The 144179-nt window shown below is 39.7% G+C and overlaps 1 pseudogene; it reads right to left on the reverse strand.

The window, feature by feature from the left end:
- Window positions 1-36781: 36781 nt before the first annotated feature.
- Window positions 36782-98958, reverse strand: LOC122802143 (annotated as a pseudogene).
- Window positions 98959-144179: the final 45221 nt, after the last annotated feature.

Genomic DNA, 144179 nt, shown 5'->3' on the forward strand with positions numbered 1-144179 from the left:
TGCATGAATATAAAAAGGAGATTTGAGAAGCATCAGTTCCAAGATGCCTGACATGTTAGAAATTTACACAACTGAAAGATGTACATGATCATGTCTGTATATGAGCCCTCAAGGGGTTGCACCTATTGCACTTATGGTGACCTTTGCCCTCTCACTTCTTCTTCCATTGAAAGGTTAATCATAGGCTGTACTTCCTCACAGTGTTATGGTCTATGAGTAATGCCTTGTATGGGATTTTCTCCAGTCATGGCTCCTGCAAGAAAAAGTTCCAGGATAAGGTTTCCACTTTGCCAGACTCCTATTTCCTTAGAATTTAGTCAAAGGTTCATCAGATATGACTTGTTTGCCACTTGTGCAATGCAATTTTTTTGGGTACCTTACTGTCACTGCTGTTCATATGCTCTCTTTCATTTAAATCTGAAGTGTAATGCTGACTATATCCTTGGTTTGTGGAAGTGGAACGGATCAGCTTCTTATTTGATGAAGTCTAGCTGTGTGGCATTTTCCTGTGCAGTTTGATAGTATAATAATGTGTGCTTCATGTTAGTAATAATGTGTATAGGTGCCCTGCTATCCTGTAGGACTTCAGGCTTAGAAGAAATTATCCACTCTCTCTCCTTTTTTTTTTTTATTTGTGTGGTGTGTCTGCAGTATTTTTCTCCACAAATAATTTCTCACAATGTGATTTTCATCAGAGTTCAAAAACTGTAATCATGTCATTGTTACAAGTGCCCCTGGCTATTCTACCAATGTGAGAGATGTTTTTTTTTTTTCTGCCACTGCAGTTGGCCATACATAAATAGGTGTGTGTGTGTTTATGTGTGTGTGTGTGTGTGTGTGTGTGTGTGTGTGTGTGTGTGTGTGTGTGTGTGTGTGTGTGTGTGTGTGTGTGTGTGTATAGATATACATATGTATGTATTTAGGTGTATATCTATTATCTGTCTAGCTATCTAGCTATATAGATAGACAGATAGATATATGCTATATAGATAGATATGTATATACATATATCAAAATGCATTGTGCAATGATGGACTCTCTCAGTGACTATCTCCCAAACTATACAACCAGGTAAGAATGTGATATAAAAGAACCTGAGCAAGAGGGAGTGTATAAATATCTGGTGATTGATGAAGGATCAGCAATAAAACATGAACAAATATGAATAAAACTCAGTAAGGAATATTTTAGAAGAATTAAACTAATCATGAGAACAGTGTTGACATCTAGGAACAAAATCTAAGCTATAAACCAATTTTCTCTTTCTGTCCTAACTTACAGTTTCGTAGCGATTGACTGGCCCCAAAACATCCTGGATAGATTAGATATTAAAACAAGAAGGATGCTTCATGCTCACCAAATGATCTATAAAAATCAATGTATAACAAGATTGTATATTCCCCTTTCTAAAGGAGGGATGGGCCTCCTTGAAATTGATTACATCTATAATTGTGCAATCATGGTACTCCACACATATCTTCTGACCTCACAAGACCCAAATGTAGTGAACGTTTTGAAATGTGACGAGAATAGATCTAAAATTACTTCTCTGCTTAATCTAGCAGAAGCATATCAGCATCAGACAGGAATGGAAATCAAACCAGATGTAGATAAAAATCAGGCAGCAACTTAATTTGCCAAAAAACAGAAGAAAGAATATAAGGTGAAGGACCAAATGAGAAGGCAAGAAATGTGGAAAATGCATTAATATAGTTGCATATACAGAAAACATCTGGAAGAACCTCATGTAGATCAGGAATGAATGCAGGAAGGGTTAAGGAGAGGTGAATTCAAACCAGGAGATGAAAGGTTAATATTGGCAGCCCAAAACAGTGGGATTTGTACACATTGGTTTACAAAGTTCATTGAACATGGAGAAACAGAGAAATGTAGATTTTGTAAAACCAAATGGAAAACAATCGCACACCTCATTGCTGTTTGTGACACACTAAAGGTCTATATACTGAAAGGCATAATAATGTGGAGAGACTGTTGCACTGGGGATTTTGTAGATATTATGGTACTGAAGCAGCTGAAAAACATTGGAAACATGAGCTACAAAGCATCATAGAAAATGATGACATTTATATCACATGGGATCACCCATTACCACCAGTTCAAAAGATAGATGCTAGAAAACTAGATATAGTGGTCCAAGAAAAGAAGAGAAAAGTAGCATTGATCATTGAAATTGCCACACCTAGTGACTACAGTGTCCTGTGTACAGACAGACACAAAGTCATAAAATAGCATCTGCAGGCGGAAATGAGAGCCATGTGGAAGAAAGATACCCAGATGGTTCCAGTAGTAGTAGGACTAACGGGTCTCATAAAAAATAATCTACAATCATATTTAGATATGTTACCAATCCATGTAACCCCATACGAATTGCAGAAGGAGTCATTACTGGGCACATTGTGGGTGCTGTGTAGAGCACTTCTGGCTGACATCAAACATTGAAACAATATTAATTTCATGAACTTTAATCATACTTTGACTTAGGAATGGGGCCCATTCCCGTCACAGTATTAGAAACTCAAAAAGATTTGGAGAAATTAAAAAAAAAACAGATACCTAACACATCCACTTAAACAATATGATTATAAAAGATCAAGTTTAACCTAAAAACAGATATATTAAATGCTAGTACTACCTTTTTGTTTATTAACTAGAACATCCTAAAAATCCTCCCCTTAGATGATATTGTAAATTAATTCTATACAACTTTCTTAAATACCCTAAATAGCCTTGCATCTTCTAAAAGAAAGAGACTAAAAACAAATAATGTAATTGGAGTACCCAAAAAGAGTAGAATAATAATGCATGACATAGAAAAAGCATGGCAAGAATGGCAAAAATATAAAACAATATTTCAAAAACTTCAGAATGCTCCATAACTGTACTAAAAAGCAAATAAATGCAGACAAAAACTATACAATAGCAACATTCAGAACAATAGCAAACATAACACTACAAAATTCTTGCCATTTATTAAAACAACCTTATATTCCAGCCAAAATGTCAACCTTGACCCTTCCTCCAATAAATCACCAATCAAAACTAGAATAGGATTTGACTCTTATTTCATATATACTATTGCAGCTCTAACCAGGGATTCCCCATCATCTAGTCCCAATCCTATACAAGAACCACATATCACCACATCCACTTTTATCATCAAACCTATGCCCATATCCTATATAAAACTACTTGTAAGCAAACTCAAACCATGCTCTGCTTAGGTTGATGACCTTCCAAGTGAGTAACTTAAAATAACAGCCAATAGCATTGCCTAGCCTGTCTAAATCCTTATAAATAAGCTAGTCCAGGAATCTCACACTCCCTCTCTCTGGAGAAAGAATCACACATTATCCATCTATACAAAGGAAGAAATTCAACAGACATCACTAACTTTGGATCTATAGCAATCTTATCCTCATCTCCAAAATACTTGCAAAATGTATTCAAAACAATTTCTCAATTATCTTCTGCAGGAGGAACTGCTATCCCTCACACACCATGGCTTTTATCTCTCCCATAGTAGTAAAACTGCACTGATAACCTTTAACCTTTTTAGATACTGCCAATAATGCTAGAGATAATAATGGTAAGCTTGTCTTCTATTTAATTCTAACTTCTCTAAAGCCTTTGACACAGTTTGCAAAGTTCTGCTTCGCATGCCCTTACTAGGTCTACCTCAGCCCACCATTCCTATGGTTCAAAAGCTACTTGTCCAATAGGTATCAGTCAGTAAAATGGCACTCTGTAATCTCTCTCAATACCTTCCAATGACTACTGGTGTACCACAAGACTTAATCCTTGGTCCTTCATCCTTAACAATCTTATCAACATGATCCACACATCCACGCAGCTGGCCTCCCTAATGCAATACTCAGATGATTCCACACTCATTTGCATATGAGACAAAGTGGTACATCTTCAAAAAATTACTCAGGATCCTTAACAGACACTGAGACATGGCTTTGTAATTCACAACTCAAGCTCAAAAAAAAAAAAAAAAACAATTTTTTCTCTGAATCCCTCTCTCATGAACAAAAAAAAAAACCCAACAAAATTTGAAATACTCCCTCATAATAATACAAAAATTTAAGCCACTTCTAATAGCAAATACTTAGGGATAATATTGGATGATTATCTTAAATCTCACCTGCATATAAAAAATTGCATAAAAAACTCACCAAAAACTAATGATTGTTTATAGAGCAAAAAAAAAAAGTCTCACCAATGCAACTAAAGCTATACTTGTTATTACTAAATTCCTCCCCTCACTACTTTGTGGTGCTTCCATCCTTACTAACCTCCAGGCATCACAAAAAAAAAATAAAAAAATAACAGTGCTTTAATATTGATGCTACATTTGTAGCAAATACCCCTTTCAGAAGCCACCACTATGTAGCACTAAATAGCCAAAACTGGTTAAAACAACCCCATCAGCTAGCATATACATAAATTCTTACCACCTAAAAATTATCCACCATCTTCTGCATCTCTGGCACTAAATACTGTTCTACACATTTATGTCCCCGCTTGGTCATTGATGAATTGACCAAAAATGTTTGACTGTCCACAAACCTATGACATCTGCTAGACATGATTTGTACTCATAACCTGAAGTACAGCTGGTTCACTTAGTGCCCTGGGACAGCACTCAACCCCCACAGCTCTTCAAGTGATGAGCAAAAAAAATAAGCCGTAAGTGATCAGCTACAGTCAGACCTATGCACCCCCCAAAAAAAGGACATTCCTTCTAAAAGCACACCAACCAGGTGTCCAGATGCATGACACACACCCCTCCGTCCAGCCCCATCCATTCAGGTCCCATTTCTGTGCCCTGCCACAACCCTCTTTTAACATATTTTATTAAAATAATGTATTTTAAACTGCAACATACTGTTTGTTACAATTGTAGCAAACATTTGCTACAGTTTATACCTGCTTGCATAGAGCACTTCAGTGCTCATGTTTTAGTTAAAAAAAATGTTTTTTAAACTGTAGCAAACTGCTGCTACAAATGCAGCAAACAGTTACTACCATTTATACCCTGCTTGCATGTAGTGCTACAGTGTTCATGATTTAGTTTAAAAAAAAAACAGACATTTTTCTTTACTGTAGCAAACAGATGCTTTGTTTTATACTCTGCCTTTTATTTTACTTTTAAACTGTAGCAAACTGTTTGCTACAATGTAGCAAGCAGTTGCTACAGTTTAGACCACACACAGAGCACTATAGCACTCAGGTTTGACCACAAATGCAATACCAGCTATTAAAAGCCAGTATTACATTAAAGAGAGATCAGAATCAGCTGATTGCACTCCTAAACACTTTGTACCCAGAGCTGCTTCTCCTCTCACACTGCACTAGCTATGCTACTGCTCATGTTGTTAAAGCCTGGAATTCATTACCTATATCTGTCAGGTACGTACCCTCCCTCCAGGTCTTTAAAACCATTTTGAAAGACTTCCAATCCAAACTTTGTCTCTGTTCTTGCTCAACCCCAGGATCAGCTATATCCCTAAATATGAACAAGTACCTCTTCATACCTTATACCTCCTAACTCCCCCTTCTTTGCTCATTTCCTAACTTCAATCAGTTACTTTCCCCTGACTCTAGCTAATTATACCATAAACCTTTTTGTCTCTCTCCGTCTCTCTCACTTTTGACATTGCTGTTCCTCTTTGTGTTATACTAACTTAGCTTTAATTTGTCTAAACTGAATAACATTTATCTAAATATTAAATTATTGTCATATAACCCATATCTATTTTTAACCAAAGTTTTCACATTATTTCTAATTTGGTATAATTATTTAAACTGTAGATATTTTTGTATAATTTTGGAAGCATGTAGAAATTTTGTTCTTAATATGTTTTTTTTTTTTTTTTTTTTTACTTTTCTCTCTCGACCTTCATTGTAATTAAGCAACTAATGAGTCAGACTTTCAAATGGGCATTTGTTTTGAATCTACAACATTGATTTCTTAGGCTAGCTACCCTTAAACACAATTTTAAGCCTAGCCAATTACCCCCATCTAAGAATCAAACCCTACACCTTGCACTTGTAAGGGAAGAACCTTAACCACTATGTCAACCTACTTATGCCAAGCAATACATAAATAGGTAGGCCGAGACCATATAATCGAACTTTTAAAAGTCTGAACGTTCTTAACAGAGATCTCCATATAGAGCAGAACGGGAAGATTTCCCTTTTCTGCATTGTAGTGTGATCTCAGAGTTGTTATATATTAATAGTAGGGGGTGTATGGGGAGGTGCAGGGGGGGCTCACCCTTGTTAAAAATGTTCAGGTAATTTTTTTCTTTTGTTTTACTTTTTTTAGCAGATGTTCAAACTTTTAAACATTTAATCATAGGGTCTCGGCCATATGAAAGTCAAACATTTGAAAGTTCAATAATCTGAAGTAGTTTGTTACTAGTCACTTATAAGTAACTGAAATGAATGACTATACCATGTGAATATGCCAAATTATAAATAATTGCCATATTAATATTTCTGTTAATAATTTGAACCAGTTGGAGTAGATATGATACTTCATGGCTACAAATTAAACCTACATAGTACTGGAAAAGTTGTCACTGATGCCTCATGTCTGCAGACATTTATACTTGTTTAGTAATAAAATATACATATATGCATAAATAGCATAGTTCTGTAATTAGTTAAGACACTGTCACCATAACACATTGTACAGCAACATTTCATATGCCCAGTCACCATAAAGGGAAGGAATGACTTCTCAGACAAATGCAGTAGCTTAACACCAGGGGAAATGTGTCTTATTTTCCAGAAAGATTATGAATATATATCATAGTTTAAAAATTATATTAATAACATCAACTTGAAGTTATCTATATGGCGCTCCATGGTATCAATGAAAACTTGCATTTATTTATTTATTTATTTTTATTTATTTATTTGCAGTTGGTTTACCAGGATAGTCCATTGGGCCAAAATGAACCCGTTTTCAATGGAGTCCTGGGGAGAAAAGCTCCAAAACAAGCAAGGTTACAGTATGGTTTTAGGTTGCAATCATTACAATTACTGCAGACTAGTGAAAAAAACATTACAAATAGTACAGACTAGTGAAAAACATTGCAGATGCTACAGACTAGTGAAAAAAACATTACAATATAAACACTGAGAAGCCATTACATCTTAAGGAAGCTTGCGCTTAAGAGGTGCATTCTAATACATTCTTTGTAAATAGCTTAGTACGTGCAAGAGCAGGATGTATGAGTTAGAAGAGTAAGTAAAATGGAAATTGCCAGTGTAAATAAAGTGTACATAATGCTGCTAAAGTTGCCACTGATTCCTACTGCCTGTTTGTTACTGATCAGATATTTATACTTGTTTCATAATAAAATATGCATATATGCATAAATATCCTTTTTCTATAAAACTATCTAGCATTGCTCACCAAGGCACATTTTAGTATGGTATGTCATGTGCACAGTCATCACAGAGGTCAGGAATGACTCCTTAGACAAGTAGGGTACTCTGTACCAGAGAAAAAGTATTATTTAAGTAAATATTCTAAATCTAAACCAGAAGGTGTGTATATGTATATATATATATATATATATATATATATATATATATATATATATATATATATATATATATATACATATATATGTATATATATATATATATATATATATATATATATATATATATATATATATATATATATATATATATATATATACACATATATGTATATATATATATATATATATATATATATATATATATATATATATATATATATATACATATAGTACTCCATAGCAGCACATGAAAGCATGCACAATGCAGAAAAAAATGTTGCACTGATAGTTAGCGCACAACTAGCACCCCTTTAAAGATATTTGCATTTATTTGCCAATTAAATAAGCAAATATGCATATCATGTCTTTGTTCATCAGATCTGACCATAAGGTAGTATTATTTGAAATAAAAATTGAATCCAGGGAGACAGCAAAACCAAAACCTTTAGGAAGTATTTCAAGGCTAACCGCTAACTACTAAGCAACACATTGGCTAAATTCCAAGCACCCCCAAATACAGTAAACACTATAGCACATGCTGAGCTATTATATAAAATCTCTGTGCAGCCATGTTGATAGCTGTATAGAGCAGGCTGTGCCCTCTTATATTAAGAATAAGACAAACTCAAAGGACAAGCCACCTTGGCAGAATCATGATTTCAATCAGTTATACAACAAAAGAAAAAAATCTTGGCCAAGTGTAGGAGGATAAAAAGCCATATGTACTAAAAGCTTAAATTTCTCTCATAGATTCTCACAAGGCTAACTACCTTTGTGAGCATAGTCAATTACCCCACATGAGAATAAAAGCCTGCACCTTGCAGGTGTAATGTAAATACCTTAACCATTATGCCAACCTCTCACCTAAGGCTAGCTGACCTTGTGGACCATTTTAAGCCTAGCCAATTCCCCTTTGTGAGAATCAAACCCTGTACTGATTGTCTGGGAGGTCAGCAGCTTAACCATTATGCCAACCCCAACCCACTCCCTCAGTAGTTCAAAAGAAATACCACATACCACAGTCCCCCCAACATTACTAGGGAACAAGATATCAGTCAACTTTCCAAGGCCAAAAACAATGCATCAATGGGTCCCAATAACATCACATAATCTTTAATAAATAGCATAAAACATGACCTCTCTGGTCTACCTGAATCACTTTTCAAATGGAGCCTTCAGTCAGGTTTTGTGTCCAAGCATGGCTACAGTCATTCCCCTGCACAAAGGATGTCCAACCACTGATCCAGGTAACTAGAGGCCCATAAGTTGTACCAGACTCATATATAAGGGCATGGAAGGAATCATCATGGACATGATAAATGAGGACATTGATAACCTGCAAACAATGGACTCATCACAGTCTAGCTTTGTTAAAAGGAAGGTCATGCCTATTAAATCTATTTGGACTTTTTTGAGAGGGTCACCAAAGCATTGGATGAAGGTAAAACTGTGCACACAGCTTACCATGACCTGGTCAAGGCTTTTGATACAATAGTCCTCTCAGGCATTACAGACAAGCTCACTAGTTCAGGTATAAACCCCTTTATCATCCACTGGATAGCCAACTGGCTCACTGATAGGACCCAGGAGGCAAAAACAGGTGAGGCCATCTCCTCCAAGAGGCTAGTCATTAGCAGAGTATCTCAGGGCTTAATACTGGGCCTGCTCCTTTTTGTCAGAAATTATTGCAAGCTGTGAGTTATCATCAACTCCCATACAGACATGATCATTTTATAAGAAGGTCTATCTCTAACTAAGAAATGGTGTGAAAGCCATGGTCTTAAACTCAATGCTAAGAAATGCATAACTGCACCCTTTGGGAAGTCAACCATCTCAGCTAATTACCACATTGATAATATGCCCCTAAGAGTTGACCCAGTGGTCAGGGATCTGGGTACACATGTAGACAGTAGCCTTGCCTTCAACCATTTCATGGCCACAGTAGCAAGAAAATCATTTTACGTTGTACAACTTATAGGTTAGGGCATGGCATCTAGGCCCAAAGAGGTCATTATCTCACTGTACTCCTCCTTTATCAGGTCAACCATAGAGTGCAATACTACCTTCGTAAGTACCTGATGAGGCATCTGCAGCAACCAGAGTGACCTCAGAGGTTCCTTATGAAAAGAATACAAGGTGTAACAAACCTGCCTTATGCAGGGTACCTTAAAGCCCTTTCCCTCTACTCAGTCTGGTATAGATTGTTGAGGGGTGATCTATGTCTGAGCTAAAATCCACAATCCCCACACTTATGGCTCTCCTACATATTCATAAGTCAAAGAGTGCCAGAAATAAAATGTCTAGGGACCTTAATTCTGACTTAAACAGAACATGCTGGTGAGACAGATATGTGTCCCAGAGACTGCTCCTCCCATGGAACTGGTGTCCCATCATGTGAAGCTGAGCTTGTCTTTAACCCAGTTTAAGCACAACCTAGACCAGTGGATGGGGAATAGAAAATTTATACCAAGGCTGATACTCATGTCTTTTATGGACAGTGTAAACTTATAAACGCCTGACCCTCAATGTCCTATCTGGATACAGAACATCATTATTTTTCAGGAAAACTTGGCTATTCTTAGAAAGGTCCCCAGTTCAATAGCCTAGTAGAAATCTATGATTCTATGAATCATTCAAAATTGTGCAACTTTATCAAAAATGGAATGGCATGTCCAAAACTGCTTTGCAGAAATAAAGAAGACATTTGTGTAAACAAAAGTTGCACTGATAGTTGGGGTTTATTTACTATGATTATGAAGATATTAATATTTGATTATGTAGTTATAAGAATTCATTTTATATATTATGAAATTAAATGTTCTATATGAAATTATCATTAGGCTGACGTTAATATTACCCTTTTCACAAGGGTGATATAAATGCCATCCTCTTTGCATGGATAATATTAATATCAGGTCTATGACAATGGATCAAAAACTAATTTAATTGAAAGGCTTTTACACCGAAAATACTGTTGATAGAAATTGGCTTTGTGAGATCACGGTACAGTGAAGATCAGAAAATTTGCCATTTCCTCATTGTAGTGTGATCTCGGAGTTGGTGTATATATTTAGCGTGGGGTGTGGAGAGTGCAACCCCCACAAAAATTATTTCTATTAATGACATGTTCGGTGTAAAAGCCATTCAATTAAATCAGTTTTTGATCCAGTGTCATAGACCCTTAATATCACACTCTCTGCAATGGTAATTTTAGTATCCCCTGCGAAGAGGAGTGTGTCCTGCATAACTAACTTTTTTGTAACTCTTACAGTTTTTGAGATATATACATTTGTTTATAGGTTGGCTGGAAAACTACACAGTCATAGGATCTTACCTCAGGTGAAGACTGTCCAGGTAAGGACTCTGTATTTGTTAGAAGGTGTGAAATGTCACTCACCCTAAGCAGGGGCAGCTTGTGCTATAGGACTGCAGGACTGCAGCCCCCTTTGCCCAGCTGTAAAATGAAAAGAAAAAAAAAAACAGAACAGAGTCCCGGAACTCCGTGCATGCGTGCTCGGCATTCTCGTAACTCACAGGAATCCAGACTGCTGTTTAAGCAGTCCGGATTGAGCAGAAAGCTTCTCTGTAATCTGATGCCCAGAAGTCTATGTGGTGACAACCACATAGACTGCAAGGGAATTGAACTGCAATGTCTGCAGGCTGGAGCCTGCTCTCGCAGGAAGGACAGGACATTTTGAATGGGACTGAAGCTGCTCTCATGGGAAAGACATTTTGCATGGGCCTGAGTACATGAAAGTAGCTGCAGACAGACTCCCATTTCAGGTACTGGTGTGTGTGTGTGTGTGTGTGTGTGTGTGTGTGTGTGTGTGTGTGTGTGTGTGTGTGTGTGTGTGTGTGTGTGTGTGTGTGTGCGATGCAGAGCAGACAGCAATGTGTTGCAGAGAGCAGATAAGACTCAGTCAAAAGTGTTGCTCATTTAAGAATTTGCATATACTGGTAAAGAACAATAATACAGTCATTGCAGATGAAATATTATCTTATAGTATTTCTCCTTTGTCAAAGGATGAGTGATCCTGGAAGTAGAGGGAGATGGAGGATGTAAAGGGTCATGCCACAGGAAAAATATCTTTGTAGTGCCAATTTTTTTTGCATTTTTGAATTTGACCATTATAGTTCTACCTTTTGAAGAATAGTTAGTTTATATTGATTTAGAACATTTTTTTATACGTGAAGACTTCTAGGGTACCAGGAAGAGATATGTGCTTGTTGCTTACAAGGGTCTTAAATGTGATCATTAGAAATATAAATATTAAGGGTGATTAGGGGGAGTATGTGCTAGTTCTGAAATAGTGGTATGATGGAATATCCCTCCTTCTCTAAGGAGGGGCACTAGGATTGTAGGGAATGTTGTGAACCCCCCTTACAAGAATACTTTAAAAGTATAGCAGTAAATGGTAAATGTTGACATTCACTTTTTTAGGGGTGCAGTTTAATTTTCAAACATTAGCTCTGAATGTTACTAATGCTGTTTAATGGACACATCTATAAACAAAAGACTGAAATGCCATGTCAATTTTTTGCGTATAGATGCTCCCATTAAATAGCATTAGTAACATTCAAAATTAATTCTTCTGTGGCACCCATTTATTGCTAATATATTTCATGACACAGTGGAGAAATGTATATATTTATAATTCATAACTGTGTAGCAGCATTAAGGTTTACTTTTGTTTCATTGATAATGGCTTTAAAGTATAGCATATTGGAGTTCATAAGCTAAATTAATTTATAGAGTGTGAATCATTGCATAGATTGTCTGAAGTTTAAAATGAATTATGATGTGAAAGTGATTACAGATTTCTGCATATTTAGAGAAAAAAATAAGTTTTGCTCTCTGGACCTGTACTAGATGACCACTGTGGATGCACCTAAGGGTGGTGGGAATCTAGTCTCTGCCTTAGGTTATGTAAGTCATGCCATCATTGTCACTCATTTTCATTAGACATAAAACTTTCTAAACTTGATCATGTTCTTTTGGCTTTAAAGGCAGTCTAGCCTTTTCCAGAGGAAAGTAGTTTAGAACTCCTAATTTGCAGCAAAGCAGTTTAACAGTATACCAAAAAACAAGGCAGGATCAGGTCTATGTCATTGTACTGGAAATACTTAAATATTTAGATCCATTTTCTCAATAAGAAATCCTAGATACAGTATATCCCTGGCCATTCAGTCTTTGAGGTGACTTTGAGTAAACAGCTCCAATAGTGTTTCAGGTGCCATATAGCTTCAAACACATTGCACTCAGTTTTATGTCTTTTGGGCAACTTCATCCACAACATTTTTTTCTTCCCTTACAATGATCGATGATAGCAGTATTGGTTATTTGTTTCAATGACCACTGGTTCATTGCTGGATGCCTTTTCTTTTTGACAGTACAGAAAGCCTACATACTCGTATGTCCAGTGTTTTGTAGAGCATTGCTGAAAACAAAGAACAGGTTAATGATTTTGGTAGCCTCTCTTTGTTCCAGTTTAGTTTTGGTTTATATTTCTACAGCCAGAGGTAGGGGAATCTCCTGGCAAGTTGCTATTGAGCAAGGAATGATGTTTCACCTCATTTTGAGGACTGCAGCAATTTCTCAAATTCCTGATCTACCTTCTCATATTGTGGATGTTCTGGAGGTAGTTAAACCTACTTGTTCAAATGGAATTCTTTGTTATTTTGTGCAGCTGGACAGCATTGCTTCCCTTTTCCTGCCTTTTTGCAACAAGCTTTGTTCTACATTTTAAGATAGCATGCTAAAAGCCTTGTATATGTTGCATTACCTGTTCATGTAAAAGCCATTTCTGATCCTTTTCATCTTAGAAAGTAGTGAGAGACTTTAAAAAGGCACTGTACTTAAATTAGCAAATGGACACCCAGGAGCGAGATGAGAAATTAATTTACTTCAGCAAAGCTCACCTGTGTGATCTGGTGGGGCAAACTTCCACAAGTCTAACCAAGTAATTAGTATATATCATATCCCCTTCTTTAGCATTATTTTACAAGGTGATGGTATACTAGTGACAGGCTACAACTAGGGCTAGGACAGACACATGATTATAATCCTATACCATTAAAAATGAAAACAATAAATCTTTCATCTCAAAACACTGCAATAATAAAAAGTTAATATAATCAAAATTAAAGTTACGAGGCATTGAATCTTGAAAGTTAGTGTCATGTGTCTGATAGAATTGCCTTTTGTTGTGCCAGAATAACTGCCCCATCTTGAGTTTGTACTGTGAAGGACTTTGGAATTTGGAAGGCAAGCAACCAGCACTTACATGTACTTCACCTATTACAGATGTGACAGTTGTATTGTCTGATGTACTTTGAGTCAGGAGGCATCCTTCTTATGTTTGGAATGAAGGGTGGGCAGGTAAGGCCGTGGACTGTCAGCATTTGTTTTGAAGCCATTATGAATTCTGAGAGTGGGACTGCCATCAGTAGCAAGAGCCTGAATTCCCTCCACACCACTACCACTTGTGAAAATTATTCATATTTTTATTCTGTTCTGTTCCTCATAAAATCTGTGTTTTTTCTGGATGTTGAATTCACTAAATAATGACAGGCATTTGGATTTCAGACTTCATATTCTTCAGAAAGTACATTGTAACACAAAACCTTTTATTCTAGCAATTTTCTAAGTTTATAAGATCAGTATTTGAAATCTGTCCCTATTTTTTGTGCTATATTCCCCCATTATTGGCTTTGTCCAGGCATTTTGTACTAAGAGTTTGAGAGCTATGGTGAGAACGAAATTTACAGAATATGTTTTGGGGCTGTATTCCCCCATTATTGACTTTGTACAGGCATTTTGTGCTAAGAGGTTGAGAGCTACATTGAGAACGGACTTCACTGGATATGTTTGGGGGCTGTATTGTTGGCAGTATGACTGGTATAGGGAGAGAGCTAGCTGATATGATGGAGAGAAGGAAGGTTTATATATTGTGTGTGCAAGAGACCAGATGGAAGGGGAGTAAGGTCAGGTGTATAGGAGGTGAGTTCAAATTGTTCTATCATGGTGTGAATGGGAGGAGAAATGGGGTAGGGATTATCCTGAAGGAACAGTATGTCAGTGTTTTGGAGGTGAAAAGAGTGTCAGATAGAGTGATGGAAATTGATGGTGCAGTGATGAATGCTGTTAGTGCATACACATCACAAGTTGGGTGTGCAATGGATGGGAAGGAAAACTTTTGGAGTGAGTTGGATGAAGTGGTGGTGAGTGTACCCAAGAGTGAGAGACTGGTGATTGGAGTGGATTTCAATGGGCATGCTGGTGAAGGGAACAGAGGGGATGAGGAAGTGATGGGCAGGTATGGTGTTAAGGAGAGGAATGCAGAAGGTCAGATGGTAGTGGATTTTGTGAAAAGGATGGACATGGCTGTGGTGAATACATATTTTAAGAAGAGGGAGGTGCATAGGGTGACGTACAAGAATGGAGGAAGATACACACAGGTGTATTATATCGTCTGCAGGAGGGCCAGTCTGAAGGAGATCGGAGACTGTAAAGTGGTGACAGGGGAAAGTGTGGTTAGGCAGCATAGAATGGTGGTCTGTAGGATGACACTGGTGATCAAGAAGAGGAGGACAAGTGTGACAGCAGTGCCAAGGATCAAATGGTGGAAGTTGAAAAAGGGTGATTGTGAGGTGGAGTTCAGAGAAGGGTTAAAACAGGCACTGGAGGGCAGTGAAGAGCTACCGAATAGCTGGGTAATGACAGCAGAGATGGTAAGGGAGACAGCTAGAAAGGTGCTTGGTGTGACATCTGGATAGAGAAAGGAGGACAAGGAGACCTGGTGGTGGAATGAGGAAGCACAGGAGAGTATACAGAGGAAGAGGCTGGCGAAGAAGAAATGGGATTGCCAGAGAGATGAAGAAAGTAGATAGGAGTATAAGGAGATGAGGAGCATGGCAAAGAGAGAGGTGGCTAAGGCTAAGGATAAGGCATATGGAGAGTTGTATGAAAGGTTGGACACTAAAGAGGGAGAAAAAGGCCTGTACCGATTGGCTAGACAGAGGGACTGAGCTGGAAAAGATGTGCAGCAGGTAAGGGTGATAAAGGATAGTGAGGGGAAACGTACTGACAAGCAAAGAGTGTGTTGAGCAGCTGGAAAGAGTACTTTGAGGGGCTGATGAATGAAGAGAATGAGAGAGAGAGAAAGTTGGATATTTTGGGGATAGTTAATCAGGAAGTGAAACAAATTAGCAAGGAGGAAGTATGGACAGCTATGAAGAGGATGAAAAATGGAAAGGCTGTTGGTCTAGATGACATACCAGTGGAAGCATGAAGGTGCTTAGGAGAAATGGCAGTGTAGTTTTTAACCAGATTGTTTAATGAAATCTTGGAATGTCAGAGGATGCTTGAGGAGTGGAGAAAAGGTGTTTTTGGTACCTATTTTTATTTTTAAGAATAAAGGTGATGTGCAGAGCTGTAGTAACTACAGAGGGATAAAACTGATCAGTCACAGCTTGAAGTTATGGGAAATAGTAGTGGAAGCTAGCTTAACTCATTCACTCCGGAGCAGCTCAGTAGCAGCTGCCTGCTTAATTCCACCATAGGAACAACAGTGCAGCCTGAGCTCATTTTCAGAAAATCTATTTGTAATACCATACAGAAAACAAATGTTCATAACTCTTTAACTATAAGAGCTAGACTAAAAATGTAAACGCGAAAGTTGTTCTGCAGACACTGACCTTTTCAACCATGTAAATGTTGATAGTGAATTTCAAAGTCATTATTAAATATTTGGCAAGGAATGTTGATATTGTGCATATTTTTTGCCTTTTTGGAAAAGCAAAGCACAATATCTTTGTCAATGTACCATGTAGACCCATACAATTTGTATTTAATTTGTTAGCATGAATGTCAGCTTTAAAATGATACCTTAACCATTACTGTGTGATGCTCCTTTATGGGGATATTCACAGAAATATGATTAATATAATATTTCTCATAATTGATAAATAAACAAAGTATAATATCTCAACACCTGTAACAGACAGAGCCTACATATCAGCATAGAAGTTGTGCATCTGAATGTCAGCTTTAAAATGATGCATCATTTGTGTGATCACCATGCTCCCTTGCAAAGATATGGCCATAATAATGAGAAGTATTGGAAATGTATAATTTTCATAATCGTACAAGAATAAACAAACTGTGATATCTATAGATGTGTACAGTGCACAGGCAGTTCTTTTACCATGTTGTAAGGAGCAACACTGTCTTCAAAATGAGGTATTACTTGGCACACTGACATCCTCCCTTGCAAAGTTATTTACCAAAATATGAAAAAAATCATAATTTCGATAAACTAACTCCAAAACAAAACTTTGATATCTGCACATGTGTACAACATACAGAGAATTCTTTTACCATGTTGAAACCAGCAATACTGTCTTAAAAATGAGGTATTACTTGGCACATTCAGATGCTCCCTTGCAAAGTTATTTACCAAAATATTAAAAAAAATCATAATTTCCATAACCTAAGTCCGAAACAAACTTTGAGATCTGTACATGTGTACAGCATACAGGGACAGTTCGTTTACCATGTTGGAACTATCAATACTGTCTTCAAAATTATGTATTACTTAGCACATTCAGATGCTCCCTTGCAAAGTAATTTACCAAAATATGAAAGAACAATCATAATTTCCATCCGAAACAAACTTTGAGATTTATACATGTGTACAGCATACAGGGACAGTTCTTTTTCCATGTTGGAACTATAAATACTGTCTTTAAAATTAGGTATTACTTAACACATTCAGATTCTCCCTTGCAAAATTATTTATCAAAATATGAAAAAAAGAATAATTTCCATAGCCTATGTCCAAAACAAAATTTGATATTTGTACATGTGTACAATGTATAGGCATAGTTCCTTTACCATGTTGGAACTATCAATACTGTCTTCAAAATGAGGTATTAGCACATTCAGATTCTCCCTTACGAAGTTATTTACCAAAATATGAATAAAATCATAATTTCCATAACTTAAGTCCAAAACAAACTTTGACACACACACACACACACACACACACACACACACACACACACACACACACACACACACACACTTGAATGAGGAAGAAGCATTCTACACTTTGTGGCATGGCTGTCAAACTTTGCAATACATGATGTGCCAACTCAAACAATACAGAACAGCCTCTTATTTTCCTTCTTCACCCAATAATATTAATAAAAAAAAAGTATTGCTTTCTTGAAGCCCAAAAGGATGCATTCAAGTTGAAAAAAAATGGCTGTTCAAGCAGAGCAATGAAGGTGGTGTCCCTTTGTATTGTTGCGGGTTTAGGAAGGCTAAGTGTCATGCTTGCAAATAAAACCGCAAAAACAAAACAATCCGCTTACAAGACACAGTGCAAATGTCACCAAACATTATGTGATGCTTATTAAGTACTAAACATGTTATAGGTTCATAGGTTCATAGGTTTATACTAGGCTATCTGCCCTAAGGCATTTATAAGCCTAGCCCAAAGTTATGTGGCTTACGCCACCCCTTATGTTAGAAATAATGTGCCCATTTAGTTTGTTGTGCCTCTGTCCAGCAGTGACACAGAGATGATTCCTGGGGTAAACCTACGATCTCCCATCCACCGGTCAAGATTTCTCTTGAACAGAGCCAGCGAGGTGCTCTGCCTCACATGGACCGGGATTTTATTCCACAGCATGGGGAGTCTCTGGGTGATAAATCTATCCCTCCAGCACGTCCTATTTATATCCGTGCTAAGGTTTAAGTCACTTGCTCTAGTGGTTCTGGTGGATTTGGATTTTTTGAGGTGGAGCATGTCCATTAATTCCGGGTTGGTCATGGCCTTGTATGTCAGGCACAGGTCACCTCTGAGCAGGCGGTATGCAACTGAATAGAGTTGGAGTTTCTTCAGTCTGGCAGTATATGACAGGTTTTGGAGTCCCTTTATCCTTTTGGTGAGGAACTTTTGGGGTCTCTCCAATTGCTGAAGGTGTCGGGTGAGATACATCCCGAATGGGGCATTGTACTCGATCATTGGTCTGATAAGTGAAGAGTACAGGGGAACAATGACCTCACTTGATCTGGATGTGAATCCCTTCATGATCAGATGGGCAATGTAGAAGGTCTTTCGAACCACTTTAGCAACGTGAGTGTCAAACGAGAGGCCACTGTCAACCTGGGTACCCAGGTCCCTGATAACCTCTTCTGTGCTTAGTGGGTTGCCACCTATATAGTAGCTTGGGGTTACCTTGTTTTTCCCGAAGGGTATGACTATACACTTTTTTGCGTTTAACTTCAGGCCATGGCTCTGGCACCAGCTATCAGTTTCCGTGAGACCCCTCTGAAGGATGTCTGTGTCCAATATACTATCCACTATGGCACCCAGTTTGCAGTCATCCACAAACTTTGTCAGCCATAGTCCTCCTATGTTTGCCTGTACTTCTGAGAAGTAGATGCCGAACAATAGGGGGCCAAGGACTGAGCCCTGTGGGACACCACTTGTAACTGGCTTGGAGTCTGACATGGCTCCAGCAACTCTAACCCTGTGGGTTCTGTCTTTTAGCCAGTTTGCAACCCATCTTGTGACATATGGGTTTACATTTAAGCTGGTAAGTTTCTCTATGATACCCGAGTGGGGTATTGTGTCGAAAGCTTTTGCAAGGTCAAGGTAGGCTGTATGAACTGCCTTTCCCTCATCAATGGCCTTGGTAACTGTTTAGAAGAAGTCGACCAGGTTCAATAGGCAAGATCTGCCCTTGACAAAGCCACACTGGGTTGGGTCCAAGGTCTGCAAGTCCCCTATGTCCTTGTTTATGAGTTCCATTATGATCCTCTCCATAGCTTTGCAGACCAGGCTTGTTAAGCTTATGGGGCGGTAATTACCAGGGTCTGTAGAGGCACCACCTTTGTGGAGTGGGACCACAGTTGCCGTATGCCACTCCTTGGGCACATATCCTGTGGTAAGGCTAAGATTAAACAACTGCCTTATGTGCGGGTTTAGTTCTTCATTGAGTTCATGTAGCACACAGCCGGGGACACCATCTGATCCCATTGATGCTGTGTTTTTAGCTTTAGAGAGAGCAGCTTTCACCTGCACATTTGAGATGTCTGGGAGGCTACACTCTGTTGGGATAGTTATCTCTCTCCTTTTGGGGGGGGGGAGGGGGTGAAGTTTGCGCTGAACCTGTCTGCCAGTAGGTTGGCAATGTCTGTGGGCTCAGTGATTTTTGTATCATTTTGGACTAATTCTGAGCATATCTGGGAGTTTCCACCCAGGTTTCTGACATAGCTGAAGAAGGCCTTATGATTGTCTTTTGAATCTATGGCAATTTTTTTCTCAAAGTTGGCCTTTGATGATTTTATGAGGGATCGTAGTTTCTTGCTAGTACTGATCAAAGATGCCTTCCCTTTTTGGGATTTTGCTCTATCATGTAATAGCTTTCTCCTCTTATTGTAAAGTTTGTTTATGGCTGGGGTCCACCAGACTTGACGTTTGCCCTTGGTGGAAAGAGTCTTGGTTTTATTTGGGATTGCCTGATCCATGCAGTCCTGAAGGTGTTCATAGAAGGCATTTGTAAGGGCTTCCGCAGCTTGGGTTGTGGTTTCCATTGGCTCAGGGGCCTTGAAGGAAACCACACCTGTCTTGAGTAGTGTGAAGTTTGCTTTAGAGAAGTTCTTCACTGTGGTCTTTTTTGTTTGTGGTGGGGGCGGGATGTGGATTTCTAGTGAGATTAGTTTATGATCTGATCTCACCAAAGAGGGATATACTTCCAGTGTGGAGCATTTTGTCCCCATGTTTGTGATGATGAGATCTAGTATATTTTCTCCTCTTGTGGGGACGGTGACTAGTTGTTCCATGGCATTTGAATTTATGAACTCCAGGAACCTTTGGGCTAGAAAGTTGGGGCTTGAGTAATGTTCCCAGTCTATATTCGGGTAGTTGAAGTCACCCAATATGATGGTGTTTGGTGATACATTTATACCCTCCAGTGTCTTCAGGAAGGCTGTGTGGGTTTCCTGAGTTTGAGAGGGTGGCCTGTAGCATGCTACAAATTGTAGAGCAGTTTTGCCTATGGTTAATTGCACCTGGATGGTTTCCGATGCTTCGTGTGTAGCCACCAACCTGGAGGTGTGGGTATCCTTGATGAATATGGATACACCCCCTCCTTTTGTGGTATGGTCCAGGTTTTGGGGCCGGAACGCATGATATGAGGTAAAACCTGATAGTGCCGGGGTGCTCTCAGGAGCCTTGAACCTGGTTTCAGTCACAGCACAGACATCGATGTTCTCCATACTGAGAAGGGCCTCGAGTGCGTGCATTTTGAGATTTAGACTTCTGGCATTGAGCAGCATTACCCTTAGTTTCTTCCCGTTTTTGTTTTCTAGGGTGGTAGGTTTAGAATTTGAGCCTTGCCTAAAAAAGGCACTATGGGGGTGGCAAGAGCCTTAGCCAATATCCGGAATCCCAGGGGTGACAGGTGCAAGTCGTCCCTTGCGAAGCAGCATGGCTTGTCAAGCATGACATCCCAAGCAGACAGACACTGGATCCCCTTTGAATGACACCAGAAATAAAGCCAATTGTTAAAGCTGATCATCTTGTCACTATATTGTGGCATCATTCATGGTGAAGGAAGGATACTGCTCAGGGTCAGGGTCATACCTGCCTGGGCTACATAATCAGAGAGCTCCTCTATGTCTCTTTTCATGTAGTCCAGGAAGGTACGTCTCAGGTCGTTCACACCAGCATGGACAATGACTGTGTCATACTTGTACTTGCCATGGAGTGACCTGAGTGCTTGTGTTATGTGGCGGATTCTTGCGCCCGATAGGCAGCTTACCGTGACCTTCTCCTTGTTCAGCCTGGTGAGTGGGACGTCAGTGTGTCTGACTATGGAGTCACCTATGACAAGTATGTTTGGTGTTGTATTTGGCCTTAAGGGCAGTGACTGCTTTGCACACTGATTTTGTTTTTTATGTGTTGTTTGTGTGGTGTCATTTTTTAATGATGTACAAATAACCCGAACGGTAGTTGGAAAACTTAACTAATAGCACACAGAAGACTCAAAAGGACTATAATATTTGCTGTCAAAAGGGTTTATACGAATACAAAATTGTGCAAAACCAACAAGCAAGATCCAAAAAAAAAAAAAAGATAAAATAAGCAGTAAATTCCCACAGCTGCAAGTAGAACAGTCTTATCACATAACTGGGGCCGAACTAGCACACGTGGTGCTCGGCTACCACTTTAAATACAAAATCCTTCAAGCATAGAGTCTGCAAGCTTACTAGACAAGCATTTTCATAAAAAAAAAAAAAAAAAAAAAAAAAAAAAAAAAAAAAAACAGGACTACACAACAAGTAATACATTCCGAGCTAATCAGCACAAGCCTGGGAAAAACAGTTATCAACTAATATAAAATTACAACTACTACTGTAAATTAATGGCTCGATCTAGCCGAATGCTCAATCACTGCCATACACACACACACACACACACACACACACACACACACACACACATAGTGTCTCCTCTTCTTTCACACAGACATACATTCTGCTTTCATGCATTCACTCACACAAGCAGGCAGACATACAACCACACTCACCCACAGCTTCCTCTACCCCACAAACAAGCAGCAAAAAAACTCATTTTACTTAGATCGAGCCGTTAATTTACAGTACTCTGTCTCCATACTCACTCGCTGTCATACACACACACACACACACACACACACACACACACACACACACACACACACGCACTCACACACACACCTACGCACACATGCACACGCGCACATGCACACACTCATACACACACACACACGCACACACACACACACACACACACACACACACACACACACACACACACACGCACCCACACGCACACGCACAGTCTCCTATTCTTTTACACAGACAGGCATTCTACTTTCATGCATGCCTTCACTCACACAACCACACTCACTGCAGACAAGTATGATGCCAGTCTCCATTGCAGCTGACTGAGTTTCGGTGGGACTGAGGCTGTACTCTCTTCAATCCTGCAATCCAAGGGGGGCCAGAAAAAAAATATAGCGATATCCAGTAGCAAAGCAGCGAATGTCTGCAGATATATGGAAAAAAGAACAAAGCTGCTGTTGGACCCTCTATTAATTTAACCAGGACAATGAAAACTTAGAATGGGGGTGGAGGTGTTATGCAAGCAGTGGTTTGCATTGTAGGAATCTGATTGGTCGGCACTGCTTCATTCGGAAAACGGAGATGGAGTCCACTTAGTGTAATCATAAGAAAGGACAGTAAGCATTCCAAGGTGATTTTCTCATAAAAGTCCAATAGGACCATCAGGAAATACCACTCTAAATTATAAGTTGAGACAGTAACTGACAACCTTCAGTTACTTTTTCAACTTATTTTTCACCCATAGCCTTTCATTATGTCTGTAAACTTACTAGCACTGCTGGAAAGCACTCGGGGATAACAGCTTGGATTTCTAATCATCTCATATCGAGCTCGGATGTAAGCACATAGGCGCTATGAGATGGCACTCGAGGTTAATGAGTTAAGAAGGGAGGTGATGATTAGTGATCAGCAGTATGGTTTCATGCTGGGAAAGAGCACTATAGATGCAATGTTTGCTTTGAGAGTGTTGATGTAGAAATATAGAAAAGGTCAGAAGGAGTTGCATTGTGTCTTTTTGGACATGGAGAAAGCATATGATAGGGTGCCTAGAGAGGAGTTGTGGTATTGTATGAGGAAGTCAGGAGTGGCAGAAAAGTATGTAAGAGTGGTATAGGATATGTACGAGGGTAGTGTGACATTGGTGAAGTCTGCAGTGGGAGTGACAGAAGCATTTAAGGTGGAGGTGGGATTACATCAAGGATCAGCTCTGAGCCCTTTCTTATTTGCAATGGAGATGGACAGGTTGACAGACGAGATAAGACAGGAGGCCCCATGGACTATGATGTTTGCAGATGACATTGTGATCTGTAGTGAGAGTAGGGACCAGGTTAAGGAAACCCTGGAGAGGTGGAGATATGCTCTAGAAAAGAGAGGAATGAAGGTCAGCAGGACTAATACAGAATATGTGTGTGTGAATGAGAGGGATGATAAAGGAATGGTGAGGATGCAGGGAGTAGGGTTGGCTTAGGTGGATGAGTTTAAGTATTTGGTATCAACAATTCAGAGTAATAGTGAGTGTGAAAGAGAGGTGAAGAAGAGAGTACAGCCAGGGTGGAATGGGTGGAGAAGAGTGTCAGGAGTGATTTGTGACAGATGGGTACCAGTAAGAGTGAAAAGGAAGGTCTACAAGAGGGTAGTGAGACCAGCTATGTTGTATGGGTTGGAAATGGTGGCATTGACAAAAAAGGCAGGAGTCAGAGCTGGAAGTGGCAGAGTTAAAGATGTTAAGATTTACACTGGGCGCAACAAGGATGGACAGGATTAGGAATCAGTATATAAGAAGGTCAGCTCAGGTTGGACGGTTTGGAGACAAAGAGAAGCGAGATTGCATTGGTTTGGACATGTGATGAGGAGGGATGCTAGATGAATTGAGAAAAGGATGCCAAGGATGGAGTTGCTAGGTAAGAGGAAAAGAGGAAGGCCTAAAATAAGGTGTATGGATGTGGTGAGAAAGGACATGCAGGTGGTTGGTGTGACACAGCAATATACAGAAGACAGGAAGAAATGGAAACATATGATCCTCTGTGGCGACTCCTAACGAGAACAGCAGAAAGAGAAGAAGATTCTCACATTATTGGCTTTGTCCGGGAGTTTTGTGCTAAGAGGTTGAGAGCTATGGTGAGAACGGAATTCACAAAATGATAGCCATTTAAGTTTCAGTCTTCCTCTTTTTTAAGAAACAACTGATTTGGCATAATGGTATGTTTCCCTGACTGTAGTGCACAGGGTCCTAAGCTCAAGAGGGGCAGTGAAATGCATGGTGATAATGCAGCATTTTATTCTAGCAACTTTCTATGATTATACAAGCAATGTTTAAAATGTGTCCATGGTTTTTGTCCCCCCCCAATAAATGTTGACTTTTTCCATATTTCTTGTGCTGCTAAGTTGAGAGATACAGTTGAGTGTCAAGTGGATTGCACAAGGAGCTGAGAGCTTCAGGGAAAGAGAAGTTTAGTGCTGCTTATACTAAGTCTGCTTGCATTGTTAATAGCACAACATGTAGTGTATTTGCTTTTGATGCAGAAGACTGTGAGTTGTACTCCCACAGAACGTAGACGCATTGCTTATACTGTACTGTGTTGTAAATGATTGGTTGCTGCAGTCCTGAGAATGTCTTCTTTGGCAAAGAGACCTAATAATTTTGAACTTGTTATCAGTTTGCCATCCATTCCCTATTACAAGCTTATCATTTTTAATGTAACATGGGCAATTTAGTCTTCAAGGGCAACAGGTACTTTATTTGTACATGATACAATGAAATATAAAGTTGTTTGTTAGTAGCAACCTCTTCATTAGTTACAGATCTCTTTAATGTGGAATTATTAGATGACTTTTACTTCTGCAGAGATTGTGTATATTTACTGATACTGGTGGATTGTCAAATTTGAGTAGACTTTTATGATAGAAATGTTCTGAATTGGGCAGTTTTGTCATTATTGGTGCATGCATTTTGTTTTATTGTTTACTGGAAAAATGCTCAAAATAATAAATTTAAAATGCCCTCTAACAACTGTACTGTATTATACAAGGAATATAATTTAATACAATCAGGAAGGTGTATCAAAGAACACATGTATGTTTTCTGTGCAAGGGGCCTATGATTTGAAAACAGCCCAAAGTTAATCTTTATCTGCCACAGGCCAAATGTATTTTCTTTGAATGTGGGTTTCAGTGCTGTTTCAATTAACGTGAGTTTCAAGGGCAGAGACGTTTTAATGCTAAGTCTATTTTCATTGCGAGACTATATTGCTTTGTTTAACAGATGTCTATTAGTGTTTGTGCTGTAAAATGTAAAATAAAACTTTCAAATGAAATCCAAATCACCGTAGAAGTAAAGCAGTATGCACATTACAGTCTTTATAGTAAATGGGGTGAAATAGACAACATCCTGGCAGACAGGTTCAGTGCAAACTTCACCCCCCTCACTGCCAAAAGGGCCCATAACCATGCCAGAAGAATGTAGTGCCCCTGAAATCACAGACACTCAGGTTAAAACAGCACTCTCAAAAGCCAACAACACAGCATCAATTGGACTGGGTGGTGTCCCAGACTGTGTCCTACATGAGCTCAAAGTTGAACTAAGCCCTCACCTAAACACACTGTTCAAACTCAGCCTCTCCACAGATTACATGCCCATAGAGTGGTGCACAGCAATAGTTATTCAGCTCCACAAAGGTGGAGCCACAACAGAGCACTGGAACTATTGCCCTATAAGCCTGACTAGCTTGGTCTGCAAGGCGATGGAGCACATCATCATGGGTCTCATTAACAGAGACATGGGGAAACTCCAAACACTGGAGCCTACCCAGTATGGTATTGTTAAGGGCAGATTATGCCTCCTAAACCTGTTGGACTTCTTTGAGACAGTTACCAAGGCAATAGATGAGGGAAAGGTGGTCCACACAGCCTATCTAGACTTTGCAAAGGCCGTCGACACCATTCCCCATTCTGAAATTATAGACAAGCTCACCAGCCTGAACATAAATCCCAACATCACGAGATGGGTTGCCAACTGGCTCATGGACAGAACCAACATGGTAAGAGTTGTAGCAGCTAGGTCTGACTATAAACCGGTTACAAATGGTGTTCCCCAGGTCTCAGTTCTAGGAACCCTCCTAATCGGCATATACTTCTCAGAGGTACAGACAAGCACAGGAGGACTATGGCTGACCAAGTTTGCAGACAACTGAAAACTAAGGGCTATAATTGACTCTCTGGCTGACACAGACATCCTCCAAAAGGGTCTCACTGAGACAGATACCTGGTGTCAAAACCATGGCCTCAAGCTAAATACCAAAAAGTACATAGTCATCCCATTTGGAAAAAACAAAGTACCCACAAATTACCACATAGGTGGTAGCCCCCTAAATACGGAAGACAAAATAAGGGATCTGGGGACCCAAGTAGAGAGTAATTTCTCCTTTGCTAATCACATTGCCAAAGTGATTAGAAAATCCTTCTATGTGGCCTACCTAATCACAAAAGGGTTTGCATCCAGATCAAAAGAGGTCATTGTGCCCTTCTACGCATCACTCATCAGATCCTTCATAGAGTACAACACCCCATTTGGGATGTACCTTAAAAGACACCTGCAACAGCTGGAAGGACCACAGAAGTACCTCACCAAGAGGATCACTGGCCTCAAACAGATGCCCTATGCAGCTTGACTGAAGAAACTCCAGCTGTACTCGGGTGCATACCACCTACTCAGAGGTGATCCCTGCCTGACATACAAGGCCATGTCCAACCCAGAGCTGATGGACATGTTCCACCTAAAGAAAGCCATATCCCCTTCAGCCACATCCTCTAGGGATCTAAACCTCACCACAACAATAAATAGGATGTGCTGGATGGATATATTCCTGTCCCAGAGACTTCCCATGCTCTAGAACAAGATTCCAATTTACATTAGGCAGAGCTCCTCACTAACACTCTTCAAGAGAAACCTTGACGAGTGGATGGGAAAAAGGAAGTTAACCCTGGGGATCACTTCAGTGGCTCTGCTGGACAGAGGCACATGGAACTAATCTAAGGGGGGCAGCGAAAGTCAACACATTCCAGCTAGGCTTATAAATGCCTTTGGGCAGATAGCCTAGTACCTACCTATGAACCTATAATGGGATATTGGAATGGCTGCAGGGGGAAGCCCAGTTTGACCATGATTTTGTGAGGGGGAAGGGTGGCAAACTCAAAGACAGCCCTGGCTAAACTGTACATCTCAACTGTCAGGAATATCACATAATGAATAGATTTTTGCTTTTTATTTTTGGTTTGTTCCTCATAAAATTTGTGGTTTTCTGGCAAATCATTTAGGAATGAAGTCACTAAATCATGACAGGCATTGCATTTCAGAGTTCATACCTTTTAGAAATATATGCATGCTAAAGCAAGACCCATTATTCTATCAACTGTCTAAGTTTATACAAGAGCAATTTTTAGTACTGTTTGTATGTTCCCCCAATATATTTACCTTTGTCCAGATTTCCTGCATTGATGTTGAGAGGTATGTGCAAATAAATTGCTTTATAGAATTAGGCATATCCAAACCTCTCACCTGTCCCTGATTTTGGCTCAAAATGTTGCTCTCCCCCTAATAATCCCTCTGCAAAAATGGCAATTTTGGAAGAAAATGTGGAGAGTTTACAATTAATAAATAATTGTAAAGATCAGAGTTATAGATTACTTTTATTTCAGAAATGCATGTAGATTCTCTTATTTTGTCAGCTGCTCAAGTTAACAGTACTAATATTAAAAAAGTGTCCCATCTTTGACAGGTCCCCAGCTGTACTGTGTGGCTACTTTATATTTTTGCATCACATTTTTGGTCTGTTTTTAATAAAATTGTGGTTTTCTGGCAAATTAGTGGCAAATTATTAAACAGTGAAGTTAGAAAATAATGACAGACATTTTGAATTTCAGATTTCATACAGTTTAGAAAATTCATACTAATGCAAGACCTACTATTCTATTATCTTTCTAAGTTTATAACAGCAATATTTAAAAATTGTTCTCATTTTTGGGCCTTTGTCCCACTTCTGTGTATGGCTTTGTCCAGATGTCTTGCTCTGAGATTGAGAGGTATGACAAATGTTTCAGGGCCATCACCATTAGCCAGAGACATTTCAGATTGTGACATACTTGTTGCACCCCACTCCCCCATGTAGTGACTCTGGATGTGTCCAAGCAAGGCAAGGAGCAGTTATGCAGTGTAAGTGTGCAGAGTATTCCCCTCTTCCAGGGGCAGCCCATGCCACTGGACTGCAGGACTGCAGCCCTCCAGCTGTAAAAGAAAGAAGAAAGAAAATAAAAAATAAAGACAAAAATCATGGCCTTCATGCATGCGCACTCGCAGCATTTCTGACATCCAGACTGCTGGTGAACCAGTCCGGACATGTGCAGAGCTCCAGACTGATTCAGCAGCAGTCTGGATTAGGAAGATAGCAGTCAAGAGCATCCCAGAAGTCTAGTCAGTTAGTTACAACTGCATATACTAGTAAGGGATCAGACTGCAACCTCTGCAGGCTGGCCTGCTCTCGCAGGAAGGAAGGACTTCACCACAGGATTGGTGACATCTCACAGGATGTAGCTTAGCGAGTGGAGTGATATATGGAGCTATACAGCAACAGAAGACCCTGGACCCAAGTAAGTGTATTACAAGCAACCCAAGTAAGTATATTACAAACAACAGGAGACGTGTGTGTGTGTGTAATGCCCCAGTTGCTATATGCAGGTGGCTAGAGAGAACACATGGTGGGTAGAGAATGCCTTAAGCTTGAACCCTGTACCATGGGTGCAGGTGGCAAGGGCCTGAATTCCCTACCCACCAACATTTGTAAATAATTTGCAGACTTTTGCCTCATATTTGTTCTGTTCTGTTCCTCATAAAATCTGTAGTTTCTGTATTTTTGTTTCCTTACACAGCAAGCGGTGCACTGGTAGCATTATTTCCTGACAGTTACAGGTTCTCTGGTTTGATTCCTGTCTGGGGTGCCTTCTGTGTGCAGTCTGCATGCTCTCCCATCTTACAAAGACATATGTTTGGAGTGTTTCTCCCTGGGAAAGCTGAAAATCGGCTTTTGTTCCAAATCAGACTTTCCTGGTTAACAAATGTTAAATAAATAAAAATAACAGGCATTTGAATTTTAGGCTTCATATTCTTCAGAAAGTACATGGCAACACAAAACCTTTTATTCTAGCAATTTTCTAACTTTATAAGATCAATATTTGAAATTTGTCCCTATCTTTTGTGCTATATTCCCCCATTATTGGCTTTGTCCAGGCATTTTGTGCTAAGAGCTTGAGAGCTATGGTGAGAACGGAATTCACAGAATATGTTTTGGGGCTGTATTTCCCCATTATTCGCTTTGTCCAGACATTTTGTGCTATGAGCTTGAGAGCTATGGTGAGAACGGAATTCACATAATATGTTTTGGGCTGTATTTTCCCATTATTGACTTTGTACAGGAATTTTGTGCTAAGAGGTTAAGAGCTATGATGAGAACTGAATTCACTGAATTATTTGGGGGCTGTATTGTAGGCAGTATGACTGGTACAGGGAGAGAGCTAGATGATATGATGGAGAGAAGGAAGGTTTATATATTGTGTGTGCAAGAGACCAGATGGAAGGGGAGTAAGGCCAGGTGTTTAGGAGGTGGGTTCAAATTGTTCTATCATGGTGTGAATGGGAGGAGAAATGGGGTAGGGGTTATCCTGAAGGGACAGTATGCCAAGAGTATTTTGGAGGTGAAAAGAGTGCCAGATAGATTGATGTTTATGAAGCTGGAAATTGATGGTGCAATGATGAATGCTGTTAGTGCATACACTCTGCAAGTTGGGTGTGCGATGGATGGGAAAGAAAACTTTTGGAGTGAGTTGGATGAAGTGGTGGTGAGTGTACCCAAGGGTGAGAGACTGATGATTGGAGTGGACTTCAATGGGCATGTTGGCGAAGGGAACAGAGGGGATGAGGAATTGATGGGCAGGTATGGTGTTAAGGAGAGGAATGCAGAAGGTCAGATGGAAGTGGATTTTGTGAAAAGGATGGACATGGCTTTGGTGAATACATATTTTAAAAAGTGGGAGGAGCATAGGGTGACATACAAGAGTGGAGGAAGATACACACAGGTGTATTATATCCTCTGCAGGAGGGCCAGTCTGAAGGAGATTGGAGACTGTAAAGTGGTGACAGGGGAAAGTGTAGTTAGGCAGCATAGAATGGTGGTCTGTAGGATGACATTGGTGATCAAGAATAGGACAAGTGTGACATCAGTGCCAAGGATCAAATGGTGGAAGTTGGAAAAGGGTGATTGTGAGGTGGACTTCGGAGAAGACTTAAACAGGCACTGGGGGGCAGTGAAGAGCTACCAAATAGCTGGGTAATGACAGCAGAGATGGTAAGGGAGACAGCTAGAAAGGCGCTTGGTGTGACATCTGGATAGAGAAAGGAGGACAAGGAGACCTGGTGGTGGAATGAGGAAGCACATGAGAGTATACAGAGGAAGAGGCTGGTGAAGAAGATGTGGGATTGTCAGAGAGATGAAGAAAGTAGACAGGAGTATAAGGAGATGAGGAGCATGGCAAAGAGAGAGGTGGTGAACGCTAAGGATAAGGCATATGGAGAGTTGTATGAAAGGTTGGACACTAAAGAGGGAGAAAAAGACCTGTACCAATTGGCTAGACAGAGGGACTGAGCTGGAAAAGATGTGCAGCAGGTAAGGGTGATAAAGGATATTGAGAGAAATGTATTCACAAGTGAAGAGAGTGTGTTGAGCAGTTGGAAAGAGTACTTTGAGGGGCTGATGAATGAAGAGAATGAGAGAGAGAGAAGGTTGGATATTGTGGGGACAGTTAATCAGGAAGTGAAACAGATTAGCAAGGAGGAAGTATTGACAGCTATGAAGAGGATGAAAAATGGAAAGGCTGTTGGTCCAGATGACATACCAGTGGAAGCATGGAGGTGTTTAGGAGAAATGGCAGTGTAGTTTTTAACCAGATTGTTTAATGAAATCTTGGAAAGTTATCGGATGCTTGAGGAGTGGAGAAAAAGTTTTTTTGGTACCTATTTTTATTTTTAAGAATAAAGGTGATGTGCAGAGCTGTAGTAACTACAGAAGGATAAAACTGATCAATCACAGCTTGAAGTTATGGGAAAGAGTAGTGGAAGCTAGGTTAAGAAGGGAGGTGATGATTAGTGATCAGCAGTATGGTTTCATGCTGGGAAAGAGCACTATAGATGCGATGTTTGCTTTGAGAGTGTTGATGGAGAAATATAGAAAAGGTCAGAAGGAGTGGCATTGTGTCTTTTTGGACATGGAGAAAGCATATGATAGGGTGCCTAGAGAGGAGTTGTGGTATTGTATGAGGAAGTCAGGAGTGGCAGAGAAGTATGCAAGAGTGGTATAGGATATGTACAAGGGTAGTGTGACATTGGTGAAGTCTGCAGTGGGAGTGACAGATGCATTTAAGGTGGAGGTGAGATTACATCAAGGATTAGCTCTGAGCCCTTTCTTATTTGTAATGGTGATGGACAGGTTAACAGACGAGATAAGACAGGAGGCCCCATGGACTATGATGTTTGCAGATGATATTGTGATCTGTAGTGAGAGTAGGGACCAGGTTAAGGAGACCCTGGAGACATGAAGATATGCTCTAGAGAAGAGAGGAATGAAGGTCAGCAGGACTAAGACAGAATATGTGTGTGTGAATGAGAGGGAGGTTAGAGGAATGGTGAGGATGCAGGGAGTAGAGTTGGCTTAGGTAGATGAGTTTAAGTATTTGTGATCAGCAGTTCAGAGTAATAGTGAGTGTGAAAGAGAGGTGAAGAAGAGAGTACAGGCAGGGTGGAATGGGTGGAGAAGAGTGTCAGGGATGATTTGTGGCAGATGGGTACCAGTAAGAGTGAAAAGGAAGGTCTACAAGAGGGTAGTGAGAACAGCTATGTTGTATGGGTTGGAAACAGTGGCATTGACAAAAAGGCAGGAGTCAGAGCTGGAAGTGGCAGAGTTAAAGATGTTAAGATTTGCAATGGGTGGGACAAGGATGGACAGGATTAGGAATCAGTATATTAGAGGGTCTGCTCAGGTTGGACAGTTTGGAAACAAAGAGAGGCGAGATTGCATTGGTTTGGACCTGTGATGAGGAGGGATGCTAGATATATTGGGAAGAGGATGCTAAGGATGGAGTTGCCAGGAAAGAGGAAAAGAGGAAGGCCTAAAATAAGGTTTATGGATGTGGTGAGAGAGGACATGCAGGTGGTTGGTGAGACACAAAAGCAATATACAGAAGACAGGAAGAAATGGAAACATATGATCCACTGTGGCGACCCCTAATGGGAAAAGCTGAAAGAGAAGAAGATTCCCCCATTATTGGCTTTGTCCAGGTGTTTTGTGCTAATAGGTTGAGAGCTATGGTGAGAACAGAATTCACAAAATGATAGCCATTTAAGTTTCAGTCTTCCTCTTTTTTTAAGAAACAGCTGGTTTGGCATAGTGGTATGTTTCCCTGACTGTAGTGCACAGGGTCCTAAGCTCAAGAGAGGCAGTGAAATGCATGGTGATAACACAGCATTTTATTCTAGCAACTTTCCATGATTATACAAGCAATGTTTAAAATGTGTCCCTAGTTTTTGTCCTTCCCCCCCCACCCCCCAATAAATTTTGGCTTTTTACAGATTTCTTGTGCTGCTAAGTTGAGAGATACAGTTGAGTGTCAAGTGGATTGCACAAGGAGCTGAGAGCTTCAGGGAAAGAGAAGTTTAGTGCTGCTTATACTAAGTCCACTTGCATTGTTAATAGCACAACATGTAGTGTATTTGCTTTTGATGCAGAAGGCTGTGGGTTCTATTCCCACAGTATGTAGATGCATTGCTGATACTGTACTGTGTTGTAAAGGATTGGATGCTGCAGTCCTGAGAATGTCTTCTTTGGCAAAGTTACGTAATAATTTTGAACTTATCAGTTTGCCATCCATTCACTATTGCAATATTACTAGCCTATCATTTTTAATGTAACATGGGCAATTTAGTCTTCAAGGGCAACAGGTACTTTATTTGAATATGATACAGTGAAATATAAAGCTGTTTGCTAGTAGCAACCTCTTCATTAGTTACAGATCTCTTTAATGTGGAATTATTAGATGACTTTTACTTCTGCAGAGATTGTGTATATTTACTGATACTGGTGGATTGTCGAAGTTTGAGTAGACTTTTATGAGAGAAATGTTCTGAATTGGGCAGTTTTGTCATTATTGGTGCATGCATTTTGTTTTATTGTTTATTGGAAAAATGCTCAAAATAATACATTTAAAATGCCCTCTAACAACTGTACTGTATTATACAAGGAATATAATTTAATGCAGTCAGGAAGGTGTATCAAAGAACACATGTATGTTTTTTGTGCAAGGGGCCTATGATTTGAAAACAGCCCAAAGTTAATATTTATCTGCCACTGGCCAAATGTGTTTTCTTTGAATGTGGGTTTCAATGCTGTTTCAATGAATGTGAGTTTCAAGGGCAGAGAAGTTTTAATGCTAAGTCTATTTTCATTGCGAGACTACATTGTTTTCTTTAACAGATGTCTATTAGTGTTTGTGCTGTAAAATGTAAAATAAAACTTTCAAATGAAATCCAAATCATCATAGAAGTAAAGCAGTATGCACATTACAGTCTTTATATAGTAAATGGGGTGAAATAGACAACATCCTGGCAGACAGGTTCAGTGCAAACATCACCCCACTCTCACAGCCAAAAGGCTCATTACCATACCAGAATAATGTAGTACCCCTGAAATCACAGACACTCACTTTAAAACAGCCCACTCCAAAGACAACAACACAGCATCAATTGGACTGGATGGTGTCCTAGGCTGCGTCCTACATGAGCTCAAAGATGAGCTAACCCCTCACCTAGACACACTGTTCAAACTCAGCGTCTCCACAGGCTACATGCCCATAGAGTGGTGCACAGCAATAGTTGTTCAGCTCCACAAAGGTGGAGCCACAACAGACCCCAGGAACTATTGCCCTATAAGCCTGACTAGCTTGGCTGCAAGGCTATGGAGCGCATCATCATGGATCTCATTAACAGAGACATTGGGAACCTCCAAATACTGGAGCCTACCCAGTTTGGCTTTGTTAAAGGCAGATCATGCCTCCTAAACCTGGTGGACTTCTTTGGGACAGTTACCAAGGCAATAGACGAGGGAAAGGTGGTCCACACAGCCTATCTAGACTTTTCAAAGGCCTTCGACACCATTCCCCATTCTGGAATTATAGACAAGCTCACCAGCCTGAACATAAATCCCAACATCACGAGATGGGTTGCCAACTGGCTCATGGACAGAACCCACATGGTAAGAGTTGTGGGAGCTAGGTCTCACTCTAAACTGGTTACAAATGGTGTTCCCCAGGGCTCCGTCCTAGGACCCCTCCTATTCGGAATATACTTCTCAGAGTTAAAGACAAGCAGAGGAGGACTGTGGCTGACCAAGTTCGCAGACAACTGCAAACTAGGGGCTATAATTGACTCTCTGGCTGACACAAACATCCTCCAAAAGGGTCTCACTGAGACAGATACATGGTGTCAAAACCATGGCCTCAAGCTAAATACCAAAAAGTGCATAGTCATCCCATTTGGAAAAATAAAAGTACCCACAAATTACCACATAGGTGGTAGCCCCCTAAATATGGAAGACGAAACAAGGGATCTGGGGACCCAAGTAGATAGTAATTTCTTCTTTGATAATCACATCGCCTAAGTGGTTAGAAAATCCTTCTATGTGGCCCACCTAATCACAAAAGGGTTTCCATCCAGATCAAAAGAGGTCATTGTGCCCTTCTAAGCATCACTCATCAGACCCATCATAGAGTACAACACCCCAGTTGGGATGTACCTTACAAGACACCTGCAACAGCTGGAAAGACCACAGAAGTACCTCACCAAGATGCTCACTGGCCTCAAACACATGCCCTATGCAGCTCGACTGAAGAAACTCCAACTGTACTCGGTTGCATACCACCTACTCAGAGGTGATCCCTGCCTGACATACAATGCCATGTCCAACCCAGAACTGTTGGACATGCTCCACCTAAGGAAAGCCATATCCCCTTCAGCCACATCCTCTAGGGATCTAAACCTCACCACAACAATAAATAGGACATGCTGGAGGGATAGATTCCTGTCCCAGAGACTTCCCATGCTCTGGAACAAGATTCCAATCTACATTAGGCAGAGCTCCTCACTAACACTCTTCAAGAGAAACTTTGACAAGTGGATGGGAACCAGGAAGTTAACCCCGGGGATCACTTCAGTGGCTCTGCTGGACAGAGGCACATGGAACTAATCTAAGGGAGTGGAGAAAGTCAACACATTCCGGCTAGGCTTATAAATGCCTTTGGGCAGATAGCCTAGTACCTACCTATTAACCTATGAACCTATAATGGGATATTAGAATGGCTGCAGGGGGAAGCCCCATTTGACCATGATTTTGTGAGGGGGAAGGGCGGCAAACTCAAAGATAGCCCTGGCTAAACTGTAACTCTCAACTGTCCAGATTTTCACAGAATGAATAGATTTTTGCTTTTTTATTTTTGGTTTCTTCCTCATAAAATTTGTGGTTTTCTGGCAAATCATTTAGGAATGAAGTCACTAAATCATGATAGGCATTGCATTTCAGAGTTCATACATTTTAGAAAAAATGCATGCTAAAGAAAGACCCGTTATTCTATCAACTGTCTAAGTTTATACAAGAGCAATTTTAGTACTGTTTGTATGTTCCGCCAATATATTTAGCTTTGTCCAGATTTCCTGCATTGAGGTTGAGAGGTATGTGCAAATAAATTGCTTTATAGAAATAGGCATATCCAAACCTCTCAACTGTCCCTGATTTTGGCTCAAAATGCTGCTCTCCCCCTAATAATCCCTCCGCAAAATGGCAATTTTGGAAGAAAATGTGGAGGGTTTACAATTAATAAATAATTGTAATGATCAGAGTTATAGATTGCTTTTATTTTAGAAATGCATGTAGATTTTCTTATTTTGTCAGCTGCTCAAGTTAACAGTACTAATATTAAAAAAAAGTGTCCCTTCTTTGACAGGCCCCAGCTGTACTGTGTGGCTACTTTATATTTTTGCATAACATTTTTGATCTGTTTTAAATAAAATTGTGGTTTTCTGGCAAATTAGTGGCAAATCATTAAAGACTGATATTAGAAAATAATGACAGACATTTTGAGTTTCAGATTTCATACACTTTAGAAAATTCAAACTAATGCAAGACCTACTATTCTATTATCTTTCTAAGTTTATAACAGCAATATTTAAAAATTGTCCTTATTTTTGGGCCTTTGTCCCACTTCTGTGTATGGCTTTGTCCAGATTTCTTGCTCTGAGATTGAGAGGTATGACAAATGTGTCAGGGCCTTCACCGTTAGCCAGAGACATTTCAGATTGTGACAAACATGTTGCACCCCACTCCCCCATGTAGTGACTCTGGATGTGTCCAAGCAAGGCAAGGAGCAGTTATGCAGTGTAAGTCTGCAGAGTATTCCCCCCTTCCAGGGGTGGCCCATGCCATTGGACGGCAGGACTGCAGTCCTCCAGCTGTAAAAGGAAGAAGAAAGAAAATTAAAAATAAGGACAAAAATCATGGCCTTCATGCATGCGCACTCGCAGCATTTCCGACATCCAGACTGCTGGTGAACCAGTCCAGAGCATGTGCAAATCTCCAGACTGATACAGCAGCAGTCTGGATTAGAAACACAGCAGTCAAGAGCATCCCAGAAGTCTAAGCAGTTAGTTACAACTCCATATACTGCAACCTCAGCAGGCTGGTCTGCTCTCGCAGGAAGGAAGGACTTCACCACAGGACTGGTGACATCTCACGGGATGTAGCTTAGCGAATGGAATGATATATGGAGCTATACAGCAACAGAAGGTCCTGGACCCAAGTAAGTGTATTACACGCAACCCAAGTAAGTGTATTACAAACAACAGAAGATGTGTGTGTGTGTGTGTACTGCCCCAGTTGCTATATACAGGTGGCTAGCGAGAAAACATGGTGGGTAGAGAATACCTCAGGCTTGAACCCTGTACCTTGGGTGCAGGTGGCAAGGGCCTGAATTCCCTACGTACCACCATTTGTGAAATATTTGCAGACTTTTGCCTCATATTTGTTCTGTTCTGTTCCTCATAAAATCTGTAGTTTCTGTATTTTTGTTTCCTTACACAGCTAGTGGTTCACTGGTAGCATTATTTCCTGACAGGTACAGGATCTCTGGTTTGATTCCTGGCTGGGGTGCCTTCTCTGTAGAGTCTGCATGCTCTCCCATCTTGCAAAGATATATGTTTGGAGTGTTTCTCCCTGGGCCTCTGCTGAAAATTGGCTTTTGTTCCAAGTCAGACTTTCCTGGTTAACAAATGTTAAATAAATAAAAATAACAGGCGTTTGAATTTCAGACTTCATATTCTTCAGAAAGTACATGGTAACGCAAAACCTTTTATTCTTGCAATTCTCTGAGCTTATAACATGGATATTTGAAATGTGTCCCTATTTTTGTGGCTTTATCCCTCCATTATTGGCTTTGTACAGATTTTTTGTGCTAAGGTTGAGAGCTATGGTGAGAACTGAATTCACTGAATATGTTTGGGGTCTCTATTCCCCCATTATTGGCTTTGTTCAGGTGTTTTATGCTAAGAGGTTGAGAGCTATGGTGAGAACTGAATTCACTAAATGGTACCCATTTAAGTTTCAGTCTTCCACTTGTTTACAAAACAGATGATTTGGCATAGTGGTATGTTGCTCTGACTGTTTTCCACAGGGTCCTGGGTTTAATACTTGGCAATAAAATGTATGGTGGTAACATAGCATTTTATTCTAGCAACATTCCAATATTATACAAGCAATGTTTAAAATGTTTCCCTGGTTTTGGGTCTTTTGTCCCCCACAATAAATTTTGCCTTTTTCCAGATTTTTTGTGCTGCAAAGTTCAGAGATACAGTTGAGTGTCAAGCATATTTTACAAGAAGCTGCGAGCTGCAGGGGAACAAAATTTAGTGCTGCTTATGCAGAGTCTGCTTGCATTGTTAATAGCACAACAGGTAGTATACTTGCTTTTGATGCAGAAGGCTGTAGGTTCTACTCCCACTGTAGCTAGATGCGTTTCTGATAATATACTGTGTTGTAAAGGGGGTGGATGCTGCAGTCCTGTTTGGCGAAGACACCTAGTAACTATGAACCTGTTATCAGTTTGCCATCCATTCCCTATTGCAATATTACTAGCTTATCATTTTTTTAATGCAACATAGGCAATTTATTCCTCAAGGGCAACAGGCACTTTATTTGTAGAAGAAACAATGAAATATAAAGTTGTTTGCTAGCAGCAACCTCTTCATTAGTTACAGATTTCTTTAATGCGGAATTATTTAGATGACTTTTTCTTCTTCACAGATTGTGCATATTTACTGATACTAGTGGACTGTAAAAGTTTGCGTAGACTTTTATGATGGAAATGTTCTGAATTGGGCAGTTTTGTCATTATTGGTGCATGCATTTTATTTCATTCTTTACTGGAAAAATGTTCTGAATTAGGCAGTTTTGTCATTATTGGTGCATTCATTTTGTTTCATTGTTTACTGGAAAAATGTACAAAACAATAAATTTGAAACGCCCTCTAAGAATTGTACTGTATTGTACAAGGAATATAATTTAATACAATCAGGAAGGTGTATCAAAGAGCACATGTATGTTTCATTTGCAAGGGGCATATGATTTGAAAACAGCCCAAAGTTAAGCTTTATCTTCCACTGGCAAAATGTATTTTCTTTGAATGTGGGTTTCAATGCTGTTTCAATTAATGTGTGTTTCAAGGGCAGAGAAGTTTTAATGCTAAATCTATTTTCATTGTGAGACTGCATTGCTTTGTTTAGCAGATATCTATTAGTGTTTGTGCTATGAAATGCAAAATGAAACGTTCAAATCCAAATCATTGCAGAAGTAAAGCAGTATGCACATTATGGTGTTTATGGTAAATGGGGCAAAATAACCAAGGAATGGGACATTGGAATGGCTGCAGGGGGGAGGCTCCATTCAACCATGATTTTGTGAGGGGGGAAGGGCAGCAAACTCAAAGACAGCACCGGTTCAACTATACCTCTCAACTGTGCAGATTTTTGCAGAATTAATAGATTTTTGCTTCTTATTTTTGGTTTGTTCCTCATAAAATTTGTGGTTTTCTGGCAAATCATTTAGGGGTGAAGTCACTAAATAATGACAGACATTGAATTTCAGACATCATAACCTTCATAAAAATGCATGCTAATGCAAGACCTGTTATTCTTTCAACTGTCTTCAGTTTATACAACAGCAATTTTTAGTACTGTTTGTATGTTCCCCCAATATATTTGGACCTGCCCAGATTTCCTGCATTAAGAGGATGAGAGATACATGCAAATAAATTGCTTTATATAATTAGGAATATCCAAACTTCTCAACTGTCACCAATTTTGGCTCAAAATGTTGCTCTCCCCCTAATAATCCCTCTGCAAAATGGCAATTTTGGAAGAAAACGTGGAGGGTTTACAATTATAAATAACTATAATGATCAGAGTTATAGATTACTTTTATTTCAGAAATGCATGTAGATTCTCTTATTTTGTCAGCTGCTCAAGTTAACAGCACTAATATTAAAAAGATTTCCCTTCTTTCACCGGTGTGGCAATTTTATATTTTTGCATCACATTTTTGGTCCGTTTTTCATAAAATTGTGGATTTCTGGCAAATTAGTGGCAAATCATTAAAGACTGAAGTTAGAAAATAATGGCAGACATTTGAGTTTCAGATTTCATACCCTTCAGAAAATTCATACTAATGCATGACCTACAACTATTCTACTAAGTCTGTAAGAGCAATATTTAAAAATTGTCCTTATTTTTGGGCCTTTGTCCTACTTCTATGTATGGCTTTGTTCAGATATTGTGCTCTAAGGTTAAGAGGTATGAGTGTCAGAGTCATCACTGTCAGCCAGAGGCATTTCAAATTGTGACATAGTTGTTGCACCCCACTCCCCCATGCAGTGACTCTGGATGTGTCCAAGCAAGGCAAGGAGCAGTTATACAGTGTAAGTGTGCAGAGTATTCCCCCATCCAAGGTAGACACAAGTAGAACAGTGGCTTTTCATCTGTCCTTGATTTTGCAGAATGTTTCGGTTTTCTGTCATATTTTTATACTATTGATTTATGCTTCTTATTATTCAGAAAATGCATTCTGTTGCAGTGCCCTGTTGCTCTACGGTTAAGTAGCAATGCTTTAATGACAATTAGGTAAGCTTGTTGGCAATTGTAAGATGCAAGTAAGCTTTAATAAGCATACTGTTAAAGAATCACCAACATTGAAAGCCTTTTTGCTTTTGCCATGCAGAGAATATTTACATAACTAGATAAAGTATAAGCCTTAGGTATTGAAATGCATATGACAGTATTTGTAATAAAAGACAGGACTACCGTATTTTCAGAAGCTCATTACATATAATAACTCCAGGATTGCACTACAGTGGGGAAAAGGGGATAAACCTTTTAATGACCTTATACACACTAACACACTGCCATTACTATGTTGAAATTTAGCATTTTAAGGTGTCAGTGTTAAATATATACATTTGTATATATTTAATACTGACACCTTAAAATGCTAAATTTCAACATAGTAATGGCAGTGTGTCAGTGTGTATAAGGTAATTAAAAGGTGTATGCCATTTTCCCCACTGTAGTGCAATCCTGGAGTTAGTATATATAGTTGGGGGGGTGGCACAGCCCCCCACATTGGGGGTCGTGGGGGATATAGCCCCCCACCTATTTTAAATATTTTGAACCATAGACATGGATACTTACAAGTCCAATAAATTACTCTTTTCAGAACACAAAATATACCCAAACTATTTAGGGGGCCTACCCCCCACAACCCCCTATACTAAGTCCAGGATCGCACTACAGTGGGAAAAAGAGCATATACCTTTTACGTACCTTATACAAACTGCCACTACTATACTGAAATTTAGCATTGTAAGGTGTCTGTGTTATGAGATTCAGTCAAGTGAGTTTTCAGTATTATGAACTTTAGGTTATATGGTCTCAGTCAAATGAATTTCAGTCAAATGAAATTTCGATCATATGAAGTAGACCCATTTTATATATATATATATATATATATATATATATATATATATATATATATATATATATATATATATATATATATGTGTGTATATAACTGCAAGAGTAATTATACAGAAGGCAATAGAAGGACTAATGTGCTTTCACTGCAGTATTGCAACCAACTCAAAAATAAATTTCTGTAATCTCATTTTTGTCTTTTGCTGATTTCATTACTACATATAACTGCAAGAGAATGTCTAAAGAATATTAATAGAAGGACTAAAGTGCTTTCAGTACAACACTACAAGCAAATCTGTATCAGGCAAAAATGTTAAAGTCTGCAAATGTAAACACTACCCAGACTTGATAGCAATACTTATTCTTCCCATGTATGCATAAGCGTTTCCCATACATTTTGTTTTAGTTTAATAAAGATTTAATAAAAATAACATTGATTGATAATTTGTATGATGTGTAATGTTATGCATGAATTTACTGTATTTCTTCTTTTTTTCTCCCTTCTTCTCTATTTTTCTGATCGTAATTATGCATTCCTTTGACCTTCTTTATTTTTTTTTCTTTCTTTCCCATTTTCTGTTCATTTTTTAACAGATCCAAATTCCTTAGGAGCAACCTATCCATATGCCTCCCAAGTTAGGGAATATTCTTTCAGGGATATGGCATGGCAATGGTCCTGTAAGCACCCTGACATGTGGCAGCCTGGTACGCTTCACTGAATGGGGGCTTCAGGACATAGTTGAGGGTATGGTGGAGAGGTTATGGACAGATGTTTTTAGCCAACTGAGGCTTCCGTTCACTGGTAGAAGATCCACTGCCCCAGCATGCACCAACCACTGTGCCACCAACGGCCCCTGCCACCTTAGCACTGGAGTCCTCCTCTGCAACTCCATTAGGCACTTGAGACCTTGTGGACTGAGGATGTTTGTTGGACTGCAGTCCTCTTCTCCTCTTCTTTCCCTTATCCTCCCTCTGACAGACTCTTACCTACTTCCCACACTATCCCCCTATATTAAAAAAAATGAAAATAAAATAGGGTGGTCTATCCACTTATAAAACATAATATCCCCCCTCTGCTGCCTTGTCCAGCACAATCATCTTGATGTTTTCCTTCTGTGATCCATTCTTTGTAATGTTTTCCCATTTTCAATTATTCTGATCACCCCCTTTCCATTATTTTAAGAATCCCAAGAGGGGGCCCACATGAGGATACCCCTATCTAAAATATTTTTAAAATATAATAATAAAAGTTGCATTATCTGCTGATAGCTCTAAGTCTTTCAATTGTGACTACACACAGTCTCATTAATCTGCAAAATCCAGGTAGATATGAAGACATATGGAGCATAGGCTTTCACACTCTCCTTTACTTATACTTATTAATGATTAACTTCAGGTCCTTTATACTGTTCTCATATGTAGGCATGTTTATAAAAAAATTCACATTACTTAGCACAGATAACCTAAACTTACTGTATTTGCATCTAGGCATATTGACGCTTTTTGTGAATAACCCTTACGCAAATGCAAAACCTAGGTCTATGAATACCGACCCTTAATCTTTCTTCTGTATGCCTGTTGTTTGTGAGGGTTTGGGCCTGCTTTATTGAATGGGTGTTAGAGAGAGATTTAATATTAATTCCCACATTTTCACTAATGCATGAGTAATTCTTCACAGGCTCACTATACAGTTGTGTATTGCTTAACATCCTTCCTCACAACAGCCAACCGCATATACATTCTTATTGTACTATACAGATGTATATGTGGTCGGATGTTATGCAGAGGGATGCTAAGCAATGCAGAATGTATACTATATGATACTCACATAATTTCCTAGTTGCCTAATGCCCTATTGCACAAAACCTATCCTGGATGTTAAGTGGCACACACCTGTAATAGAAAAGCCCAGTTCAAAACTAATCGTGAGTAGTGATGTCAATTGATTCACAACAATAACCTATGATAACAAATCTGTCTATAAAATCACTGTACAGTCCAACTCAGTTTGCGACAGCTGTCTGTAACAAGGAAGCCCTGGGAATAACTGGTACTGCATTATGATATCTAAGGCAATTTCTTACAACACACCATAACACACACCACAACCTAATACCCTCTGCAGTACAAGTAAAGTGTTACAATGTCAGACACTTAGCAGAAACAGCAAAGCCACTTTCTGATAACACTTTTTAACTAGAAAGCCCTGACCAGAACTTGTATTGTATTATGGTGTCTAAAAAGTCACTGTGTGATGGCACTCTGGAATAAAAAAGCATGTGCACAACTAGTAAAGTATTATGATATCCAAGTTACTTGGTGACACCTTTTAACTACAAAGGTCTGAACAGAATAATTATTTTATTATAATGTCTAAAGTACTTTGTGACAACACTTGGAACAAAAAAATAAAAGCCCTGTGCATGGATGTTATTATATTTAGATGGCAGTTACTTTGTGGCCGTCATTAAAATGAGAAATCTCAGTGCAGAGCTTGTAAAGTTTTTTAATATTTGTCAGATTTTAAAAACACTATGTAAGAGCAAAGCTTTCCACAAAACTGTTATTCCATTATGATTTCTAAGACATTTTGTGACAGAAGTTTGAAACATCAAAGCCCTGTACAGATACAATACTACATTATGATGTCAGTCATGTATTGACAACCTTAGAAATAATAAAGCCTTGTGCATTACTAGTATTGCATTACAATGTGTAAGAACCATTTTAATAGTAGTTTGCAAAAACTAATCCCGGGATTCACGAAGTTTACGCCAGGTGCAGAATTAGCATTAGTGTTCCAACACCAAATACGGCCACCGAGCGATGCAGGTACGAGCTGTTTTCACGTGCACTACCTGCATACACTACGCCGGCACAGCTCTCGGCTCCTGTATGCTAATCACCCCACTTGCAGCTGTGTAGCATGCAAATGAGGGTAATTAGCAATCAAGGAAGTGGTGCAGGCATAGTGTAAGCATTCAGAAATGTAAACCATAAAAAATGGTTTACATTACTGCAAACATAAAATCGGAGCCATGTCAGCCGGCCAAACACATGTATTATATTGTTAATATATGCCAATAGCTAAATATATAGCCATTGGCATAAAAAACATGTACAAAATGTAAAATTAACATTATTATTTCTTCTCGCGCTATCTCGAAGTTTAAAGCGTAGGGCAGTGGCGCACAAATGGGATTGTAAGAAAAATAGAAAAAAAGAAAATAAAACTGCAATGTAACACATATCATGATTTCCCCATAATAGTCAATGGTAGGCGTTTTACACCACACCATGGTGCAAGGGTTGCTAAGGGACTGTGTTAGTGTTCTGCACGGTTTCTATGAATTAGTAGGAAATCTAATGCAAATGAGAGGAGTTAAACTGAATCACAGATTCCCCACTGTAGTAAGGATGCACCTCATGATGTAGTGTTATAACACCGAGGTGTGACCATGAGATAAAGATGACAACAAGAGAGGGGTGTGTCACCTTTGCTGTAAGCACATTGGAGCAATGTCAATCCGGTTTGCCCGTAACCAAGCTAAGCTAAAGAAAGGGATGTGTTTAAGTGGCTTTAGCTTTGGCTAGCTGAGAGCACACAAGGTAATCGAGTATGCATGTGAATGGAGATTAAAACGCTTAAACATGGTAAATGGATTTGAGCGGTGCGCTCCGGAGCTGAAACACGAAGGATATATGAAAAAAATAAGGAAATGCTGCAGCAGAGAAATTGGAGTACAAATGAGCAATTAACACCTAGGAACCTACAGTGGGCCATTGACAACAGCTAACAAGGGTGCTAGCAGCTACCCACAGAGCAGGAAAGGGGAGGGGCTGTACTGCAAAGAAAACAGTAAAGTGTCACAGCAGAACAAAGTAGAATTGCATTATATCAGCTACATAATACTCTTTGCAACACACGACTGGGTAGGGAAAGTACAAGACAATAAAGCTGGCAGGTGGATGCATGCCTGACAATGGGAGAGGATCTAAGCTTAAAAGGGAAATAAAGGGCAACAGATGAATCAAGCCAGGCAAGCATAACTCCACACTACAGCCCCCACACTTGCAGTAATCAATGTAAAACCCATAAGTAAGATATCTTGCAGCTGGAATTGCTCACACACAGCCATATACATCAGCAGCATCTATAGCACAATAGTATAAAGTGTGAAAGCACCTCACACACACTTGCGTTTTCTCATACACACTGCACCATTGGTGTATACAAATGGGGAAGTTTTAATATGTACATGTTAAGGGCTGCCATTGCTTTGATCCACCAGCATGTGATGGAGACTTGAAGGTGATGAGGAGGATGATGCTGACAACCACCGCAGGCACCAGAGGAGGAGAAGCATGATCAGACCCAGGGTAACACACCAGAGGCTACATGATCTGGAGATAGTACAGCATTACAGGGTGGACAGGGACACCCTACAGCAACTTATGGAGCTGTGCCGGCCATGCCTCAGAGCCAGAGCAAACAGAGGGGAACCCATCCCAGTGGATACCAAGGTATGTATAAGCTTGAGAATACTAGCCACAGGTACCTTTCAAAGGCCAACTGGGGATATCATGGGGATCTCACAGGCATCAGCATCTAGGGTAGTCCACCAGTTCCTGGATGCCATGTTACCACATGCCAGTGAGCACATATACTTCCCCCAAATGCAGGAGGAGTTGGCCAGCAATATGCATCTCTTCCACTATGTGGCAGAATACCCCCAGGTACTGGGTGCAATATAGACTGCATGCACATACACATCAAGTCACCACCCGGTGAGCAGGGTAGGCACTACATAAACTGCAAGGGATACCCCTCCATCAACTGCCAGGTCATGTGCAATACCCAGGGCATTATCATAGATGTGTGTGCTGGCAGCCCTGGAAGCTATCACGACTCCCACATCTGGCATGCCTCATAGCTGTATCAGGCATTTGCCAAGGGGGGACATCCCATATGGCCATCTGGTGGGGGATGTTGGCTATTCACTAGAACTGTGGATGATGACACCCATCAAAAATGCACACACACCCATGCAAGAACGTCATAATGAGGGACACGCACAAACCAAAATCATCATAGAGCAGGTGTTTCGGCTGCTCAAATCACGGTTCCGTTGCTTGGACATATCCGGTGGAGCCTTGCAGTACTCTCCAGCCACATGTGTGCACATCTTCATAGTATTTGCCATGCTACACAATATGATCCTGCGGAAACAGCTGCAGCAGGGACAGAATGGTGAAGGCCCTCACAGCCCATCACCATTGCCAAGGGCCCCACAGGCACTGAGGGACTCAGACCACAAGCCCCCTGAGCCAGCCCCAGTAGGCTGATGGAGGCATGCCCAGTATGCCCATGCCTTGGCAAGGAGGGAACGTATAGCACACACACACTGACAGTGTAGGCACCTAGGGACTGACTCCTTTCTCCACCTGCGCACACAGTAAAAATGGATGGCACACACACAAGACTACCTGTAAAGTGTCATGTATAGGCAGTCTACTGTGTGCATCCAACATGGGCAGCCCGCAACTATTGCACACACAACTGCTATTGGCACAAGGTAAGTCAACACCTGAACAATAAATTAAGCTACCAGCATGTACTGCTACTGTATGTATAGGTTCATAGGTTCATAGATAGGTACCAGGCTAACTGCCCAAGGGCATTCATAAGCCTAGTCAGAATGTGTCAGCTTTTGCCACCCCATTGATTAATTAACTGTCCCTCTGTTGAGCATAGTCAATGGTGAGATCCTTGGGGTGTATCTACCATTCCCCATCCACTCTTCAAGGTTTGTCTTGAAGATTGTTAGTGAGGGGCTCTGTATAATGTGATAAGGGATGTTCTTCCAAAGCATGGGGAGTCTCTGTGACAGGAATCTGTCCCTCCAGCATGTTCTAGTTATTGTTGTGGCAAGGTTTAGCTCACTAGAGCACGTGGCTTACTGTGACATGAATTTTCTTAGGTGGAGCATATCCATTAAGTCTGAGTTGGACATGGTTTTGTAGGACAGCAGAGATCATCTTTGAGTAAATGAGATGCCACTGAGTACAGCTGGAGTTTATTCAGTCTGGCTGCATAGGACATATGTTTGAGGCCAGTAATCCTCTTTGCAAGGTACTCCCATGGTCTTTCCAGCTGCTGGAAGTGTCTTCTGGGGTACATCCCAAATGGGTATTATACTCTATGATGGTCCTGATGAGTGACGAGTAACAGGGCACTATAACCTCAGTATGTCTAGATGTGAACCCTTTAGTAATTAGATGGCCTACATAGAAGGATGTCCTAACTACTTTGGCAATATGATAGGCAAAGGAGATATTACTATCTACTTTAGTTCCCAGATCACTTATTAACTCTGTATTAACGGGACTGCCACCCATGTGGTAATTTTTGGGTGTTTCATTTTCCAAAATGGAATGACTATGCATTTTGTGGCATTTAGCTTGAGGCCATGACTCTGACACCCTGTGTCGGTCTCTGTGAGGCCCTTGTGAAGGATGTCTGTGTCAGCAGGACTGTCAATTATGGCTCCCAGTTTGCAGTCATTAGCAAACTTGGTCTGCCATAGTCCACCTGTGTTTGCCTGTACCTCTGAGAAGTATATGCTGAACAGTAGGGGTCCCAGGACTGAGCCCTGCGGGACACTAGTTGTGACTGGTTAAGAGTTGTACCTGGAGGCCACTAGTCTTACCATGTGGGTTCTGTCTGTAAGCCAGTTGGCAACCCATCCTATGACGTAGGGGTTTATGTTCAGGCTGGTGAGTTTATCAGTAATACCTGAGTGGGGAATGGTGTCAAAAGCCTTGGCGAGGTCTAGGTAGGATGTGTGAACCACCTCTCCCATCATCTATTGCCTGGGTGACTATCTGTAAGACATCAACCAGGTACAGTAGGCATGATGTGCCCTCAACCAAGAAGACCTGGGTTGGGTCAAGTGTTTGGAGGTTACCAATGTCTTTGTTAATGTGTTCCATGATGATGCCCTTGATAGCCTTGCAGGCCAGGCTAGTCAGGCTTATGGGGCAGTAGTTACCATGGTCAGTTGTGGCTCCTCCTTTGTGGAGTGGAATAATCATTGTTATGTGCCATTCTATGGGCATGTAGCCTGTGGAGAGGCTGAGGTTGAAAAGCTTATTTAGGTGGGGGTTAGTTTGTCTTGTAGTGTTTGCAAGACGCAGCCTGGGACACCATCTGGCTCCAGTGATGCTGTGTTTTGCCTTTTGAGAAGGCTATTTTCACCTGTGCGTCTATGATGTCTGGGATACTGTACTTTACCTGTATTGTTGTGTGCCCTTTAGGGGGTGATATTTGGATGAAGTTTGCACTGAATGTATCTGCAAGTTGTTGACGATATTAGTAGGTTCAGTATATTTTGTGCTATATTGCACTGGCACAGTGCAAATCTGTGAGGTACCACTTAGATTCTTGACATAGCCAAAGAAGGCTTTGTGGTTATCTGTCGAATCCTTGGCTATTTCCCCTTTGAAGTTAGCCTTGGATGATTACATGAGGAACAGTTGTTTCCTACTAATACTGGTCAGGGATGTCCTTCCTTCTTGGGGTTTACTTTTATTTCTGGACTACCATCCTCCTTCTGTTGTATAGTCTGTTTATTGCAGGCATCCACCAGACTGGTGTCCTTGTCTTGGAGGAGTGAGTCTTGGTCTACCAGGGATGGCACGATCCATACATTCTTGTAGGTGCTCATAGAGTGCATTTGTAAATCTTTTTGTATTGTGGGCAGTGTTTCCCCTTAGTGTGAGGGCTGTGAAACTTCCCACCTCTTTCTTTAGTAGTATGAAGTTAGCTGTAGGTAAGGTTTTCACTGTGATTTCCTTGGGTGGGGGAGATAGTGGGGTGTGGACATCCACAGTGAATAGTTCATGGTCAGATCTAACCAGTGACGGGTTTAGCTCTGCTGTGTTGCACCTGTCACTCATGTTGGTGATTACCAGGTCTATTAGGTTTCCACCTCTGGTTGGGGAGTTTACCATCTGATTCAGGGTGTTTTAGTTGATAAATTCCAGGAAGTGCTGGGCCTGGAATTAAGTACTTGAGTAGTTTTCCCAGTTAATGGTAGGGTAGTTGAAATCATCCAATATCAGGGTATTCGGTAGGACTGTCATGTTTTCCACTGTCTCCAGGAAAGTGGAGTGGTGGTTCTGGGTCATGGAGGGTGGTCTGTAGCAGGCCACAATTTGCATTGCAGTTTTGGCTGATATTAGCTGCACATGGATGATCTCAGAAGTATCATGCTGCCCAACTAACCTGGAGGTGTAGGTATCCTTGATTAATATGGATACACCCCCTCCATTTCTGTGCCAGTCCATGTTCTGTGGCTGAAAAATGTGTCATAAGTTGTAGTCCAGTGGAGGTGGGGTGCTCTCAGGAGCCTTAAAACAGGTTTCAGTTACTGCAGAGATGTTGACGTCCATTCTGAGGAGTGCTGTGAGTGCGTGCATGTTGTGATTTCAACTCCTGGAGTTGAGTAGCATAACCCTCATTGTTTTACTTTTTTGTGCTGTTTATAGAGGTGGGTTTCACCTTTGAGCCTTGCCTAAAAAAGACACCATGGGGGTGGCAAAAGCCTTGGCCAGTATTCAAAAGCCTAAGGGCAACGGGTGCAAGCCGGTATGGTATTGTTGCATGCATGTTTCTTGTCTGTGCTTGTTTCTCACCTTTCCTGTAGGTGACCTACTGGTAAGCAATATAAAGCCTTAAACTGATACAAGCCTTCTAGCTTCCAAGAGAGACTTTTAGAGTGACTAAGTATCAGTGTTCTGCATGTTCTTGCTGTACTGAACAGTTTTCTGCCTACATGCAAATTACTCACTGTATATTGAGATCTGAAAGCTCTGTTTATTCACATATTGTATTTCCTTGACAACCTGCACCTTAGAGGTTCACAGGTAGGTACTAGGTTATCTGCCCAAGGGCATTTAGAAGCATAGCTACAGTGTGTTGGCTTTCTCCACCCCATTGAACAATTAACTGAGCCTCTTTCAAGCATAGCCAATGAAGTGATTCCAGGCAGAGGTGCCGGAAGCTGTTGAAGACTGGGGGGGTGGAGGGTGATAGGGGCACTTAGTGATCTAAACAGGGCATGTTAATGTGAAAACTCCACACCATTCAATTTTCCTGCTAGATCTTACAGCTGTAAAACTGGGCCCACCCCTGGCTGTATGGTTCTGGAACACATGATGCCAGGGGTGTATATTCCGTTATCCATTCACCAGTCAAGGTTTCTCTTGAAGAGTGTCAGTGAGGAGCTATGTCTAATGTAGTTAGGAATTTTATTTTATATTTTCCCCTTTCATTTCTTATGTTATTATTTCAAGAGTATGTGAAGCTAAGTGGATTTGCGTGCCACTGCCCTTTGCTTAGCCTAGCTTACACATAGAAATCATCTAAATAGAAAAATAGGCTGAAGCAATGTTAATGTCAATAGTGTAATGGTTAGAGCATTCGCATAGTATTTATGCTTTTCTGGTTCAAATCCCAATAAAGTCAGAGATGTTTTTGATGTTAAAAAGTATACCTTAACCTCAGTTTGCATATTTAGGTAGCAATCTTCAGTTTGATAAACATTTGAAACACCAATATAAACCCATGTGTGCCCGAGAGTAAAGTCAACAGAGATTATAATGTTATGTAAGCACATAGTGAGATGTTACTAAACTTAAGTATAAATATGCTGAGTAGTTAGTGGATGTGACCGTGTTTGCAGGCACAGGTTATACGCTTTTAAGTTTCGTTTAAGCATGTTTAACTGCCACCTTAATGTCACACAATCACTTTTAAACATGCTTACAACTGCTTAAAAGAGCCCTATTCTGGCCTAATAAAAGGTAAACCATTGCAGGTCTTGAACCTTGGACCATGCACACTATATTGACTGGACTTACCACTAAGCAATCTGCGCTGTATACATGTTTCATGGGATTTAGAATACACCTTTTACTACAGGCATTCCACAGTACTGACAACAAATGGGACAGTCACTTTGTGTACATATGTACAGTACACTGTAATGTACTGTAGCTTGTGAATCAACATATACAAGTCTACATATGTATAACTGTTAAAAATAAATGCTAAATATATATATATATATATATATATATATATATATATATATATATATATATATATACATGTCAGTGATGTGTGCACATAAATATGAACATATATTTATATATATATATATATATATATATATATATATATATATATACACATAGACACATCTATAGCCATATATATATAAACATCTATGAACACACTTTGTGACACAGAAGTAATCCAAATATATTGAAGTGTACACAAAACACATGCAGCACTGCTATTATAACAATTAATATTAACTTAATTCACCACAGAAGGGATGGTTGTTGTGTATGTGGAGTTTGGGGTGGGGGAGGAATGATGGGCAATGTAATTATGGATCAAGGAGAGCCTGGGTTGGATGTTCAATAAGTGAACTGCAGGTGTATACATGGAGTATGGAGACAATAAAAAAAGGACACAAAACCAGAACCATGAGCATCCCTAATACATCCTGTCGGGTCACATTGCAACACATAATTCCACAAACATATGAACATTAACATTTATTATACATATGTACACCAACTGACTGTCACATTTGTTTTCAGTAGTGAGGAATGCTTGTAGTAAAAGGTATATTCTAAAAACCATAACATTTGTACATACCTGAGATGCCTTAGTGGTAAAGTCAGTAACTGTGGTGTTCATGGTCCTGGGTTCAAGGGCTGTTTATTTTTATGAGGGCCAGAATAAGGGCTGTTGGATGCAGGTTGAGTAAGGCACTTTTAAGCAGTTTTAAGTGGGTTTGCACAATGGTAAGCAACACTTAAACATGGTTAAATGGATAAGTGCTTCACAGGTGTAACCTTCACTTACTGTCACGCAGAACATGGGCAAACTAGCTTACAACTGCTTAAATGTGTGTTAATCACCCTTTCCCTAGCAGTGCCTGCTCTGAGAAGTAAAATAATAACTACTTCTAGGATTAGAACCCACAACCATGTACACTATCCTCAGAGGAAGCTACATGTGATGTACCTATGTCAGTTGTGTTTTCAGACAGGTTAAAATACAGAAGGGAAGATTGTATGGAAACAGGACAAACTGCTATGTACCCAATGAAAGGTGTATGCTATATATATATATATATATATATATATATATGTGTGTGTGTGTGTGTGTGTGTGTGTGTGTGTGTGTGTGTGTGTGTGTGTGTATAAATATATATATATATGTATATATATATATATATATATATATATATATATATATATATATATAGATATATAGGTTAAAAACATCTACACATCTATGGAGGTACATATAAACATATGCAATAATATATACATGTGTGTATACAGCATTTGAAGTGTTCAAATCTAAGTATAACATGGACCATAGAAATCACACATTCTGCCCCCACAAACAATATGAACATAACATATGAAGAGTATATGCCAATACACTATTACAAATATGTCATACAGACATGAGCCAAATAAGGTTAGTCACCAACACAACTACAATGACTGCAAATATCCATGACTGACATACACATACATTTTTTTTATTTAGCAAACCTTTATTACATTTTAAAAGGATTCAAGGACTAACATTACCTGCATGCAATACAGGAAGCATTTAACAGTGCCTTAATTAATCAGCCTTCAATTACCATAGTATTAGTCCACTAAGGGATAGGTGTTCACATAGGGAAAGAACCCCCACACACATATAGAATATGTATAAAAGCAGTGTCTGCACACCTGCATCTGCTATGTACACCCACCAACATCTCCCCCACACCCAAACTAATTACAGCAATACATACTGTCATACCATTACCAATTATTCACCCACTGTACGACATCTGCTGAAACCTAGACATACCTGGACAGAGTCACACTAACATGGCCCTATGGGAAATAGTTGCTGTTACACAATGAAGCATTACTAATTACTGATTGAAAGCACAGTATGATACACAGTAACACCAAACTAAATATGTCTGGTGAGCACACTGTAAACTCCCTAATATTATATGCATAGCCATACAGTCTTGAGCTGGTCAAACAACCTGGCCAGATTGAAACATATACAGAAGTATTAGGTACAGACAAACCCTGCACAAGTAGCAATGTTCAGAAATATAACAGCAGTACTCACATGTAGACCAAATCTTCTAGATATTCCACACAATATAGTTGAGTTTGTCTCCATACAGCTGTTGCAATAGATCTCAGACCAAACTTCCAGGCTGTCTTCCTCACAAGTTAGGCAAAGAGACAACACCCAATTGGAGTACTCAGTTATACTCCACTGTTGCTATGGTATTGGCTAATGGAGTAGCTACACAGCTGATGTGCATGTAATTAACTACTTTGGAACACCAACTGGTGCTCAGAATAGCACATGGTACTGATCCCTAACTATAAAAGGATGGCATGTCACACATTCAAACCATCTGTATATACCTGCAGAACATTAAAAAATACCCCAAAAAAAAATAAAACAAAGACCAAAATAAATAAAATGCCACTCAAAAACACCTCCAATTACTAATAAGGTATGTATAAATTGTAGTATATCTGTGTATGTAGTACCTGCTCTGTAATAATTACAGTGTAATCAGTCCATATAGTGGAAATAGCTATCTTGTAGTAATGTATTGTTGAGCAGTAGTTATGCCTGTAGTATTCTATGTGTGCACTGCTGTTGGTCACAAGGCAAACTCCTCATACACCACAAGGGATGATATATTTGGGCTTGGAATTCATTAATTATTTTCCAGCCACTGTCTGTGTCAGGGTTTGTCCAACAAGTATGTGCTATAACAGGGGATAGTATATGCTGATATATTGTAGCGGTAGACATATGTATGGGTGTATTAGTAAGATGAACATGTCAAAGGTGGGCTTACTTTGCAAATATGGTTTGCATTGTAGGATATTGTACCAATAACTGTGTAATGTTTAGTATCCTAGGCGGATCTGTCTCATCTGTATTCCATTTTACATAGCATTTGTGTTATGTTATGCAAACATTAGTTATGTCTGTTGGCAATTACAATACTCAATAGCAGGATGCATATGAATTGTATTCATCTGACAGTTTAGCAGCATGATAGCAAAGACAATTGGAAGAGCTAGGCAACTATCCATGCACATAAGACATGTAATATCCACCTCTCTAGTATTGTTTGCAAGCAATAACAGCTGTGCATGTGTACATGTTATGCAAATGTGTTGTGACCCTTGTTACAGGGCTGGGCCAAATGGCTATGTGCACACCTACATAGAGTGTATATTGAGAGTAGAGACCCACTGTTTGAACTTTCATGTTTGTGTAGCCTAACCTATCATTGCCAACCTAACAGCTGCTTCCAAATACTGTATGTAAGGCTGTGCATAGTACTGCTAATGAAACAAGTTGCATATCATCTTTAACGCCAGTGTAACACCTGCAGTAGGAGTGTAGGATGTTGGAGACTGCTGCTCATGTGTAATAGCTGCTTCATAGGTGATGGCTTACACTATCAGATTATATCCTGATCATGTTGATAGTGGCAGCAGAGTCTATTGATACTTGACTCTGTTTGGGGAGTGGGTGTCCATGCCCAACAGACCTCATGGTTCTGGTGGATATGTGTGTATATACCCAGAAAAGGATACAGACCTGTTGACACTTGCATAATCTGTAATCAACTATCAGGATGTGATGTGCTCCTCAGATGAGTATTGCTGCTAAAGTTAGCTACTATGTTTCTGTAATAGCCAATATTTTCATTTCCATAACTCAAATATGTACTTGTGAGCATCACTGTCTAAAACATCTTCATAAGCAATAAGTAAACTAAATACAATACTTGGTACATGTAGTACTGAATGCTTATACAGGCATGTTCACTAATCAGCTACTGGTGTTTTGTAATGTCAGCTTTGTGTATGTGGCCATCCTGGAGGAATGTAATCTCAATGTCATGTACACTGCCAAACCCACCTAACACCACACCCCACACATTGTCTGAGATGCAGCTACAGAGGCAAACTGGAAGGCAGTCCAGTCTACAGCTATGACTGGACTGGACAGTCATGCGGTGCAGGTTAACTCATGCATCTCATCACCAGACTCAACACATACCCTTACCAGAACACAGTAAGGACACCCACAGCTTTGGCCGGCTAAGAACTAGCTGTATTCAACTGGACGTATAAGAGAATTTAAGTACCTTTATCTGCACTTTTTTTTTAAAAATACAGTATTTAAATTGATTTTAACTGTGTTGCAGGAATATTAACTGAACTGGAAGTTAGTGTTTGTTGAATTTTGTTATTTGCAAGTAATTACAGGTGTGGGGATAGCCATATTATTTGATTTCCTGTCCTTGTTTTTTAATTGGTACAGTGTGAAATATTTTCTGCTTAAAAACCTCAGCTTTGGCCGGCTAAGAATTAGCTGTATTCAACTGGACGTATAAGAGAATTTAAGTACCTTTATCTGCACTTCTTTTTCAAAAATACAGTATTTAAATTGATTTTAACTGTGTTGCAGGAATATTAACTGAACTGGAAGTTAGTCAGTGTTTGCTGAATTTTGTTATTTGCTAGTAATTACAGGTGTGGGGGTAGCCACATTCTTTGATTTCCTGTCCTTGCCTATTTAAGTGGTACAGTGTGAAATATTTTCTGCTTAAAAACCTCAGCTTTGGCCGGCTAAGAACTAGTTGTATTCAACTGGACGTATAAAAGAATTTAAGTACCTTTATCTGCACTTTTTTTCAAAACATACAGTATTTAAATTGATTTTAACTGTGTTGCAGGAATATTAACTGAACTGGAAGTTAGTCAGTGTTTGCTGAATTTTGTTATTTGCTAGTAATTACAGGTGTGGGGTAGCCACATTCTTTGATTTCCTGTCCTTGCCTATGTAAGTGGTACAGTGTGAAATATTTTCTGCTTAAAAACCTCAGCTTTGGCCGGCTAAGAACTAGCTGTATTCAACTGGACATATAAGAGAATTTAAGTACCTTTATCTGCACTTTTTTTTTCAAAAATACAGTATTTAAATTGATTTTAACTGTGTTGCAGGAATATTAACTGAACTGGAAGTTTTGACTCTGCTCTTCAGTTAGTCCCACCCACCCTCCCTGTTTTTGTTTTGGTATTAATTTGTTTTGGTATTAATCTTAGTGGCCTTGAAACTGCCCGCCCCTCTTGTAAATTTGTGTTTGGATACTCCTTCTGGGCCCATCTCATTTGCTCACTCAACTGAGTGCAGTGAGATCATATTCTGATTTCAGGCACTCATACTGTGTACAAAGAGGGCATCTGGGAAACAGAAAAAAAAATTTAAGCTTGTTTCCTGCCTTTCCTGTTAAGTGGTATAGACTATTTGTAGGCTTCTGAGCCCCCAAGCCCTTCTGTGTTGGAGGGAAGCCTTCTAGCTTAGTTTTCGTTTTCTTATAACTAGCCAGTTTTCTAGTTTCAGCACTCAAATCTGTTTCTTTGATCTCAGCACTTGTTCAGAAAAAAAAAAAAATTCATCTGCTTTTACTGTACTTCTGTTTCTACCTACTTTATTTTACTTTTACATCATCTTAAAAGTACTCATTTGTATTTATTACTGCTTGGTGTAACTCATTCTAAGCCTTTTGATTTAAACATTTGGGCTTCGGACCAGTTGTTTTGCACTGAGAGGGTTTGTGGTCTGCACTGTAGTGGCAGAACAGGTAGCTTACATCCTTCTAGGTTGGGAACTGCTGATTGAGGGCTCAGTGTCTGTTATTCTAAAAGTGTATTAATTCTGGTTTAAGCACTTGGGCTTTCAGGCCAGTTATTTTACATTAAGAGGGTTTGTGGTCTGCACTCTTGTGGGAGGAGAGGCTGGACTCTGCCCTTCTGAGCTGGGAATTTCTGGTTAAAGGCTTATAGTGCATGCATATCTGAACTGCTTCTTACTGAAGTTGGTGCGCCTTGTTTGCTGTGGCATAGAATGGATTCAGGCCTGCTGGATCTAGCTTTGTTTGTGAAACTTGAGCACTAATCCAGGCATTCTCTAAAGTATTCAATTGTATTTATTACTGCTTGGTAGTAACTTGATTAAAGTGTAGCTATCATTCTAAGTCTTTTGGATTAAGCACTTGGGCTTCAGACCAGTTGTTTTACATTAGGAAGGTTTGTGGCATGCACTGTGGTGGCAGGACAGGTAGCTTTCATCCTTCTAAGTTGGGAACTGCTGATTGAGAGCCCAGTGTCTGTTATTCTTAAAGTGTATTAGTTCTTGTTTAAGTACTTGGGCTTCAGGCCAGTTATTTTACATTAAGAAGGTTCGTGGTCTGCACTCTAGTGGGAGAAGAGGCTGGACTCTGCCCTTCTGAGCTGGGAATTTCTTGTTAAAGGTTTATAGTGCCTGAATATTTGAACTGTATCTTATTGAAATGGGTACACCTTGTTTGCTGTAGCATAGACTAGATCCAGGCCTGCTGAATCTAGCTTTGTTTATATGCTTGTTGTTTGTTTGCTTGTTATTTCCCTGGAATGCTAATTCCACCTAATACGCGGCTTCTCAGCGCTTTTGTGGATCACTAGTGATATCTGCATTGCTCACTGTACTTATTTCCTTGTTTCACTTGAAAGAAAGTTACTGTTTGTCATTTTTGCATTTAAGTTACCTATAACACATTGCACTTAAGTTACCTGGCACTTGCTCACTAAAGCAATTATATAAGTCAGCACTAAAAATTAAAAGCACTACACCCTCACTCCCCACCAGCCCTTGTTTACAATTATAAAGGAATTCCCAATATTATTTTAGCATGTCCAAAGGTCAGTTGTCAATCTCCTCTCCGGTCCACCTGATGAATCTGGGAATCTTGAGGCAATGTTACAACTGCCTCATGTACACAGACAGCCCTCTCTTCCTCCCAACAAATTCCAACACATGTGAGCGATGCAACCATATAGCCAAACTGGAGGCTAAGCAACTCAGTACTGGCATAACCAGTCAGGAGGAGAAGGAAACCACACTCACTACAATTCCAGTCTCACATAGACCTACCACGAAAGCAAACCAAACACATAATCACACAAAAACATACTAGGAGGCTCTAAATAAAGATCTGCCTAAGCAGCAGAGACCTCCAAAGCAGACACCCAAGCAACCGCTACCCCAAAACAAAACACATGCAACACATATCTCACAAAGCCAGTGTGCCAAACAGTCACAGCCCTTAAGACTAAACAACATGCCTGATACACTTGTAATAGGTGACTCTATCGTCAGGCACACTGACGTCCCGCTCACCAGGCTGAACAAGGAGAGGGTCATGGTGAGCAGCCTGTCAGGTGCTAGGATCCACCACATAACACAAGCACTCAGGTCACTCCAAGGCAAGTACAAATATGACTCAGTCATTGTCCATGCTGGTGTGAATGACCTCAGATGTACCTCCCTGGACTACATGAAAAGAGATATAGAGGAGCTCTCTGAGCATGTAGCCCAGGCCGGTATGACTCTGACCTTGAGTAGCATCTTACCCTCACCAAGAATGATGCCACAATATGAAGACAAGATGATCAATTTCAACAATTGGCTTAAGTACTGGTGTCATTCAAAAGGGGATCCAATGCCTGCCAGCTTGGGATGATATGCTCGACAAGCCACGATGCTTCGATAGGGACGGCTTGCACCTGTCACCCCTGGGCTTTCGGATATTGGCAAAGGCTCTTGCTACCCCCCATAGTGCCTTTTTTAGGCAAGGCTCAAAAGACAAACCCACCTCCATAGGTATCACAAGGGATAAGAAACTAAGAGTAATGCTACTCAATGCCAGAAGTCTAACCCTCAAGATGCATGTACTCAAAACTCTCCTTAGCATGGAGAACATCGACATCTGTGCAGTAACAGAAACCTGGTTCAGGGCTCCCGAGAGCATCCCAGCACTACCAGGTTATACCTCATACCATGCTTTTTGGCCGCAAAACTTGGACCTAACCACAAAAGGAGGGGGAGTATCGATATTCATCAAAGATACCCACACCTGCAGGTTGGTGGCAAAGCACGAAGCATCAGAGACTATCCATGTGCAACTAACAGTGGGTAAAACTGCCTTCCAGTTTATAGCCTGCTACAGACCACCCTCCCAAACCCAGGAACCCCACTCGGCCTTCCTGAGAACACTGGAAAATATGAAGGTCTCTCCAAACACCATTTTATTGGGTGACTTCAACTACCCAAACATAGACTGGGAGCATTACTCTAGCTCCAACACCCTAGCCGAAAGGTTCCTAGAATTTTTAAACTCAAATGCTATGGAACAAATTGTTATCACTCTCACAAGAGGGGAAAACATACTGGACCTGATCATCACCAAAATGGGGACTCTATGCTCCAGACCAGAAGTGTATCCCTCACTGGTAAGATCAGACCATAAACTAATCTCACTGGATATTCACATCCCGACCCCACCCCCTGCCCAGAAAACCACAGTGAAAAACTTCTCTAAAGCAAATTTCACACTCCTCAAAACCGAGGTGGAATCCTTCAAAGCCCCCGGGCCTGTGGAAAATACGGCCCAGACCGCAGAATCCTTTATAAACGCATTCTATGAACACCTTCAGGAATGCATGGATCATGCGATCCCAAATAAAACCAAGACCCAATCCTCCAAAGGCAGACGTCCTGTCTGGTGGACCCCAGCCATAAACAAACTATACAATAGAAGGAGGAAGCTACTAAATGATAGAGCAAAATCCCAAAAGGGAAGGCATCACTGATCAGTATTAGCAAAAAACTACAGGCACTCATAAAATTGTCTAAGGCCAGCTTAGAGAGAAAAATTGCACAGGACACTAAGGATAATCACAAGGCTTTCTTTAGTTATGTTAGGAACCTGGGTGGTAATTCCCAGATATGCTTAGAATTAGTCCAAAATGACAAAAAATACACCGAACCCACAGACATTGCCAACATCCTAGCTGACAGGTTCAGCGCAAACTTCTCCCTCCCCTCCTCACCAAAAGGGCAAATATCTATCCCAGCAGAGTGCTGCCCCTGACATCTCAGATGCTCAGGTAAGAGCCGCCCTCTCCAAAGCAAAAAACACAGCATCAATGGGACCAGACAGTGTCCTGGGCTGCGTCCTACATGAACTCCAAGAAGAGCTAAACCCAAACATAAAACTACTGTTTAATCTCAGCCTTACTACAGGATATGTGCCCAAAGAGTGGCGTACAGCAACAGTGGTCCCTCTCCATAAAGGTGGTGCCTCAACGGATCCTGGAAACTATCGCCCCATAAGCCTGACTAGCTTGGTCTGCAAAGATATGGAAAGGATCATCATGGACCTCATAAATAAAGATATTGGGGACCTACAGACACTGAATCCTACCCAGTTCGGCTTTGTTAAGGGCAGATCCTACCTCTTAAACCTGGTTGATTTCTTTGAAACAGTCACCAAGGCCATTGACGAGGGGAAGGTGGTCCACACAGCCTACCTGGACCTCACAAAAGCCTTCGATACAATACCCCACTCGGGCATTATAGATAAGCTCACCAGCTTAAATATAAACCCCTATGTCACTAGATGGATTGCAAACTGGCTCAAGGACAGGTCCTACATGGTTAGAATTGCTGGAGCCATGTCAGACTCCAAACCAGTTACAAGTGGTGTCCCACAAGGCTCAGTCCTGGGACCTCTCTTGTTCGGTATATATTTCTCGGAGGTACAGGCCAACACGGAAGGACTGTGGCTGACCAAGTTCGCAGATGACTGCAAACTGGGCGCCATAATCGACTCTCCAGCTGACACAAGCATCCTCCAAAAGGGCCTCATAGAAACAGACAACTGGTGCCAAAGCCATGGCCTCAAGCTAAATGCCAAAAAGTGTATAGTCATCCCCTTTGGTAAAAACAAAGTGCCCACAAATTACCACATAGGTGGTAATCCATTAAGTACAGAAGAAGTAATTAGGGACCTGGGGACCCAAGTTGATAGCAATCTCTCATTTGACAACCACGTGGCAAAAGTGGTTAGAAAAACATTTTATATAGCCCACCTAATCATGAAGGGATTCACATCTAGATCAGGGGAGGTCATCGTGCCTCTTTACTCATCCCTCATCAGGCCCATAATTGAGTACAATGCCCCTTTTGGGATGTACCTTACCAGACACCTGCAGCAACTGGAAAGACCCCAAAAGTACCTCACCAAGAGGATCAAAGGGCTCAAACAGATGCATGCTGCCGGTTAAAGAAACTCCAGCTCTACTCAGTGGCATACCGCCTGCTCAGAGGCGATCTGTGCCTGACATATAAAGCCATGTCCAACCTGGAATTAATAGACATGCTGCACCTCAGAAAATCCAAATCCCATCGAGCTACACACTCGAGAGACTTGAACCTCAGCACTGAAATAAATAGGACATGCTGGAGGGAAAGATTCATATCCCAGAGGCTCCCTTCACTCTGGAATAAAATCCCAGTCCAGGTTATGCAGAGTCCCTCAGTGACTCTTCAAGAGGAATCTTGATGAGTGGATGGGAGATCGTAGGTTTACCCCGGGTATCACTTCTGTGTCACTGTTAGACGGAGGCACAGTATACTAACCTCGCAAAAGGGCATAGCAAAATAAATTTAAAATGGGTGGCAAAAGCCAAACACATTCTGGCTAGGCTTATAAATGCCCTAGGGCAGATAGCCTAGTATGAACCTGTGAACCTATGAACCTATGAACATACCACCAGAAAGCATCCCAGAGGCTTCCAAGTATCTGGCCAAGCAACGGACCTCCCAAGCTGTAATAGACAGACAACAAAATACACAAACTGTATGACATAGGTTGCAAAACTGTGCCACTCCTCAGAACACATGGCCAGAAACATACCCAAGAGTACTCATATGTGAATGCAAAGTCCAGCACTATGTCACACACCAAGCTATATGAGGGCAAGCATACTCTCAGCTGCCTGCCTGCCATTATTAGCCACATACCCATACACTCAAACCACCTTTTGGACTATACACTTGGCTCTGGCATATTCCATGTTGTTGTGCATGACCTGGGATGCTGTAGCCTGGACTGCATGGAAACATACATGTAGGAACTGTCAGGTCTTGTAGCCCATGCAGGTATGTCCCAAGGCCTGGGTAGCAGTCTGCCATTGCCCAGAATGATACTGCAGTACAGGGACAAAAGGATTGTATTCCCCAATTGTCTAATGTACTGGTGTAATCCAAAGGGTATCCAGTATCTCGCTGCCTGGGATAACATGGTTGACAGACCATGATGCTTTGCCAGACAGGGCCTGCACCTGTCACCCCTGGGAATTTGGATACTGGCTAGGTCTCATGCTTCCCCTATAGTGACTTCATCATGCAAGGTTCAAGTGACAATTCCACTGCTGTAACAGGGATAGCCAAGCAATAAACTGTGTGTCTAGCTACTCAGTGATACATTTTGGAAACTCAATATGGACTCACTTGCGTCAATCCTTAACATGGATAACATATCTGTACAGTGACTGAGATATGGTTCAAGACTTCAGAGACCACTCCTGCATGACCATGTTATAACACATACCTCACCTCTTGGCCATTATCCTTTATTGGAACACAAAGGCCACAGGTGTATCCATATTCCTGAAGGATATGTATACCCCCAGGCTAGTTGCACTTGCATAACTTCAGATGCATTATGCTGAGCATCTACCTCTGTGCCAAAGTGGAAGCCAAATTGTACCTTGCTACAGATCACCCACCATGCCTCTGAATTCCCAATTGTCATATTATACTGTAATGGGGGAGTATTACATTTGAGACAGAAAACCATAATAATGGCTACTCTCAACTATACCACTATTAACTGGGAAGACTCCTCATGTACCAACACCTGTGCTCAATGCATGTTGGATTTCATCACCTCAATGACCTGGAACACCATAGTCACAGAAATAGGGCTAACAGTATGCTAGACATAGTCAGTCTCCGGTGCCAATGTTATGCTTCTTAAGACAGAAGTAGTGAATGTCATGGCACCCATGCAGATGGACAATGCATGTGCAAATGCTGAATCCTACACAAATGCACTTTAAGCACTCACATTAGTGCAGTGATTGTGCTATTGAAACAGAACCAAGATTCAACCAAACACAAACAGTAAGGCAAACTGGTGGCACCCTGCCATAAACTGTACCACAGAAGGTAGAAACTGTTGTAAGAGCGAACACACATGAGTGGAGGTGATCCCTGGTCAGCCTCAGCAAGATTTAGATACAACATATAAGACCACACAAAGCCACTGTGAAACTAATATGCCACATATTATGAGGCCAACCACAGAGCATTCTATAGCTGTGTCATGAATCGTAATGGCAACAACAACACCTGCCCTGCTTCACAGCACTATGGCATGAGAAGTACTGCACCTACAGAAATAGCACTTGTTCATCCAGATAGGGTCTGTGATAACTTAAACCCACTCTCACCTCCCCTCCAACAGGTACATATATTTATATATTCATGTACACTATAGAGTCCCTGTAAAAACCCTAATGTGGAATGTGTGACACATGTCACTGAAGGATATACAGATGACACCCCTGCACATCTGCAATTATATTGTGGATGCCTGGCAACTATGCCAAGACATGGGTAACTTTGCAGTACGCCATGTTCCACATGCCATCTGTGTACCTCACACACATGAGGAGCAACCATGACAGTGATGTCTGACACCAGCAAGGTGAATGTACTGTATCTGTGACCTGATGTGGTTGTATGCGTACGTTGTGCAACACATGTATGTATTTGGATACTGTATAGGTTAAAGCTTTCATGTCGTGACACACTCAAAATGTTCAAGACATGTTTTGTGGTGCTTTGATGTCATGCCTACACAAGATGTGCACAGCCCTGTATCATGTTTAGTGTGTCACATCTGCAATATAACCATTACACAAAGGCCATAGTTGTATTGTGTCGAGTCACTGTACAACATGGTGTACACGCATGTACATCCCTTCTACTGTCTATTTTGCTTTATGTCTCTGGCCATCCTCCATGGCCATGTGTAAACATGTTTTGTCCAATGGTTGTGATGGGCATCTATTTCATATGTCAGTGTTGTCCCATATGACATACACCTGTAGATGTCATATGCTCCACTGAGGACAGGTTTATGCAGACAAAGGGTGGTATGTTTGGGATGTGAGATATCATGTTTTTCAGAATAGTTAACCAGTGTTGCAGTCAGCCCACAAAATGTCACGGACATGTCAGGTAGCAGATGACATTGTGTGACATTCACAGCAAGGGTATACTCCACAAGGGTGACTCCTGTCGGTTTACCATAATCCAGCTCCAAAACATATAGAGTGTGTATACACATATGCTCTCTGTATATTACTGTTTGTATTCCCCACATGTGTGATGCGGATCTGTAGTACATGTCCCTACAGTGAACCACACCTCCACCATTGTATTTTCATCTGTCCACACATCTGGCAATGACAGTTTGTAAGGTTTACTGTAGGTGTTTCATATAGTCATCAAATATTCCACATGGGTAACCACTGTGATGCATTGTAGGTCTGACCTGTATATATTAACAGGATCACCATACATTATGTGTACGTGTGTTAAATGGCCACATGGCAGATAGCATGCATTTAATATTATCTGTGCATTATCAAGCCTGATAAGTAATAACAAACTCACCAGCAACATGCTGCTGCTGCTGCGAAACACCAGAGGTATCTAAATAGGAGTATCAGAGCATTATCCACACCTGTGAGATAGCTGCAGGGTGCAATGTGCATGTTGGCACATAAGCCAGTACAATAGACTATACTATGCAGTATGCACATCTGTGCATAAATAAAGCAGCAAACTATAGTATGTGGCATGTGTTCATACATGCCTTGCGTATGATGTTAAGTTAAATAATGAACAATAACACATGTATCTATATTAAATATAGTTTTGTTATATGTGCAGTAGTGACTTACCAGCCAACTCCTGGCTCAGTGGTTGTGAGACACTCACCTCACAATACCAGCTGAAGCTTGTGGATGGAGTTCTTCAGGTGTCCTCAGGTTGGCCAGGAGCTCCTCAGTATGTGTGAGTGGGGGCTGGGTGAGTGCCCCCCCCCACCTGTTGCAGCTTGTTCCCTGGTGATTGCGTTTGCATGCTGTTTTGCACGTCTATCAGTGCAATGTCAGTGCACCTGCTGATAAGTGCGAATGTGGCCACCAACATCATTTACCCTCCTGTGAAGTTCCTGCCACTGGGCATCCTGCTGCTGTGCATCCTGTGGCATGTATAAAAAGTGTATCATCATTGTCAAGGAGGTATGGAATGAGGACCTCATCCTCCATGCAGGTGTACGGTGGCAGCCTGGCACGCGGCAGACCTGGCAGACATTATGACGGTGACAGGTCACAGTAACTCACAGAGAAGTACAGACTTACAGCTGCACATATATGTGTATCACATTTATTATAATTGCAAATATGGCTTTGCAAATCTGCATGACACTAACATGTTCAACTCACACACATTTGACACTTACTGGTGATTTCATGTTATCACCATATATGTGTGTGCCAAGTGATGACATTGCTCATACTCCATGTGGATGTTGCCTGATGTGGGCATGTCTGTTTGCCTGTACTGGTGTCTTTACCTATTAGCACATGCCTGGATGTGTTGACATTAATGCAAGAGTCCTTAATGCTGTGTATATGTCACATATATAGTCATACACAGCCTTAAGGGACATGACTTGTGACCCTGCAGACTTGCTCACAGCAAGTTGTACATGTATGTGTGTTTTGCCATATAAATCTACATGGCACTGTACAGCAGTATAGCATCCTTCCATGTATTACCTGTGTTGCACATGTGAAACACATGGGACAATGGCTAGCTTGATGGTATTTGCAGGGTTGGATATCAACTATAGCATGTATGGTCATAGTGAACTAGTAGGCTATATGCCCTGGGCTATGTATGAGCATAGGCTGAAAGGTTACCTAGCTGTAGCCAACAGACAGGTAACTTTCAGTGGCCAGTTCAAGCAGTGCCACAGAACTCATCCACAGGTTTACTGATATATTTGCCATGCGGTCATCACACCATGTCTCAAAGAGTGGCAATGTGCAGCTTTGCTGGACAGAGATGCAAAGCATGGCAGGAGTATGTAAAGTGTATGGGACATGGATCTGCCAGGCATGTTATGATCCTTGTACTAGAAGGGTGGATGTCCATAAAGTATGTGTTTGTTTGAAATCAGGATGTATAAGTGTAGCACGTCCAACATCTCTGGGTAGGTCATGGCTTTATTCAGGGTAGGCATCATGCTACATAGTGGAGCTAGGGATTGGGAAGGCCGGTGTAGGCCATCTGAACATGGCCAATAACACTTAAAGGAAATATGTGATCTATCATGGGTCAATTGAGTGTTGAGTATGGGTGAACAATGATCTCTGTATTCATGGATGGGACCCCTGTCATGATTACACGTGTCACTTATGACTACCTGACTGGTGTGGTGAAGTGACTATCAAAGGAATGACTACTGTCCAGCTGGATCCCATACACACACAGTTCCCATTATGTTGCCCGCTGCCTAGGTGGTAGTTCATGGGTACAGGGTTTTTAATATAGGGGATGACAATGCAATACTTTGCAGTGAGATTGTGGCCATATGTCAGACACCACACATCTGATCCACAAAGGCCCTTCTGTATGTTGCCCATAGCACTCATTGAGTCAACTATAGCTCCTAGTTCATAGTCATTTGCAAACTTCAGTAGGCAGATGCCTTCTGTGTTAGTCTGTGTGGTATAGATTTAGATAACAAAGAGGGGGAGTACCAGGACTGAACCCTGTATTACTGTAGTTGGCACTGGTTTTCTGTGCGTGTATTAGTCAGGCACCTTCTGTAGTGTTGGTTCTGCCAGCGGTCCAGTTACCAACCAATCATGTGACATAGGAATATGCACCTAGTTTACTGAGTGTAGCTGGAACCCAATATGGGTGATGGTGTCCTAAGACCTGGCAAGGTCAAGATATGCTATGTGAATCAACCTTACTGTCATCTACATCTGTACTGACTACATCAAATAAGTTGATCAAGGTTCATGGCTTTACAGACCAGACTCAGCAGGGTAGTAGTGCTCTATTTCCCATTATCAGTGGTGTCTCCCCCTTTGTGGGGTGTGATAACTGTTTCTGTGCACCATTCAGCAACATGCAGCTATGATTGAACATGATGTGTAGGTGGAGAACAAATTGTTCTGATGTTTGTGTAAAACACACCATGTGATGTTGACAGGTCCCATGTGAGCTGTATGTATGGCTTTAGAGAGTGCAGCTTGTACATGCATAGTTATTACAGGGACCTCTTGCAGTTGTAAATGCATGTGCCAAATGTGTGCATACAGACTACAAGGGGGATGTCAGTGTTTTCAGTCCCATATGTAACTTTAGACTACTCACAGGTCTGTATGACAATACCTGCATGCACTTTGTAACTTCCACATCACAGTTATAATCTCCCAAGTTTCAAACATGTTTACTGATCTAATGGTCCAAGAGCATGATAGCTGTGTAGTAAGCTACTGTGGCCAGAGCCACAAATCCATACTGGGTGACATCACAGGTAAAGTTACCGGAGTGAGGAGGAGTTAAAAGAGTGGTTCAGCAGATGACAAGGGTAAAGGCCAGTTGAAAATGTGGTTTCTCTTTGGAAAGCAGTTGACAGGTTGCAAACACACACACATACTCAGGGATTCACAGACACAGAAACACAAACACTGACACACACACACACACACACAGACACACACACACACACACACACACACACACACACACACACAAAGTTACTAGTATTGGGATTAGAACCCCTGCCCATGTACAAATCATTATTAGAGTACTACACAGTTATGAGACGCGCCTTAGAGATTACACATTTACAGGCAATCAGAATGGCCTTCTATGATTGAGGACATCCACAGGGATACTAGATTGTGGTGAGTGTATGTGAGGAGGAGGGTATATCAGTAGACTATGGTAAAACAAGCCTCACCCCAGGGCTTATTACAGGCAGTTAGAATGCCCTTCTAAGATTTATGACATCAACAGGGATACTATATTACAGTGAGTAGATGTAGGGAGGGGGGTTTTATCATTTGAGTATGGTAAAATACAGCCTCACTCCAGGGATCAGACAGCCATACACACACACACACACACGCACACACGCACACACGCACACACACACACACACACACACACACACACACACACTGTGGCATTCATAAAGATATACACCTAAGTCACACACATACAGACACTTGACATGTGTGAGATTCAAACCCCTGCCTATGTCTTGAGTTCTACACTTTACTCTGTACAGATGTCTATAACAGTATACAGTTGAGTAAAAGACATTGGGAATGTATTCTCCACCATACATGGACACACACACACTTGTCAGTACTGGGAATCAAACAGCTGACAATCTCATGATAGGTATTACAGAGTTACAGCACTACCGCACATGCTACAAAGCTTACTGACTTTTACCTTTGCCAACTGTGCTGACATATGCACAATATATGCACAGGGGATGTGTTTCTGTTACAGGTGTCAAGAGGTTTGCCTTCAGTGTCACCCTTACTGCATTCTACTTTGTGTGTCTTCCCCTTCAATTAACAGCACCAGAGCTTAGCAGTTACACAGGTTATTGTAAGAATGGTTGTAACACACCTGTGAGCTGTCTTCAATAATAATTCATCTGCAAAGTAGCCCCACCACTTAGTAGTTATGTCCAAACATCTGTCCATACCTAAAGTACAGCTTACTGTACTTTGAGCATATCACCATATAAACTTGGCAATGTTGAGGCTGCATTGCAACTGCATGCTGTACTAAGACAACAGTCACCTTCAAACATCAGACACTCCACACACATGGAATCTAAACACACATCAATACATGTACACATATGCAGTCTCGATCAGTAAGTGGACTATCAGGTCAAGAGGATACATTCCACACTTTTCCCACACCATGTATGAAACCTAGCTGAGCATTACACCGTATTGGATGTTCTATTCATGTACTGGTAGGACACACAACCACCTTCACTGAGTAGCTAAGTGGACATTTATGCCAACAGCACATATCAGCAAGCGACACACAGCAATATTCCATGTCATGATGCCATAAACTGTTAGCTGACAGTTCCACTGAGAAGCCAGAGCACTGTAATGGTCAACAGTGAGCACATCATATTTGCCACACACACCTCATATTTGCCACACACACCTCATGATTACTGAAAGAGTGCCAGCAATGTGCTCTGTTTGAGCTAGGCATTACACTTGTCCAAGCATGTGTGAGTTATGTGGCTTATAAACATCTCACTCCAGCACATTGTGGCTATTGTGTTAATAAGGTGTATGTCCAGACAGCACACAGCATGTATGGCTTGCAATTGTTGACATGGGGTATATGTAGGAGCTGTGGGTCACACATGGCTGTACATGTCATGGACATATCACCTGTTACTACTCAGGAACATACAGAGCATAGCTGTATTTCCCTGAGTCTGTCAATACAGGTCATGTGTATAAGGCCTACGGTCCTGTTATTTGGGTATGTTTGTAGGCATTGCATTTGGTGGACATGTCTAATGACATACATGCCACATGGATTATTGTATGATATGATAGGTGTCATGGGTGACCAGTAGAGAGGGATTTTTACCTCTGTCAACATAGATATCAAACCTTATGTACTGTTAGCATTCAGCAGCCATGGACCTGTCTTCCATGTGATTGTGTGTAATGAATGTAGCCACCTGTATGTACAAAGGACAACAACAGCTATGGTATTTTCATGTATGGTGTATGAGTGTGGGATGTACATATCCAGGGAAGATACGTCTAGGTCATATCCGACCATGAGGGTGTTGTTTACTGGTGTATAGCAACAGTCAACTGTGTTACTGTTGACAACATCCAAGGGACCCTGGTATGTGTACAACAGACCTGGTTAAAAACAGTGGTATTACTGAATTGCATAACACATTATGCAACTGTATCAGTACATGGGTACTTTGCACAGTTGATGTAATGCTAGGTACAGTCCACCAGTCGAAGATAATTTGGTGTTGTTCCATAATATTTCATACCACATTTATGAATGTATGTTGGTAGTCTGAGGACAGGGTGGGGGATGTATATGAGGATACAAGCTAGTATGCAGCTTTTGCCACTGTCACCTGTGCCTGACTCATCTGTGATGAATTATGTTGGAGTAGTGGTCTTTACTTGTGAGTAGCCTTTATGAATATGGGGACACCACCACCTGGAGTGGTCCGTACCAGTGTTATGGTCCACATGTTTGGATCTGAGTTATATGGTGGTAGTGCTATTGTGCACTGCAGAGCCTTCAGCCAGGTGTTCCTCACTGCACAGATGTCAGTATTCCCCATTGTAGGTTCTACATTGAGCAAGTGGATTATGAAAGCCACACATCTAGCACTGGTTAGCATAAGCATCCAATGCAATTGTCTTGTAGGTGTCAGGGTGTTACTTCTGTGTTTAGGACATTTGCCTTGGAATGGCAATATATGGGTAAATGCAACCTAGATATTATCCACACTCCCTTGAATGATGGCTGCATGTGATATGTGACAAAGGCTTGTCTTCTTTCACTCATGTTATCTCGGAATGACAGACACTGGACAACCTCATAATTACAGCAGGACATTGGCTCCTTGTTTTGGTGACCACTCGTACCATGACATCACTGCGAGTGGCAGTATTGTGCTTGGTATCAAATGCTACATCTAAGGTGATGGACAGCAGCAGACATTGTGTAGATGACCAATGTGCGATATACTTAGTGGAACAGTCCTGCTAATAATGACAACTACTAACACAGGCGGGCAAGGTCATCTTGACACCTACACCTCAGTACCATTAGACAATGGGGCTCCCATATTATGTTTGCACATGCCACTGTTCCAACTATGATGGCACTGTCCACAACCTGATATCAATATATGCCTTTCAGGGCAGCTATGTGTGTGACACACGCTGTACTTTGCATCCACCTGTGTGTCCCAGTTAGCCAATTGTCTGTCACTTCCACACATGCATGAATGTGCATGCTTCACATATATATGGCAGTAAGTAATGTACATGTAAGCATGTGTATCACACAGCACAGATGCAGATATATAATTTATGGGCCACATACAGGTATCTGTTAGTAAACCTGTATGATGCACATATACACTGATGGTTAAGATGTACATAGCTGTAAACCTGTGTGTTTACAATAGGAGTCCATTACAATGTGTTCTGTACTTATCAGTGTATGAGCATGCCCACTGTAGCTTTCTGTAGTTAAAATCAGAGAGCATCCCAAACAGCCCTGTGCTACTAAGTGTATGAGCGTGCCCACTGTCAGCTTGTGTAATTGGAGTCAATGCATCAAAACAAGCCCTTTGTTTCTAAGTGTATGAGCATGCCCAGTATAACCTTGTGTAGTTGGAATCAGAGTGCATCCCAAACAGCCCTGTGCTACTAAGTGTATGAGTATGCCCACTGTCACCTTGTGTAATTGGAGTCAATGCATCCAAACAAGTCCTGTGATTCTAAGTGTATGAACATGCCTACTGTAACCCTGTATAGTGATAGTAGTAGTCCATTCCACAAATGGACATACACCAGTACAGGGCTTGTTGTGCCATAAATACACCTCTCAGGCCTATCTATGTCTTACCTGCAGATGATGTGTCTTGTTTGTGCATACAGGTTGTAATGGACTCCTACTTTAAACACACAGGTTTACAGCTATGTACATCTTAACTGTCAGTATCCCTGTTGATGTCCTCAATCTTAGAAGGGCGTTCTGACATCCTGGAAATGTGTAATCTTACTGGCGTGTCTCATAACTGCATAGCACTGTAATAGTGATCTGCAGACAGGCAGGAGTTCTGATCGCACCACTGGCAACTGTATGTGTGTGTGTATTTGTGTCTGCATCCTGTCACGAGAGCGGGTTTTATTGCTTTCCAAAGAGAAACCACCTTTTGCACTGGGCTTTATCCATGTCATCTGCTAAACCACCCTTTTCCCCCTCCCCACTCCAAGTAATCATTCCTGTGATGTCACCCAGCTCAGACACAGAATCAGATTAACTGTAATTGTATAGGTTCTGTGCCACATCCCCCAACGGCTTACCACTCTACTAGTAACCTTTACATAGGCAGGACTTGTCAGCACAATACTGGCAAGTGTTTGTGTGGTTGTATTTGTGTGACTACCCTGTAGCCAGACATACATATGTGTTATGTCTTTTAACATGCTGCACACTATGGTAGTCATTTGTGGTGAGTGGAGTCTACAGAATATTACATAGGTAGGAATAGAAAAGAACAGACAGTCAAGAATGACTACTGTTGGGTATGTTATTTTTCTGTGCCACTGTCAAGCAGTGACACAGAAGTGATCCCCGGAGTGTATTTCCTTACCCATCATCCCTCCAAAACTCCACAATCCCCGAGGTGTATTTCCTTACCCATCAGTCCCCACCCCAAACTCCACATGCACGACAACAATCCCTTCGCTGGTGTAATAATTAAAATTTAAATGTTATAATACAAGAGTTGCCTGTGTTTTATGTACACTTCAGTTCCTTTGGAATCCTTGTGTCACAAAGGGTATTCAGAGATGTTTATATATATATATATATATATATATATATATATATATATATATATATATATATATGGCTATAAATGTTTCTGTGTATATACATATATATATATATATATATATATGTGTGTGTGTGTGTGTGTGTGTGTGTACACATCACATAAATGCATATAAATATATATATATATATATATATATATATATATATATATATATATATATATATATATATGTGTGTGTATTTAAAACAGTTGTGCATATGCAGACTTGTCTATGTTGTTTCACAAAGTACAGCACATTAAAAGGTACTGTACATATGTATACAAAATTACTGTCCCATGTGTTTTCAGTACTGTGGAATACCTGTAGTAAAGGGTGTATTATAAAAACAATGAAGCATGTATATACCTCAGATGGCCTAGTAGTAAGTCCAGTGACTATGGTGTGCATAGTCAGGGGTTCAAGACCTGCAAGGGTTGTTAATACCTTTCTTTAGGCCAGAATAAGGCGGCTGTAAATGTTTTTTTAGTGACAGTAAGCAGTGGGTAAACACATCTAAAAGAGATGTAAAACTCGAAGTACACTTGAAATGCCCTTCTTTGGTAATCCTGCTGATGTCATTCATTGTGAAATACACCTTTGGGGAAGAGGTACTTCAGTAATGTCTGTGGCGTTTACTATGACTGCATACTGTTGTAGTGTAATAAACTAGTTAGGTAGGGGCTCGAATACCAGAGATGACAGGTGTGTGTGTGTGTGTGTGTGTGTGTGTGTGTGTGTGTGTGTGTGTGTGTGTGTGTGTGTGACTTGTATTCTCTGTAGTGGTGGTTGTAAGTGTGGGCAATGTGGAGGGTGTTTTGAATATTTTGTATGTTGGCCATACTCTATATCACAATGTCTACCATACAGGGATAACTGATGTACATTAGCTATGAGTCTGGGGTGCAAAGCCATTCCCATACATGTGACATCAAGGCCAGCCAATCACAGTTAGAAACCCCACTATTACCCAGAGCACACACTCAACTCATGTGTCATACCACACATGCCTAGGTAACAGCCACTACTGATAGTGATTGCAGTGGGCTTCAGAGGGCATGTCACCTGGTCATCTGTTCAATATGCACATACATGCACACAGTCCACCTCCACCATGTTCCCCAATGGGCACCTGCACTGCCTATGGTGCCTTCACATGTGACTCACAACGAACATACCATGCCTGACAACATGCTTACAACTACTTTACAGTGCCTTAATCACTCTGTATCCATCGGCCCTTGTTCTGCCTAGCAACAAAATAAACAACCACTTCTAGTCTTGAACCCAGGACCACGCACACCATAGCCAAAGTAATTTACCTCTAAGCCACCTCAAATATACATAAACCTGCTGTATTCACACACATAATGTCTACACAGACACAAATGGATATATATATATATATATATATATATATATATATATATATATATATATATATATATATATATAGATATATAGGTATATATGGACATACATCTGTAGATTAGGTGGGAACATAGCAGAGACATATATGTCCACATGTACCATGAATGGGGTTGACAGGCACAAACAACATACGTCATGCACAAATAGGTATTCCCCCCACAACCAAACATGTCTGCCCTGCAATACACTACCAACTGTTGCAGATCCCATAACCAGGACCTTACACAACAAGGCCACAAGATGTTGACAGTACCCCATCCCACGTGTATGATGTCAGGCTTGTATCAGTAACATATGCAGTACAGTCAGGCTCATAATGACTCCCATTTTGCAGTCATCTGTTACCTTTGTTAGCCAGAGTCCAGTACTGTTGGCCTGTACTACAGAGATGTAGATTTCAAACAACAGTGGTCCCAGGACTGAATCCTGAGGTACTCCACATGTCACTTGTCTGGGGATGGCTTTGGAGATGGTTACACCTACAATTTGGGTTCTGTCAGTAAGCCATGGGGCAAACTATTGAGTGGCATAGGGATGTATGACCGGATTAGTATGTTAATCTATTTTTCCAGACTGGTGTATGGTAATGAAGGGCTTGGTGATGTCCACATAGGCATTGCGCACTGCCTTACCCTCTTCAACAGCTATGCAGACTGAGTCAAAGCAGACAATCAGTTTCAGGAGGCAAGAATGGCCCTCCATGAGCCCAATCTGTGTGGGGTCCAGTGTTTGAGGGTTGCCAATGTCTGTGTTCCAAACCTCCCTGATAATGCATTCCATGGCCATGAAGATCAGGCTCATCAGACTGATGTGACAGTAGTTCCAGGGATCCAAGGTGGATCCCCCCCCTTGTGGAGTGGGATAACTGCAGCTGCGTGCCACTCAGTGGGCACCAGGCCTGATGCGAGGTTATTATTACACATGACAGTCTGGTCCCATGGCTGATGTATTCATAGCTGTGGATAGTGTGGTTTCTGCCTGTGTGGCCATGATTACTGGCCAATGGAACTCTGTTCATATTGCCATGGGCCCTTTTGTGGGTGAGAGGGGGTGACTGTGGCACTAAACCAATCTCCCAAGATATTGACGCAATCCGTGGGAGCAGTCTGTGTAATGCCATTCAGTCATAGCTCAGAGCACTTCTCAGCATTGCCAGGTAGATTCTGGGCATAACTATAGAATGCTTTGTGGTTGAATATGGAATCTGTGGTGATTTTAGTTACATAACCAGCTTTGGAGGGTTCCATAAGGGATCTCATAGTCTTACTATGGCTGGTAAGGGAGTTGTTTGCATCCTTGGAGTACGCTTTTAGCTTCAACAGTGTCTACCTTCTGTTGTATACTCTGTTAATGGCAGGAGACCATCAGACTGGTTTGCTTATTTGGGAGATGAGCATTGTGGTTCCATGTGGGATGTCAGTAATTATGCACAAGTGAATGTGCTCATACAGTACCTTAGTGCAGGATTCATCAGTAGAACTGTCAGCTCCTGTCTCCATGGGTGTCACAAACATTGTCACTTCTGCCTTGAGTAGCATGAAGTTGATTTTGGAGAGGTATTTTATGGACAACTGTATATACATTCCTTTCACATGTTCACTTTGATTTAGCCTATGGTGAGATCACTGTGGTGAAACCTCAGTCTCATGTACTGTTGTGATGGATTAGTGGTTAATTATTGTGAATATGATAAACAGGGTCCTGGGCTCATGACCTGCAAAGGTGGGTTATTTTGGTCAGGACAGGAAAGGGGTTAATGCATACAGACTAAATGAGGCAATTTAGGTTAGTCACACTCAATACAATTCAAATGCCCTACATTGGCAATCCTGCTGATGTCAATCACTGGGGAGTACACCTTTGGGGAAACAAGTACTCCAGCAATCTCTGTGGTACATGCTATAACAGTGTAATGCTGTAGTGTGATATAGAATTCTGGTAGGGGTTCTAGTCCCACAAATGGGAGTTGGGGATGCTTTTGTGTCTGTTCCTATGCCTGTGTGGAGAGCATTGCATGTTTGGTTAGTCACACTCACTACAATTCATTGGCCCTACTTTGGCAATCCTGCTGATGTCACCCACCTAGAAATACACCTCTGGCGATGCTATAACTCAGTAATTTCCATAGTGCATCCTTTAACTGCATATCACTGTAGTGCGGTAAAGTAATTAGTTAGGTGTTCAAATCCCAGACCTGGCAACTGTGTGTGTTTGTCTGTCTGTTTCTCCCTGAGTAAAGAACAATGCTTTTTAGAGTAGTCACACTCCATACAATTCACATACCAAACTTTGCCAAGGCATTCAGGATTAGACTGCTGATGTCACCCACCTGGAAATACACATCTGGGAACCTTGTAGCCCAATAATCTCTATAGTGTATGCTATAACTGCATAACACTGTAGTGTGATGAACTAGTGAGGTAGGAGTTCTATTCTGAGACATGGCAGGTGTGTGTGTTTCTCAGTCATATCCTGTGTGAAGGTGGCTGTGTCTAACAACTGGACTTGTTGAGGCGTGGGTTTTGTACTTTTACTATATGGTGGCCATATTATATGTCACAATGTCCACCTGACAAGGATTACAGATTTCAATCAGCCAAGAGACTGGGTTGGCAAGCCATAACCCTACATCTGATAAAAGGCCTGGTGAACAAAATAAGCAACCCTAATATTACCCGGAATACAGTCTGAACCCATGTCTCATACAGAAACACACTTGCCTAGAAGACTGCCGTAAATTCCTAGCACCCTGCATATTGTTGACAGATAGTAAGCATGGTGTGATTGCAGTGGGCTGCAGAGGGCATGGCACCCTGTCCACCAGTACAATAGGCACATAATTGCAGACAATGTACCATCACTATGTTCTCCACGGGATGCCTGCAACATATGTGGTGCCATCAAATTTGATCCACAAAGGACATACAAAGACTTACACACATGCCCTGTATGGACAGATGCCACTGACACCAGGGAATACCTGTATCATGCTATCAATGCAGGTGGCACCGTGCACCAGCACATTTGTAGATGAAATGGGCAGGTATGGACCTCCTCTACACCCTTCCTGCACATCCCTAGCTATCTTGCCTACCGTCTTTATCTCTTCATGCCCCTTTTTCACCACCTTCCTGCAATAAGAGTGTCTACACCTGTTCGCATGAGGGTAAGTGGGAGTAAGCACTTTTAAGCAGCAGTAGGGGGGTTTCAGCCTGTTTGCACGGGGGTTAGCTCTGCCTACACAGGTTAAGTAATCTAGTAGCTACCTGAGTGTGAGAAACTGTAACCGGCTGTTAGCACTGCTTCCCCATGCACAAACATGCTAACTAGTAATTACATATGCTTACTACTGCTTATTTATGTTTATACTTGCTTACTAGTGCCTTATTCCTTATGACACTGACACTTCACTCCAGTTCACATTTAATTGTTATTATGCGGGTTATACAGCAAACAGATGTCAAAATATGTTCATATACAGATTTTCAATGGAAAATGTGCTGCAGTGGGATTCGGACCGGCAAGGTTTGTCTGATAGGTGGATTCTCTAACCACTACACTATTGCTGTGCTGCTTCATTTGCATATATACCCATATACCCATGGATCTTAGTTCGCCCAAACACCCACCCCAACACTTCACTGACACAGCAGTCATCCATTCTCCAGTTGGTAACACGGTGTATCACTCCACTACACATCAGTCACTCCCTACTCCTCTGGACCCATCCCATGAGTTGACTCAATCCACGTATCCTCAGACATTTCAGACAACCTTTTACTCCACAATCATTGGTGAAATGAGTGACCAATAGGACACTATTCCCATTTTTTGGGTTGTCGCACCTGGGACACACATGTCTTTATTTCAAGATTAGACTCTATACTTGATTACTTCATTACTCCAGTTAACAAGACACTACAATAAATTAGTAACTGAGACTATATGATAACGCACACGTTACACATGAAAACTAATAATGTACAAGTTCGGCAAAATTATATTACAAATAAGACCGGTTTAGTGATTGGCATTGACGTAGCCGACAAATCACAGGAATTATTCCACTATTTCATAATGAGAAAGTCCTCACATTTTATTTTTTTGAGAACAGCACTAACTTCAAACAAAATACACACTTCTGAATTTTTGCAGATTCATCCCTTCCCTCTGTCTTCTCGTAACTCTAATCCTATAGTTCTACAATATACAACAGAAACAAAACAACTTATTTCACCTTGGAATTTTATATCCCAGCAAAATCATGCAAAATGTCGCAAAGAAATAAGAATATATAGATATATATATATATATATATATATATATATATATATATATATATATATATATATATATATATATATATATATATATATATATATATATATATATATAGATGACAAGCATTTCATGACAGTCTAAGTAAAGCCTGCACTGTTACAATGGCCATGCATTTTGCATGATATTGAGTCGGGATATATAAGCCACAATGCAGAGAGGTGGGTCACAGTCTTTTCTGTAATGAACTATACATAAATGTTTATTTATTTAACATCTGTTAACCAGGTATGCAGACTGTTTCAACAAGTCAGGACTCCATACAGTCATGACTTGAGCCTTAGAGGCCAAACAACACAACTAAACATACACGAGAATCATACCTCTCAACCTCTTAATGTAAGAAGTCTAGCTAAAGCCAAATTTAATTGGGGGGGCAAAGATTGGGACATACTGGGATCAATTCAATAGCTCTGCTTAACAGAGGTTCAGTAAACTGATCAATGGGGTGGCTTAAGCCGACACACCTTGGCTAGGTTATACATGCCCTTGGGCAGATAGCCTAGTACCTACCTATGAGTCTATTACATTTATGGTTATGCACAACCAATTATTCTATCTACTGTCGAGGTTTGTAGGGGCACTTTCATGTTATTTATGTCTGAAAAAGGAATGAATGTGGTACAAGGAATGTACTTCTACATATAGATGTATGTATGTGTGTATGCATATATATTTATAATGAACTCACTGAACTCCACAAGGCAGTCCAATTAAAACTGGGCCATCCAACCCTGACATACCTGGATCCATAATTTCATACCCATGGTTGCTCCGTTCCACCCGTGTTCCACATTCATGCAAACCATCCATTCTCCAGTTACTATCCCAGTCATAACACACCTCCACACATTGCCTCTCCCCAGCGTTAGGGACCCTGCACGTATGTTGTCTCAACCCATGTATCATCAGGCTCTCCCAACCATTTAGTCCTTGAACATACCTGCCCTGGCTTGTGTAATGGTCAGAAGTTCAATCAACCTGCAATGTTTGAGTAGTCCCAAGGACTACCCTGTAATTGTTTGTAAGGTAGACTTAGCAGATTGACAATGTTACTCCCACAGGTAGTATCCTGCCTGTGGTTTGAAAAGCAGCGATTTGCTCACCCCTGCCCAGCTTGATATGACATAAGATGACAGCACTAAATAATACAGGAGTTGTTGTTGTTTTCCTTCTCATTCTTTTTGTATGCTTTATTGTCATGAAGTTCATTCTTCATTAATCTATATATATATATATATATATATATATATATATATATATATATATATATATATATATATATATATATATATAATACATCTGTACATACACATGCACATACATCTACATAATTATATACATTTCCTGTGCTGTTGCATGAATGTGCTGGATGATATGTTTGTGATAACATCAGATTTATGTATATTTGCTATGGTTTAGTGGAAAATCGCATTGGCTGTGGTGTGCAGGGTCCTGGGTTTGAGCTTTGCAAAGGCCATTTACTTTGTTGCTGGGCAGAACACGGGCCAATGGATACAGAGTGATTAAAACACTTTTAAGCAGTTGTGAGCAGATGTGTGCGGGTTTGCGCGACAGTAAGCTGTGCTAACTTCCGATTACAGTTTCTTAAATTCAGTTAGCTTTTACTATGCTTAATGTGTGTAGGCACTGCCCATGCAAACACACTTAACCATGCTTACTCGTACTTATATATGTTTACTTCTGCTTATTTGTGCTTAAACCTGCTTACTAGTGCCTTATTCATTATGACACTACCACTTTAATTAAATGAAATTACTTAAACATTTAATGCAGTACTCCAGTTCACATTTATACGTTATTACGTAGGTTATACAGCAAAAGGATGTAAAAATGTGTTCATATACACACATGGAAAATGATATGCGCTGCAGTGGGACTCAAACCATCAATGTCTGCTCCTTAGGTAGATGCGCTAACCACTACACTATTGACGTTAACGTTGCTTTTGCAGGTTTTTTCTATTTGGATGATTTTGACGTGTAAGCAACACTAAGCAAAGGGCAGTGAAGTGCAAACAAGCTGCGCTTCACTTACACTTTAAATAATGAAGAAATACAAATGTAAAATAGGGACACAGGGAATTTAAATGTAATAGGTCTAGAGACAGGGGCTCAACATTCAACTACGTGCTTGTGTGTTTACTCCTTTGATTTTATTTCTGTGTTCATGGAAACTCTTGTATGCTTTGCATAAATTTCAGTATCCACAGACACTGAATTAATTGCTTAGTATTAGAGGCAGACTCTAATAGTAAGCATTGTAAGTTGTGCAACTGTGGGGGCATGTTTAAGCCTCTGTGCCATGCTTAAACATGCCCCCTGCACTCGCACATGATTCCTGTGCATGTAGATGGTGCAGCAGCGCTCCCTCATAAATATTCATATGGTGCTGCTGCATCATCTCTAAGGAGGACACTCGGTGCAATGCTAAAACCGCCCTTGCTCCGAGCTTCATGAATCCCAGGGTAAGTATTATGATATCCAAATCACTTGGTGACCACACTTTTTAACAACAAAACTGAGCAGAATGAGTATTTTATTATGATGTCTAAAGTACTTTCTGATTACATGCAGAACAAAAAAACCCTGTGCATGGATGTTATTACATTAAGATGTACCATTGTAATAATGATATAATGTATAAGAACCGTTGTAATAATACTTTGTGAAAACTAAGCCCTGTACAAAAATGGTACAATGTGAATCCAGTCTTGTCTGAGATGGGGATTGCTGGAGAACAGTTCATTGTGTACTTTCTTATTGGTAGATTAGCCTAAATCTGTTTAATTTCAACTGCATTTAAGCCTTGCATTTGCTCATCACTGTATCTCACAGCGGGAGTTAGTGGTACCCTATATAGACGCAAGTGCCTTGAAATACAATTTTTCCTTAGACAACTGTCAGTGGAACCCTCACAACCTTCTATTTTGCACTAAAGGCAACTTAGTTGCACACTGAGCAGTGTTTCTACACCTATCATCCACAACCCAAAATTTAACAACCCTTGACAGTCCTCATGCAAAAACTGGTCTATCTAGCCCACTCTTTTCCCTAACAGCTTGATAGTCTTTGCACAAAAACTGGTCAATCTAGCCCTCTCCTTTCCCTACTAGTGCATATGGTAAAAACCTGTTATAATGGACAGTCTCCCATGATTTCTCTGGCCAACCTGATTGACATGGGAATACTGAAGCAATGTATTAATTGCTTCATGTATACATACAATTTACTCCTACAGCAAACAAATACTCTATATGAGAGATGTAAGTACACTATGAAATTGGAATCACTTATCTCATGTAACAACGATCCAGATACCAAACAGGTTGTCAGTACACACTCTTAGATTCATAGGTTCATAGACTGGTACTAGGCTATCGGCCCTAGGGCTCTATACAAGCCTAGACATAACAATTCCCTGGCTATTTCTTCCCACAATATTTACTTCACTGGACCCCTGTCTAGCAGGGCGATGGACGTGATCCCCAGGGTGAATTCCCTATCTCTCATCCAGTCATCAAGGTTTCTTTTAAAGAGGGCCAAAGAGGCGCTCTGCTTGACATGTATGGGCAGTCTATTCCAGTGTCTGGGGAGTCTACGGGTCAGGAACCTATCCCTCCAGTATGATTTGTTCATTGTGATGACAAGGTTTAGATCCCTGGAGCATGTGGCCTCTCACACAAATTATAGACATGACACATAGACCCACATATGGGGAGGTACTCACAAGAAATCTGCCAAAAGTTCAAAGACCTCCCAAACATAAAAAAGTGCACACACTGTTATGCAAATAGAAACCACAACACATAATAACACATACAGATTTTGTCTCAGTAAATAAGCCCCTAAGGCAAAACACCTTTATACCAATGTTTGTATCATAGGCAACTCCATAGTGAGAAACCTAGATATTCCCCTCACCAGGCTGAACAAGGAGAAGGGCATGGTTAGCTACCTGTCAGGTGCCAGGATCCATCAGATCATGCATGCACTCAAGCCACATAACAGCAAATACCATTATGACGTGGTCATAGTTCATGTTGGGGTGAATGACTTAAGACATAACTCTCTGGACTATATGAGAGAGACATGACTACACTCTCAGACTGTGTCACAGGCAGGTATGACCCTAGCCCTAAGCAGCATTCTAGCTTCTCCTGGGATGATGGTACAGTATAAACTAAAGATGATCAACTTCAACAATTGGCTTAGCTTCTGGTGTCAGTCCAGGGGGATTCAGTATCTGTCAGCCTGGGATGGCATGGTCGACAGGCCATATTGATTTTCTAGAGATGGTCGGCACCTGTCTCCTCTAGGCTTTTGGATACTGGCAAAGGCACTTGCTTCCCCCATTGTGCCTTTTTTACACAATGTCAAAACAACAAAACTTCTGATGTAACAAAATCCACCCAAGGCAAACTCAAGGTTCTGCTGCTTAGCTGCTAGAAGTCTAAACCTGAGGCTGCACTCCCTAGAAGCTATCCTTACCTTGGAAGTCACTAAGATATGGTTCAAGGCCTCGGGGAGTACCTCTGCTGTGCAAGGCTACAATACGTTGTACACATTCAGACCTTAAAATAAGTGTGAAAGAACCAAAGGTAGAGGTGTATCCATCTTCATTAAAGCCAAGTACACTTTGAGACTGGTCAAACAGTATGACTCTCTCAAACTACTCCATGTATAATTAACCCTAGGCAAAATACCCTAAACACATCTTTGCTAGCTATATGTCTCCCTCCATGAACCATGAAAAGCACACTGCCTACCTGGACTTACTGGAATCACTCTCCATATAGCCAAACACCTTAGTCACAGGTAATGTCAACTATCCTTCCATCAGCTGGATGATGTATATATATATATATATATATATATATATATATATATATATATATATATATATATAAGTGCAAACATGTTCACCCTGAGGTTTCTGGACTTTGTTAATTCAAAATGCTCTGGAACAGATAGTCTGCACCCTCACAAAGGGCTCAAATGTCCTAGACATAGTACTCATTAACATGGGGAGTCACTGCACTCCCGAGTATGTGATGCCTTCCCTGGTAAGGCTGGAACATAAAACTGTCTTGATTGAAGTAACTATTGGATCTGATATCTCCACAGGAGCAAAATAATTGAAGAACTTTTCCAAAGCTAACTTCAGACTACTAAGTGATGGTAGAAAATGTTTTATACATCCCCCCACTCTCATAGACAACTCCTATTGAGAGGTGAACTCAGATGTCCTGTACAATCACTTGAGCATCTGTACAGACTTAGCTGTACCTGACTGGATTAAAGCCAGGTCCTCCCAAAAGAACTAGCCACCTTGGTGGACCTCAAGTATAAAGAAGTTATATAACAGGAAGAATCTGATGTCTAAGAATAAGAGAGAACTGACTCAGCAGAGGAAAAATTCCCTTATCAGCTTGAACAAGCAAATCAGAAATCTAGTGAAATCCTCTAAACTAAGTATGAAGCTAAAATAATATCCCAACCTAACGATAATCATAAGGCATTATTTAATTACATCTGAAACCTAAAAGTGAATGCCCAGCTTTTTGCAGAACTGGTAATAGATGGCACCACTCATACTGCACTGGAGGAAATTGCCAACCTGCTAGCTCACAGATTTGATGCAGACTTCACCTCCTTGGGACACTGGCCATAACACAAAGCATACCTGACACAAGTCCTCTGCCTAGTATCTCTAGAGATCAGGTCTTACCTGTGCTCTCCAAGGCCAAAACCATTGCCTCAATGGGACCAGATAACATTCCAGGATGCTTATTAAGCAAGCTAAGCAGGACCTAGCAGACCCACTTAGTGCACTCTTTAACCATAGCTTGAGAACTGGCTTTTTTTTCCAGTGGAATAGAGAACAGCAACAGTAATCCCCTTGCACCAATCTCATTTGCAAGGCCATGGAAATAATCATCATGGAGCTTATCAACAAGGACATACAGTAGGTGAACTTCAAACTCTAGATCCAACCCAGTTTGGCTACATTAAAGGTAGCTCATGCTCATTAAACCTGATGGACTTTTTCAAGAAAGTGACCAAAGTCCTGGATGGAGGTAAGACAGTGCATACTGCCTATCTTGACCTGGCCAAGGCTTTTGACACAATCTCTTACTCAGGTATCATTGAAACGCTCTCTCAATTAGAAATTAACCCTTATTTTATTAGATGGGTGGACAATTAACTCACCGACACAACACATACTGCCAAAGTTGGTGACTCTAGTGATGTACCACAGGGTTCTGTGCTGGGTCATTTACTCTTCAGAATCTACTTTCCAGAAGTCCAGGCTAAATTAGACAGCCTTTGCCTTACCAAGTTCACTGATTGTAAATTGGGTGCAATCATTTAGTCCCCCAACAATGTTAACATACTACAGGAAGGACTAACACAGACAAATGACTGATGCCAAAGCCACGGTCTAAAACTAAATGCAAAAAAGTGCATTATTATTCCCTTAGGCAAAGTAGAATTCCCCACTAACTACAGTATTGATAACATCCCCCAAGCTCAAACCCAGTGATATGGAAACTAGGAAACACAGGTAGACAATCTGAACTTCGAACAACAAGTTTTCTTTGTGGTAAGGAAAGCATTCTACATTGCACACCTCATAAGTAAAGGCATTGCATCCAGATCTAAGGATGTTATAGCCTCACTGTACTTGACCCTCATCAGACCACTAATAGAGTACAATGCTCCCTTTGCATCTACCTTAATAGACATCTGCAGCAGCTGGAGAGACAACAGAGGTTCCTCACCAAGAAAATACAATGCCTCCAAACTGTGACGTATGTGGATAGAATAAAGCAAAAAAGTTGAGTACTATACCAAAGTCCAGCCTACGATTCCAAAATCAAATATGCACCAAAAAATGCGGCAAGGACACTGCTATTCCTTAAAATCTTTATTGCACATAAACACAAGATGAGCACTTTCAGGACTTCTCCCTTCATCAGATAAAATTACAATAAAACAACCCCTTCTTTTAAACTAGTGCATATCCAATAGGATTCAGTAAAAAGCCCGCCTATTTTGAAGGGTGGGCTTAACAGGTATCACATCATTTAAACCTGGTGTACGATTGGCCATAAGCTCAATGATCCATCTGGATTCTGCTAATTCTGTCAAATGCTTCACATCACCCCCTCTAGTGGTAAGCCTTATGTTTACTATAGCCCAGAAAGTGAATTTGTGTGTTGCATTATCCATCACATGTCTGTTCAAAGCATTATGCACATCCCCATTCCTAATACTAGATAGGTGCTGTAATATCCTTGTCTTTAACATCTGGTTAGTTTTCCCTACATAAAAACTAGGGCAATGGCTACACTCAGCTAGATAAACTATATCTGTCGTTCGACAGGTAGCCCTCCCTTTTAACACAAATTGCCTATGTTTGACAGGATGCTCAAAGTTAGTCTTCTTATTAATGTGGCCACAAGCTTTGCACCTCCCACACGGGAATGTGCCCGTCATTATTGTTGCCACTGTATTTTGACTACTTAGCCTTTCTTTGCATAACAAATCCTTCAGATTCTTGTTTCTTCTATATCTGAAGTTAGGTCTACAACCTACTATATCACTCAGCCCTTCATCACTAGTCAGAATGTTCCAGTTATTCTGTACAACATTACAGATATCACCTATGTTGCTACTGTAGGTAAACATTAACTGGGGACTCCATACAACTGTGGGTCTTTTATTTTTGTCTATCTGGGCTGGAGTGCGTCTAAGCCAAGGTTTATATTTGCCTTCCCTAAAGCCTTTGCTGGTGTTTATCAGCTTATCCACTTTATCTTCCCGATAACCCCTCTGTTGTAAACAGCCCTTAAGTGTAGCTAGTTCTTTGTCATAATCACCATTATCCAAACATAACCTGGAGATCCTACTCACCTGCCCCTGTACAATGTTCGAATATGTATAATGTGGATGCATGCTATCATATGACAGTATCGTGTTCTTCCAACATTCTTTCTTGTATAGTTTTGATATGAAACCATCTACACTCTGTGCTAAGTTTACATCCAAAAAATCTATAGAATCAAAGGAGGCTTTTAAAGTGAACCTAAAGAATGTTGTGGTCGAATGTAAAAAACTCACAAATTTCTGTAACATGTTCAAATTTCCATTCCATAATATAAAGACGTCATCCACAAAACGCACATACATCTTTATATATCCCTTCCATGCATCATTACTCAATATGTGGTTTTTCTCCCATTGGGCAAGGACTAGATTAGCATAAGTGTTGGCACAAAGGGTGCCCATGGCTACCCCCTGTGCCTGTCTATATATAGACTCTGCTCCTATGAAAATATTGTTCTCCAATACCAATAGCAGAAGTTCCTTTATTAGGCTAATCTTGACCTCAGTAACTCCTAGGTCATTCCCGTGTGGGAGGTGCAAAGCTTGTGGCCACATTAATAAGAAGACTAACTTTGAGCATCCTGTCACACATAGGCAATTTGTGTTAAAAGGGAGGGCTACCTGTCGAACGACGGATATAGTTTATCTAGCTGAGTGTAGCCATTGCCCTAGTTTTTATGTAGGGAAAACTAACCAGATGTTAAAGACAAGGATATTACAGCACCTATCTAGTATTAGGAATGGGAATGTGCATAATGCTTTGAGCAGACATGTGATGGATAATGCAACACACAAATTCACTTTCAGGGCTATAGTAAACATAAGGCTTACCACTAGAGGGGGTGATGTGAAGCATTTGACAGAATTAGCAGAATCCAGATGGATCATTGAGTTTATGGCCAATCATACACCAGGTTTAAATGATGTGATACCTGTTAAGCCCACCCTTCAAAATAGGCGGGCTTTTTACTGAATCCTATTTGATTTTTTGGATGTAAACTTAGCACAGAGTGTAGATGGTTTCACATCAAAACTATACAAGAAAGAATGTTGGAAGAACACGATACTGTCATATGATAGCATGCATCCACGTTATACATATTCGAACATTGTACAGGGGCAGGCGAGTAGGATCTCCAGGTTATGTTTGGATAATGGTGATTATGACAAAGAACTAGCTACACTTAAGGGCTGTTTACAACAGAGGGGTTATCGGGAAGATAAAGTGGATAAGCTGATAAACACCAGCAAAGGCTTTAGGGAAAGCAAATATAAACCTTGGCTTAGACGCACTCCATCCCAGATAGACAAAAATAAAAGACCCACAGTTGTAAGGAGTCCCCAGTTAATGTTTACCTACAGTAGCAACATAGGTGATATATGTAATGTTGTACAGAATAACTGGAACATTCTGACTAGTGATGAAGGGCTGAGTAATATAGTAGGTTGTAGACCTAACTTCAGATATAGAAGAAACAAGAATCTGAAGGATTTGTTATGCAAAGAAAGGCTAAGTAGTCAAAATACAGTGGCAACAATAACGACGGGCACATTCCCGTGTGGGAGGTGCAAAGCTTGTGGCCACATTAATAAGAAGACTAACTTTGAGCATCCTGTCACACATAGGCAATTTGTGTTAAAAGGAGGGCTACCTGTCGAACAACGGATATAGTTTATCTAGCTGAGTGTAGCCATTGCCCTAGTTTTTATGTAGGGAAAACTAACCAGATGTTAAAGACAAGGATATTACAGCACCTATCTAGTATTAGGAATGGGGATGTGCATAATGCTTTGAGCAGACATGTGATGGATAATGCAACACACAAATTCACTTTCAGGGCTATAGTAAACATAAGGCTTACCACTAGAGGGGGTGATGTGAAGCATTTGGCAGAATTAGCAGAATCCAGATGGATCATTGAGCTTATGGCCAATCGTACACCAGGTTTAAATGATGTGATACCTGTTAAGCCCACCCTTCAAAATAGGCAGGCTTTTTACTGAATCCTATTGGATATGCACTAGTTTAACAGAAGGGGTTGTTTTATTGTAATTTTATCTGATGAAGGGAGAAGTCCTGAAAGCGCTCATCTTGTGTTTATGTGCAATAAAGATTTTAAGGAATAGCAGTGTCCTTGCCGCGTTTTTTGGTGCGTATGTGGATAGAATAAAATCCCTGTAACTGTACTTTGTATCATATAGGCAGCTGAGAGACTTTTGTCTGGCCTACAGGGCAGTCTCCAACCCTCCCCTGATGGATATGCTAAACAAATACAAATCTAACAGCACAAGAGTCCCTGGCTCTAGGGATCTTAACTTAGCCTGTGACAGTAACAGAACATGCTGGAGAGAGAAATATGTCTCCCAGAGACTGATGCTCCTCTGGAACAAACTTCCAATTCACACGAAGCAGAGCTTCTCATTGACCCTATTCAAGTGCAACCTGGACGAATGAATGGAAGACTGCAAATTCACCCCTGGGCTGGCACCCATGTCCCTCATGGACAGGGGGAGTTGGTGTTGACCATAGACTACCTCTGCAAAATATGTTCATTTAATAAAGACAGATGGGGCAACTTGGGATTAACATGGCTAGGTGGCTTGTAAGGGCTCTCGGGCCACTAGTCTAGTAAATTCCTATGAACTTATGAACTTATAATATTTTAATAAATGCTATCTAAACTGTCTGCACATATTACTCTCTCTGCAGTTAGTACCTATGCTATTAAATGCATCTTTGTTATACTATGTCATAATGTCACTCTAAACTGCATATTGCATTTTTTTTTATTTTAGGCATTGCTATATTCCTTGTATATAGCTCAATGCTAACCAAATTTCTCAAACATATTGCTACCGCATTCTCAAAATACTGTACTTTTTGCCTTGTAAGTAAATATTCATGTTGTATATTTCTCTTTCTCTGTTTTTGTACTTTTAAGTATCTTACAACTTTAAATTGTTAGTTTTTGTTCTTATTTTTTAATTATTTTCCTGGAGCCTTTCTCCTGGGGTCTCCATTGAAAAAGGGCTCTCTGGGCCCAGTCAGAATAACCCGATTAACAAATATAAAAATAAAATTATAAATAAAATGCATTTGTACTGAAGCAATAAAGCCCATGCCAGACCAGTATTGTATTATGATATCTGTTTCAATTTTTGACAACACTCTGTCAAACAAGGCACCATGCAAAACTATTGTGATGTCAGAGTAATTTTTTGAACAAATACTGTAAAATCAAAGTCCAGGAAAAAGTAATACTGGAATATACTGTCTAAATTGAATTGTAGTATTAAACTGTAAGAACAAGGCTTTATGCAAAAATAATTCTATGTTAGGATGTATAAGTCACTTTTTGACTTCAATCTTTATCAAGGAAGCTCTTTAGAGAACTAGTACTGCATTATCATATCAGTTACTTTGTGTCAACATCTGAGACAGGAAAGCAACATACAGTACTTGTTCTGCATTAAGATTTCTATCTTAGTTTGTAACAACACTCTATATTAACAAAAATCTCTGCTGAAATAATATAGCAATATGCTGTCTGTGTCACATTGTGAGAACACTCTGTAAAAACAAAGCTCTGTGCAGAACTGGTACTGCATTATCATATTAGTACTTTTTGATAACAATCCAAAACAGAGAATCTGTTGTATTATGATGTTTAAGTAGTGATATGAGAATGCTCTGTAAAAAGAAGTTTCTGTGGAGAAATGCTATGCTATTATCATATCCAAGTCACTTTATGATAATAGTCTGTAAAAGCTAATTTTGAAAAGAAAGTTGCCAAGGATGCCAAGGATAACGATAAGGCCTTCTATGGCTACATCAAAAACCTAAATGGCAATGCTCAGGTCTGTTCTGAGCTAGTACAAAATGGAACAAAATACACTGACCCTTCTGACATTGCCAACATCGTGGCTGACAGGTTCGTGCAAATCCCCCCCCCACCACCACCTACAGGGCCTATTACCATTCCAGGGGATTGTGTGAATCCAATTATTACTGATATGTTGGTTAACAAGGCTCTATCTAAAGCTAAAAACACTGCCTCCATGGGACCAGATGGTGTCCCAGGCTTTGTCATACGCGAGCTCCAAAAGGAATTAACCCCGCATCTTAATACCCTGTTCAGTCTCAGGCTCTCCACAGGATATGTGCCCATAGAACGGCGCATGACAACGGTGGTCCCGCTACACAAGGGTGGGGCCACAACTGACCCTGGGAACTACCAACCAATAAGCCTGATCAGTCTGATCTGTAAGGCTATGGAGCGAATCTTTATGGAACTCATAAATGGAGAGATTGGGAACCTCCAGTCGCTGGACCCAACATAGTTCAGTTTTGTCAAGGGCAGATCATGCCTCTTGAACCTGGTGGATTTCTTTGAGACAGTTACTCAGGCTATAGATAAGGGAAAGGAGGTACACATGGCTTACCTTGACCTTGCTAAAGCATTTGACACCATTCCCCATTCAGGTATTATTGATAAGCTCACCAGGCTGGGCATAAACTCTTACGTCACAAGATGGATCACAAACTGGCTCTCAGACAGATCCCATAAAGTAAGAGTAGCGGGATCTATGTCCGAATTCAGACCAGTAACAAGTGGTGAGCCTCAGGGCTCTGTCCTGGGGCCCCTCCTGTTTGGCATATACTTCTCAGAAGTACAGGCAAGCACGGAAGGGCCGTGGCTGACTAAGTCTGCGGACAACTGCAAACTGCGTGCTATAATAGATTCTCTGGCCGACATGGAGATCCTCCAGAAGGGCCTAAATGAGACTGATGCATGGTGTCAAAGCCATGGTCTCAAGTTAAATGCAAAAAAATGCGTAATAATCCCCTCTGGAAAAAACAGAGTACCCGCAAACTACAACATAGGAGGTAATCCCCTGAAATCTGAAGAAGAAATAAGGGATCTAGGGACCCAAGTAGATAGTCAGCTTTCCTTTGATAACCATGTTGCCAAAGTGGTTAGAAAATCCTTCTATGTGACCCATCTGATCACGAAAGTGTTCACATCAAGATCTAAGGATGTAATGGTGCCCCTCTACTCTTCCCTCATCAGACCCATTATTGAGTGCAATGCACCAATTGGAATGTACCTGGCTAGACATCTCCAGCAGCTGGAGAGACCACAGAGGTACCTAACCAAGAGGATTACTGGCCTCAAACAGTTGCCCTATGCAGCACGATTGAAAAAGATAAGACTGTCCTCTGATGCATACCGCTTTCTCAGAGGTGATCTCTGTCTAACGTATAGAGCCATGTCCAACCCAGAATTGTTGAACATGCTCCATCTTAGCAAAACCAAATCTACTCGAGCTACACTCTCTAGGGATATAAACCTCAACACAACAATGAATAGAACATGCTGGAGGGATAGATTCCATTCGCAGAGACTTCCCTTACTATGGAACATCCGATCAACACAAGACAGAGCCCCTCACTATCACTCTTCAAGAGGAACCTTGATGAGTGAATGGGTAACAGAAAGCTCACACTGGGGATCACACCAACAGCACTACTAGATAGGGGCCAAGGGTACTAGCTGCTAGTACAAGGGTCTAGGGAACTACTATAGGGGAGGTGAATGCCGCACAACGTGGCTGGGCTAATATATGCCTTCAGGCAGATAGCCCAGTACCAACCTATGAACCTATGAAGCCCAGTGTACAAGCAGTGCAATATGATGCCTACATCAAATAGTGTCAGTACTTTGGAGTAACAAAGTCCTGTGCAGAGCTAGTTTTGCATTAAAATGTCTAAGTTACATTGTTACAACAATTTGTAACAACAAAGACCTGTGTTAAACTAGGACTACATTATGATGACAGGCACTTTGTGGCTGCCTCTGAAACTACAAAGCCTTGTGCAGATCTAGTGCTGTAAAATGATGACTATGTAACAACATAGCCCTCTGCAGAATGAGTTCTGCATTACAATGTCTAAGTCATTTTGAGACAATGCACTGCAACAATAAAGCCCAGAGCTGGACAAGTAGTGCATCATGATGTCATTCACTTTGTGAAAGTACTTTGAAACAAGAAAGCCCTCAGCTGAACTAGTAACACATTATGTTGCCAGTTTGTAAAAAAACACTGTCCAACAACAAAGCCCTCTACAGAATTAGTATTATGCCATGATTGCAGAGTCATTGGAAATACAAGGTAATTGAGTAAAATGACCACTTACACCTTGCCAATACCTATCCTTATGTAGGAGTCCCTTCCCAAGAAGGACATAGCAGGTCAGACCCATAGTAAATATATGGACACCCATCCAACCATCAAGGTTTCATTTGAAATTGAAATGATGCTAGTGTGGCACTTTATTTAACTTGCAGGAGAAGTCTTTTCTAGAGGTTGGTATGGGCGAGGTTAATACCTTTGTCTCTACATCTCATTGTATGTTATGTCTTGGTGGAGATTTAAGTCCCTAGATTTGGTATTAGTGGAGCTGTTTTACTTGAAAAGGTACAGAAGATCCTGTAAATATGGCACCTAACTGTGTTATATTCAAGGTACAGATCACTCTATAAGAGCCTATAAGTAACTATGAAAAAAATAATGCTTCAGGCCTTTCTGCATAACTCAAGGAATTTAGCTCTATAATATTGTTGATCAGGAACTTCTAGAATCTTTGTTTGTTTGATATGTACAGAAAGGTATATCCTAAATGGGGCATTGAATTCAATAATTGGCCTAATGCAATCTGCATAAATGGGGATGATAATTTTGTTTGCTATGTGATGTGCAAAGCAGAAATATTTTTCTGACTGCTGTTGTTAAACGATTATCAAAGGAGATCAGAGATCCAAATTCCAACATCGCTGAAATCATTACCATTTTAGAGTAGGATATGCTGTGTATTGAGTTACACAAGCATTTAACAAATGTGGTTAATACACTTTTTCACACACATTTAACCCTTTGTCTCTGTGCCACATGTTTACATGGGAAACTATTGCTGTAATATATGGTTATAAGAGTGTGATTTGACAATAATACCCAGTTTGGGTTCATGTGTGATTAGTTCTGCGTAGGGAATTTGGTACCATAAAAGCCCTGTGTAGAACAAGTAAAATATTACTTTATCTAAGTTGGTTTGTGACAGCACACTGTAATGATAAAGCCCTGTACAGAACTAGTGTCAAATAAAGATGTATGAAGTTGATTTGTGATAGCATTCTATAGCAGCAAAGACCTGTGTAAAACCAATACTGAATTATGATACCAGACACCTTTGTGGCCACATTCTGTAACAACAAAGCCCTGTGCATAAGTAATATTGTATTAAAATGATGTAGTCTTTTTGATGGCAATACTTTGCAACATAAAGCTTTTAGTGTGACTATTAAAATTCTATAATGTCTACAGCAGTTACTAATAAAACTATAACAGCAAAGACTTGTGCCCAACTACTTTTGTATAATTATATCAGTCACTTTGTGACAACATTCTGCAAGAACAAAGACTTCTTCAGAGCTACTACTGCATTTTGATATTTAAGTTTCTTTGGGAAAACACAGTAAACTATGAGGCCCACACCTCACAAGTGTACCTCATTTTGAAGAATGTTCCTCATTTGGGGTCTTAAAAAGTTCATGTTCCTCAAAGTTCCATATTGAAAGAGTCTATCACATTCAATGTTAGCAATATTTTAACTGACAAAAACAAAGAAGAAAATCCCCAAGGAATGAACTGTGCCTGCAAGCCAACAACAAATGTAACTGAAGAAAACAAGGCACAGAAACATGACTGGAAGCATAAAATGTTAAAAGTTTAATGAGGTAAGTGCTTTCACACCAAATATGGTCTGAAGAAGCACTAGTATTTGGTGTGAAAACGCTTAACTCATTAAACTTTTAACATTTTATGTTTCCAGTTGCGTTTCTGAGCCTTGTTTTCTTCAGTAATATTTTAATTGATATCAATTGTAAATAGTACTATATCCAAACCCCATACCTGTTATCAATACTAGTTAATAGATCAGTAGCTGAACACCAGGTCCCTTCCATCTGGAAAACTGCATACATTATTCCCCTACATAAAGATGGCCCATCAGCTGATCTTAACAACTATCAACCAATTGCAATATTCTCACTACTCTCTAAAATTCTAGAAAGAGAAATTCATAAAAAAAATTCATACCCTATATAGGAACAAACACTACTTCATAAAAAATACCAAAATAGCCATTGCCCAAACTCACCTACCTTCCACCTTACTATATACGACCCCCATTCTCACTAACCTTAAGAAATCTGAATTACAAAAACTTTAAACCTGCTACAATAAAATAGCAAGATTTGCCACAAATTCACCAGCTGGAGCTCACCATTCCCTAGCACTCAAGCAGCTCGACTGGTTAGAACTTCCCATCTCCTTCACTACAAACAACTCTCAATGGCCCACAAAATCCTCTAAGAGCCTGAAAAAATTCCTGCCCTACAAACTTCTTAAACCTTATGCTACTGATAGACCACTCCAATCCACTAACAGAAACCTCATAAAAACATGTATATCCAAAAATCAAGCAGGAGATTCCCTCTTTTCAAACTACATAGGTAAACTCTGGAATGTCTTATCAACTAATCTTACCTCCCTATCATCCTTAACAATATTTAATCCAGCCTTAAAAATCTATCTCCTTAGCAAATGGATCTGCCCTTGCACTACTCCCAGCTGATAACTAACTATTCATTCTCCACAAGCATCTATCTAATTCCTTTGCTACCTCACACCTTCCATTCTACACAATCTATCACTGAAATACTCAACAGGATGAAAGTATAACACTAATTCTTGCTTGTTCAATTATCTTTAACATTTTTAAAATGAATCTCACTTTAATGCCTCCATGTAGCAGATAACAAACTAAGTGATATTTGCTACTACTATAATATAGAGCCTCCTTCTGTGAGTCTTATTCCAAACATGTATAAAATGGCACTAGTGACCTGCTATTTCTATAACATTAGATTGATAATACTATATAGATTATTGGTGCTTATCTTTGATGATTTGTACAGGGCACATTTATGTAATAGTTTAGAATATTCCTACTAAGAATTTCTTGACTTTTATTATAAAAAACTAAAACAATAAGTGAGAAGGTGACACTGACAAACAAATCAGTAAAAACTAAATGAAAACTCCAGCCAATCTGGAACTTCCAATGAGTGACCTCTCAAACCTCTTCAATCAGATGTACATGGGCTATATGCAAATGACCCATATGAACATCAGGTAATTCAGCTAATTGGTGATTCTGAATGCCCATGACTTGTTTCATTGTTTTAATGGACAAGTTCAGGCCAATAAAGCCAAACCCCACTAGCTACGAATATGCATATTTCAGCCTTGTTATGACCTCATCAGCACAGCACAGCACAACTACTTAATTAATTTATTTTATTTTATTTTACATTTGTTCACTGAGATAGTCCGACTGGATACCTGTCCATTTTTAGTGGAGGCCCGGGGAGAAAAGCTCCAAAGGTATACATATAAAATCATTACAATGTCATGTCTAAGCATAAGAGACACAGAGCTGTTATACCCAGCTGATGTCCATTGTCATTAGGGTGACTGCAAAATATCCCAAATAAACTAAAACATTAAGTAAGAAGGTCACACTGACAAAACAATCAGTAAAAACTAAAGGAAAACTCCAGCCAAGCTGGAACTTCCGATGAGTGACCTCTGAAACCTCTTCAATCAGAGGTACACGGGATATATGCAAATGACCCTAATGAACAATAGGTGTTTCAGCTAATTGGAGATTCTGAATGCCCATGACAGCACACTTATTCTTTTAGTTTGTTATTTGGGATATTTTGCAGTCACCCTAATGATAATGGACATCAGCTGGGTATAACTGCCCTGTGTTTCTTTTGCTTAGTTAAACACTCTGTGCTGTGCTGATGAGGTCATACCAAGGCTGACATATGCATATCCACAGCTAGTGAGGTTTGGCTTCATTGGCCTGAAATTGTCCATTAAAGGGATGAAACAAGTCATAGGCATTCAGAATTGTCAATTAGCTGAAACACCTGGTGCTCATAAGGGTCATTTACATATATCCCATGTGCCTCTGATTGAAGAGGTTTGAGAGGTCACTCATTGGAAGTTCCAGCTTGGCTGTAATTTTCATTTAGTTTTGTCTTGTATTATACATTTTTTGTGCCATACTTATATACATGTTTTGTTCCTTAGTTGTATTTTACTGTTGTAACTGGAGCTTTTCTACCCAGGCCTCCACTGAAAAAGGACATGTGTCCAGTCGACCTTTCCCGGTAAACAAATGTAAAATAAAATAAAATAAATAAATAAAATATATCATATTATTTCATTAAAAGACCTATATGCAACAATATCACATTTTAGCCATTCTATGAACTTTCTAGTTGAAGTTGTTAGTAAGCCATTAGTAAGTGTTCCACATTTTGCCCATTTGTTCCACATTATGAGAGGCAGTGTTCCTCATTTTGAGATGGAAGGTTGAGAGCTATGATGAGACAGAGCAGTTATTTTGGGAAAACACAGTAAACTATGAAGCCCAGTGCACAGCTATTACTGCATTGTTTTGTCTAAATCACTTTGTGACATCACACTGTAAAAGTAAAACCTTGAGCTGAAGCAGTTTTTTTTAAGATAGTTAAGCCAGTTTTTGGCAGCACCATGTAACAACAAGGCCCCGTGAAGAACTATCATGATGCCTAAATAACTTTGCAACAGCAATTAGAAATAAAAAAAGTCCTGTGTAGAACTAGTTCTGTAGTATGATGTCATTCACTTTGTGACAACCTCTAAAATAGCAAGGTCTGTTGCAGAGCTTGTAAGTGTTATGATTTATAAGTCAGTTTCTGACATAACTACTATTGTATTATGATGACTATGTCACCTTGTGACAATACATTAATAACAAAATCCCTTTGTAGAACAAGTATAGAATTATGATTTCTAATGCACTTTGCATGAACACTCTGTGGCAACAGTGCAGAACTAGTGCTGGATTATGATGTCATTTTGTGACAGCATTTTGTAACAACAAAGCCTTGTGCAAAACTCATATTGTGTTATGAATATATCACTAGAAATAAATGACAACTGAATAACAAGAATATTTATCTCTTCTCACTTCATATGTAAGTACTAGAATCGCTGAGATTGTCGCCCCTTTTAAGTCTAGCCAATCTCCCATAAAGGTGAGAATCAAACCCTGCACCTTGTTTCTGTGAGGTAAACACATTAATCATTACACTGATCTCCAACCTTTCTAGAATTGCAGGAGCATGTGTAAACCCTTGCACCAACTCTTGCATGACCAATACCCTGTACAACTCTTCTGTATAAATTAGGATCCCTCTCTCAAATTCAAGTTACAGGTTGGTATTTTTACACATATTGGACCTTTTTTTTTTTAAATATGAGGACATCTGTGGCAATCTTTTGAGTGTCAGGCTTTGATATTACCTTTGAAGCTCCTTCATTCTCAGTAACATTTGTTGTTGGCAAGATCATACCTTGAGTAAAAATTTTAATTGTCTGAACATAACTGCCAAGAGCTCTTATCCATTTCTCACTATGTTTTCATTAAGGCTAAATGTTTTGTGTCAAGCTCATCTTTGCTCAAATTCAGTTTGACTGCTATTTCATCAACATCATTTTCATCAGAGAAATTGAGGACTTCCACTCAGCCTTTGTATTTTACACTGTTTTGTGATGTGTTTGCCCGCTTCAGTTTGATGGTCCATGCATAGAAGAAAATTTATATTCTTTTCTGATTATTGATGGTTTCTTCCCATCCAGACTGCTAATTACTGTCATCTCACAACTTCCATCTTCATTCTTTACCATGACTGCCCTAAGCAGCTCTTTAAGCTTATCTGCAGGCCAGCTTGATTCAAGTTGTGTTCAATGCCACTTATTCACATTGCTAGCAAAAGCTCTTTGCTCTACAATCTGTCAAAAGTTTCTTTCACCCCACTTTGCCATGATGACACGTCATCTTGTATATGTGTTCCTTACATTGATAACTTCACTGATAAGTATGCAGGAGAAATTCCTAAGGGGGTAAACTATTCAATCACATAATCCACCAAATCACCATTTTTTCTAAGATTTGAAGACACTGCTCATTTACCCATTATGGGGAATATCAGTTGCAAACCATGATCAAGATAAGGATACAGTTCTTAAAACTATCAGTTTGAGTGATGCTGGAGTACTTTCACTCAAACTTTTTGGATGACTTCATTTACTTTTACTATACTACTACTACTGCTTTATCATGGCTACAAGGCCAGGTGCAGGGGGAGGATCATCTTTTACAGACAAAAAGAGGAAGATAAAACAGAATTGCTATGATTTTGGTTGCTAGAAACAGTAGACAGAAGAAAAGGAGCTCTTTCATGAAGACTCTGTATGTTATATCTGCCATATACAGTCCAAATCCAGCTGCTAAGATATTACTGCAACAGGGTATTCTAAATTAAATGATTGTTTTTAGAAAGTGAGAGACTTATGGTCAGGTCAGGGGGTTATGATGATTTGTACCCATGCCACCTCAGCTGTTCACTGGAAAAAAATGGTAAATTTGTATCAGCCAGCTTCCTACCTCCAACTCCTAGGCAAATACATAACCTCCTCATCCCTTCAAAGAAGAGCAAAACAGTAGCAAGCAGAATGGTACAATGGCACATTTGCACCAATTGGCTTCCTGCTTCATATAGCTGACCCACAGCCCCCTCACTCAGCTCTTTAACTGTAAAGCAAACAAAAAAATGCAGCAAATGAAAAATAATGAAGGAATTGCAATTCTGCACTTCCCAATCATTCCCTCTATCACTTTGCACTGGGACAATTGCCCCCTTTGCCACATACCTGTTACTTCAGGTGCAGCTAACATTGGGTGAGACAGAGATTCAGGTCATAGCCTGCTATAGGTCCCCAACTATGTCCCAAGACTTGCACTCCACATTCCTTAGCACCCTGGAGAATATTAGGGTCCAGCCTAACATTCTCTTACTAGGCAGCTTCAGCTACCCCTCCATTAACTGGGTAAACTACTCATGTACAAATACACTTGCCCAACGTTTCCTGGAGTTCATTAATTCCAATGCCCTGGACCAGCTCGTTCTTACCCCCACTAGAGGTAGCAACATCCTTGACCTGGTTATTACTAACATGAGTGACCTTTGCTCTACACCAATAGTCAGCTCATTCCTGGTTAGATCCAACCACAAAACTAATCATCTTGGAAATACACATACCCCCCCCCCCACAAAGATAGCCACCATGAAAAATGTCTCTAAAGCTAACTTTGGGATCCTAAAAACAGAGTTGGCTAACTTCAAGGCACCCAGGCAAATGGAGAATAGTTGCATGACCGCAGAATCATACTCCAATGTAATGTACGAACACATACACAAATGCATGGATATCGCCATACCCAATAGAACCAAGATACTCTCTTCCAAACAAGGAAGCCAATCTGGTGGTCACCTGTCATGAAAAAACTCTACACAGAAGGAGGAAACTGATGCAGAATAAGGTAAAGTCCTAAGACTGGATAAACTCCCTTATCTGCCTCAACAAAAAGTTGAGATCCGTCATCAAATCCTCTAAAGCTAGGTATGAAAACAGAATTGCAGCAGATAGTAAAGACAACCACAAGGCCTTCTATAGTTATGTAAAGAATCAACACAGCAATACCCAGATATGCTTTGAGCTACTGAACAATGGTACCTCCTATACCGAGCTAACAGATATTGCCAGTATACTGGCCGACAGATTCAGTGCCAACTTTACCCCTCTCTCCCCCCCAAAGGACCAATCACAATACCAGTAGATTGCCAGGCACCCAGTATTACTGCTGCACAGGTAGAAACAGCACTGTCTAAGGACTAGAATACAGCTTCTGTGGGACCTGACAATATCCCCGGTTGTGTTCTACATGAACTACAGAGTGAACTGGCACCTCACCTGTGTGCCCTGTTCAATCACAGCCTCACCTCAGGCTTTGTCCCTGCCAAATGGCACACTGATACAGTCATCCCTCTCCACAAAGGAGGGGTGACTACTGACCCTGGGAACTATCTGACAAGTCTGATCTGCAAAGCTAAGGAATGCATCATCATGGTCCGAATAAACAAGGATATAGGGAATCTCCAAACTCTGGAACCCACACAGTTTGATTTTGTGAAGGGTAGATCATGCCTGCTCAACTCAGTTGACTTCTTTGAGTCAGTCACCAGAGCTGTGGATGAATGCAAGGTGGTTCATACAGCCTACCTTGATCTAGCTAAGGCTTTTGATACCATTCCCCACTCAGGAATCAAGAAAAACTCACTAAGCTTGGCATCAACACCTATATCACTAGGTATGTTGCAAACTGGCACACAGATAGAACCCACAATGTGAAAGTAGCTGACTCCAAGTCAGACTGCTGATTAGTCATGAGTAGATTCCCACAGGGGTCAGTCCTGGGTCCTCCCTGTTTGGTATCTACTTATCTGAAGTCCAGGTCAACATGAAGGGACTCTGGCTGACAAAGTTCACAGATGATTGGAAGTTGAGAGCTATTATTAACTCCCCAATTGATGTTGACATCCTACAGAATGGCCTCACTGTGACCAACAACTGGTGTCAGAATCATAGCCTTAAGCTCTATTCCAAAAAATGTGTCATCATCCCCTTTGGGAAAAACCCAGTTCCCATGAAATACCACATTAATGGTAGTCCACAGAACACAGAAGGCGTTATAAGAGATCTAGTAACACAGGCTGACAGCAACCTCTCTTTTGATCACCACATTGCCACTGTGGTCAGAAAGTCCTTCTGTGTGGCACATCTCATTACTAAGGGTTTTGCATCCTGGAAGAAAGAGGTCATTGTCTCCCTCTACTCTTCGCTCATTAGGCCAATAATCGAGTACAATGCCCTATTTGGCATGGACCTCACTAGACACCTTCAACAACTGGAGAGGCCACAAAAGTACCTCACAAAGAGGACCCTAGGCCTTAAACACTTGCCCTATATGGACAGACTCAAAAAACTCCGACTATTCTTTGTCTCATATCGCCTACTTAGAGGAGATATCTGTTTGACTTACAAAGCCATGTCTAACCTAGCTCTTAGAAATGCCACATCTAAAGAAATCCCTGTTCCTCTGCACCACACGCTCCAGAGACCTCAACCTCATTACCACAATTTACAGAACATGTAGAGTGACAGGTTCATAACCCAGAGACAGCCCATGCTATGGAACAGACTTCCCATACATGTCAAGCAGAGCACCTCGCTGACCTTCAAGAGAAATCTTGATGAGTGGATGGGAAACATAAAATTCACCCCGGAGAAAACTCCATTGGCTCTATTCGACAGAGGCACTGGGAAATAAGGTTGGTGGCACTATGCCAGGGTAATCCTATGGCTAGGCTTGTAAAGACTCCAGGGCCATTAACCTAGTACACACCTATGAACCTATGAACAATACTGAATAACAGTACCTTAGACAAATACTAGTATTATGTTATATTTAAGACATTTTTTAACAATCTGTAAAAGCAAAACCATGTGCATAGCTATTACTGTATTATAGTGTCTAAGTTTCTTTGTTACAACATGCTGTAAAAATAAAACCACGTGCAGAACCAGAACTGCTTTATGATGTCGGTCATGTAGTAAAAGTGTGAAGCAACAAAGCCTTTCTGCAGAACTACCATTGTGTTATGATATCTGAGGCTTTTTGTGACAAGACTCACAGAATAAAGCCATGTGTGGAACTAGTATTTCATTTCGATATCAAAGTAGGTGTGTAACAGCACCCGGTATCAACAAAGTCCTGTGTAGAACTATTACTGCGTTAAGATGTCAGTCAATTAGTCACAACACTTAGAATCAAAAAAGCCCTGTGCCCAACTGCTATAACATTATCATGTCATTTTGTGATGGCAGCCTGTAGCAACAAAGGCATGAGCAGAACTAGTATTGTATTATGATCATAGGGTCACAGGGTCAAAGAAAACACAATTCCATTTAGTTACAAAAGAATTACCTCCTGCCAATACCTACCCTATGTTGGGACCTCCTTCTAAAGAAGGACACAGATCAGTTCCAGGGGAAATTTATGGATACTGATTCAACTGTCCAGGTTTGATATAAAGGATACTAGTGCGGCACTTTGTTAACTTACAGGGGAATTCTGTTGCAGTGTTCAAGTAGGTATTAGGTAATACATTTGTCATTCCAGTCCATTTTTGTATGCTGGTGAAGCTCTACTTCTCTTTTTCTTTTTTGGTAATAGTGCTTTCATTAGAGACCAATCAACTTTCACCATTGTTTTTTGATAAAAAATGACTGCTTTTATTTTACGATTTTATGCTTCAAGATTTTAAGGACTTGTCCAATAAATTTACTGATTTTGAAACCATTGATTTGGAGGAGTTCCTTCGCCTAACGTTTTAGATTTTAGGAGTTTGTATCGGTTTGTTTTTTTTTGTTTTTCCTCAAATTCCACACATCCCAATAACAGTGAAATCCAAACAATAAAAGCATCTCGGATCTTCTTTTGCTAAACGTAAACCTTTACATTTTGACTTATTACAGTCTTCCCTGTTTAATTGTGCCCATTCAACCAAACTACATAATTTTGGAGGATCATTTGGTCTTGTATTGACCCACTATTTTTACATCACCTGCAAATGTATCAGTTTAGCAATTAGATATTGCTGGGAATATTGAAATAAAAACATTGAAAAGGAAAGGGCCCCATAATGAGGCCTGTGTATGGCCTCTGTTTGCACAGACTCTCTCTGATCTTCCATGTAATCAGTTTACTATACATTAGGCAGCATACTGATTGAATATCCATCTATCCATAGCCTGTATTATTCCTGATACGATACATCTTCCAAAGATTTTTCCAGGTTTTGGAGTGTTACATCAACAAGTATTTTATTATCAAGGGCTTGAATGATATCCATATATACATTTTTGAGGTAAGTTATAGTTGACCTTCCTTTAGTGAATTGATGTTGGTAGATATCACAATATTTACTCCCATCAGGAACATCTAGTATGTTTAGTATGATCCTATCAAAACTTTTCCCTTTCTAACTAGTAAGGATAATAAGTGTAAAATTAGATGACTCATAAGTCTGAGTCTGTACTGGAATATCATTTTGGGCAATAGGTATTTACCAAATATTCTTGGTGCAGGTCTTTTTTTCATTTATTAAAGGAGTTAGAATGCAAAATTCTTGTTAAAAGTTCAATAAAGAAGACCATCAAGCACACAGAACTTTTTTGGCACCTACAAGTGTGGAAAATGTAAGCAGTGCCACTCCATATCAAACAGCTTGAACATATATGTTAAGGCACTAAATCTTCATTTGTGGGCTAGAGACAGGTACAACTGCAATTCACAGGGAGTGGTCTACCTGGCCACCGGTGATTGGGAGCGGTCTACCTGGCCACCTGTGATTCATGCTCTGGATTTAATGTAGGAAAAACTATGAAGGAGCTAAGAGAGTGTATGAACACAGTTTAGCCATTAAGAAAAAGGACAGTGGCAATACTCTGGCTAAGCATTCCCTCGCTTGTCCGAATTTCAGTAAATTTCAATTCTTTGTACTGGATTCAGTGAGTATAGATGAATTTGTTGGGAACTATAATGTCCTACTAGAATGTCATGAGTTCAGTTGGCAAATAAGATTAAGGGCAGATAAACCTCCTTGGTTTAATGATTCTATTAATAAAAAATGCTTTCTGTTAGCACAGGAACTGAAATTATTTTGTGTTGTTCAAAAGACTTTTTCTAACTAAACAATGCATAGAGCATTGAATTGTACAATTTTGATGCATTTATTGCTTTATAGAGTTTCACTGCATGACTGCATGACTTGTTTCATTATGTATGTTTTTAGATACAATGTTTCTTTAAATTTACAAGTTGTTCAAAAAAATTGTTTGATTAGCTCAAGTGGGTCATGTGATGTCATGACTCCATTTTTAAATGTTAGGTCTGATTATGTATTTTTATCTCTGAAGAAGTTCAAGGATGTATTAAATGAATGAAAGTGCTTTGTTAATCTAGATCATTGTTGGAGACTGTTTTGTTTATGGGCTTCAGTAAAATTGTTTGTTGTTTTGTAGATATCACAACATCTACTCCCATCTGGAGCATATAGTATGTTTAGTATGATCCTATCAAAACTTTTCCCTTTCTAACTAGTAAGGATAATAAGTGTAAAATTAGTTGACTCATAAGATACCCAGCACTTTATGAATTGAGATAACATTGCCACATTTTCATTGCTTTGTAACAATTCTAAAAAAAGTTAGCTGAAAATGGAATTTTAAGCAACCCACTATACATTCCATTATACTGGTTAAAAAGTTCCAGTCAAATGATCCAGTACAGGAACAGTATCTTTCCTTATTGGCAAAAAGCCTTATTGACTAATTTCTCCAGTTATTAAAGAACATCGTAAATGAATACCTTCAAAATCACAAATTATTTTAAGTTATCCATTAATACCATCCCCAACATTTGAAAAGATTTTTTCAAAAGTGTTCCACTTTACACAAAGTTCCATAATTATATTACCATCACTAATGCTAGCATCACCATGTGATCTTTCCAGCATATTTCTATATGCCCCAAACCATATTATTATTATCTAAAACACATTCACTGTATTTATACACTAACTCTATTTAGCTGTCCTTATGGTTTGGTTTACTTTAGTTTAACAAAGTTCTTGTAAACTTTGGCATTTTCAGTCTCCTTTACTCTTTTGTTTATTCTTTTTGATAACTACATTCATCCATGGGGGGCAAATCTTTTTATAGCCTATATATTTTTTTTCTAGTTAACCCAGCCACTGGGGATGCACAAGCCAGTGCATTTCTTTGTGTCAGTCCCAAGCCCGGATAAACGTGGAAGGTTGCGTCAGGAAGGGCATCCGGCATAAGACTTGGCCAAATTATTCATGCAGACACCAGTAAAGATTTACATACCAGATCGGTCAAGGCTCGGGTTAACAATGACCGCCACCAGTACTGCTAGCCAACAGGGTGCTAGTGGAAATTGGGCTACTGTTGGCCGAAGGAGGAGAGGAGGTGGAAGGCATGGCCGAAGGCATGAAGAGAGAAGAAAGGCTAGGACTGTGGTAGTGAGGATCGGAACTTTGAATGTTGGCAGTATGACTGGTATAGTGAGAGAGCTAGCTGATATGATGGACAGAAGGAAGGTTGGTATATTGTGTGTGCAAGAGACAAGATGGAAAGGGAGTAAGGCTAGGTGTATCGGAGGTGGGTTCAAATTGTGTTATCATGGTGTGGATGGGAGGAGAAATGGCATAGGAGTTATCCTGAAGGAACAGTATGCTAAGAGTGTTTTGGAGGTGAAACGATTGTCGGATAGAGTGATGTTTGTGAAGTATTAAATTGATGGTGTAATGACGAATGTGGTTAGTGCATATGCTCCACAAGTTGGGTGTGCGATGGACGAGAAAGAAAAATTTTGGAGTGAGTTGGATGAAGTTGTGATGACTGTACCCAAGGGTGAGAGAGTGGTGATTGGAGCAGATTTCAATGGGCATGTTGGTGAAGGGAACAGAGGGGATGAGGAAGTGATGGGTAGGTATGGTGTTAAACAAAGGAATGCAGAAGGTCAGATGGTAGTGGATTTTGTGAGAAGGATGGACATGGCTGTGGTGAATACGTATTTTAACAAGAGGGAGGAGCATAGGGTGACATACAAGAGTGGAGGAAGATGCACACAGGTGGATTATATCTTATGTAGGTGGGCCAGTTTGAAGGAGATTGGAGACTGTACAGTGGTGGCTGGGGAAAGTGTAGCTAGGCAGCATAGGATGGTGGTTTGTAAGATTATGTTGGTGATCAAGAAGAGGAGGAGTGTGAGGGCAGCACCAAGGATCAAATGGTGGAAATTGAAAAAGGGTAATTGTGAGGTGGAGTTCAGGGAAGAGTTAAGACAGGCACTGGGTGGCAGTGAAGAGTTACCAAATAGCTGGGTAACTACAGCAGAGCTAGTAAGGGAGATGGTTAGAAAGGTGCTTGGTATGACATCTGGACAGAGGAAGGACGACAAGGAGACATGGTGATGGAATGAGGAAGTACAGAAGAGCATACAGAGAAAGAGGTTGGCAAAGAATAAGTGGGATTGTCAGAGAGATGAAGAAAGTAGACAGGAGCATAAGGAGATGAGGTGCATGGCAAATAGAGAGGTGGCAAAGGCTAAGGATAAGACATATGAAGAGTTGTATGAAAGGTTGGACACTAAGGAGGGAGAAAAGGACCTGTACCAATTGACTAGACAGAGGGACCGAGCTAGGAAAGATGTGCAGCAGGTAAAGGTGATAAAGGATAATGAGGGAAACATACTTACAAGTGAGGAGAGTGTATTGAGCAGATGGAAAGAGTACTTTGAGGGGTTGATGAATGAAGAGAATGAGAGGGAGAGAAGGTTGGATGATGTGGGTATAGTGAATCATGAAGTGCAATGGATTAGCAAGGAGGAAGTAAGGATAGCTATGAAGAGTATGAAGAATGGAAAGGCTGTTGGTCCAGATGACATACCTGTGGAAGCATGGAGGTGTTTAGGTGAAATGGCAGTGGAGTTTTTAAACAGATTGTTTAATGAAATTTTGGAAAGCGAGAGGATGCCTGAGGAATGGAGAAAAAGTGTTTTGGTACTGATTTTTAAGAATAAGGGTGATGTGCACAGCTGTAGTAGCTATAGAGGGATTAAATTGATCAGTCACAGCATGAAGTTATGGGAAAGAGTAGTGGAAGCTAGGTTAAGAAGGACATGATGATTACTGATCAGCAGTATGGTTTCATGCCGGGAATGAGCACTACAGATGTGATGTTTGCTCTGAGACTGTTGATGGAGAAGTACAAAGAAGGTCAAAAGGAGTTGCATTGTGTTTTTGTAGACTTAGAAAAAGCATATGATAGGGTGCCTAGAGAGGAGTTGTTGTATTGTATGAGGAAGTCAGGAGTGTCAGAGAAGTATGTAATAGTGGTACAGGATATGTATGAGAGTAGTGTGACAGCAGTGAGGTCTGTGGTGGGAGTGAAAGATGCATTTAAGGTGGAGGTGGGATTACATCAAGGATCAGCTCTGATCCCTTTCTTATTTGCAATAGTGATGGATAGGTTGACAGACAAGATCAGATAGGAGTAGCCGTGGACTATGATGTTTGCAGATGACATTATGATCTGTACTGAGAGTAGGAAACAGGTGGAGGAGACCCTGGAGAGATGGAGATATGCTCTAGAGAGAAGATAAATGAAGGTCAGCAGGACTAAGACAGAATATATGTGTATGAATGAGAGGGAGGATAGAGGAATGGTGACGATGCAAGGAGTAGAGGTGGCGAAGGTGGATGAGTTTAAATACTTGTGATCAATAGTTCAGAGTAATAGTGAGTGTGGAAGAGAAGTGAAGAAGAGAGTGCAGGCAGGATGGAGTAGGTGGAGAAGAGTGTCAGGAGTAATTTGTGACAGATGAGTACCAGTAAGAGTGAAAGCGAAGGTCTACAGGAGGGTAGTGAGACCAGCTATGTTATATGGGTTGGAGACAGTGGCACTGACAAAAAGGCAGGAGTTAGAGCTGGATGTGGCAGATTTAAAGATGTAAAGATTTGCACTGGGTGTGACGAAGGTGGACAGGAATAAGTATATTAGAGGGTCAACCCAGGTTGGAAGGTTTGGACATGTGCTGAGGAGGGATGCTGAGTATATTGGGAAAAAGATGCTAAGGATGAAGCTACCAGGTAACAGGAAAAGAGGAAGGCCTAAGATAAGGTTTATGGATGTGGTGAGAGAGGACGTGCAGGTGGTTGATGTGACAGAGCAAGATGCAGAGGACAGGAAGACGTGGAAACAGATGATCCACTGTGGCGACACCTATCGGGAACAGCCAAAATATGATGATGATATTTTTTTCTAGTTGAAAAAATCTTTAATTAGATTGCACTTAAAACATTCTTCACACTTTGAATATGTAACTATTCAAATTCCTTCTTTCCATATCAGATCCCAGTTTTTAATTTTTATTTTTTACAGATTTGCAATCTTCCCTATAATTATTTCTTTCTTGCACATGACTTCATTTTTTTTTCACTTCAGAGATGTTCAGTGTTACACCTCACTACCATGTTATCTGAGTTACCTAGTAGCTTTTTTCATTACTTCTGATTACTTCTGAAATCTTGATTGCAGGGTATGATGAAATAGCATCCAGACTATCTTGGTGTCTAGTTGGAGCAGTCACATACTTACTAACCAATAACTGGAACAAAACTATTAAAACCCCAATATATGTCCTACTTACTCCAATCCTGATTTCCTAATCAATTTTTGGGAAGAATAAATAACCTCCAAGAATATAGTTGGCACACAAAACAATCTCTCAATTTTTTTCTTACCAGTTGCTAAATGTGCCGAGAAACAAACATCCTATAGAGAGTGTTATACTCAGTAAGTGGTCCAATTAGGGCTACATAGACAGGGATGATGACTTCTTTTCAAGCAGATGATATGCTTGTAGATATTAGCTGAGATAAATAGGCATATTTTCTGACTACTACTGCTACATGGTGGTCAGAGGAGATGGAAATATCAACCCAGGATTATTGTCTGCATTGTCATTTTGAAGTGCAGTACTCGAAATACTGTATGCTGAGCGAGATAATTGTTTGCCAAATAACAATACTACATTTTTTCACATTTAAAGTTTATACATTTTTGAATATACTTGTTTGTGAAGATAAGTTTCTACATTAATGAATTGGAATCAGGGGAAGATTTGTTAATAACATCTAGTTTGCAGTCAAGTGTAACTAGTTCTGTACAAGGTAATCTGTAACAAAAAAGCTTTGAGCAGAACTAGTAAAATATTATGATGTCTAAGTCACTTTGTAAGAGCACACACTGCAACATCAAAACCCTGTGACAAACTAGTTTTGCATTATATCAGTCACTTTGTGGCAACACTGTGTAACAACAAAGCCCCGCACAGAACTATTAAGGGATTATGATGCCTTATTCATTTTGAGATATCACATTGTAATACCAAAACTCTGTGCAAAACTACAACTGCACTATGAAATCAGTTACTTTTTGACATTCTTGGAAATGACAAAGCCCTGTGCAGAGCTACATTTCAAGTCACCTTGTAACAACATTCTGAAACACCAAAGTTTTAGGCAGAATGAGAATTTTTTTTTAATTTGGTTTTAAAACAATGAATAAACAAATCAATTATAAAACAAATAAGTATTTACATAAGTCCACAGCTAATAAATACATCAAAGTTACACATATCAACAACAATTAATATTTTTCAAGTAAGTCTTTAAGTTTAACCCAAGACTTGTATGAATATGTAATATTAGAAATTCTCATCTTTATAGTATGCAGTTCACAACTGCAAACATTTTTTGTCATACTAATAAATTCAACACTAGAGGGGGTAACTTTACTTTCCCAATTATTAGTAATTACTTTTCTGGCTGCCGTAAGAGTAACCAAAGAAAATGCACTTGGGTTTTTGGAATTATCTCAGGATTCAACCATTAAATAAAACTAAAGATTTAGAAATATTATAACTATCTGACCATAGAGCTTGAATGAAATAATTAATTTCTTTCCAGAAAGGGGAGATGACTTCACATTCATATACATCATGCATTCAATCAGCTATTATTTCTGTAGCACATCTCCAGCATTTAATTCTATTTGATTTATACGTAATTGTAATTTTGTTAGGGGTGACAAAAGTTCCATGAAAGGATTTCTAAGTGAAAAGTTTCCAATATAATGAAGATGTGGTTTTATCTGTATATTTCAATATTATTTCTAGTATTCTTCAGAGTAGTCTTCATTATTAACTTTTGACAATTGGTTCCAATAGAAATTGTCTAAATATGTGAAATCAAACTTAAGACTTTTATAAATTTGTGACAAATATGATTTATTTTTCATTGCATTATTATTGACATTTATTAAGAATTCCAATAATTTGGGATCCAGGGAAGTAAATAGTGTGGGAAGAAATAGCCAGGGAATTGTTATGGCTAGGCTTGTATAGGTCCTAGGGCTGATAGCCTAGTACCAACCTATGAACTTATGAACCTAATAATTTCTTATCTATGTTAAATGTCTTATTTATATCTTATTTATCTCTGTCCCCACACAGTCTCTAACTATTTGTAAAAATTAACCAATTCTCAGAATCTTGATTGTATTTTGACCTTAAATTTTCAGCAGTATATATATCAGTACCACTTCAGAAATGATGCCAATAAATTAAGTTACTTCATTGTTTTAATGCCAGCATTTTGTTGAAATTATGAGTATCTAAACAGTGATTTGTATATGCAGTTGGAAACACAGAAAATATTAAGTCTTCAATACAAAGGTTAGAATATGTGAACTTTTGGAAAGAAGAAATTATGCTATTTAAATAGGGAATTTGAGAAGATGGTGCAATTCCATTTACACAAATGTCTTTTAATAACCAGTTAAAACTATTAGGGATATTTGTTTATGATGGGTTGTGATAGAGTTATTATTTTCTAATAATATTTCCTGATGTGTTTGTTTCCTTTTTGAATCATAAGATGCTTTTTCCACAATACCATAACTGTTACAATTGTTGAATTAGCATACAATTGAATATCAGGGAATCCTATTCCATCATTATTCCAACCTATTCGGTGCCAATCAAAGTAAACCCTTGGTTTATTAGGATGCCAAAAATTTTAGGTAGAATATTATTTATCTTCTTCATCAACTTTTGGTGGCGATAGTACTAAAGATTGTAAGACAAACAATATTTTAAGCAGAATTACCACCTTAATAAGCATTAATCATTCTTCTATGGTAAAGAATAATTTGTTCAAATTTGTGACTAAACTTAAAAAATTATCAACAACCTATTGAATGTTTGTTTGTATCATTTCTAATGGTTACACCAAGGTATTTCATTTGATGCTCTTCCAATTGAAGTTATAATATTTTTGTATGATTTTTTAAATGTTTTTATTAATTAAAAATGTACTTGTTTTATTATAATTAAATCTTAAGTTTGAGATTTCTTCAAACTGTCTCACAGAGCTAATTATATGTTCTAACAATTTTATATATTTCCTATTGTTAGTAAAATATCAGCAAAGTTGTTGAATCTTTAGTTCAAAATCTTCTTTTATTTTAATACCATTAATATTCTAATTGGATCTAATACTATTAACAAAGGGTTCTATAGCTAATGCCAAAAATAAAGGTAATAATGGATGGCCTTGTTTTGTGTATTTTCATAATTTAAAGGAAATAGAAATAAAATAACCTATCCTCACATAAACACAAGAGTTATTGCATAACTTACAAATTAATGCAATTAACTCAGGTGAGAAAGTATGTACTTTAACCATTTTAAACAGGTACAACCAATTAACTGAGACAAAAGCTTTATCTAAACTGAGACTAATGACAGAAAGTTCTTTTTTATTTTATTTGCATAGTTTATTAATGTATGTATTCTTATTATATTATCCTGTACTTGTCGATTTAAAATAAACCAAACAGATTATAGATATATTTACAAACTCTTATACAAAACAGTTTGGCTCCACAAAAGGAGTGATAAGTTGTCCAAGTGACATCCAGTTAACTCCAGATACTGGAATCAAATTAGATTATATTGAAAAAGAACTATACAAACTGGATCCAAACAAAGCAAAGGGAGGAGATGGAATTAGTAACAATGACCTGAGAACACTTTAGCAAGAACTTACAGTACCATTATATTTATTATTCACATATAAATATGGGGAGATTCCTCAAGATTGGAAACATGAACTATCACCAACTCCTACTGAAGTTCACCATATTCATAAGGAGTATATTACCTAACCTCATAACCAGCGGTGACATCCACCTTAACCCTGGCCCAAAGTCACCAGCTACCTCTAACCCCATAAATAGTACTCCTTCCAACCTAAGAAGCTCACATAATACCCCCAAATCATTCCTAGTCTGCCACCTAAATATCAGCAGTTTAAATAAGAAAATCCACTATATGCACGCCCTCCTAGACATGCACTCCACTGATCTACTCTGCCTTACAGAAACATGGCCAAAACCACTATCCCTGATAATGAAATATTACCCCCCAACTATAACATAATAAGACTTGACCGTAAAGGTTGAAAAGGAGGTGGAGTAACCATCCTATATAAATCCACTCTCGAGATATCGACAAGTAGCACCCCACAACACCTAACAACTTCCAACTCCGAAATAATCATCTCAAAAGTACAACTTAACAAACATAAATCTATAAACATAGTATGCAGCTATATAGCCCCAGGCAACAACATAGCCACCTTAGAAAGCACCCTTCAATGGTTATCCACGACCCACTCCCAAGAATAATCTTTCTCAGGGACTTCAACATTGACTGGATTACTTGTTCAGCAAACTTCCCCACCATCCATATTAACTTATATGGTTTCTCCCAGACTATTACTACCCCCACAAGAATCAACAAGCTCAACAAAAAGGAATGCATCCTAGACTGGATTTTAATAAATAACAAACCACAGTTATACAAATCAGGCACCCTACATGAAGACATGAGCGACCACCTTTTAACCTATATAATCAGGAAAAGGGATGACATGTCTCACCAAACCACCTTTAAAATCCTTAGGTATACAAAGAATTTTAACCTAACTAGTTTCCAGGATGATCTTAGCTCATGTAAATGGGCCAATCTAAAAACACTCCCCCTTGATGAAGCAGTCTCCGAATTCAACACTAGATTCCCGGCCATCTTAGACAGGCATGCTCCCACACATACAGTCAGAACCAAAAATAAAATTGCTTCATGGCTAACCAATACTACTAGACAAAAACCTACTTTTAGAAACTCAGCACGGACCTCCTGGAGAGCCACCAAATCCCCACAAGCCCACATTACATTCAAACAAATGAGAAATGAAGCAAAAAGGTATATTCTGTTAGACAAACAAAACTACTATTACAATTTGCAGCAAAAACACCAGAATCAGCACCAAAAATTCTGGTGAGGTCTTAATAAACTGCTCCTCCCAAGTAAATCCTCTACCCCACCCCCTCAGCTACCCTACAGCTACCTCCTAAATGTGTTGCTAAAATGTTTAACACTTTCTTCACAGAAACAGCCCAGTCCCTTGCTAATAATCTATCTCCTACGTCCTCGACTACAATCTCATCTACTCGAGAAAATATCCCCCACTCAAATATGATCCTACCCCCACAGACTACATTAAATCCCTACTTAAAAAACTAAAACCTACCACGCTGGCAGCTGACACACTTCCTGCAGAGTTTCTACAAAAGCCCACTAATGTTATAGCTTACCCTATCTCCATCTTAATCGCACTATCCACGAATCCTACATTCCCTCCATCTGGAAAATATCTCATATTATTCCACTTCATAAAGGGGGAAACTCCACCGAACACTCCAATTACAGACCCATAGCCATACTATCTCCTTTAGCCAAAATAATGGAGAAATGCATGCAGAAACAATTCCTAACCCACCTTACTCAGAATACTCTCCTAGCTTCAACCCAGCATGACTTCAGACCAGCCCATAGTACTACCACTGCCCTTCTCACCTTTTCTCACACTATAAATCAAAACCGTAATCAGAATATGCTATCCTCTGCCCTCTTTCTCGATTTATCTAAAGAGTTCAATATGATAAATCACCACCTACTCCTAGACTCTTTAAAATCACTCTCCTTAGATAGCCCAGCACTCAGCTGGTTCCACTCTTACCTGCATGGCAGACAAGCCATCCTGTGGAAAGACGACTTATCCCCCCCTTCTCCCTGTCACCCTTGGAGTACCCCAAGGTTCTATCCTGGATCCCCTCCTTTTCTTTATATTCATTAATGACCTACCCAAAGTTATCCCAGATGCAACTTGTGTACAGCATGCAGATGACTCTATGCTCATCTGCACTGCCTCCACTCCCACAGATTTACAATCCCTGTCCCAAATCACTTTCAACAAAGTAGAAAACTGGCTCAATAATAGTCATCGCCTACTGAACCCAAACAAAACCAAACGACTACTTTTCTCCCCCACCCATAAGCTAACATTACAATTAATTACAGTCTCTTCCAACAATGGCACCATAATCACTCCTGAACCTTGCACTAAACTACTATGGGTAATCACTGATAACAACCTGAAGTATGATGCCCATGTAGATAAAACCATAAAAACGGTAAACAAAAAAAATAGGCTCCATGTATAGGATTAAGCAATTCTTAACCCCATCTGCCAGAACTGCCATAGCTCGCATGAATCTTCTTTCAACCCTTATCTATGCCTCACCCATCCTCACAAATCTAACCAAATCTAACCTTAACAAAATCACTAGCTGCTATAACAATATAGCTAGATTTGCCACAGGCTCAGCCTATAGAACGCACCACTGTCAAAATCTTCACAAATTAGGCTGGCTTGATCTACCCAATCAGATTCATTATAACCAACTCATAATTATTCATAAAATCCTAAATCAACCTTCCAGTATCCCCATTCTGACTAATATTATTAACCCTACAGCGACCTAGCATCCCTCTGTTCATCCAGCAAAATGCTAGTACAAACCACCAAAGCCAACAACTCAGCGGGAGATTCATTGTTTTCCAACTCTGCTGGAAAAAAATGGAACTCACTTCCAGCTGAACTAACCACCACATGCTCCTTGCCCCAATTCAAAACATCCCGAAAAATGTACATGAACAGTGACTGGCTCTGCCCATATCTAAACCCTGACTAACCCAATCACAAATCAGAATAAGCAAAATAAACTCAGCCATGACTGGTTCTATACCCTGACTAACCTATTTAATACCAGGACAAAGGTAACCCAAACTTAGCTCAAAGAGTTATATACCCTTATATCTTCTCTCCCCACCCTCACAACACACAATTCCCTCAACCATTAGATCTCTTTTATCCCACCATCAGGAAGATAACTTAATTTTCTGCCCACACTAAATTACTTCCTTCTTACCTACCTCCATTTGATTAACTATCATCCTTACCTTCTATCTGAAAAGCATTCTCTTTGTTACACACTGCTCAGACATGTAATTGTTATTTCTGTATACCTAATCCATCTACCAACAATGACAGCTTTTGTCTAAATTATTTCTAACTACATGTAATCTTGACTATTACCCATCACTGATGTTGTTAAATGTTTGCAAACTTTTCTGTAACCACAGTTTTGACTATAACCTGTCACTGATGTTGTTAAATGTTTATAGACTTCTCTGTAACCACAAATTGTAGTGTAAATTAATTTCAGTGTGGAGCTTTTCTCCCTGGGCCTCCGCTGAAAATGTATATGTATCCAGTTGGACTTTCCCGGTTAACAAATGTAAAATGAAATAAATAATAAAATAATAAATTATTTATCCTGTCTTTAAGAGAAAGGGGAGTAGGACAAACCAGAATCATATAGACCCTTAAGTATACTTTCATGTTGTGGAAAAATAATGGAGACTGTAAAGTTATTGTCAGAACTGGATAGGTTGGGACTTGAAACCATGTATCAGCATGCATATGTTGAAAACAGAACTATTACCACCTGTAACATGATGTTCTATAACAACGTAATAACAGCTACAAATGAAAAATTGTGTTGTGATGTAAATTATATAGATTTAACTTTAGTATTTCACAGGGTCATACACAAAACACTGACCAATAAATTAGTACAACTAGGTATTGATGTATGCTTGATAAGCTGGATAGCGGCATAGCTTACAAATAGGACATGGCAAGTATCATACACTAACTGGACAGGTGAAATCCTTGGTTACAGTCAGGGTGTCCCACAGGGCTCTTTCCTATGCCCTTACCTGTTTAGATTGTATCTTTCCGACATAAATTTTCATCTGAGGTATTCTACAGTCTATATGCAGATGAACTGAAATTGGTAAACTGATTACACGTGTTACTGATAAGGCATAGGTTCATAGTTTGGTACTAGGCTATCGGCCCTAGGGCCTATACCAGCCTAGCCATAACAATTCCCTGGCTATTTCTTCCCTCACTATTTACTTTCCTGGACCCTGTCTAGCAGGGCGATTGACATGATCCCCGGGGTGAATTTCCTTTCTCCCATCCAATCATCAAGGCTCCTTTTGAAGAGGGCCAAAGAGGTGCTCTGCTTGACATGTATGGGCAGTCTATTCCAGAGTCTGGGGAGTCTCTGGGTCAGGAACCTATCCCTCCAGCATGTTTTGTTTATTGTGAGGACAAGGTTTAGATCCCTGGAGTGTGTGGCTCTGAAGGATTGGGATTTCTTTAAGTGTAGCATGTCCAACAGCTCTGGGATTGACATGGCCTTGTATGTTAAGCAGAGATCGCCTCGGAGTAGACGATATGTGACAGAGTATAGCTGGAGTTTTCTAAGGTGGTCAGCATAGGGCATCTGCTTTAGGCCTGTGATTCTTTTAGTGAGGTATTTATGTGGCCTTTCCAGTTGTTGCAGATGTCTTGAGAGGTACATACCAAATGGGCCATTGTATTCTATAATGGGTCTAATGAGGGATGAGTACAGTGGGATAATGACCTCCTTTTTTCTTAATGAAAAGCCCTTAGTGATGAAGTGTGCCACATAGAAGGATTTCCTGACTGTTGTGGCGATGTGGTTATTGAAGGTGAGACCACTGTCCACCTGTGTCCCTAAGTCTCTTATCACACTTTCGGTGTTTAGTGTACTGCCACCTATGTGGTAATTCATGGGTACATGTTTTTTCCTAAAGGAGATAACTATACATTTCTTGGCATTGAGCTTGAGCCCATGGCTCTGGCACCAAGCATCTGTTTCTGTAAGGCCCTTTTGTAGAGTATCCACATCATTTGGGGATTCAATAATGGCTCCCAGTTTGCAGTCATCTGTGAACTTTGATAGCCAGAGTCTCTTAGTGTTGGCCTGTACTTCAGAGAAGTAGATGCCAAACAAGATTGGTCCCAGGACTGAACCCTGAGGTACTCCACTTGTCACTTGTCTGGAGCTGGATTTGGAGTCAGCTACTTTTACAGTGTGGGTTCTCTCAGTAAGCCAATTGGCAACCCATCAAGTGACGTAGGGATCAATGCCCTGCTCAGTAAGTTTATCTATGATTCCTGAGTGGGGGGTGGTGTCAAAGGCCTTGGTGAGGTCCAGATAGGCTGTGTGGACTGCCTTACCCTCATCCATGGCTCTGGATACTAATTCAAAGAAGTCAGTCAGGGTCAGGAGACTAGATCAGGGCCTTTCACGAACCCAAACTGGGTGGGGTCCTGTGTTTTAAGGTTGCCAATGTCTTTGTTTATAAGTTCCATGATAATACGTTCCATGACCTTGCAGATCAGGCTCGTCAAACTGATGGGGTGGTAGTTCCCAGGATCCAAGGAGGATCCCCCCCTTGTGGAGTGGGACAACTGTAGCTGTGGACCACTCAGTGGGCATGAAGCCTGAGTTGAGGGTATGAGTAAACATGACACTTAGGTGAGGTGCCAGTTCATTTTGTAGTTCATGTAGTACACAGCCTGGGATGTCATCTGGTCCCATGGATCCTGTACTCTTAGCTTTGGAGAGTGCGTTTTTTACCTGAGTGGCCATTATTACCAGAATTTGGCAATCTTCCGGTATTGAGATGGGCCATTTAGGGGGTGAGAGGGGGATGAAGCTGGCACTGAATATTTAATACAGCACGCAGTGATTGAAACTGTAGACTCATTTAAGGATCGGCGTATATGGGTAGATTCAGCTATGGGTTTTTCCTAATCATGTCAACCAATTGGTTAGTGATAGTTATAGAATGGGTCTATATTAGGAAAGCAAAAAGACGTTTACGCGAATACGTAAACGTTGAACCTTATAGCGCAAAGTGAACTTAGAGCAAAAGTCGAAAACTGAGAAAATGGAAATATCAAATTTCCATGGTTGACCCATCTGTGGATTAGCTGCATAAGGTAAGTGTTACGGAGTTTAGGATAGGGTGCAGTTTAAGGTAACTGTTAGATAAGTAATGTATGTTAAATTTAGTGTAGGGTTAGAGGTAGGGTTTTGTTAAATGTATGTATGTGGATTATTTGTTTTGTTTGGGTAGGGGACGTGTGCAGTAGTTATGGACCTTAGGGTTAGGGACGGGTTAAGGATAGTGCATAATTAGTTGTGTATGTGGGGTTTAGTGTATGGTTAGAAGTAGGGTTTTGTGCTTTACTTTAGGTTAGAAGTAGGGTTTGGTTAGTGTATGTATGTATGTGGTTTATTTATTTTATTTGGGTAGGTAGTATATAGGTAGTGGTGGGGTTGGCTGACTATGACAGTTCGATTTATTTGTTTTCGCTGTTTAGTGTGTTCGGGATTTTCACGGTTTGTGGTATAGGGGTTGATGTTTTGGTATTCTCACATAGGGTGTTTTGCTTTCATAATATAGACCCTTATTGAACTATAGGTTATATAAAAAGATTTATAATGTCAAGGAAATCAAAACTAATGAAGCCATTGTTTGTTAGTTACATTAGACCCAAACCTGAGTATGGAATAACAATACAGAAAACCTATAAGAAAACAAGCATGAGTAAACTGGAAAGAGTACAGTGGAAATATACCAAGGGCATCCATGGATATGAAAATTTAAGTTATTATGAAATAATAAAATATCTGAACTTGTACAGTGTCTCTTACAGATATCTAAGAGGAAATCTTATTCTACTAGAGAATCATCAGACAACCGATGTAGAAGATTCTATAGGAATAAGAAGTGTACTAATTGGTTCTCTGACAAAGTAGCCAATGCATGGAACAGACTACCAAATTACGTTAAAGCAAGTACTATTCTAGATATTTTTAAGAACAGCCTGGACACTTATTATGGGAACAAGTGTTTTGGTATATTGGCAAGCTAGATCTAAGATAAGCACCTTAACATTTTTTAACTTTTAATTTAATCTCAAACAAAATTAATTGAAGATGTGACAAGGGTGGGTATATATATATATATATATATATATATATATATATATATATATATATAGATAGATACACACACACACACACACACACACACACACATTTGTGTGTATATGGGTCTACTGTATATAATCAGAAAAACTCACTTTTTTGAAAATAAACAGTAGACTCATGGTTACGCTAAAGTGCATTTTCGCAAACACCACTTGAGCAAATGGTTACGGACCTTAGGGTTAGAGCTTGGGTTAAGGATAGTGGATAACTAGTAGGGCTATCCACTATCCTTAACCAAAGCCCTAACCCTAAGGTCCATGACTACTGCACCACAGTCGAGGAAATTGTATGTCCTCCATGGTGCAGTAGTCACAGACCTATGTCCTCCACTGTGGTGCGGTAGTCACGGACCTTAGGGTTAGGGCTTGGGTTAAGGATAGTGGATAACTAGTAGGACTATCCACTATGCTTAACCCAAGCCCTAACCCTAAGGTCCGCGACTACCACTCCAAAGTGGAGGACATTGCCCGTTTGTTCTAGTGGTGTTCGCAAAAGTGCACTTTCGGTGAAGTGCAGTTTTGCGTAACCGTGGGTATACTGCTTATTTTCGAAAAAGTGAGTTTTCGATTATATACAGTAGACCCATATACATATATCTCTATATATATATATATATATATATATATATATATATATAGCTCTACATATATATGTATATATAAATATATATATATATATATATATATATATATATATATATATATATATATACACATATATATTATATATATATATATATATATATATATATATACATATATATATATATTATATATATATATATATATAGGTTGATGTAATTGGGTGATTTTTATACATCTGATGAAGCAGCAAGGAGTTGCTGTGAAAGCGCTTATCTAGCATTGCAATAAATTATTATTATTTACTGCATGAAAGAAGCCTGGTTTTCATCTCATTACATTCTTCTGTGTTGGACATTTTTATTTAATCTATTATTTCTGTTAAAGTGAATGATATACCAATTTTTTTATTTGTTTGCTTTTTTATTTATATTTTCCCTTAGGGAAGTTTAGTTTTATTTACATTTTCATAAAATATTTTAAACCCGTCAAGAATGCTGGGTTATCCTAAGCCTGCATTAACAGCATCTATACCTTTGGGAGGGACACTGAAATGTAGATCTTGTCCATATTGGTCATTTGTGGATGAATCAAGATTTTTTAAGCATCCCGTCGCTGGAAAACTTTGGGAATTACGTCCATCAGCTAATTGCAACAAGGCTAATTTGGTTTATGTTGCACATTGTGTCAAATGTTTTAATTTTTACATTGGCAAGACTAATAGGAGACTAAGAGACAGGATTTAGGACCATGATTATTGCACTAGGAGAGGTGAATTATTCAGTGCACTTGCAAAGCACACTCTACAGTTAGGAAGGGAACACACTTTTTTATTTCAAGTTTTATCTGTTATACATGACAATGGTAGACTAGGACCCATTAGTCATAATACTGAAAACATTGAACTAGAGTGGATCCTGAGACTTGGGGCACATAGATATATGGGGCTCAATGATTCAGTCCCTATTAAATCAGCTTTAAGGATTAAGAAACTTAAATGAGAAGGTTAAACAATGTATAGCCATATATCTGTGTGGAGTTTTATGTTGGATGTAAGTAGCTGTTGCTTTAATCTGCTTTTTACTAATTGGATTTTTAATTGTGGTTTTGGAAGGAATTTTATTGATTAATTGGCTGTTGGGGAGTATGTTTATAAGGATGCTCTGTTTTTTATTGTAATTATGTCTGATGAAGTGGTTTGGTTGACCGGGAAAGCGCTTACTTCTGGTTCTATTTTGCAATAAAAGACTTTTTACATCAGTTGCTGTCAACGTTTACCAAATTTTTCATTTTGATTGCTGTTGGGATTTTATTAGCTTGCCTCATTGGGAATTTTCTTTCTGTGTTACTTTTAATATCTGTTTTTTTTTTTTTTTTATTATTTATACATGTTATAATTTCTTTGATATGATTAGTTTATTAATTTTCTTTGATCTAAGAGCAAGTTTATACAAGGTTAAAGGGGTTACTGAATATGCCTGAAGTTTATGTTTTTCCAAGTTTATTGAAACTTTATGATATAGAATTTCATCATATTTTGAATTTAATTTGTTTTAAGTTCAGACTGATGGATAATGTCATTTGGTTTTAGATTTAACTTTAGTGTGTCTATTTTGAGTTGTAGTATATTCAATTCTTTGTCCCATTCTCTTGTTTTACTAATATACCAGCTCGTAGCTTTTCCATTTAAGTAAATCTTAAGTGAATCCCACAGGACAGTATAGATATTTAGCATTCATGTTTATTTTTTTGATCTCTTTAACATACCAATCCTTGAATCCTTTTATTTTAATAATGTACTGCAGCAAGCTCCTGTGATGCATTAAATTGTTAGTTTTTAAAGTAATATTAAAGATTATAGCATTATGGTCTGATATTAGACATGAAACTATTGAAACTTTTCTGATATGTGATAACGGATTGTTTTAGACAAAAATGTTGTCAATATTTGTTTGTGTTCCATATCTGTATGAATAATGAATAAACCAAAGTGAGTTTGTTTTCCTTAGTTCTCTATATCCTATAAAACAATTAGATTTACAAAATTTGTTAAGTCTTTGGCCAAAGATATCAGTCTCAGCTTTCTATCTGTACTGGAATCTTTGTCAGATAAAACACAATGAAAATCAGCAGCCATTATGACTTCACTTTTCAAGTAATGGGCTATAGAGTCTAAGTAATATTTTGCATCTTTAGCTCCAACTCCTGGAATCCAATAAGAGTTCACCAATGCATATAGTTTTCTGTTCCACTCAGTTTTAACAATGCTTAACATACCATTTTTATCAACATAGGTATCTTTTACTTTAGGCATTACTGGTGAGCTCTTTCATAAAATGAGGGTGCATCCTGTTTTAGCTCAAAAGCTAGAACCTGCTAAAACTAAATAATTCTTTAATGAGAGTGTATTTACATCTTTATTAACTAAATAGTATTCTGTAGAAATACTATTTGAGCTTTATGTAATTGCAAGTATTTCAACTGACTCCTCCTCTTTACTGGATTATTCAATCCATTAATATTAATAGATAATCTATTTAAAACCAGACATTTATATAAGAGAGAGAGAGAAAAAAAAAACAGGTATAATGAAATCACATTTATACACAGAACTTATTATTTACTTTTATAGAACAATATGAAATCTTTAGCTATGGACAAAACTTTTGAAACAAATGCAAAAATTACCATAACCCTAAAACATTCTACCATGAAATAACACATTCCTCGTTTGTTGAAAAAGACGAACAAGCTATTTCTCAAACTTTCCATTAGACTAACAACACTTAGCTATGCCTCTGATTCATATTAATGTGTCTCATATTTTTAATGTGCATAATTTTAAAAAAGCCCATCACTAAGTTATTATGAATAAGAAAAGTTAAACAGGTATTCAGAATCTTTATTGTAAGTTGACCAGACTGCAAATCTGTACAATTATTTTTCCCTGTACCTCACATTATCTCCCTGGTCTACTATAGGGAGGAAGTCAGTTGTTATTTTCATATTTATTAATTGATACATCAGATGATTTTATATATTTTTCTATTTTATTTATGTGTAAAGTTGTTCATAGGATCATAAGTTCATAAATTAGTACCAGGCTACAATTACCCCAATGCTGCACCTTATGCCTATAAGGTGAAGATCTTAACCAAGATGCCAACTTTCCACCCTTGCAGATATATTTATATTCTTTAACTATATACATATTTACTTATTCTGCTATCTTGCTATTTCTGTTTATATACTATGTCTTGTACTATTACTATATTCCTAGGTTTTATATTTTAGCTATAATCCTAGTGTAGAGTGTCATATAATAGAACACATATTTACCCATATGTATTTGATACTCTTTAATCTAATACTACTGTTATCAGTCCCATTTTTCCTTAAATGCTATGTCTGATCTGAACATGAAAAATCTTCCCTTTTAAGATTCAAACTTTCTATAATAAATTGTATTGAGATATTAAGTTTTATTGTCATTAAAAAGAGACAATAACAGAGAAACGCAATCATAATTTTTTTATCAGAAGTGTCATTCTATAGGCTAGTATATAAACTAAAAAATGGCCAGCACAAGTAATGAGGAGTAAATAGAATTAATATTTACTGATAAGACATACTGGTTTTGGGTAAAGTCCTCAGTGTACTAACATTCATTATTAGCAAACAGCTTTTTAAAAGTGTAGTGCACCAATCAAATCATCCACCTCATGAATAATCACATTCATAATGTTAAAATCATACATTAAATTAAAAAAAATATAATGTATTTCATCCTGGTCTATCCATATAATATCAAAGCTGATTACAGTGTACAGGACAAATGGGAATAATTCCTATATTATAATTTTTTTTAAACATAAAAGACAAATGCAGTTTACAAAATATGTAATCAGAACTACAAGATGCAATGGAATTGTTATAAGAATTTTTTAAGCATATTTCTGCTGATCATTTCTTTGGTTTTGTTAACGTACCTTAAGAAAGTGCACTCATAGTCTCATTAATTATAATCATGCAGTTTGATGAAAATATATTCATTCCCAAAAAATAATCCCAAACATAATGTTTAAAAGATGAAGCAATACATTAGATTTCACACTGATCTGTACATATGATGCTGAGATTAATTGAAATGTATATTAACACAGTATAGTCTGATGATTTCCTTATATACCAATATTAATCAAATGGACAGAAAACAGATTTTATTAAAGTTGTTCATTTAAACCAGGTTAAAACTAACCAAGTTTAATAATCCATATGAGTTCTTTTTTGTTAAGAATATTGTGCCAACCTGCTTTCATGTTCCTATTTCCCATAATTCTATCAATAGTGAATTTGAAACTGGCTGTTGAATGTTGTGTAGAGTGCTTATACAAAGCATTCAAAATATTTTTATTTCTGGTAGCACTCAAATGTTAAATGTACATAATTTGAGTGGAATGGAGGTTTGGCCTACATAAAAGGCTGAACAAGTGCAAGTTGCAAGATATATAATCCAATCTGAACTACAATTTGCAAAAATATTAATATAAAAAATTTTTGATGCATTTTTACTGGTAAATTCCTTGGTTTTATTAACATATCTACAAAAAGCTGCAATAAACACAACAGCCAGATAAAGGTCCACCTTTGAGCATCCTTTGTTGAATTATTGCAACTTGTGAGTTATGTTTATAATGATTTAAAAAAACACTATTGTACCTCTCCTAAATGAAAAGTGGCACTTGTCCCTCAGCAAGCTAGAATGACGTTCATCCACCATTAGAATATTCCAATGTTTGTGAATTAAATCAATAAACTTATACATTTATAATATAACATTACTGTTATAATGTCACACTTTCATGCATATAGGAATTATTCCCATTTGTCCTGCACACCGTAATCAGCTTTGATATTATATGGCTAGACCGGGATGAAATACATTATATGTTTTTTTTTTTTAATTTACTGTATGACTAACATTATGCATGTAATTATTCATGAGGGGGATGATTTGACTGGTGCACTACACTTTTAAAAAGCTGTTTGCTAATAATGAATATTAGTACACTGAGGAAGGAGTTTAGCTGAAACCCATATGTCTTATCAATAAATATCAATTCTATTTACTCTCTTATTGCTTGTGCTGGCCATTTTTTGTTTTTTTTGAATACATTGTTTGGGCCTTTGGACCTACTTACTGGCGAAATTTTTTTTGGGGCTGCATGCTTATTGTTTTGCTGTTTGCTCTTGCTTTGCAAGAGAGTTCTTTCATATTATTGAATAATTTTACTTCAAGGATCTCCATTCATGAAGTTTTCTCTGGTGTTATGTGCTTGTCCCCTTTTTTAGGACAAATTTTTTTTTTTGCAATTTGAACATATTTACTATTATGCTACTGCATTCACATGTTTTACATTGTGGTAGTGTTGGATTATTTCGACCTGGTCTATCCATTTATACAATAAGTACTTTTTTGGGGCATGGAACTTCTTTTTTTCACCCAGTTAAAGATTCTGCTTAATTTTTTTGGAAACTGGGAGTTCGCTGTCAGCAATTTTATTTTTTGATGACCTACTGATATGCTCGTGGCATGTTGTTGCAGTGCTGGATTATTTTTTTGCCTTTTACTTTGTAACCAGCTGTTGTTGATGAGTCTCAATTTCTGAAGCCTGAGCATGGTACTTAGGGAGTAGGATGAAATGTTCCACGCTGTTGTAGCTTTGGATTATACCTTCTGCGTGTGGCTTTTCAGAACTAATTTCCTTTTGAGTATGAGAACTTTTTGTTCAAATTATGACTTTGTTGTAGCCCCCGTGGACATTTGAGGCTGACTACCAGCAACTTCAGCTCGTGTGTATGTATTTAACAGCAAGTTTCATTTTGGGAAGCCTGAATGTGTTATTTAAAGTGAATTAACATCTTGCCTAAAATAAACTTTGGTAACGAAGGAACATTAACTGAATACCCACGGTCCTTAAGTTTGGGAGTGTGCTCTATGTTCAAAGGCCTATACTACTATGGTTGTATTTTACTTTTGGGAGTTTGTTCACACTATTTCCTTTGCAGTTAATTATTTATTAACAAATGTTTCTCTTTTGACCCAGGTCGCAAATTTATGGTGCTATACGCTACGAAAGCTTTACACCACAGAACATTTCTTATTTTTTCAATTTATATGTGTACCTTGGGACATATTTTCTGAACTGGTAGGAACTTTTTTCGAATTATATTTCATGGACTGTTAAACTAGTTGAACTGTGTTTCATGAGGATTTGATTGTTAGATGATTACCAACTAGGGGTGTTTTCAGACTTTATTTTTGGATATGTACTGGCCTAGTTTGGCCTATTGCTTATATAGATTCCATGTGTTGCTTTGCCTTAATTTTAATTAAAGAATTTCATAGGTATGCTATTTAAATTGCTTAGTCATTGGATAAGCAAATATATTATATTGTTATTTGATTTATATTTTGTTTATTCAGTACCTGTTTTCATTGGTCTAGTTGCAGCCCTCTTTTCTTCTCTTTATATACACATTATGTGATTTTATTCCAAACAAGAGTTTGGTACATCTACAAAATTCTGTATTTAAATGTTTTTGCAGGTTGAATATTTGGTGACATTAGTGACTTGCTGTTGTCAGGTCTTATATTCAGACAATTTAATATATGTTTCTTCATTTTTTTTCATTGCATAAATATTACAGTATGTTTACATGAGTTTATATTTACATATATGCGGGCTGAACTAGATTGTTTGTGGTGTATTCTGGTTTTGATAGTGTATTGTTCTATCATATCACATATATAGATCAATATTATGTTTATTAAGTCTTTTTATAAGTGTTATAGCTATGATTCTATAAGTGGCTCTTTATTTGGCATGTACATTACCCACTGGTCTATGTTTGACAACCAGTTTATATTTTTGTAGCATTACTGACATTACTAGCTATTGAATTTATCTATATTCTTATAGGTGGACATATTACTTTGGTACATACAAATATTAATGCATGTTGAGCAGAACTGCTGCATGCAACCTTTAGTTTCATTCTGAGTTTGTTGAACAATGAGAGTCTTGTGAATATATTGGTGACTGATTGGTCAAAGACATTTTCGATGGTTGACATATCACATACGCATATTATATCATATATGTATCTAATATAGTTATGACTCATCGGTCAGTTAAACTTTTTATAGTTGATACACCATATATGGGGGGTAGAATTGCCGCTTGACATATAATCTAACTAAATACTGGTGTGAAAGCACTTTTGATAATATACATTTTGAGCAGAATTGCTGCATGAATAATTTTTGGAATTTATCTTAACATTATTGAAGAGTATTTTATTATGTGTAATGTAGATTGTGATCAACTTTTTTTCTATCTCTGAATATCTGATATCACCTACATGCAATATTGAATAAAATATGTTATCTTTTTTGTGTGTACAATGTTAGTATGTTAGGATGCTCTCTCCCTCTCTCTCTCTCTACACACACATATATATATATATATATATATATATGTATATCTATCTATATATATATATATATATCTATATATATATATATATATATATATATATATATGCTGAGCGACACAATTTTTATTTTATATTTTCCAGACCACTGCATATTTGTACATAGTTAAGTAAAATCTTTATATTATTAAAAATGTCCATACTACTATTAATCTTATATGTTGTATCCCCTTTGTGGTTACACTATGGATTTGCATATGATTTTACAGGGCTTATCTGCTGACAAAGACAACCTTCAGGTTTCTGGTTTTGATAATGAATGCAGTAGTTTTGAGAATTTTAATTCTACAGTTCGATGCACAAACATTTTTTCCAAATTGACTAAATCAATGAAAAACCTAAGATGCAATGTATGGCATTTCCGATTATTTAAAGCATATAAACTCCAAGGTATTACACCCAGGGGGCTATGTATTACATTACAACCTTTAGTCAGGCAGCCCGACAATGCACTTACTACAGAATGGGCAGCAGCATAACAACATGCCTCTTCAAAATTTGTGGATATTTTACATTGTTTCTATGAATGAAAAATAGTTAGTTCTATATCAAAAGTAACTTAAGTGTGTGAGGATGCCAAACAAATAGTCATCCCTTATATAATACACTTTTTCACAAACTAACTAAAGATTTAATTGAATTTGAAACACAGTTGAAAGATCAAAAAATATGAAAATACAATAGAGATTTGCAAGATTATAATCTGGGTAAATCATTTGACCAGTACAAATGGGCTCACATTTTCAAACAAGATAATGCCAGTTGAGAACCAAAAGAAGCAACCTGAGTTTATTCTTAAGAAATCAAGCAATTTATCTGTTAGTGACACTTCAGGAGACAATTTATCTTATGTACTTATGTTGAATCAGATTATAGACAGGGGTCACCAAATAATAAAAGATGTCATGTTACTTTTTCAGCAACCGATAGTCAATCCACCATGTCTAGCCCTTTAGAGTCAGAAGCAGGGGTGGAAGGAAACCAATCAGGCAGGATCACTAGAAACATTACTCCATCTTTTGAATCCCCAGTAGTTGGACAAGGCAATATATATATATATATATATATATATATATATATATATATATATATATATATAGATATATAGATATATATATATATGTATATATAATATTTCTTTCATCAGTTTATCCAATGCTGAGATTAAGTTACTTAATTTTGCACCAGGTTTTGTTGTGATTGAACATGATTTAGTTAACGATGTTATATCATTTTGCAAAAAATTTTAATCTCAAATTGTTTTTTGAGAAATCTGCATCTGGCCATGACTCACAGTCTGGTTTCAGATTTCATAAGTCCACATTTGTTCCTCCAGGTATTAAATATGTAGAGATTTTTCAAAAATGCATTCTTAAAGATTTGCATTTTATGCTGGATTTATACACTACACAGGGGTGGCACAATATAATGGTTGCTGAAAAGCATGCGCTTGATAATCTGTGACATAATAAAAATCTAGTCATCATTCCAGCTGGCAAGGGTGGTGCGGTAGTTGTTCTGGATTGATCTATGTATTTGGCTGTAGCAGATAACGTTCTGATGGCAGGTTTTACACCAATATAATTATTGATCCTACACATAAGTTTAAGCAAGAAATTGATGGTTTCTTACAATTAGCATTAAGTGAAGGTATTATTAGTAAAAAAAAACTTAAGTCATCTAACTGTTTCAGATCTCTTACCACAAAGTTTATATTTGCTTCCCAAAATACATAGAAATTCATGGGTACCACCAGGTAGACCAACCCTGGGATTCATGAACGCTCCATGCAAGAATAAGTCTATTCTTGCACGGAGTGGATTGTGCTCATGCAGCACAGAAGCATGCCTTGCATATTCATTAAGGTGCACTGCTGTATAACCTGCATGGGTATGATCCATGAAGGAGTGCAGAGGACGTGTATGAGCAGTGCTTGCACAGTAAACATGCCCCCTGCACTCAGCAAGTGCCATATGGCACTTTGAAAACAAAAACAGTGTCCCCGGACACTGTTACCATACCTCCCAACTTTACAGATATTCACAGAATGTCCAGATTTGCGCCTCATATGTTAGATGTGTTCCTCCTACTATCCTGGCAATGAGCTGAGGATCAAAGTAATTAAATAATGACAAACATTTGAATCTAAGACTCCACATCCTTCAAATCAGTCATACTAATGCAAAACCGATTATTCTATCAACTTTCTAAGATTGTAAGAGCAATATTTAAAATCTGTCCCCGTTTGCCCCCCCATCACATTAGGCTTTGTCCAGATTTTATGCTCTAAGAGGTGGAGAGGTATTACTCTTAGCTATGTGCATATCCCTAAACTAAGAAAAATAAAACAAATAATTTCTTTTTTCCCATCCCCACTAAAGTTTAAGCAACGCTGAGTGGGTGTACACATCAAGCAGCTGTGTTCAACATAGCTTAAACATCTTAAAGAGCTAAATAGAAATATACAGCCAAAGTGAAATATCATAGTGGTTAGAGCTTTCGCCTCACATGCAGTCATTCACATTTTGAGCCCCAATGCAGTCCATTACTTTTTTTATGTGAAAGCAGCACTAAAAATTATTTTTTTATAAATCGGTAGTAAATAATATATATATTTGTTAACCAGTGTAGTGTAGTGTAGCAGATCCAAATGTGAGGTGTCAGTGTAGTAAAGATGTGAAACCCCCATATAAACACACATGTCCCCTACAGTATAGCCACACAAGAATATAATGTAAGGAAAGCACATAGGGGAATGTTATGGTAGGTAAACATTCTTATCATAATATGTCATTAATGATTAGTCAACCCCACAGTCCTGATAGTCCATAAAATGAAAGCTGAACAATGCTAAATTGTGATCAGCTATGCTTTGCCAGTGTAAGCATTGCTTAAATTTAAATGCTTAGCAATAATTAGCATAGCTAAGTGGATTTGCACACTGGTAAGCAGTGCTTAGCATCTACCCCTTTAAGCAATGCTTATCTTAGCTAAGCGGGTTTGCACGTTCCTTAGCTTAGCTCAGCATATTCAAAATCATCCAATCATAGCAAAGGGCAGGAAATCAGTGTTATTTAAATCTCGTAGGTGGGAATACAACCATAACCAGTTGTAGGTGATCACTGCAGACACTATGGCTGGTGTTGGTGAGGGTGCGCAGTTTCGGGCGCAGCGTTGGGGTATTCAGGAATCCAGGGTCATGGTTGGACTCCTTGTAAAAGACCACAAAGTGAGACTGTTGCAGGATCAGTACCAGGGTTCCCAATACAAAGCAGAGCCCTGGGACCATCTTGCACATGTCCTCACCAGTGCTACTGGTATCCCTCAGACTGGTGAGCAGGTCCAGCACTATTACGCTGACCTGAAGCATGAGAAGAGGGATCTCTTGGACCAGTGGATCCAAGATACACAGGCATGGAATGACCCTGAAGTGTGTAAGTATCAGTATCAGTTAGTGTTCTGCAAAGTCCAGCCTGAGTATGTAATTAATTAGTATGCATAAATGTATATTTATCTCCTGTACAGCTGGTGATGAGAGGGCTGCAAATATTAATGCACATGCCAGCAGGCTGCTAAGGCTGCGCTGGGAGGCTGGTGAGTAAATATCTAGCTTGCATTATTCAGGGTGAATAAATAGAAGGTAGTAGATTGTCAACAACTAGTAGGTAAACTGTGTACTGTGTGCAATAAATAAAGGACTGTTATCAGGTGAATAAAGGTATCTGTAACACTGAATAAAAATAAAAAACCCAGACTGTTGTGTTTCCTTTTCATGTTGTGGTAGGAATATAAATGTGTACAAGTTCTGCATAGTTATGTGTTTAAAATAACTGTTTTATGCAACTATTACTGAAAACCTAACACATATATGTTGTCTGAAAATTGCAGTACAGTTGTCATTACCTAGGGTATTTGTCTAACTACAAGGTCAAACTGTGCAAACCAGAGAGTACTAGTGAGAAAAAAAGTCAAGCATAAGTCAACAGCTCCTCAGTAACTCATTGTGATGAAACATAGCTGTGGTGTACCTTTTTGCACAAACAGGCATGGTTCAAATCCTGGCAGTGGTAGTACACTGAATGCATATTGTCAAAAAAGAATATGTGAATATTTGTATAAACAGTCAGGTAGTATTAACATAAGTTACTTCCACAGGTCTGTGAGGTAAGGAAATGTTCATAATAGCTGTAAGAAGGCTTTACCAACACACTCTTTGTTCAACATATCCACTGTCCAACCCCAAGGCTGCAAATGACAGCAAGATAAGTACATACACCAAGCACTTTGTTCTGATACATGTACCTCAAGTGTCACGCTGTAACGGCTAATGGTCACTGCTGGTAATAACCAGGGAGACAGATAGAAACCCCGGTGGAGTATTTCAGTACCACACCCCTCAAACATGAGTGTTGGGCACTCCTGTCAGTGTCACATATGTAACTGTGAAGATCTGAATATGTGTAGATACAGTCAGGTAGTGTTAACACATATTTTGTCAACAGGTCTGCCAGGTAAGGAAATGTGTCTATTAGCTCTAAGAAGACTTTACTAATACACTGTGTACAACAATCCCACTGTCCATCCCCAGGCCATAAGTAGATATAAAGTGAGGTCAGCCATGGAGAGTAATGAGTAGAGTAATGATCTATGCAGTTGTTGAAAATAGAAGCCTAGACAGTTGTTAATTGACCTCCTCCCCACCTTATCTGCACCAATACTTCATACACATTAAATGGGTATGTTAATCTCCAAACCTACTGTTGGGACATGTGTCCTATTGTTATACAAATATTGAACCATTTGAATAATAGTAATGTTCCCTGTTCAAATACTATCATTGGTGGCCTATTGCTATCAGTGTAACATGCATGCTGTTATAATGCCTACTGTGGTTCCATATATGCATGTGTTCTGTTTGTTATGCAACTGTTTCAATTCTGTTTTATAGGCTCAATTGGAACACCCACGCTTGCTGTTATAACTAATCCTGAAATGTATTGTTCTTGACTAATCGACATATTTTTTAAACTGAAACACCATAGCACGTCTGGGAAGGCAGATCCCGGTGGATCCACCTGTCCCACCTCATCTGGCTGTGGCACCGGGGGCCAGCATGTATGGGACCCAACGCAGGCCTTACTCTTCCATTGATCCTGCATCACCTTTGTTTGGAACTGCCTCAGGAGATGGGGCTTGCCCCTCCTGGGGAGCGGGCAAGGAGAGGAGACCATCACCCACAGTCAGGTCCGGCGATTGGTGTGCAGCATCCAATGTTCAGAGTACGGTGATCAGCTGTGCCAGCTTGAGGGCTGCCTGGCACATCTTGAGGGTCAGCCTGCCCATCCAGTGTAGCAGCCAGCACAGCCACCTTTGTGGCCATGAAGGTGTAGTAGTGACTGCCTATGGGTGGGGACCTCAGTCCCACTGTAACCATATGGGGGCTAATGCGCATCTGATTCCCAACCACCCTCCCCATACAAGGTGTTTTCCCCCACATGTGTCATATACTGCCCCTGTCAGTTGTCTTGTCTGTCTTCCTACCCAACGTACCTGTCTAAATGTACCTACTGTCCTTCCCCAACATCTCACTCTCATCTTATAAAAAAAAAAAAAAAAAAAAAAAAGGGCAATCTGTTCCCCCCAAAAATGTTGCCCCATACATAGCTGTCCATTTTGCACACATGTCCACTGGTCACATGTAATCTGGTCCAATTGGCTTAATAACACATTATTGTTGTCCTCACCCGTCTCTCAGAGGTTTGAGTGTCCAAATTCACCTCCAAATTCTGTACCAATGCACATTTGTTGCTGTATCAGACGTGGAGAGCTATGGACCTTCCTTACACCTGTCCTGCACATCCCTAGCCATCTTTCATATTGTTTTTCCCTCTGAGTGCCACCTTTCTTACCACTTTCCTATCACCCCTTTTTTCTTTTCTTTTAAAGAAATTAGCATGGAGATAAGTGGGAGTAAGCTGCAGTAAGCAGAAGTAAGTGGCAGTAAGTGAGTTTGCACAATGCTAAGCGATGCCTACACAGATTAAGCAGCTTCCTATTTAACCGTGTGTTGGCATCACTTATCATTGCGCAAACCCACGTAAACTCACTTATAACTGCTTAAAAGTGCCTTAATAACTATGTATCTATCAGCCAGTGTTCTGCCCAGCAACAAAATAATCAGCCTTACCAAGTACTGAACCCAGGACCCTGTATACCATAGTCAGAACAATGCACCACTACACCATCTGAGCTGTAATGATGAATGATGCGTTTTCAAATATATCATTCAGTAAAGGTATAGAATAGTAGGGAACAAACACTGTGGAATCAGTCATGTTTAGTATATATAAATATGCACATATAGATGTGTATGGTGATAGGAAAAGCCTATACATCAGATATATGGAGCTATACATATACAACAAATACATATAGAATATAGAAATATATATTGTTATATAAAATATGTGTATAGATATCAAAAAGGAAAAAATATATATATATATATATATATATATATATATATATATATATATATATATATATATATATATATATATCCATATATATATATACATATATATATATATATATATATATATATATATATATATATATATATATATATATATACTCATAACATGTAGTGGAGTCATACCCAGCACCATACCTCTCCATCTCTTAGTGCAAGAATTCTGGACAAAGGCTGTCAAAATGGGGGGCAATGGGCCAAGACTAGGGACATAATGTATATACTGCAGTTATAAATGTAGAATGTTGCTACAGTAACAGGGTTTGTGTCAGCATACATGTTCAGAAGGATGTGAGTTCTGAAACTGAAATGTATGTCATCATTTACTGATAGAAATCCTCACCTCATCACAGTGATTTATCACAGAAATGAAAATAATAAGAAATATGAGCAATAAACCTGGATAGTCTAACAATCTGGCCAGTCGAGAGGTATGCTCAGAACCTCTTATTGCAACAAATCTGAACCAAGCCTAACAAAGGGGGGGGGGTAAAGCCATGAAACTGGCAACATATCCCAAATACTGGAGTGGATAAGGTGATATAGTTGATGCAGTAACACCTTCCTGTCTGTTGTAACATATATTGACTGGAATAGCCCAGGTCCAAAACCAAATTACTCCCCATAGTTACTGACATAAATCTTTCCATCATCCCACTGTTTAGTCAGAAATACACAGCACATGTGGGGACCACGCAACAGTACAGCTGATAAATATTCGGATATAACATCACAGTAGGGAAACAACATTGAGCTGCTGGGCATGTCACCAAGCACTGTCTAAACTTCAGGCAGACTGACACAACACTAACCCGATTTTCCTATGGGGGAATACACATGTAATTGCAAATATATCAGGCACTACAGGGATGTAACAGCACTGACAGACACCAGTGTGAAAATGCATACCCATAACCAATCTCACCACATTCAAAGTGACCTACTGGTATGCCACATGAACAGTAGAGTATATGGACTGTGTGAACAAAATCATCAGCATGTTTGCCACTCACACACTACCCCTACATACACTGGCCCAATTCACAGTGTAGTCTGACACCTGACTGTGGTATGGGACATATGTCAGTCTGCCCCTACAAACATACAGCTGATAGAGCACCAGAAACTGGAGCAACATGCAAAGTCCGATAGATAAGGACCCATAACACTTACATTTACCCCCCCCTCCCTACACGGGTCAAATAATACATTCACAATACACGGCTACACAATCCTGATAGTCTGTCAGCAATTGACAGAAATACACAGTCCTCTCAACTATATAGAGTCCTACAGAACATCCAGGTTTTGTCCTCATATATAAGGCTGCCTACACATAACATGTCTGGCAGTCTGATACATCACTGGGATTATATCAGGAATGAAGTCACTATATAATGATATACTATACCTATCCAACTCTTACTGCATGACATTTGGACAAAGCCTGACATACTTGGGAGGGTAGAAGCCCAAACACAGGGGCATTACTGACATATTGCTGTTATAAACTGAGAAAGTTGCTGGTGTAACAGGGTTGTTGTAACATATCTGTTCTGAGGACTATGAAGTCAGAAGCACACATGGGTGTTACCATTTACTGACTGAAATCCTCATGAGGTACAGTTATAGGAGTTATAGGAGTGTGTTTCCATGCTATTGGGTATGGGAATGATACCACAGCTGTTCAACATGCAACTAGTAAGTGGGGGACTCCAACTGGTGCAGAGGCCATCAGCTGCTCATGAGCATTACATACAAAAGGCAAGCTGCTGCCTATACAAAACAGATATATATCTTACATCTGTCTCAGAAAGAGAGAGAGAGAAAGAGAGAGATAGAGAGAGAGAGAGAGAGAGAGAGACAAACAGACAGACATGCACACACACGCACACACACACACACAGACACACACACATACAAACACACGCACACACATGCACACACATGCACACACATGCACACATACACGCACAATCACACACAAAGACACACATTGAAACTGATGGATTATACCAACTGAACCAAAAAAAACACAGGTATGTCAAACAATTAAGCATGTAATAGAATGTTGTAGGGGATATGTAAATGTGGAAAATAGGACATTCAAACAATATTGCTCAACAACATATGCTGTACTGATATATTGCTGAGCAGAACCTATGGCCATAGCATCTGTACCTGTCTGCAGTGACATAGAGCACAGCTCAGGGCTCTGAGTCACCACAGGAAAGGATGGCTCACATATGACCACTACTGGACTGTGTATTGCACAATACTGACTGACACTGCAAGGCCAGCTACTGGAATGTCACAGATATCCATATGTTAATTGTCAATACAAATTTGATATATATGTTTGTCTCAGACATGTGATGGACCTATACAGGGTATTTGCATACTGAAATACTGTCACAGCTGTGTGTGTTGAACTGCATGTGATATACTGAGCTCATATCATTCAACTGTCCAGTGTTATGCCCACTGACCATATGTGTGCCTCATATTTGTAGTTATGTCATCAAGAGTTGTGTTATGTCTGGCAGATAATTGCAAATCTGTGAACACTGACATTACAACATCATCTTCTCTTTCTTTTGTGTGTAACTGTTAGTGGTCGCCACAGCAGATCATCTGTCTCCATGTCTTCCAGTCCTCTGCATCTTGCTCTGTCACACCAACCACCTCTGTGTCCGCTATCACCACATACATACACCTTATCTCAGGCCTTCCTGTTTTCCTCTTACCTGGCAGCCTCATCCTTTCCCAAATATACTTACCATACCTCCTCATCACATGTTTCTGGTGCCATTCTAAAGGGATCCAGTATCTGTCTGCCTGGGATGACATGGTCGACAGACCACAATGCTTTGCCAGAGATAGCCTGCACCTGTCACCCCTGGGATTCCGGATACTGGTTAAGGTTCTTACCATCCCTATAGTGCCTTTTTTAGGCAAGGTTCACATGACAAATTCACCACCATAACAGGAACAGGCAAGAAAAAACTGAGGGTGATGCTACTCAATGCTAGAAGTCTAAATCTCAAAATGCACTCACTCGAGGCACTCCTTAAAATGGAGAACATCGATATCTGTGCAGTGACTGAGACCTGGTTCAAGACTCCAGAGAGCACCCCTGCACTACCAGGCTATAACTCATACTACACTTTTCAACCATGTAACCTAGACCGGAACACCAAAGGTGGAGGTGTGTCCATATTCATTAAGGATAACCACACCTCCAGGCTAGTTGCTCAGCATAATGCAGCCAAGGTTATCCAAGTGCAACTAACTCTGGGAAAAACTGCAATTCAAATTGTATCTTGCTACAAATCACCCACCATGCCCCAGGATTCCCACTCCTCTTTTCTTGATGAACTGGAAAATATTAGGTTTCAACCCAACACCCTAATAAATTAACTGGGAAAACTACTCATGTACCAACTCCTTCACTCAACGCTTTCTGGAATTCATAAACTCCAATGCCTTGGATCAACTTATCCACACCCCCACCAGGGGCAACAATATCCTAGATCTACTCATTACCAACATGAGTGACTGGTGTTCCACACCTGAAGTCAACGCCTTATTGGTCCAATCCGACCATAAGCTAATTACCCTAGATATCCACATCCTGCCCCAACCCCCCACTAAGGAAACCATGGTAAACAATTTCTCCAAAGCCAACTTCATGTTTCTTAAGACAGAAGTGATGAACTTCATGACACCCATGCAGATGGACAATACAGTTACAACTACTGAATCCTATACAATTGCACTTTATAAGGACTTACATGAGTGCATGGATTGTGCTATCCCAAACAGAACCAAGATGCTATCCTCCAAAAAAAGGAAGCCAATCTGGTGGTCCACTGCCATAAACAAACTGTACAACAGAAGGAAGAAACTGTTGCAAAAAAGAGGTAAATCCCATGAGTGGAGCAGCTCCCTGGTCAGCCTCAGTAAGAAGCTGCGATCCCTGATAAAATCCTCCAAAACTAGTTACGAAAACAAAATCACCACTGATTCTAAAGACAACCACAAAGCATTCTATAGCTATGTCAAGAATCTCAATGGCAATGCTCAGATTTGCTTTGAGTTACAGCACAATGGCACTAAATATACAGACCCAACTGATATTGCCAACATCCTGGCAGATAGATTCAGTGCTAACTTTATCCCCCACTCACCCCCTAAAGAGCCCATCTCTATACTGGAAGAATGCAAAGTTCTTGTAATCACAGCTGCACAGGTAAAAACCACACTCTCCAAAGCCAAGAACACAGCATCCGTGAGACCAGACAACATCCCAGGCTGCGTGCTACATGAACTACAGAATAAACTGGAACCCCACCTAAGTACCATGTTCAATCATAGCCTCACCTCAGGCTTTGTGCCTGCTGAATGGTGCACAGCATCGGTTACCCCACTCCACAAGGAGGGAGCCACCACGGACACTGGAAACTACCGCCCCATTAGCCTGACGAGCCTGGTCTGCAAGGCCATGGAACGTATTATCATGGAACTTATAAACAAAGACATTGGTAATCTCCAAACTCTGGACCCCACCCAGTTCAGGTTTGTAAAAGGCAGATCATGTCTCCTAAACCTAATAGACTTCTTTGAAGCAGACACCAAAGCCGCTGACAAGGGTAAGGTGGTTCACACAGCCCATCTAGATCTTGCCAAGGCTTTTGACACCATCCTCCACTCTGGAATTATAGATAAACCCACTAAACTAGGTATAAAGTCCTATGTCACAAGATGGGTGACCAACTAGCTCATTGACAGAACCCACACTGTGAAAGTAGCAGACTCCAAATTTGACTTCAGACCAGTGACAAGTGGAGTACCACAGGGTTCAGTCCTGGGTCCTCTCCTGTTTGGTATCAACTTCTCTAAAGTACAGGCTAACACAGAAGGTCTTTGGCTAACAAAGTTCGCAGATGACTGCAAACTAGGAGCCATAATCAAAACTCCTAACGATGTGGACATCCTACAAAAGGGCCTCACTGAGACAGATGCCTGGTGTCAAAGCCATGGCCTCAAGCTCAATGCCAAAAAGTGCATTGTCATCCCCTTTGGTAAAAACTCTGTACCCACGAACTACAACATAGGCGGTAGTATACTTAACATCGAAAGTGTGACAAGAGACCTTGGGACACAGGTGGACAGTAGTCTCTCCTTTAATAATCACATTGCCACAGTAGTCAGGAAATCCTTCTATATGGCACACCTCATCACAAAAGGTTTCCCATCCAGAAAAAAATAAGTAATTGTTCCCCTCTCTCTACTCATCACTCATTAGACCCATTATAGAGTAATACTCCCCTTTTGGTATGTACCTCACAAGACATCTACAACAATTGGAAAGGCCACAGAAATACCTCACAAAGAGGATTACTGGCCTCAAATAGATGCCCTACGCAGACCATCTCAAAAAACTCCAGCTTTACTCCATCGCATATCGCCTACTCAGAGGTGATCTCTGCCTAATATAGAAAGCTATGTCAAACCCAGAGCTGTTGGACATGCTCCACTTAAAGAAATCCCAATCCCACCGAGCTACATGCTCTAGGGACCTAAGCCTTGTCACCACAATAAGCAGAACATGCCAGAGGGATAGATTCCTGTCCCAGAGATTTCCCATACTCTGGAATAAACTACCTATCTATATCAAACAAAGCTCCTCATTAGCACTCTTCAAGAAAAATCTTGATGATTGGATGGGAAATAGGAAATTCACCCCGGGTATCACCTCGGTGGCTCTGCACGACAGTGGCACAGGAAAATAATTTATTTGGGTGGCAAAAGTCAGGGTACCTTTTTGGCTGGGCTTGTATAGGCCTCAGGGTCGATAGCCTAGTACCTACCTATGAACCTATGTCCAAACCAACATAATCCTGCCACTCTCTGGCTTTGTCCCCAAGCTGTCCAACCTAGGCTGACCCCCTAACATTCCTATTCCTGTCCACCCTCATCACACCCAGTGCAACTCTTAGCATCATTAACTCTGCTATGTCAAGCTCTGACTCATGCCTTTTTTAAAATGCCAGTGTCTCAAACCCATATAACATATCTGGTCTCAATACCCTCTTGTACACATTCCCTATCACTCTTAATGGTACTCGTCTGTCACAAATCAATCCTGACACTCTTCTCCACCACCTACATCCTGCCTGTACTCTCGTCTTCACCTCTCCCCACACTTGCCATTACTCTGAACTGTTGTTACCAAGTATTTATAACTATCTACCTTTGCAAACTGTACTCCCTGCATCCTCACTGTTACTCTATCCTCCCTCCAATTCACACACATATATTCTGTCTTAGTCTTGCTGACCATCATTCCTCCCCTCTCTAGACCATACCTCCACCTCTGCAGGGTCTCCTCAACCTGTTCCCTACTCTCACTACAGACCAAAATGTCATCTGCAAACAGCACAGTCTACGGGGACTCCTGTCTGATCATGTCTGTCAACCAGTCCATCGCCACTGCAAATAAGAGAGGGCTCATAGCTGATCCCTGATGTGCTCCCACCTCCACCTTAAATGCACCTTTCACTTCCAATGCATATAATACCACAACTCCTCTCTAGGCATCTTGTCATATGCTTTCTCTAAGTCCACAAAGACACAACACAGCTACTTCTAACCTTCTCTCTATATCTCCATCAACACTCTCAGAGCAAGCATCACATCTGTACTGCTCTTTCTTGGCATGAAACCATACTGCTGATCAATAATCCTCACCTCCCTTCTTAACGTAGCTTCCACCACCCATTACCATTACCTCATGCTATGACTGATCAACGTTATCCCTCTGTAGTTACTACAGCTTTGCACACCACCCTTATTCTCATAGTCAGTACCAAAACAGATTTTTTTCCTGTTCTCATGCATCCTCTCACTTTCCAAGATTACAGAAAACAATCCAGTTAAAAAGACCACTGCCATTTCTCCTAAACATCTCCATGCTTCCACAGGTATGTCATATGGGCCATTAGCCTTTCCATTCTTAAACCTCTTCATAGCTGTCCTTACTTCCTCCTTGATGTTCCGTTGCAAGTCCTGATTCACCATACCCACATCATATGCAACCTTCTCTCGCTCTCATTCTTTTCATTCAACAGCCCATCAAAGTACTGCTTCCACCTGCTCGATACACTCTCTTTGCTTGTGAGCGCACTTCTGCCATTATCCTTTATCAGCCTTATTTGCTGCACATCCTTCCTAGCTATGTGCCTCTGTCTATCCAATTGGTACAGGTCCTATTTTCCATCCTTGGTGTTCAACCTTACAAACAACCCTTCAGATGCCCCATCCTCAGCCATTGCCACCACTCTCTTTGCCATGCACCCCATCTCCCAATACACCTGTCTACTTTCTTCATCTGTCTGACATTCTCACTTCTCCTTGGCCAATCTCTTTCTCTATATACTACCCTGTACTACTTCATGCCACCACCAGGTCTCCTTGTCCTCCTTCCTCTGTGCACATGTCACATCAAACCCCATTCTACTCATCTCTCTTACTAGCTTGGATGTAGTTAACCAGATATTTGCTAAATCTTCACCACCACCCACTGCCTGTCTTAAATCTTCCCTGAACTCAGCCTCACAATCACCCTTTCTCAGTATCCACCATTTGATCCATATGTGCTGCCCTCTCACTATTCCCCCTCTTTTTGATCACCAATGTCATCACACAGACCAACATTCTCTGCTGCCTAACCACACTTTCCCCTGTCACCACTTTACAGTTACCAATTCCCTTCAAACAGGCCCACCTGCATAGGAGATAATCCACCTGTGTGCATCTTCCTCTACTCTTGTATGTCACCCTATACCCCTTGGTCTTGTATAACTATATATTCACCACAGCCATGTCTAACCTCTTTTGCAAACTCCACCACCATCTCACCTTCTGCATTATTTTGCTTAACACCATACCAACCTATCACTTCTGCAACCTCTGTCCCCTTCACCAACATGCTCATTGAAATATGCTCCATTCATCATTCTCTCACCCTTGGGTACACTCATCACCACTTCATCCAACCACACCAAAGTACATCTGTCTCATCCATCACACATGCAATTAGCGGAGCATATGCACTAACAATTGTCATCATTACACCATCAATTCCCAGCCTTATAAACATCAATCTACCCAACGCTCTTATTAACTCCACAAACACTCTTGGCATAATGTACCTTCAGGTTAACCCCTGCACCAGTTCCCCTCCCATACACACCATGATAGAACTATTTTTACCCGACTTCAATACACACAGCCGTACACTCCTTCCATCTGGTCTCTGGCACACACAATATATCCACCTTTCCTCTATCCATCATATCAGCTAGCTCTGTCGCCATACCAGTCATACTCACAACATTAACAGTTCCTACCTTCACTACCACACTCCTAGCCTTTCTCCTCTCTGCCTGCCATATGAGTGTCAGATATCCTCCAGGCTGGAAATGTGAATGCAAAGACTACTGCACTATCAAATGATGTACGTGTGTTACAGCAATATGAAGAAAGTGTCACTAATTTTGGTCCATAGCCCACCATGTATTTGCGGTGTCCCCCAGATGTCCTGCCCTAACAGGTTGACATGACTGACTGAGCAGCAAGACTGTAATTACAGTGTGCCATACTGACAAAGAACAGAAATTTATAGCAGGTATTACCTGTGCATATGTATGCATGAGTAGATGTACCTGGCTGCCTCATAACAACTGACATGGGATGCAAAATGTCAGGTAAATAAGCTGTACATGTTGTACACATGTGTAACCTTAGTTTCTGTGCATCCAACAGAGTTACAGCTCCAGAGCTACTGGTTTTGTCATTGCCCTGACACAGACATGGCAGTATAATAAGCATGAGTATCATGCTGAAATTGTAGAGGTGGCTAACTGTGTTCTGACCTTGCGTCCATGTCTACTACAAGCAGATATATGACCACTCACATAGCTGTATGGCCTCAGCAACACCTGACTTGTAAAACCTGTCTCCACCAAAGTAGAGTAAACCCTTTTGCTGGACCACAGCAATGCACAAAGCACATAATGTAATAATATATTGGCTGTACAGGGCAAAGTAGGAGCAGGCACCAACTGTGCAGCATATCAACCTTTGTCTGAATGAGCATATTAGGTCACAGGTGGATTACTCTAATGCTAACTATGAGTACAAATTGGACACATTCACTAAGGGCAATCACAAGGCCATCTTCACATATGTCTGCAGTCTCAGAGGCAACAACCCAACCCACTCTGTAATGGTGGTCAGTCCCAGCACATGCACACACACCATAGCTACAGCCAATCTGCTGCAGACAGGTTTAGGTCAAACATCATCCCCCTGGCTCACCATCAGTATAGGTGGATATGCGCAGCACA

Source organism: Protopterus annectens, chromosome 5.part0, assembly GCF_019279795.1.
Source record: "Protopterus annectens isolate FY-2018-M chromosome 5.part0, PAN1.0, whole genome shotgun sequence".
NCBI classification, from domain to species: Eukaryota; Metazoa; Chordata; order Ceratodontiformes; family Protopteridae; genus Protopterus; species Protopterus annectens.